This window comes from Eschscholzia californica, unplaced genomic scaffold (assembly GCF_041429995.1).
Source record: "Eschscholzia californica isolate CP2 unplaced genomic scaffold, dmEscCali1.0.p SCAF_5, whole genome shotgun sequence".
NCBI lineage: Eukaryota > Viridiplantae > Streptophyta > Magnoliopsida > Ranunculales > Papaveraceae > Eschscholzia > Eschscholzia californica.
Genome location: NW_028238472.1, coordinates 13885241 through 14006014, shown reverse-complemented (window position 1 = coordinate 14006014; position 120774 = coordinate 13885241). Strand labels below are relative to the sequence as shown.

At 35.5% G+C, this 120774-nt stretch overlaps 14 protein-coding genes, 1 long non-coding RNA gene, 2 other non-coding genes and 1 pseudogene across 23 annotated transcripts; 9 read left to right on the top strand and 9 right to left on the bottom strand.

Annotated features, from left to right (window-relative positions):
- The first annotated feature begins 9097 nt into the window (after positions 1-9097).
- On the top strand, positions 9098-14408 carry LOC147537269 (protein SUPPRESSOR OF MAX2 1-like). 2 transcript variants are annotated; one of them, XM_086639792.1, is made up of 5 exons: positions 9098-9729; positions 10321-10429; positions 10570-11820; positions 12141-12441; positions 12538-14408. In XM_086639792.1, the coding sequence occupies exons 3-5, from the start codon at positions 10607-10609 to the stop codon at positions 13969-13971; spliced, it is 2949 nt and encodes a 982-aa protein (XP_086495918.1). In that variant the 5' UTR covers positions 9098-9729; positions 10321-10429; positions 10570-10606; the 3' UTR covers positions 13972-14408. The 2 variants fall into 2 exon arrangements, with proteins under 2 accessions (XP_086495918.1, XP_086495919.1); XM_086639793.1 differs by lacking the exon at positions 9098-9729 and having other exon boundaries at positions 10048-10429.
- A 7136-nt stretch (positions 14409-21544) lies between these two features.
- Positions 21545-24599, top strand: VPS22 (EAP30/Vps36 family protein). Its single transcript, XM_086639791.1, has 7 exons — positions 21545-21727; positions 21836-21946; positions 22708-22843; positions 23046-23200; positions 23903-24010; positions 24152-24241; positions 24346-24599. Exons 1-7 carry the CDS (start codon positions 21677-21679, stop codon positions 24430-24432), a joined length of 738 nt encoding a protein of 245 aa, XP_086495917.1. The 5' UTR covers positions 21545-21676; the 3' UTR covers positions 24433-24599.
- Positions 24600-25683: 1084 nt separating this feature from the next.
- On the bottom strand, positions 25684-26640 carry LOC147537267 (RING-H2 finger protein ATL56-like). The gene has a single exon (XM_086644470.1). It carries the CDS (start codon positions 26548-26550, stop codon positions 25894-25896), a length of 657 nt encoding a protein of 218 aa, XP_086500596.1. The 5' UTR covers positions 26551-26640; the 3' UTR covers positions 25684-25893.
- Positions 26641-30805: 4165 nt separating this feature from the next.
- TRNAK-UUU (transfer RNA lysine (anticodon UUU)) lies at positions 30806-30878 on the bottom strand. Its single transcript has one exon. It is a non-coding gene; the product is annotated as a tRNA-Lys (tRNA).
- A 1509-nt stretch (positions 30879-32387) lies between these two features.
- Positions 32388-33485, top strand: LOC147537265 (transcription factor IBH1-like 1 pseudogene; annotated as a pseudogene).
- A 1366-nt stretch (positions 33486-34851) lies between these two features.
- Positions 34852-36983, bottom strand: TET8 (tetraspanin8). Its single transcript, XM_086644171.1, has 2 exons — positions 36383-36983; positions 34852-35221 (listed from the first exon to the last, which is right to left on the bottom strand). Exons 1-2 carry the CDS (start codon positions 36884-36886, stop codon positions 34952-34954), a joined length of 774 nt encoding a protein of 257 aa, XP_086500297.1. The 5' UTR covers positions 36887-36983; the 3' UTR covers positions 34852-34951.
- A 2927-nt stretch (positions 36984-39910) lies between these two features.
- Positions 39911-50825, bottom strand: LOC147537263 (uncharacterized). 5 transcript variants are annotated; one of them, XM_086643569.1, is made up of 22 exons: positions 50230-50825; positions 49966-50150; positions 49402-49656; positions 48595-48719; positions 48415-48459; positions 48261-48342; positions 48086-48154; positions 47826-47996; positions 47663-47728; positions 46297-46365; positions 46061-46198; positions 45909-45982; positions 44723-44962; positions 43889-43971; positions 43635-43732; positions 43513-43554; positions 42293-42409; positions 41603-41651; positions 41463-41521; positions 40693-40754; positions 40394-40445; positions 39911-40314 (listed from the first exon to the last, which is right to left on the bottom strand). In XM_086643569.1, the coding sequence occupies exons 2-22, from the start codon at positions 50122-50124 to the stop codon at positions 40309-40311; spliced, it is 2061 nt and encodes a 686-aa protein (XP_086499695.1). In that variant the 5' UTR covers positions 50125-50150; positions 50230-50825; the 3' UTR covers positions 39911-40308. The 5 variants fall into 5 exon arrangements, with proteins under 5 accessions (XP_086499695.1, XP_086499694.1, XP_086499692.1 ...); XM_086643568.1 differs by having other exon boundaries at positions 43635-43738; positions 50230-50822; XM_086643566.1 differs by having other exon boundaries at positions 43477-43554; positions 43635-43738; positions 50230-50601.
- A 1319-nt stretch (positions 50826-52144) lies between these two features.
- On the bottom strand, positions 52145-53288 carry LOC147537262 (uncharacterized). The gene is made up of 2 exons (XM_086642753.1): positions 53016-53288; positions 52145-52912 (listed from the first exon to the last, which is right to left on the bottom strand). The coding sequence occupies exons 1-2, from the start codon at positions 53286-53288 to the stop codon at positions 52145-52147; spliced, it is 1041 nt and encodes a 346-aa protein (XP_086498879.1).
- Positions 53289-53414: 126 nt separating this feature from the next.
- LOC147537261 (uncharacterized) lies at positions 53415-55224 on the bottom strand. Its single transcript, XM_086642752.1, has 2 exons — positions 54195-55224; positions 53415-54109 (listed from the first exon to the last, which is right to left on the bottom strand). The coding sequence occupies exons 1-2, from the start codon at positions 55222-55224 to the stop codon at positions 53415-53417; spliced, it is 1725 nt and encodes a 574-aa protein (XP_086498878.1).
- Positions 55225-56693: 1469 nt separating this feature from the next.
- LOC147537260 (uncharacterized) lies at positions 56694-59575 on the bottom strand. The gene is made up of 6 exons (XR_015226198.1): positions 59506-59575; positions 59117-59208; positions 58401-58488; positions 57069-57146; positions 56865-56948; positions 56694-56772 (listed from the first exon to the last, which is right to left on the bottom strand). It is a non-coding gene; the product is annotated as an uncharacterized LOC147537260 (long non-coding RNA).
- Positions 59576-66225: 6650 nt separating this feature from the next.
- LOC147537259 (HAD-superfamily hydrolase, subfamily IG, 5'-nucleotidase) lies at positions 66226-73512 on the top strand. Its single transcript, XM_086640815.1, has 14 exons — positions 66226-66658; positions 66767-66800; positions 66896-67096; positions 67232-67368; positions 67467-67616; positions 68292-68393; positions 69205-69369; positions 69522-69632; positions 70462-70559; positions 70724-70847; positions 70999-71088; positions 71774-71818; positions 72305-72625; positions 73110-73512. Exons 1-14 carry the CDS (start codon positions 66614-66616, stop codon positions 73134-73136), a joined length of 1650 nt encoding a protein of 549 aa, XP_086496941.1. The 5' UTR covers positions 66226-66613; the 3' UTR covers positions 73137-73512.
- A 1040-nt stretch (positions 73513-74552) lies between these two features.
- LOC147537258 (E3 ubiquitin-protein ligase RSL1-like) lies at positions 74553-79587 on the top strand. Its single transcript, XM_086642751.1, has 4 exons — positions 74553-74645; positions 78212-78350; positions 78483-78882; positions 79376-79587. Exons 1-4 carry the CDS (start codon positions 74553-74555, stop codon positions 79476-79478), a joined length of 735 nt encoding a protein of 244 aa, XP_086498877.1. The 3' UTR covers positions 79479-79587.
- Positions 79588-81025: 1438 nt separating this feature from the next.
- On the top strand, positions 81026-90586 carry LOC147537257 (nudix hydrolase 3-like). 2 transcript variants are annotated; one of them, XM_086640544.1, is made up of 21 exons: positions 81026-81297; positions 82057-82236; positions 82973-83050; positions 83289-83385; positions 83732-83859; positions 83972-84053; positions 84423-84509; positions 84609-84715; positions 86501-86672; positions 87039-87271; positions 87371-87452; positions 87631-87696; positions 87968-88045; positions 88123-88218; positions 88795-88901; positions 88997-89165; positions 89273-89356; positions 89629-89723; positions 89800-89890; positions 89968-90114; positions 90351-90586. In XM_086640544.1, the coding sequence occupies exons 1-21, from the start codon at positions 81200-81202 to the stop codon at positions 90414-90416; spliced, it is 2343 nt and encodes a 780-aa protein (XP_086496670.1). In that variant the 5' UTR covers positions 81026-81199; the 3' UTR covers positions 90417-90586. The 2 variants fall into 2 exon arrangements, 1 of the variants encoding a protein (XP_086496670.1); XR_015225231.1 differs by having other exon boundaries at positions 81031-81297; positions 89283-89356.
- Positions 90587-91527: 941 nt separating this feature from the next.
- On the bottom strand, positions 91528-91608 carry TRNAL-AAG (transfer RNA leucine (anticodon AAG)). Its single transcript has one exon. It is a non-coding gene; the product is annotated as a tRNA-Leu (tRNA).
- On the top strand, positions 91606-94747 carry LOC147537255 (Transducin/WD40 repeat-like superfamily protein). The gene is made up of 5 exons (XM_086643617.1): positions 91606-92367; positions 92648-92717; positions 93527-93764; positions 94238-94311; positions 94407-94747. The coding sequence occupies exons 1-5, from the start codon at positions 91733-91735 to the stop codon at positions 94458-94460; spliced, it is 1071 nt and encodes a 356-aa protein (XP_086499743.1). The 5' UTR covers positions 91606-91732; the 3' UTR covers positions 94461-94747.
- Positions 94748-97868: 3121 nt separating this feature from the next.
- Positions 97869-102149, top strand: LOC147537254 (uncharacterized). Its single transcript, XM_086639172.1, has 6 exons — positions 97869-98199; positions 98304-98357; positions 99153-99306; positions 100141-100238; positions 100349-100414; positions 101824-102149. Exons 1-6 carry the CDS (start codon positions 98077-98079, stop codon positions 101863-101865), a joined length of 537 nt encoding a protein of 178 aa, XP_086495298.1. The 5' UTR covers positions 97869-98076; the 3' UTR covers positions 101866-102149.
- A 3779-nt stretch (positions 102150-105928) lies between these two features.
- On the top strand, positions 105929-110217 carry SCPL29 (serine carboxypeptidase-like 29). The gene is made up of 10 exons (XM_086639171.1): positions 105929-106375; positions 107169-107276; positions 107433-107528; positions 107648-107740; positions 108059-108144; positions 108224-108487; positions 109233-109366; positions 109455-109550; positions 109697-109802; positions 109927-110217. The coding sequence occupies exons 1-10, from the start codon at positions 106105-106107 to the stop codon at positions 110089-110091; spliced, it is 1419 nt and encodes a 472-aa protein (XP_086495297.1). The 5' UTR covers positions 105929-106104; the 3' UTR covers positions 110092-110217.
- Positions 110218-113248: 3031 nt separating this feature from the next.
- On the bottom strand, positions 113249-119986 carry LOC147537252 (ubiquinone biosynthesis O-methyltransferase, mitochondrial-like). The gene is made up of 10 exons (XM_086643403.1): positions 119926-119986; positions 117415-117748; positions 117044-117133; positions 116261-116339; positions 116031-116108; positions 115472-115520; positions 115237-115286; positions 114722-114871; positions 113899-113979; positions 113249-113618 (listed from the first exon to the last, which is right to left on the bottom strand). The coding sequence occupies exons 2-10, from the start codon at positions 117744-117746 to the stop codon at positions 113511-113513; spliced, it is 1017 nt and encodes a 338-aa protein (XP_086499529.1). The 5' UTR covers positions 117747-117748; positions 119926-119986; the 3' UTR covers positions 113249-113510.
- Positions 119987-120774: the final 788 nt, after the last annotated feature.

Sequence of the window (120774 nt, the reverse complement as noted above, 5' to 3'; positions counted from 1 at the left end):
GAATTTGGATGAGTATTATAGTCGTCATATTAAAACATCTTGGGCCCTAAAGGTCATATAAAGATCCTTAGGCCATTCTAGGGAGCCTGAAAGCTCATCTATTCTTGGAATTACTTTATTTATTGTTAAATTAAATAGGATAAATCTGGATGATAACTTGCTCAATCTGAACATACGGAGAGCGCTAAGAGATAGATGGATAAATGAAAAAGAACGGACTGTCGTTAGAGGCACTCTTAAATTTTACCTACACAAAAATCCGCAAAAGCATCTTTTACAATATAAAAAAAAGTTAAATAGATGATTTTTTTTTTGTTGCAAGAAGTTAACGAGACTACATATATATATGATTTTGATTTTTTGTGAAAAATTATTAACCCAAGTTGGATCTACTCATGAAGTAAAATATTTGTATCATCAAATTTAAGTGCTCCATTAAAATTCAGATTTAATTCTGTTTTGGACCCCAATTTGTTACCAACTCACAGTTTTGCCCTTAACAAGTGTCCGGCAGTTTGACTTGGCTCCCAAGGGCCAAAAAAACTTTAACATTTTTCGGAACTACCCTTGTGTGATAGTCCCACATCGCTCATGAGAGTGTCTGGAGCCTGGGTTATAGGTGTACGCTCAAGCTTGGTAAGTGGCGAGGTCTTTTGGGGGGACTCGTTGAGTCTTCACCAGGAACAAAACCCTCTACCCGTGTGTGGTGCAAAAAGGGGGGACAATATCGTTAACTGTGTGGAGGCTTGAGGCGTCACAAATGGTATCAGAGTCGAGGACGGCTCTTCGCTGAGGGTGGGGGATTGTGATAGTCCCACATCGCTCACGAGAGTGTTCGGAGCCTGAGCTATAGGTGTACGCTCAAGCTTGGTAAGTGGCGAGGCCTTTTGGGGGGACTCGTGGAGTCTTCACCAAGAACAAAACCCTATACCCGTGTGTGGTGCAAAAAAGGGGGACAATATCGTTAACTGCCTGGAGGCTTGGGGCGTCACACCTTGGGGGCAAATATAGAATTCATTAAAAAAAAGTATAAACATAAACTCCACCCTGTATCTCCCTCTCCCTTCCATCTCATCACCTCTCTCCTCCACTTCATTTCTTTCGCCACCTCATCTTCTTCTCCGACAAAAGTCGTCGGCCGACTATTTTCCGGTTGACGACCTTCAAACATTAAAACAAAACATTCATTTCTCCTTCCTCTCGCTTTATCTTATTCCTCTTTCCCCTCTTCTCTCTTTCTACTACCCCTCTCTCTAACTCACTGTGCGGCGAAGGGAGGATTTCGTTCGTCAGACAACTGGTTTTCAGACGGAGAGAGAGAGAGTAGAGAGAGAAAATAGAAGAAAGAGGAATATGAAGAAGAAAGAGAAAGAATTCGTTTTTTATGTTTGAAGGTCGCCAGGGAAGAAAGTGAAGTGGCGAGAGAAATGAAGTAGAGGAGCAAGGTGATGATATGGAAGAGAGAGGTGCAGTTTGTGTTTTTAACAAATTTGGATTAATTCCATTTTGCCCGCAATGGTGGTTCTGGAAAAGGTGGATTTTTTATACTTTTGGAATTAAAATCAAACTGTCACCCACTTATTTGAGGACCAAAATGATAAATTGATTACAAATTAAGAATCAAAACGAAATTAGTCCTAAAATTAATTAATAAATGGATGAATTTGATATTCTTAGAAGATGGAAAAAAAGCCTTGTTTCCATCTTTATCAACTAATTTTTCTATTGTTGGTAAGTTTTTAAGGATACTCAAAAAGTCTAGAAAAAGTGGCTTACTTTTTCAATCTAGCTTTTGTAGACAAATCATCACCCTCTTTAACTTTCTCTTGAAAAAGAATATCTTCACTAGTGGAGATGACCAAACTTTTCTTGCTCACACATGTGACATGACACTGTATATTTGAATCTCCATCCCCTTTTTGAATCAATTGACCAAAGATATTACTAAAATACCCAAGTATAATTTCACAAGAATATAGTTGTCATCTTCCCTTTTTAATTTAATTTTCAACATTCTCTTGTAATGGAATCTATAGGCATCCTTTGCTTGATTTATGCTTTTCATACCCTAGTTATCTTCAAAAGAAAATCTGACCGACCTCCTTTACTTTAAACCAAAGAAAAGAATTACAAAAAAAATAAAATTTGTTGGCCACATATAATTTTCATACCCAAGTTATTCTATCCTCAACTATTCTGTTTTATATATGAAACAAACATCCTAGATGTGAAGGAAATTGAAAGACAATATTGAAGGTGTGTGAATGCTTATAAGCTTTCATGGATGTCTCATGTTTGAAGGTGTATTACATTAGTGCAAATTCTAATGGGACTTTCATGCATGTTTAGTGTCATGATTTTCCATCAATTGATTACCACTTAGAGATAACATTTTGATTGATTACACTTCTAATAGGAGGACAGACATAAAATGGGTCCCTTTGATGATGAAGGAATGCTTGCCTAAAAACCTAAGGGTCTAAAAGTTTTTTTTTTTTTTGTTGAAAGACCTAAGGGTCTAAAAGTTAATCATGGTTTCTTTCTCTTATATATGAAGATACAAATATATGCTTGGAAACCACTTTTCATAGACATAAAATATAAATATCCATCAAGTTGACCCGGATATTATCTAGTACAGTAATAGATTTTCATTTTATTCAAAAGGTTTTTATGTGGATTACTCTTACCAAAAGTTTACATTTTTCTAAAATTTTAAAATTTATTTGTTTAATAAACTACTACAAAGTATTAAATTGATGTAACTTCTTGAGATGTTGATCAATTTAAAAGTCTATTAGCAAATAATTTCCATAAGAACTTGCAAAATGGGGGTGGTGAAATTTATTCAAGAGAGCAAAAATCTAAGGCCCAAATAATGGTCTAAAATACCAAATCCAGGCCAACAGGGAATAATATCTAAAAAAAACCCAAAACCTGAAATTACTTTCCTATCCTCATAAGACAACTGACCTACCTGTTATATCCCTATCTCATTTCCCGCTCATTTCATTCCAGACGTATTTCGCGACCCAAAAGCACATGCAGCTGTCAGCGAAGGGATGTTTAAACCCACAAAGCTTTTCTCTCTCTTCATTACCACTCTTTCTCACTCAAAACTCTTTCTATCTCTACATTTCTACCTCTGATCCAAGCATCTTTTTCGTCTCCCTCTGCAATCGAACCGTGTTACCGTTTCAAAACATCTTCTTGTCTCCATATGAAGAATTCATCCGTTCGTTAGGTGAAATTTTTGGGATTTGGATTCATAATCTAGGGTTTTGTGTGTAAATCTATGGTTTGTTTTAAATATTTGGGGTTTGATTTTAAACATTTAGGGGTTTGTTGATCATTCTTGGGTGTTTTACTTGATTATTAGAGTGATGAGTGATGTTGTTCGTTAATCATTTTGGGGTTCCTGAAAAAAATTTAAGTTATGTTTAAGACATTTTGGTTCGGTTACAAACATTTAGGGGTTGTTGATGATTTTTTGTTGTTTTACTTAATAAAAAAGCTTTTGTTCTTCATTAACTATTTTGAGGGGTCTGGAAAATTTTTAAGTTATGCTAAAGACATTTTGGGTTCTTTTCAGACATTCAGGGGAATGTTGATGATTATTGGATGTTTTACTTGGTAAAAAACTTTTGTTCTTCGTTTAACATTTTGGGAGTTTTTGGAAACATTTACAGTTATGTTAAAGAAATTTTGGGTTCTGTTTGTAACATTTGCGGTTTTGTTGTAGTTATTTTAGATTCTGTCCCAGACTTTCAAGGGTTTGTTGATGAATTTTAGGTGTTTTACTGGGTAAAAAAACTTTTGTTCTCCGTTTACCATTTTGGGGGTTTTTGAAACATTTTAAAATATGTTGAAAACATTTCAGGTTCTGTTTCAAACATTTATGGTTTTGTTGACGACATTTTGAGTTTTGTTTTAGACATTCAAGGGAATGTTGATGATTTTATAGTGTTTTACTTGGTAAAAAAGCTTTTGTTCTTCTTTTAGCATTTGGGGGGTTTTGGAAACATTTACGGTTATGTTAAAGACATTTTGGATTTTGTTTCAAGCATTTACGGTTTTGGTGTAGTTAATTTGGGTTCTGTCCCAGACATTCAGGAGTTTGTTTATGAATTTTGGGTGTTTTACTGGGTAAAAAAGCTTTTGTTCTTCGTTTAGCATTTTGGAGGTTCTTGAAAACATTTAAAATTATGTTGAAGACATTTAGGGTTTTGTTTCAAACATTTAGGATTTTGTTGACGACATTCTGAGTTATGTTTTAGACATTCAGGGGAATGTTTATGACTTTTGAGTGTTTTACTTGGTAAAAAAGTTTTTGTTCTTCGTTTAGCATTTTAGGTTCTGTTTCAAACATTTATGACTTTGTTGACGACATTTTGGGTTATGTTTCAGACATTGAGGGGAATGTTGATGATTTTTCAGTGTTTTACTTAGTAAAAAGGCTTTTGTTCTTCTTTTAGCATTTTAGGTTATGTTTCAAACATTTATGGTTTTGTTGACGACATTTTTGGTTATGTTTCAAACATTCAGGGGAATGTTGATGATTTTTCAGTGTTTTACTTGGTAAAAAAACATTTTGTTCTTCGTTTAGCATTTTGGTGGTTTTTGGAAACATTTACAGTTATGTTAAAGACATTTTGGATTCTGTTTCAAATATTTACGATTTTGTTGTAGTTATTTTGGGGTTCTGTCCCAGACATTCAGAGGGTTGTTGATGAATTTTGAGTTTTTTTACTGAGTAAAAAAAACTTTTGTTCTTAGTTTAGTATTTTGGGGGGTTTTTGGAAATATTTAAAAATATGTTGTAGCCATTTTGGATTCTGTTTCAAACATTTATAGTTTTGTTGACGACATTTTGGGTTTGATTTCAGACATTCAGGGGAATGTTGATGATTTTTTAGTGTTTTACGTGGTAAAAAAAACTTACAGTTTTGTTGTAGTTATTTTGGAGGGTTTTGAAAACATTTACAGTTATGTTAAAGACATTTTGGGTTCTGTTTCAAATATTTACAGTTTTGTTGTAATTATTTTGGGTTCTGTCTCAAACATTCAGGGGTTTGTTGATGAATTTTGGGTGTTTTACTGGGTAAAAAGCTTTTGTTCTTCGTTTAGCATTTTGCGGGTTCTTGGAAACACTTAAACATATGTTGAAGACATTTTGGGTTTTTTTTCAAATATTTATGGTTTTGCTGACGACACTTTGGCTTCTGTTTTAGACATTCAGGGGAGTGTTGATCATTTTTTAGTGTTTTACTTGGTAAAAACTTTTGTTCTTCTTTTAGCATTTTGGGAGGTTTTGGAAACATTTAAAAGTATGTTGAAGACATTTTGGGTTCTGTTTCAGACATTCAGGGGAATGTTGATTATTGTTGAGTGTTTTACTTGGTAAAAAGCCTTTGTTGTTCGTTTAACATTTTTTTTTTTTGTGGGGGGGGGGGGGGGGGGGGGGGGGGGGTTTGGAAACATTTACAGTTATGTTCAAGACATTTTGGGTTATGTTTCAAACATTTACGGTTTTGTTGTAGTTATTTTGGTTTTTATCCCATACATTCAGGGGTTTGTTTCAGACATTCAGGGGAATGTTAATGATTTTTGAGTGTTCTACTTGTAGAACAAAATTGTGTTATTCGTTTAGCATTTAGGAGATTTTTGAAATATTTAAAGTTATGTCAAAAATATTTTGGGTTCCAATTTAAACATTTACGGTTTTGTTCAGGACATTCTGAAGAATGTCAACTACAATGTTGGGCGTGTTCACAACATTTTCTAATTAAGTTAACAAAAAATTATTTTTTGTTCTTTAAAATATATGAGATGCAGAGACAATAAACAGTTTGTCTCATGAACTAAACAAAATATGAAGAAACAATCAATAATGTTATGGACATTCTTAAGGTGCATTTTTACATTGTTGAGACTCTTTTCGATGAATTAGAGTTAGCCATGTAAGGATCCATTCCCTAAACAACATGAATTAGAATGTTTAGAACAATATATAAAATTCACAGACAAAAAGAAGAGTTTCTAAGACAAATAGGCAACATATGCAAACATTCTAATTAATGTTGGAGACATACGGAAGAATGACAGCTACAATTGGGCTCGACATGATTCACAAACTAGCTTCTTATCATTATTTTGAGAAGTAGCAGGTCTTCTATCCGATTTCATAGATGAAATTCTGCAAGGGGAATCAACAAATAATTATATGCAGTAGGAATATGAAAAAATGCTCGAGACATTAAAACGAATGTTATCAGCATTTGTAAAAATGTTTAGAAGTAGTGGAAAATGACAAAGACATTCTCATTCAGAATGAATCCCGAATATGAAGAGCAAAAATAAACTTTTAACAATTTATAAGTATGCTTCTAACAAAAGAGAAAGTGTTCTCATTATTGAAGAAGTGTCGGTATTTTGAACATAATGCTTCTTGCATTTTATATAATGTTTCAACCACTAATTAAAATGTTTACACAACAATAGAGTATTCGGAACAAAACGAGTAGTTCTAAGAATAATTTCAAAATATGTACGGAGGATACAAAATGTTGCAGAAACAAAAGATTTTGTTTAAAACAATTCAAATAATGTTTACGTAAACATGATTGTGTATGTATGACACCAAAAAACTAAAGCATTGTTAAATGGAAAATCTGGAATATAAATGTGTGAATATTTTTTAAAATGTTGTTTGCATTACGAAGAATGTTTACATAAATTGTAGAGTGTTGTAAACAAAACGAGAAGCTGTACGAAAAATTCTCAAAACTTGTACGGAATAACCAAAATGTTACAGAGACATTCTCACCAAAAAGGATGAACACCATAAAAAAATCTCAAAATCTTCAAGAAATGATGAAAAAATCTCAATATACAAGAGGAAGACAAAGAAATAGAAACATTACCTGAACTTATCTGTAAGGAAGATGAAAAAATCGAGATGTTTAGAGAGACAAGATAAAAACTGAAGAAATATTTTCCACCATTTAAAGATGAAGCTTTTGAAGGTCTACAAACCAAGATAAGGAGGAAATTTTTTAAGATCTACAAATGAAGAAGTTGACGACTGAAGATGATGACTGAAGGTGATGACTGAATATGATGATTGAAGATGATGAAGGACGGTCAAACCAGTTTCGGCATCTTAAGAAACAAAGGAAGATAATGAATGTTTACAAGATTTTTTTTCCAAAACGATCTCTGATTTGTTCTTGAAGAGGGTTTGGGTTTATGTACAGAGAGAGAAAGTTGGAAAAAAATTTAGATAAAGAAAGAGATATGCGTTCCGGATTTTAGAGAGAGAGAGAGGCGGTTTTATAGAGTGAGAGAATGATGGGTGGTTGAGTATATATGTAGGAGGGTAGCAGAGGGGTTATGAAAATATATTACTCCAGGTCTTAGAGATGTGTTTTTGGGAGGGATGGTGCCTAGAGATCCGTATTTGAGTTTGATTTGGAATAATATTTGAGAATTGGATTTTGGATGGGTTATTATTCCGAGCTGGGTTTTATTCTCTATTTGGGTTCAAAATTTGGGTGTTCCATCAAAATTTTCTTTATTCAATGGAAGAGAAAAATAAAGTTTGCATCTATTATACTTTGACAATTTGTTGTTGATATTCATGCAAAGAAAATAAAAAGTTTAAGTGGGGAACTTTGCATAAAGATGGTGGGAAAGAAAGAGTTTTTTTTTTTTTTTTTTTGATGAGAGGGGAAAGAAAGAGTTAATGATGGAAAGGATGAAAATGATGGGTAAAAAGTGGGAGGATGGCTTGGAGAAGAGACTTGATAGTTCATAAATAATGAGGTCATTTTGAGTGTTTAGTGGATGAAAAAGAAATTTGATGGTAAAAGACTAGGTTGTTATAGAGACAAAGCATCTACACATACTAAATAATTTATTTAAGGTAATTCTGAATTTATCCAGGACCTTTTCGTAAAATCATCTTTGTAGTTTAACGTGGGATAACTTTTTATGTAACAATAAGAATTTATTTAAGCTTAACTTTGAAAGGTAAGAAAAAAGATAATTGAATCTTTACCACCTCAAGTATATGAACATTCTTACGCAGGAGAAAATCACCCCATAATGACAATAATAACAGTTTAACGTGGGATTACTTTTTATGTAACAATAAGAACTTGAAAGCTAAAAAAAAATAATTGAATCTTTATCACCTCAAGTATATGAACATTCTTACACAGGAGAAAATCACCCCATAATAACAATGATAACACTTCGTTTGGACATTTTTTAGGTCAACGCCGCCTTATTTATTAAAAAAAATGTGGGTGTCTTCCTTTTGCTCTTACGACCCTCTCTTGGCACCCTCCATAGGTCCTACATTGAGCAGTCTAAGTAGGGTCTAAGGCCCGCTGATTATGACAATCCGAGGGCCAGGGGTGGCCCGTGACCAAAGCCACCAAAGCAGTCGTTTTGGGCTCCAAATAATCAAGGGCCTCATGTTTCATATTTCGCATGTAAGTTTCGAAAAAAGTAATTACATTTTTAAACCAATTTCAAACATAATTTAAGGTGTAACTTGGTGGTAAAGAGTTTAGATCTTGAATAAAAGGGCAGGGGGTTCGATTCTTACACTTTGCATTGTTTAAATTTTATTTAATTTTTCTAATATCTATTGTATGGGGCCCCAGTTTTTAATTTCGCTTTGGGCCCCAATATACTAAGGCCGGCCCTACCGAGGGCACTCAAATTGTTTCGAGTCAATATTATACAAGCGCATATTGAATCAGGTCTAATCTGAGTATCTTCGGACGATTCCAATCCCTAAGTCATGCAAAGTGAGGGAGGATTGAAAAGAAGCGGCATCTAAACAAACAAACCAAAATAAATAAAGAAAAGATTCATTATTACTTCTAAAAGGTCAAACGAATGTTATAATATCCCTTGTTCGTTCATTTATCAAGTTAAGAATTAGACCAAGTAGTATTTTAGTTTTGATTTCTAAATTCTAACTTGATGGTTACTTGTTGAGTCTAACTCACCTAAATTGCTGATTCGAGCGCTTTAAAATCTTCCATATCACCCCAACTAAGGTTAGAATGTTTAGCAACATAATGATCAAGAGAAGAAAGCTTAGAAGATGTAAAAAGAGAGAAAGCGTGGGGTATGTAATTAAGAAATAAGATGAAATATCATTTGAGCAAAAGTGTGCATAAATAAAAGCAAGTAAGACACACCATTTGTGGTCTAATTATCTTACCATTATCTTTTATCTCTCTAGACTAGAGAAAAACGAGCATAAAGGTTAAGAGAGAGAGAGAGAGAGATGAAACCCGTGCGGAAGGAAGAAGCTTTTTTGAGCTTTTGGGTGATGTGAAAAAAGTAGTTTCAAACTTCAAAGGCAAAACATCTCAGGGAGGGTGTGTCTTTGGTTGAAAGAAAATGAAAAGTTTTTGAATATTAAAGAACATGAAAAGATGTATTCCTCCTAGTCAATTTTCTTTCAGGTTTAGAGAGAGAGAGAGAGAGAAAAAGAAAGAAAGTCATTTTTCTTGTGTGTGTCTGTTAAAAGGTGTTTTTCTTTCTCTCTCTAAAATTAAGAAAATATGAATGGTTCAAGTTTGAACAGATAGAATCATAGAAGATACTTATAATAAGAAAAAGTTAAAACAAGAAGAGATGGTGCTGTCATTAGTCCACAAACTATGAAGAATAACAACAACAACCCCAACTCAAACACCTTTTTAGGTAGTAAAAATCTCTCTCTCTCTTACTTTCTCTCTCTAACTCTCTCTCTCTTTCTCTCTGTTAAATTCAACAAAAATTCATGTATGGGTAATTGATTTTTGAGATCAAATAACTAAATTAAAGTGATGGTAGTTTAGATTTTTAGGTTTTGTAACTTGGGTTTGTTTAATTTCTCATCTCTGTTTTGTTTTTTTAAAGAAAAAAAGGGGTCAAAAAAGTTATGTTTGTTGTTTTTATATTTACTGTTGTTTTTTGCATTTAATTTTGTTTGTCTGTTTTTGGGGAAATATTGTTCTATTCAATGTGAAAGCCCTCTGCTTTTTTATCTGTTAAAAGCTCTCTCTCTCTCTCTCTCTCTCTCTTGTGATTATAAGGAGTCAAAAAGTAAAGAGCTTGGAAGTTTTTGAGACTGATCTTATATACCCTTTTTCTTCTTCATTTTGATCTGGTTATGGGATTTTATTCATTTTCAGTCTAATCAGTTCATGTCTGTTTACTGTTATTGAGATAATAGAGAGAAAATCAGTAGTGGGTTTTTAAGATTAGAAGTAAGGGTTTCTCAATCTCTTTGATTTTGGTTGATTTTTTTAGGGTTTTATTATGATGGAATGAATGAGATGAGATGTCTCTGAAGCTTTTATTGGATTTGAAGGATTTTAAGTATGGTGGTAGATGAACAACTCAAACTTCAATTATCTCTGTAAGTTTTGATTTCACCCTTTTCATTTTGTTGGATTTTGAATTACTAAAGAAGAAGAAGAAAGAAAGAAAGAAAGAAAGAAAGAATAATACTGAAAATCAATTCTCTCTGTTTTTCTACCAATTTTGATTGAATAACAGAAAAACTTTGAAATTTTGATTAAATTGAGATTTCACCATGAGAGCTGGATTAAGTACTATCCAACAAACCCTAACTTCAGAAGCTGCTAATGTTCTAAACCACTCTATAGCCGAAGCAACTCGAAGAAACCATGGCCAAACAACTCCTCTTCATGTTGCTTCAACTCTTCTCTCTTCCCCATCTGGTTATCTTCGACAAGCTTGTATTCGATCTCACCCGAATTCATCTCACCCTCTTCAATGTCGAGCTCTTGAACTTTGTTTTAGTGTTGCCCTGGATCGTCTTCCTTCTTCTCAAAATCAATCACCTGGTTTAGAACCACCTATATCTAATGCTTTAATGGCCGCTCTTAAACGTGCTCAAGCTCATCAACGTCGTGGATGTCCTGAACAACAACAACAACCACTTTTAGCTGTAAAAGTTGAATTAGAACAACTTATTATATCGATTCTTGATGACCCAAGTGTTAGTCGTGTTATGCGTGAAGCAAGTTTTTCGAGTCCGTCTGTTAAAGCAACGATTGAACAATCAATGAATTCGTCGAGTTCTGTTATTAAATCTTCGAGTATGGGTTCTGGAGTTGGGTTTCAACCGTCGCCCTTAACGAATAGGAACCTTTATATGAATCCTCGATTGCAACAACAGCGATATGGGAATTTTGATCAGTGTGGCAATCAAAGAAACGAAGAAGTTAAGAAGGTTTTTGATGTTCTTTTGAAAACCAAGAAAAGAAATCCTGTTTTAGTTGGAGATTCTGAGCCAGAACCAGTCTTAAAAGAGCTTTTTCAGAAGATTGAAAATAAGGAATCAAGCGAGTGTCCATTAACGAACGTTCAAGTGATTACCTTAGATAAGGAGTTCTCATTAGATCGAGCGAAGATCTCGATGAAAGTCAAGGAGTTGGGAGATTCAATTGAAACTCGAATAAGTAGTAGTAATGGTGGTGGTGTGATTCTCAATTTGGGAGATTTAAAATGGCTAGTTGAGCAAAATATCATTCTTGGAGATTTAGGTTCAAGCCCAATGAATCAACAACAAATGGTTTCAGACATGGCGAGGACATTCGTGATAGAGATGGGAAAGTTATTAGAAAGATTCGAAGAGGGTAGTGGAAATCTTTGGCTTATCGGAACGGCTACTTGTGAGACTTATCTTAGGTGTCAAGTTTATCATCCATCAATGGAGAACGATTGGAATTTACAGGCGATTCCTGTTGCTGCTAGAAATCCACCTCCCGGGTTGTTTCCAAGGTTCGTTTTTCTTCATTTATTTCATTACTTGTTCTAAGTTTTGGATTTGAATATTATGACAAGATTTTCACTTGAATTGTCATATAAAATTTGTTGCAAATTTGGAAATGCTATTGACAAACATGGTTTTCAAGATTAGCTATGAACAACTATACCATCTGCTAACAGGTGCCCGTTTTGAATCTTGGTATATGTCCACCAATATGACCTAAATATTTCCATTTCTTCATGTTCTATTGATATTTATACCCTTAATAGGACGAAAGTTGTACAAATTTCGATAAATTATTGAACTTTTATGGTTTTTATGGTAATTTCAGGCTTGGGGGCAATGTGATTCTTAGTAATTCAGTCGAATCTCTTAGCCCTTTGAAAGCCCTCCCGCTTGCAGCAACGATTTTATCGAGACGTCCATCTGAAAACATAGATCCATGTCGAAAAGCTAGGTGTTGCCCTCAATGTATGGAGAAATATGAACAAGAGGCAAAGAAATTAGAAGGAACCGAGTCTGAAAAATCCTCGTCTGATCCGAAACAAGAATCTCTTCGACAAACCTTGCCGCTGTGGTTGCAGATCGCTAAACTAAACGATAATGATGCCAAAAGCATAAATCGTTCCGAAGTATGCAATTTGAAACAAATATTTAAATTTATATACTATAAGATTTATATTCCTTGCGTTTAGATCTAACTTTTTCGTTTCCTTTTGTTGCATCAGGATCAAGAGATGATTTTGAAACGAAAAACCGAAGAACTGCAGAAGAAATGGAATAATACTTGCTCTCTTCTGCATCCGAGCTTCCACCGCCCAACTTCAAGCTCTGAAAGAATCGGCCGAACTACTATCCCAATAGCAGACTTGTATAGATCGAATTCATTTAATCGCCAACTTCTCCAACCAAACATACAGATTAGTAAGAACCTTGGAGGAACTCTGGAGTTGAGCCCGAGTCTCTCCATGAACCTACCCGAGCTTAGAGCTAGTCCACCAAGAAGCCCGGTAAGAACAGAACTTGCTCTTGGGCCAGCAAAGATGCACGAAAAATCTATACAAAAAACACACGTAGAGCGTATAAGGGACTTCACAGGATGCATTTCTTCAGATCCGAAGCACAATTCCTTCGAGATGCAACCTGATAAGTCAGCGAGCTTACTGGACCCTGATTCATTCAAGAGTCTTTTCAAGGGGCTATTAGAAAAAGTATGGTGGCAACCAGATGCAGTCTCGGCAGTAGCTGCATCAATGATGCAATCCAAGCCTGGAAACAGCAAACGACAAGGAATTGGACTGAAAGGTGATTCATGGCTACTATTTGCAGGTCCAGATAGGGTTGGTAAGAAGAAAATGGCATCAGCACTTTCGGAGTTAGCAGGTAGATCGAGCCCAATTACTATTCGACTTGGTTCACGTTTTGATGAACACGAAGAATTAGAAACTAGTTTTCGTGGGAAAACTACTTTAGATCGAATAGCAGAAGCAGTTAAAAAAAACCCATTCTCAGTTATTATACTTGAAGACATCGATCGAGCAGATATGCTTCTTCAAGGAAGCATAAAACAAGCGATGGATAGAGGTCGATTATCAGACTCCCATGGCCGGGAAATTAGTCTAGGCAATGTGATCTTCATCTTAACTGCAGATTGGTTACCAGAAAATATTAGCTTCTCAGATTCTACTCCATTAGATGAAGAAAAGCTTTCATCTGTTGCTCGAAATGGGTATGAACTACAACTATCAGTCATTGGGAAAACAGGTAAACGTCGTTCTGATTGGAACCAAGACGAAATTCGATCAACTAGGCCAAGAATGGAAACGGGTTCTGTTTTATCCTTCGATCTGAATGAAACGGCTGAAACAGAAGACAATATGACAGAGGGTTCTCGAAATTCAAGTGGTCTTACAGTTGATCAAGAACAAGAATATGGTTTAGTAAAAAATAGTCAAGTTCTTGTCGCAAAAACAACGATCGAGCTATTCAACTCAGTTGACAATGAGATTATTTTCAAGCCAGTAGATTTTAGTACTATTCGAAGTAAAGTTTCGGGTACTACAAATTCAAGATTCTCATCGATCGTAGGAAATTCATGGTCGATAAAATTCGAAAATGAAGCTCTAGAACAGATTGTGGGTAGTGTTTGGTTTGGTCAGTAAGGTTTGGAAGAATGGGTAGAGAAAATTTTGGTTCCAAAATTTCACCAACTCAAATCAAGCTTAACTAATTCAGATGAAAATGTAGTTATGAAGCTTATTCAAGATAGGGAAGGAGGATCAAAGAGAAGTATTGAAGATTGGTTACCTAGTAAAGTCACAGTAGTGAAGAAACTGTGACAACAAGGAAGAAGGATATGTTGGTAATTTTCTTCAATATGCATGGGTAGATTTGTAAATAATGGAGGATAGTTATGGGGAGAAAGAGACTGTTAGGAAGAAGTTAAAGGGATAATCAAGGGCAAAATGGAGTTGATTTTCCCTCTATTTTCATGTAATATCTTAGCTCTTTTTCTTGTTTATATTGAATTATTATAGACAATAATCAAATAAGTTGAGCAAATTAAAATTTGCTGAATATCTCTTTTTTGAGTCCAAAATCATAGTTTGAGATTTTTCTTCCCCGAGTTATAAACTTTGTTCTTTGTAGCGAAATCTGCTTTAGTTGGATGGTAATTGATGTAGAAACGCAGCGGAATTAAAGATATGAAATAACTAAATAAGAACAATGAAATTAAAGATCAAATAACTCTAAATAATAAACTTTATTAAAACTTCAATGGGGTTTTTCTCTCAAATCTGAAAATAATAGACAAACTAGATATCCCTCTTATAGGGTTTTGGACTTTCCTAGATAGACTTGAATTAGAATTCCTAAATAATTAAATACTGCAACTTGCCTAAATAACTGGACTAACTCTGGACCTTTCCAATTATTGAAAATATTAAAATAGCATAATTCCTAAACCAAAATTAATTAATAAACATACTAAAATAAGAACTTTCTAAGTCCTCTCTCCTTGGCCGGTTGGACCATGACCGGGTCCGGTCATGGAATTAGTCTCCATGCCGGGTGCCCCTGCATCAGCATCCTCTTCCCTCAAGAGGTTCGTCCCGAACCGTTTGTGAAGAGAATGTAATTCCTCCGATCCATCTTCAATTGGTAATAATGTCACAATCTTCTTCTTCCATGGAAATTCATAAACATTCGAACGACCACGGTAAGTGGCATCAACATCAGATTGCCATGGCCGTCCTAATATGATGTGGCATAAATCCATATCTGTAACATCACAATTAACTGTAGACACATAAGAAGAACCAATAGAAAGATTAATAGTACACATATGATCAACTCTTGTAGTAGTACCGGACTGAATCCAAGCTGTTTTATATGGTGTTGATTTAATCACTGTAGGAATACCCAAGAAATTGACTAGTTTAGTAGAAATCAAATTCTCTACACAACCATTGTCAATCACAATAGTACAAACTTTATTCAGTACTGTTCCCCGTGTAACGAACAAATTCTTTCGTTGAGATAAATTCCTCTTGAAAGGTGTGAAAAGAACTCGTCGAGTGAGTAACATAACCCTATCACCATTGTCGGGAATAGTGTTAATTCGTTCAAATTGATCCTCATCTGTATCCGAATCAGCTTTCTTTTCTACCAAATTAGCTTTACCGCGAGAGGGGCAAGCATTAGAATAGTGGCCTGTTTCAAAACAACGATAACACTTAACTGGTGGGGGCTTTTTATAAGGATTTTCTGTTAGTGATTTAGTACCGTCTTCCGCCTGCTTTGATTGATCTAATTCATCTGGTAGAGTTCTGACTGTTCGATTTCTCGTACTATGTCCTCGAAAAATTGAACGTGAATCAGATTCAAAAGACCGAGCTACACTAATACATTCAGAAACCGAATTAAAAGCTCTCAAATTAACCAAATCTTTAATATCATTACGAAGTCCGTCCTTGAATTTTTCTACTTTCATTGACTCTGAATCTGGGAGATTAAGTCTAGTAATAAGTCTTTGGAATTCCGAAGCATATTCCTCAACGGAACGTCTTCCTTGGCGGCAACGTAAATAATCAACACATAGTTGGTTCTCATAATCCGGAGGGAGAAAACGGGAGAACATTAATGGTTTCAATTCTAACCATGAAGAAATAGGTGGAAGGTTTAATAAACGACGATTCTCAGATTCCTGTTTCCACCAAGTAAGAGCAGTTTTAGATAAATAACCAGTTACACAACGTACCTGTTCAGGGCCTTCAACTTGCATAACATCAAAAAATATCTCAAGTCTAGAGACGTAATCCAAGAAATCTTCAATATTAATCGAACCATCATATGAAGGTACCTCCATTCGAATACGGTATGATGAACTAGGATTTGGAGATTCGATGTCGGTGGGTGGAATGTAGTGATCACGTTCGGTTTGGTTGCTTTGTACTCCCAAATTTTGTCGTTGTTGTATGTTGGTTGGACGGGTGAGAGTGGTAGTAAGGTCACGGTTTAGAGAATTGGTGGAGAGGTGGTCTCGGTTTCGGTTGACCGGGTGGTTTTGATGACGTTGGTTGGTAGTGTTGTCGGGTTGGAAAGGGAGGTTGTGGTGTGGTTCGGTTTCAAGGGGGCGACGGTGTTGTGAAGGTGGTGTGACCGGATCAAAAGGTGTGGTGGTTGATCGTGTTTCGGTATGAGGGTTGTATTGGTAGTGATGTTGATGGTACGGTGGGTTGGTTTCGATTGGGTTTGTTGGGAATGATGGGTATCGGTTATACGGGTAAAGGGTACGTGGGTCTTGTTGGGTCGTAACGGTTCCTAAAGGGCCAATTGGTTGGGTTAGGTTGGTGATGTTTCGGTTGTTGGTTTGTGGAGTGGTGAGGGTATTGTGATCGGCCGAGAGGTGGCTCTCGGGTGGTGGTCGGTGTGGTGTTGTCGTCGGCTCGGGGAAGGAGAATGATGGTGGTGTTGAAGAGTGGGTATAGGGGGGGTAGCTAGGTGTTGGAAAAAATGTGTTTGGTGAATAGGAGGTGGTGAAGGGTGGTGTTATAATCGGTGGAGGGTGGCTAATGGTGTGGCCGAAGAGTGGTGTCGTCGGTTCGGAGGAGAAACCTAGAGGGGGAAACCGAGTGGTTGTGGTGGTGGTGGTGCCCGTTAGTGGTGAGGGTTGATGTGTGATAGTGGTAGGAGGTGGAGTTTGGTTTTTGCACATACCTTCAAGTTGTTTGGAGATGATGGTGATTGAGTCATTGAGTTGATCGAATCTTTTATCGATTTTGTCGAATTTTTCTGTTGTTTCCTTCTTGTACTCATTGAACCCTTCTTCCAATTTTCTTCCTGCAGATAGCCCTTCTTTAATGTTGTCCCATTCAGAAGAGAAAGTTGGTGATTTCTCCTTAGTTGGTGTAGTAGTAGTAGTATTAACCATGATGATAAAAGTGATGAAGAGAAAAAAAAAAAAAAAAAAATTATGGCTCTAGATACCACTTGATGTAGAAACGCAGCGGAATTAAAGATATGAAATAACTAAATAAGAACAATGAAATTAAAGATCAAATAACTCTAAATAATAAACTTTATTAAAACTTCAATGGGGTTTTTCTCTCAAATCTGAAAATAATAGACAAACTAGATATCCCTCTTATAGGGTTTTGGACTTTCCTAGATAGACTTGAATTAGAATTCCTAAATAATTAAATACTGCAACTTGCCTAAATAACTGGACTAACTCTGGACCTTTCCAATTATTGGAAATATTAAAATAGCATAATTCCTAAACCAAAATTAATTAATAAACATACTAAAATAAGAACTTTCTAAGTCCTCTCTCCTTGGCCGGTTGGACCATGACCGGGTCCGGTCATGGAATTAGTCTCCATGCCGGGTGCCCCTGCATCAGTAATATATTAGTTAGATACGTTCAATTTAATGTTATAACAATTTGAATCAAGACATTAACATGATTCTAAATCACGAAGAATGTGCAATCTTAATACGAGAAAACCTTGCAACGGAGGAAACTAACAAGAAAACCACTTGGAATGATGATATATAAACATTAGACACCCAAAATATTGGTAAATTGCAGAAATGGCCATGTGTCATTCTAGATGTTATGGATTTATTTTTCTATAACGATATAGCACATTATAGATGTACCCGTCGCTTTAAGATCAATAGTTTATGTTATACCAACTAACAAATTTTGAAATTAATGATTTTTAATTGGAGTTTGTTCAGCTTTAACCTTTATCTCTACCACTCTTCCTCCATTATCACTTGTTTGAATGAACGATAATTACGCCTACATTTTTCAAGATTTGTAGTTTAAACTTACATATTTGTGTATATATATTATTGATTGATTTTGACACAACTACTAAAATCAATATATTTCATTTGAATATGGACCTCAAGTAAAAAATTAATTGAAAAGTCTACCTTAACTTCGAAACTTGAGAGATGATCAATATTCCATTGATGCAAGAGAAAGTAAAGACAAGAGAATCTTTTAAGTATTCTAGTTATGTGAACATCCTCTTATTCTTATTCTATTTTGGTAAAATTAAGATAGAATATTTTAATCCTCACATAGAGTCCAAAATTATATTTTATCTTATATTATGATTTTGTAATTGAAAAATATTGATGGGAGACAAAGTGAATGAGACAACTTAATAAGAGCTCGTTTTGGTTATGTTTATCTTTATAAAGCTTTCATTTCTTTTAAGAATTTAGGTGTATAGATTTGTTAAAAAATGATTCTAATAAATAAAATTTCTACTCATACTATTGTGGTGTATAATCAAATTGGACTATCAGAATAACCCTGAAGATCTAAAAATCAAATAAAGTTCTCTACGACCCAAGAAAACTCGAAATGTAGTATTCACATGAGGTACTTCTTATGTAACTTTTAACTGTCTTATTGACTTTCAAAAGTTGCTCTTAAGCTTTAAAGTTGAGCCAAAGGAGATCCATTCATTAACCTATCAATCAAGAAATATACCTAAAGATAAGAAGAATTCCTAATTTTTTTTTGGATGAAATCATTTAAGTTTTAACTTGAGTCCTCTTTTCACCCAACTAATAATCTCATAATAAGTTTACTTGCCTTGGAAGGCATACATTATACCAATAAAAGTTGACATTCAAATATTCTTATAAAAGGTATAAGATGTTGATTGATGATTTTTCTCAGTCCATTTAATAATAGAAAAATATCTAATGTAAATTATTGTTATAGTTGTAAAGAAATAGACCGATTACTAAAAAAAGAAAAGAAATAGACCGATCTTAATGATTTTCGCTGAACATGCGAATGAAAAAGAATTACTAAGAAATAGATACTTGTTGCGACCTTAAATCTTTTACCTGGTTATTAATTTTATATATTTAATTGTCATTTTTAAGTACTATTAAATTAATAAAAAAGAATTTGGAATGTTAGATAGTAAAAGAGACAAAGGCAAAAAGTAGATGAGAAAAGCACAAGATAACTTTAATTCTCATCTTTTTGAAGATTTGCAGGCTTTTAAATCACCATGCTTATTTGTTCCCCCTCCACTTTTCTCCTCATACTTTACTTAAATAAATAAAGATATGATTGTAAGATATCTTAAAATTAAATAATTCAAATATTTGATGTTTAGATAAGCTTTAATTAAAGTACTGTTAAAAATCTACCCACCTTTTACTACTTTAACTTTGATCTTAAGCATGGGATTAACATTTTGATATGGAAAAAGGTGAGCCTCAAAAGTCTCATAGCACGTTTCTTTTGTGTACCTACATAAAATGGGAAATTTTTTATTTACGAATTTGTTTTACTGGTCACACATAACATAAATCGGTTATTTGTACTTACACACTCGTGTTATTCACATGCAAACATTTTTCATAGACGATGGAATAAGTCCTACTCTGTAGACACATATTAAGTCTTGTTCTACCAAGCGCAAATTAAGCTCTACCAAACATAGATAAACACTTTGTTGTGGGAGACACAGATTAAGCCTTTCTGTATCAGACATAGATTAAATTTTGCTCTATCAGACACAGACTAAACTTTGTTTTGCTGACACAGAACAACGGATACTAGTCTTACGATGAAACTGTCAGGTCGTAACAATGCACCAAACCATGCTAATAGCAATAAAACTATTAGGCCACAACTAAACAAGTCTCCAATGTTAGACACCAAACTCAATGCTGACCAAAACAACTCTTACACGTGTAGCACTTCTGTCTAACTATAAGTGAGGGGCGGAGGTATGTGAAGACCGTCCCAGGCTACAGCCTGGGCCGGACTTCGTATTTTTGTCAAGAGAGTAGGGGTACTTTAGGTTTTTAGCCTGGTGAACTCTTTTTTTTTCTTGATTTGGGACGGGAAAGAGAAAAGGGAATTTCTCCCAAATCGACCGACAGCAAGCAAGGAGGAGCCGAGGGTTTTAGGGTTTTTGAGTTTTCTAATCTCCATTTTCTCTTAAGGATTTCTTGTGAGGGTTTATCTAATTATCTTCAATCGAAGACAGCAAGGAGCCTAACTTCTGAGCAATTAGGGTTTTTTATTTTATTTTATTTTATCTTAACTCTTCACTTTCTCAAGGATTTGGTTAGTAACTTTCTCATGTTTGATGATTTTTAAAATCTCAATGTTGTGACTCGTATAGATCAATGATCATTATTCCATGTTATAGATATAATTTTTCTTCCTTTTTTAAATAAATGTGTTATGCATCGTTGAACATGTATTGTTATCGCTAAAAATTACTTTTAAATAACGCTTTTAAGTGTATTACATACAGTATAGGTACAAATTAACCTACTTATAGTGACTTTTCGTTAAAACTTATGACTATCGTGAGGTTAAAGCTTAGCTTAAAATCCTGCCTCCGCCCCTAGACTCTACCTCGCAAGAGGAGAGCATGAGACTGCCACATAATACTGTCAACTTTTCGACCTAAGGCACACCCACTTACCTTTGATTAAATCAATGCCTTGTCAATATAATGAGAGTTCTCCAACTCCTTAGCATATCTTCATTTTGCTAAGAAGTTTGGGGGAAGTGGGACTTGTGTTGGAGCTAAATCTGGATCAACTTTGACCAGTTAAGAGGTAAACGAAATAATCATCGTGGCATGTGCTAGCTTCACAGGCACACGAGGAAACTCTCGGGTAGAGTATTAGAAGGATGGATTCGAAAAAACTCTGCCACCTGAGCCCAGCTCTAACCAAAGAGATTTTTGGGAGGTCAGAAACAAGTTACCTACATGCACCTAAAATTCTTCTCTGGCCTATAGGCAACCAAAGGTGAATGCGAGTTAGCTCTTCCCTTGAGCCTTGCTCTGACCATAGTGACAGAGTAGGGAGTTATGCAGAAGTGACTTCTGTACCTTGACCTCTGCTCTGCCTGAGAGAGGTGGGTGTATAGAAATCAAAATAACATCCCATAAACTGTAGTCATTATAGACAAAGATACGGTTACGTTATGTAATTTTCTCCACCAATGACCATGCCACATGGGTCATGGCTATCAAATCCTCAACCTGTGATCTATCACCGTCACCGGAACGGATATATACATAACATGTTTGCCTTGAAAAGAGATTCTAAACCCACATGGTTTTATTCGAGTCCAATGTCAAAAAAAGTAAAAAGTATGGGGATGGAGGTTGCCCTTCTAAAACACCAACTTTGGGCCTAGTGCCCTTGCCAGGGTTGGCCTAGTAACACTCGTGGAGCCCAATAACAAGATCTTGAAGCCCATATAGTTTGGGCCCACATAATTAGTTGCTGTACTTCACCTTCAAATCTGTCTTTTTTTTTTCTCTCTCTAGATCGAATTCGACAGTAGGAAGAATGAGGAGAAGACCAGGAATTGGGGGTTTGCAGACAGCAGCTGCTGCTAGAGTTTGTTACTACCTTTCTTCTTTCCCCCTTCAACAATTGGTCTTCTTCGTTTCTCCTAAGAGAATTGCATATTTTAATCCCATAAAATTAATATTTTTTTTTTTCCAGGATCAATATCGATTATTAGGAGAAAATGTTGCTAAGATCAGAACTGATCTTATGAAAGAACAATTATCTACTTTTAAATCCCAATTAGAAGATTTCGCTCGCAAACATAAGGTCTGATTATTTTATTTATTTTAAATTTAATGGTCTTTCTTCTTACTTAATTGAGTGTGCTAGCATAAACCCTAAATTGTGCATAAAGGAAATTCACATTTCAATTAATTTCAGAACACTAATTACCTGAAAATACTGTACCGTATCGTTAATCCAGTCGATTAACCTAATTCATAGAAGAAATTTCCGCATTTTGATTGTCATTGAGAGTATTAGTTCTATACCTGGTCTTGATATCATTTATAACTATCACCAAAGCATGAAATCTTTGTTACTTTGAATGCAAAAATTTGCGACTCTCTGCATGCTTGTCAACACCTGCTTGCCCAAGTGGTTGAAAGTGTTGACATAAACTCCAAAACCGTGGAGGTCCCAGGTTCGATTCTCAGAGAGGGTGGAAACCATGGTTTATTGAACTTGGGTTATTAAATAATGTAATAAATTTGTCGGGCTTTAGGCCTCTTTCATGTTGTCAGGCTTTAGGTCTCTTTCATTAATTTTGAACTTAGGGAGTTATCGTGCTTATCACATCTTCCTGATGTATCAATACCTTGTAACGACTAGCGTAGATCGTACTCGATTTCTCAAAGAAAAAAACTCTCTGCATGCTTAAGCCATGTACTTATGTTATAGTTCGCTCTATTATATTCTGTCACTACTATAAAGATAGCTTTACAGTTTATCCCGATAAGAATATGTATATTAGTATATATGCATATATATCGTTTGACGATTCTATAATATCTCATTTTCGTGTGCAGAATGATATCCGTAAGAATCCTGCATTCAGATCACAGTTCCATGAGATGTGTGCTAAAGTTGGAGTTGATCCCTTAGCTTCAAACAAAGGTTTTTGGGCAGAGCTCTTAGGGATTGGTGACTTCTATTATGAACTTGGTACTTATCTTCTTTATTTCTAATCCTATATCTAACTTAAATTTTTTGTTGTTACATCACTATTTATATGGAATGATTTATTTGAGAACTTAAACCATCTAATAACTAAGAGTTATTCATAATTTCTTTTTGGGAGATTCCCAATTTAGTGTCGCCATTCTGTTTCCGAAGATGACTACTTGTTACTCATTTGGCTAGGCAGGAGTTCAAATTGTTGATATATGCTTGGCTACGAGATCCCACAACGGAGGTTTGATCAATTTGCAGGAACTCTGCAGTTTACTATGTCAAAGGCGAAAAACTGCTAGAGATTCTGTCTCTGAAGATGATTGCTTGAGAGCTATAAGTAAACTTAAGGTATTTATATTAAAACATTCTTGCTACAAGTAAGCCAATAATTTTATGGGGATTGCTATTTTGAGCTAGATTGCTGGTTAAACCTGCATTTAGTAACAAAAAAGCTCCACCTGGTATGCCGTGATCTTTTTTCTCTGAAAATTCACGGCCTAATTACGCTTAATAGTGTAAGTTAAGTGGTACTGTACAACTCATTTATACTTGCACTACCCATGTACCTGAGACCTGAGTTAGGGGTAGAATTTTAGCTCGTGAGCCTTCAACCTGATATGTTTGGGTCCGCCACAAGCTAGGGCACCCGGAGTCCGAATGGGGCTCGGGCGGATCATAGGCACTAAAATTTTCAATTTTGCCCGGCAGATCAGGCGACAACCCCAGAGGCTCACAAAGTTTTTAGCCGGCCCACCTGAAGGCCTAAGTAGCCGACAAGCCTCAATCCCGATTCCCACCACTAGCGCGAGTCAACTATTTAGGATCGAGCCTTTGTGACTCCCAAACATTCATTGACATCAACCAGCTTAGGACTCCTCTCTCCCTCTCTCTTGGAATTCTTAATATTTGCTGGCCACATCTTTTTCTTTTAGTACTTCCCCACATAGCAGATGATGCTTTTATTTAACAGTTGAAAGTTATAGATAGTAGATGATGTTTTTCTCTGCATATGCGGCGTGATCTTGATTATTTTATGCACGAATCTGTCAGGTACTAGGTAGTGGCTTTGAGGTGATTTCTGTTGGAAAGAAAAAATTAGTTCGGTCTGTTCCTACTGAGTTAAACAAAGACCATAATGAAATATTGGAGCTGGCCCAGGTTTTTCCTCCTCTTCTTCCGTTTCTAATTTCTAATTGTAGAACGTTAAGTTTGAAGAGATTGAGCTTCTTCCTACTATTTAGATTTAGTAGTCCGACTATGAAAGTTAAGTAAACTCATCAGTCTCTCTCTCTCTCACAGGGTCAAGGTTATGTGACAGTAGAAGAGGTACAGCGTCGTTTTTCCTGGTCATCTGGACGTGCTATAGATGCCCTTGACACTCTACTAGAAGTACGTTCTTATATTTGATTGTCATCCTTTGTTTTTTAGTCTGATTTAGTTTCAATACTAGAAATTGGCTTTGACTGACTCACTCCTCCGCTGGACATTTACAGGAAGGTCTTGCCATGATTGACGATGGTCATAGAGATGGTAAACGTAGGTATTGGTTTCCCTGTGTTTCAGTTTCTACTTCTTTATGATCTGATTGTTTTAAACTGTAATTCCACCTGTAATTTGTTTGTAAGAAGTAAAGAACAATTTTACAAAGATCACGTAGTTTTCAAGCAGTAAAAACGGTAAGACCGTGAACTCAATACTGATACATGTCAAAGAAGCTTGATAAAAGTGAACACATCTTAGATTCAAATATAGTTCGGCGTAGCTTCTGCTCTTCAACACAGAGAAAGAAGGTTGTAATAACGAAGAGAGTTTCGTCCTAGATGGTGGCACAAGAAAGACATCGCTGTAGACGCAGTCCCCCAATTAAACGATCTCACATGCTCTCCATTCAAAAAAGTGAGCATCCAAGGTTCATCCCCTTTCCTATAGTCGATCGTAGTGAATTTCCAAAAAAAGAATAGTCTCGATGAGCTCCATCAAAGGAGATTCTTACAACCCCGCTTGCCTTACAAGTGGGATGGATTGAGGTTGTATTGTTGTAATTGGTATTGGTCTTCTTCCCCAAACTCTTCCAGCACCGGGTCCATCCGCGCTGGGGTTGGGTTGGAAAACCCTAGTGGCAAGTCTTTCCTTAAGCTAATAATAACTACCCTTCCACCCCTATCTCTTTAGAGGTCCCTCTTTGGAGAAACCTTTCCCTCTACTCGCTACAAAGCACTTTACGATGAGGTTGCCTTAAACTACTTCATGTGTGGCAAGGCTTCCTTCATTCGAAGCTGAAGACAAATCTGCAGTTGCTAGTCCAAGTCTGGAGGTGAAAAAAGCCAAGAGGAAAAAATGGCCAATAAACAGAGTAGTAGAATATGATAGACGAGAACATCCCTTCATTTCCATATAAACATATTACTTAGCTCAAACTCAACTAATCCTTTAGACCCAAGATCCCCAAGTAGGAATTCAAATTGGCCTTCTTATGCTATACAAGTGAAGCTACTTTCTCGGGATCAACTTCGAAATCTAGTACCAAACGCTGCTTTCGGGCATCAATTTCAACATTGAGGTCGCCGTTTCTACCCAGATATCCACGACCAATAGATACTTACACATAATAATGACTTCACCCCGATACAAAACTACTGCATGCGTAACCCGTCAATCCCTAGCCAAAATAAACAATAAATATGTATTCGATCTTATCTGCTGGACTAAGCATTAGGTCTATGGCCGATTTCGAAGTGGAGTACCCACCATTTTCATTAGAATATAGGAGGGTTCCATTGAACCCAAGAACAAATTTACATATACAAATTACGAAGTCATAAACAAACTAGTTTATTCTAAAACAAAATGTTATTGTTAACCCTTGTTATTAAGCAACCACTAATAACCCTAAAGAGAAAGGGAAAACAAATTGAAATAAAAAAAAAAAGTTCTGATTTTTAAACATGATAGAAGATAGATTACATTAGGGCAAAAAAGAAAAAACAACAACAAACCCTAGAAAACAAAACTTACAGAATTGGGGAAAACTAGGGTTAGGGTTATTCTCTTACTAGCTCAATTTTGGGATCAACAATTCCACGACAAACAGGACAAGCAGGAACCCTAATTAACCATGAATCAACACAATTCACATGAAAAACATGCTTACATTTCTGAAGAATTCGACAACAATCACCATCTCGAAAACCCTCTAAACAAACAGAGCAATCTTGATTTATACCTGAATAAGATTTATCATTTGATCCATAATAAAAAGTTGGAAGCTTTTTAAGGTCCCTGTGAGATAATCCAAAACCAATACCCCCAAAATCTAGGTCATCTTCAAAGGAATTAGATAACATATTGATGGTAGGAGAGGTTGAGGCGGATGATCGACGGTATCGGCGACGGTGGATAGCTCTACCAGCGATTGCGATATGGATAAGGACAATAGCAGCGATACCAACGAAGAGAAAAAAGAGAGATATTACGACAGCCATTACTAGGACTTGAAGGAAGAAAGCTAAAAATCTAGGGTTAGGTTTTGTTAATGTTCTTCCCATTTGAATTGAAGATGATGATGATGATGACGAAGTAGAAGATGAGATCGTTTGGTTGTGACTGTTGGATTGAGAACGATGATGATGATGATAAGTCCGGCCATGAATTGAATGGTTGAGATTGAAGCGCACGATAGTATCGTCTTCTTCGTTCATCTCTGCGAAAAGCTCTGATTTCTGTATGACGCAGGGATAGAGAGAGAAGAAACAAAAAGAGGAGAAACCGTTTTCTGTCAAAAGAAAGGAGAATAATAATAGTAGCAACCCACAGATTCTTTTTTGGGGCACTCACATTATAAGTTTGATCCTTCATCTTTGTTAGTAATTTGAAAAATAGTCCTATGAGTTTCTTAATTGTGTAAGTACTCCCTAACTTATTAATATGTATGTTGATGGAGAAGAGATATATTCATACACATTGTTGTTATCATATACTACATTCTTTTGAAGCCAAAGTTCGTACTTGAGAATTTCGTATAATTCTGTCACTTCCTGTGTGTGATTATAATAATTTTACGTAATAAGGTTAGAAATATAGACACAAAAGATTATAAGGATTTTGTTTTTTTTTATAAATAACTCTAAGAGTTGTTATGTTCATTACATATCGTAGATCCATTAAGAGATAAATGTTAGAGGTAAATCGCTTCCATTTAGGAATCGAACTACTGAACTAATGAACCTAAGAGGCCAATGCAAACCACTGAACCAAAGGGCCATTTGCTAAATTTATCGGATGTATGAGCTTGTAGCCCTATAATGGTCTACTTTCTATTAAAATCAAGAGGTCGTGGGTTCGAGTTTTACGATATAATTATCATTGAATCCTTGCAGTTGCGGATCTAGCTTGGGACTAGGCCCCCCCTCAACTTTTACAAATTGTCAATAGTTAATAAACAACAAATTTTTTTGTAGGAGATAAGTAAAACTGCGCTACCAACTTAAACAATAGACGAAGTTGGCTCAACTAGTAAGATCTTGAAACAACAGGTTAGATGTCACAAGTTTGAGTCTTGTTTCTTGAGTTTTTGTTTTGTTTATTGTGTTAAAGTATTTACTCTTGCTTATGTTAGGATTAACGGGGTGGTTATAGGGGTTCAGGAACCTCTTCGTGTGCTTGTTAAGTTTCTGATTTCTGTTTTTCTTAATAATTTTAAGGTTTTACAATATATTTAACCGTCCACCACCCTTTGGTGTAACGGTTGGACACCCCTCTTAAGCCCATGAGGTCGTGGGATCGAGTCTCGGTGGAAGCAGTTGCCATCAAGATTTATCTTATGTAATTTAGGCTATAAATAATGTAATAATTTGTCGGGCTTTAGGCCTCTTTCGTTCTCGGTTTAAATAGGCAGTTATCGTGCATATTACATCTCTATGATGCATCAATGCCTTGTAACGACGAATAGATCGTTGTCGAATTCTCCAAATATATATATATATATATATATATATATATATATATTTAACCAAATTTTTTATTTTGGAAAGACTTTCAAAATATATCCTAACTAATCCTCAAATCATGATTTCTTTTTTGCAACAGAATTTTATTCCATCAATCCTATAAAGATCGGGTCTCTATTATATTCAATAATTTTTTTTTCTTCAGTAGAAAAGTATTCAACAAGACTGAGAGTCTTCAACAACTCAGCCAACAACAATTCAACCTTATATTGTTTTCACCCTTCCAAATTGGTATAGAATCACAAAGACGAGGTTAGTATATATATATTTTTTCTCTAATATATGTATCTGCTTTATTTAATATTACATTCGCTTGAATACAAATTTATATATTACTTTGTTACAATGGGCTATAACATATTTAAACATAGATTTGATTTAAACGTACGTGTTTATAGGTAAGGCTTATTTTTAAAACAAAAATTTAAAGATTGTTAAGTGGGAGTTATTCCCTTGGAATTTTATCATATGTTCAAAGTTCTTGAGAATTTTGATATAAGAAAATCACCACTTCGAAAGAACGATGATGGTTCTTCTCTAAAGAAACAAAAACAATCAAAGATAAATTTGTCAAACCCACTCAAAGTATATTCTGGATACGCCACTGATTATCCTTCTTAGCCTCTTAGGTATCTTAAAGCATTTCATATTCTTTCAAGGGAAGGAAAAGTGATACATGAGAAGATAAGATGCCTGTCTTTTATAGGTATTACATGGAGTAATATGCCTTGATTCTAGACAAGATCTGTACATAGTGCACATAGACAGGACAGCCACCAACAATAATATCAAAATAACACCCTCTTCCTGTATTAGCTAGCAATGCTTTAGAGAGACGAAAAAAATAGTGTTCACACTTTGATTACACAGTAGTCATTACACTCGTATACCTTCAAACTTATGGCCATTTGGGGACGTGAGGTTGCTGCCAGAGACATGAAAGGAGCTGATAATCCCTTTGCGAAGATATCCTCAAGCTAAACTTGAGATGGAACATGCACAAGTTGAAGTTGGCCTTATCCACAAGTTCTCGAATAAAGTGATAATCGATTTCAATATGTTTTGATCTCCCATTATACATTGTGTTGTTAGCAATACATTAAGCTGATATGTTGTCTGCAACAACTCGAAAGTAGTAACAGGAACATCCAATTCCCTTAGTAAATTTGAAAGCCACAAAACTTCAGAGACAACATGTGACATTAATTGCTCATTATTCTTCCTCAGAGGATGAACTTGAGACTTTTGCTTCTTGGAGTTCCACGAAATGGTATTGGAACCCAAGTAAGTACAGAAACCTAATATGGAGCGTCGTCTGTCGAGGTACCAACCCAGTCTGCATCAGAATAAGCTGCAACAGTAGAAATGGAAGACATAGTACCAGCTCTAAGGGTTACTACTACAAGGACAAGGATACATCTGAGGTATCGAAGGATTCTCTTGACTAGTGTAAAATGAAGGGATCTTGCACAATTTCACAGGCGTAATTTACGGCGAAGGTAACGTCTGGTCGTGTCAGAGTTAAGTATTGTAAGGACCCCATAATGTTGCGAATTTGCGATACAAGGTGATGTTTTCAAGGGGTTGACGGTCCTTTGCTGATCGAGGACCAGAAACAATGGGCTTATGCTTATCAATTGGTTTGCAACCCAACATGTTAGCCTCGAGAAGAAGATCAAATGTGTATATTTTGGATTAGTTGCAAAAAAAGTCGAAGAATCTGTAGTGGCTTCAATGCCAAAGAAATAATGTAAGTCTCCAAGAGTTTTTATGGCAAAAGCAGTTTGAAAATGCAACAATTAGATGTTGAGAAGTTTGGGATGAGATCCAGTGAGTATTATGTCATCGTTAACGTCAACATACAATAAAATCACCATAGTACCTAGCCAAGAAGACCTAATGAACATACTATTAGTATTAGTTAGACTACTTTTGAAACCACGTTAATGACAAAAACCCCAAACTTCGAAAACCAGGCTTTTGGGGTATGTTTCAACCCATATAGAGCTATAGGAAGAATACAAACATGTGTGGGTTTTGGGGGATCAAGAATTCCTAAAAGTTGGCATATAATACCTGCTCTTACAAGTGTCCCCATGAAGAAATGTACTAATATAGTATCAGTGTCTCCAAGTCCTAGTGGAAACCAACTTGGTAATCGCTCCAACCAAGGTATGTTGACAATAAAAGGAACAATTGAAAGTTTGACTGCCTTCTCTTACCATTAGAATGCAAGAAATTATTTGACTTGTTGCAGATTCCTAAGAGAAGCTACCTTATGTTTTGAGAGAGTCTCCTAACCATACGATTTCCGTTTCAACAACAAAAAAAAGCCATACGATTTCCGGGAGGCATTATACTGAGAAGGCCTCTATGAGGGGAAAGAATGCCTGTGGAAATGAATATGCATAGTTTGCTTGAAGTGGTGGGTAGTAATGAGACATGGCCTTAGGATGTGGTGCGGTAATTTGTATCGGTAGATAAACAGTGCAGTACGACTAAGGTGGAGGTGGTTGTGGATGCCGAGGTTGAGGCCTATAGTCGTTGTTAGTGATTTTGTTTCTTCCTTTGTTTCCGTTATTGTCGTTGTAGCAGTACTAGTTATTTCTTTTTTTGGGAAATAGACGATCTTAATCGTTACAAGGCATTATTAATACATCATTAAGATGTGATAAGCACGATAACCGCCTAAGTTAAATTAATAATTAAAGAGGCCTAAAGCCCGACAACATCTACTTTATTTAGTATCTTGGTGATAAACTGCTTCCACGGACACTCGATCCCAAAAGCCTCATGGATTTAAAAGGGATGCACTACCACTACACCTAAGGGTGGTGGACAATAGTACTAGTTCATAGTTAAGTAGGCTGGATACTGGTCCTCTTCTAAACTCACACCACCTAGAAATACCTTTTTATTGTTTGATAACTAAAAAAAAAAGAGACATCGCCGTCTGTGGGAATCGAACCCACGACCACGTGGTTAAAAGCCACGCGCTCTACCAGCTGAGCTAAGACGGCTTTGGCACATACTTATAATTAAGAGATACATCTTGTAATCTATGTGTTGGTGTTTCTTTGTTTTGACTCAGGTAAGATGTATATATACATATATTAGAGTGTTAATCTTCCACTCCACATAAATTACTTGACCTAATAGCAATATAATGCATTGTTACAATTACTTAGTCTAATAGTTTGATTCAACCGAGAGAATTTTGTTTTAAAGGTAATATAGTATCTGTGTCTAAAATTCGAGACGTAGAAGGTGGAAACCAACTTGGTACCTGCTCAAATCAATAGTGGTTGACAATACAGAGAGAATTCTTACTACTACACTTACGCGGATTTTGAGTGTTCGGTTAGGTTTCTCACTGGGTTCGGTATAGAAGCGTAGAAACTCGACATAACTAACCTAACTTACATGGGTAAGAATACAGAATGATGATATTCAGATTCAGTGTATTGTAATTATTGAGAAGTTGCAACCTTATTCGACTTAGCCTCGGGTGCTTTTGGTAACAAAATTGAGGCGCCTATAGAATTTTACTATGTTTAAAGCCAAGTTTAAGCCCAAAGCTATTGAACAAAAAAAGAGAGACTTTTATAGGCACTCCCCACTACCTTCAACTTGGGGTTGTTCGCATACCCAAGGTAGATAATTAGTGTGCATCTCACCAGACGAAGCCCAGGATCTGTCCAAGTTAACGAACAACAGAATATGGACTTTGAAGTCAAAGGGGCTCGAGCATGCCTATAGCCAAATCATTCATACTTGGGAGGGCCCACCTCTTCGGCTCCGTCATTTATAAGCCCAATGGGCTTTCGAGGCATTCATCACCTTTGCAGTTGCACATGCATAATAGTTGCAATGATTTTTATGATGTGGGAGATCAAATACTTGATATTTTTTTATACACTCTACTGTTTTAGTACAATGGGTGTTAAAGAAGGTTGCAACGAAGGTGTAGTAGTAGCCTCATGTTTGCTAATTAAGCCCCATGTGAAGGCCATGTGAGTAGCTTTTAGACCAAGCCCAATGACCAAGAATTCCCTTCATGGTAGGACCCCTCTCCTACTCAAACCATCACCATCCATGTTTTCCGGATTCTCCCCCATTCATCTCTACCCTTTTTTCATCATCACCAACTCCTACATTTAATCAAACTAATATTCTTCATCACTTAAAACCCTAATCTTCATTACTAAACTCATACAAACCCATTTTACCCTTCTTTTATCACTTAGTATTAGTTTAGTCCCCTTTCATATTAAGTATATGTATGTTTATATATATGTATAAAGCATGCTTTTAGACTTCTATATCTACTTACTATAGAGACAAATTATATAGTCTCTAGGGTTTTTTGGTGGTGGGTTTTTTTTCTCCATGTGCATGCATGTGATGTGTCTTTCATGGAACCCACTATCTCCCTATTTTGAGCAACCAAATGAATTTGCTACACTTTTTCTCTCTATCTTGTTCATTCTTCCTTTCTTATTATTATATAAATCAAACTCTATCTTCTATATATAACCTTCTCTCCAACTTGTACTTCTCTAGCTATTTCATTTATCTTCACATAATTCCTCTCTTCTTCTTAATTCTCATTTTTTTTTTCTTTCTTTTTTCTGCATGAGATTTCATATTTATTTAGTACACTTTCATCTACCTTTCACATTGTACTATTGCATGATTTTATTATCCTTAAATGTTTTTAACCAAAAAAAACAAACATAAGAACTAGCTAAAAATGAAGTGATGAACTAGTTTACTTTTTTGATAAATCAAAGTAAAATGCATTCTCCTACAAGATCCAAACTAGGGTTCCTCAAAAAATGGGCAGTGGGTCTCAAATATTGTAATGGTAGTTTAAGCTTTATGGAGAGAAAGAAGATTATCAAGTTATCTGCAGATATAGCAATGGCTTCTACTAGAAATGGTAAGACAAATTGGAGCCAAAATATTATCTCTAAAGCATTCAAACAAGATGAGAATAAGAATCTTGTCATGAAAATATTGGGTGATAATGGTGAATATTTCAAAAGGGTAGCAAAGTTAAAGTGCAATTATAACAAAATAGTTAGAAGTAAAAAGATTCTGAGAATTAGTTGCAATGTGGGTAGGAAAAGGAAACATGAAATATCGGCACGACATTTTTCGGCAAGTTCGATTGCTAAAACAATGGTGAAGAGAAGGACTGAAATGCTGAAAAAGATTGTACCAGGAGGAGACTCCATTGTTGATGAGTTATGCTTGTTAGAAGAAACCCTAGATTATATTTTATCTCTTCAAGCACAAGCTGATGTAATGAGAGGTGTTGTTGATTATATGACCAAAATAAGTTCTTGATTGATCTCCTCTATCGATTTGGTACGGTGCAATTTTTTTCAAGCTTTTAGAGCATGTGGTTCGAGAATGTATAAAATGAAAAAGGCTAATGCAATTTAAGTTTTACTGCTTTCTTTTTTCATGTGTTAAGTCACTCGGTGTGCGGTCACAACGAAGTAACACATGTTCGATTGTTTTTGGTTTAGTGTTGTACTTAGAGTCTACTCAATGCATTGATGACAACATTTGGGTCGTTTATCTTAAATCATTAAATTGAATTTTCAAAGTTGATGAAAGTAAGTGCTCAAGAAGATGTCGCATCCTCAACAATTGTTTGCCAAGTAGTTGATAGTGTTGATATAAACTCCAAAACCATGGAGGCCGCAGCCTCCCAAGTCCAATTTCCAGAAGACGTGGAATCCATGGTTATTGAATGTCCGGGAAAAAAATTGAGATGGATCTGCCAGGCAGGGCTAGAATGGCCCGGGCCAAAATCATGCGCGGCCAGGGACCAGGATATAGGCTAGGCGTGAGAGTAACTCTTCCTCTGCAAAACTCAGCATACTTAACAAATTCAAACAAAAAACTAAACTCTAAATCAAAATCATACCCAAATATAAGGTCAAATCTTTACACCCAAAACAAGATAGCCACAAACACACAAATCACAAACTCAAGGTCTAAACACATATATGACAATATCTATGTTGATTCTAAGCAAGTTGAGGTAATGAGAGGTGTTGTTGATTATATGACCAAAATAAGTTCTTGATTGACCTCGTCTGTCTATCGATTTCACACGGGGCAATTTTTTTTCAAGCTTTTAGAGCAAGCAAATGTTAACATGTTGGTCGAGAATGTATAAAAGGAAAAAAGACAATTGCGATTTAAGTTTTACTGTTTTTTTCTCATGAGTTAAGTCACTCCGTGCCCGGTCAGATGAAGTAACTCATGTCCGATTGTTTTTGGTCTATCGTTGCACTAAGTAAATGGACAGTAAGTGGTCAAGAAGATGTGGCATCAAATTCTAAGTAAATCTGTAACAGAAATAAGCATTTCTCATTTTGTGATGAATCGTGAATATAATCTGATATGTCCGAAATAGTTTTGCTCATGTAGCCTGCCTGCGCTTCAACTCGGGCATCAAATTCTGAATAAATCAGTAAGTGAAATAAGCATTTCTCATTTTGTGGTGGATCGTGAATATAACCCCGGTACGTCCCAAATAGTTTGGCTTATCTAGCCTGTCAGACTTCAAACCTTGGCCAACCCGTATAACCTCCTTGGATCTCAATGCGGCCCCAAACAAGGTCTGCTACACCCCTGGCCGGGCCAAGTCTGGTGGGGGCCTTAAACTACTTCTTCATTGAATTTTGCACAAGGGAAAGAAAATTAAACATGAACATGAATAGTGCTTATGGAACAAAGAGATATGAATACTCGTAAGTTGTAAGTGCAGAAATGGCAGGACTCCTTATGAATGCTTATAAGTGTCTGGAAAAAAAAATTGAGATGGATCAGGCCAACAGACCTTGCCCCAACCTGGGCTCACTGCCGGGCCGGCTAAAATGGCCCCGCTCAAAATCAAGCGCAGCCAGGACCAGGATATAGTCAAGGCGTTGGTGTAGCTTACTTCCTCTGCGAAACTCAGCATACTTTACAAATTCAAACAAAAAACTTGAAACTCTAAATCAAAATCATATTGTGATGTCCTTTCCATCTAAGAGAGAGAAAGAAAGAGAGAGAGAGGGAGATGCTTGTATCAACTGTTCCTGAAAGCACAGCATCCAACTGAGTAAACGATGATAAGGAAGATGAGGAAGATAATGTTGACAGTCGCAACCTTCTTCCAGTCTGTCTTAAGGTTAGCGAGAACTCCGGCCTTGCAAGATTGGCAGTTGAAACACAGGTCCGGTGAGTTTGACCAAGTCGAACAATCTGGGTCTGACAAGGTTGCATTGGGGGTAGAAATCCACACTGTAGGGCTAGTATAAGTGAATCCACAAGATGATGGTGGCTTACAACAACCAGACTGCAGTTAATAGAGATAAAAACCCAAATCAGATTTAAATCCAAACTTACAGAACAATTTCAGAACTTCAAAAACTGATAATGAATGCTGATTTCGGTTGTTATAAATGAAATAAAAGAACAATATATGGGAAGAACATCTATCACTGAAATGTCTCCGTGATTCGTCAGGTAGCAATGCCTCGACTCTACTACCAACTAGAACACTAAAGACTTTAAATTCTATCACTGAAATGTCTCCGTGATTCGTCAGGTAGCAATGCCTCGACTCTACTACCAACTAGAACACTAAAGACTTTAAATTCTATCACCATTTTCCGTTCTTTCGGTGATTGCTTCAGCTTTATTCAGATGTAACTCAATAGGTCCAATATTTTCGTTAATACACTTGTCACATCGGGCCAATCTATCTATTAGTATAGCGAAATAGTCTTGTATCCAAACTAGCCGCCTCATCCTACAGAATTCTTTGGTCAATCCTGGGATTAATCCATGGTTTTAAGACCCAAAGTTCATACTATACCCAAGAAATGTTTCAAACTGTACTCAAATGCTTCATTGAGAGAGGGTAAGAAACCATTTTTCGAACAAACAAAGCATTTGAAATGAGATGGCATGACTAGAAAACGGCGGCAGAGTATGAAAATCTATATACAGATGTTAATTATAGAGGGAAGATATCAATGTTGCTACAGAAAGGTTTAGACCTAAAAAACAAACTTGAAGCGAAACCTAAATGTGCTAACTAATTCGAAGAAAATGAGGACCTAGATTCTTGATGATTTAAACACTTTGAAATCCAAAATTGGAATCAAATGAGACAACCAGGCATAATCATAACAACAAGACCTAAAATATGCAAGATATTATTAGGGAAGTACAACAAGAAGTAATTGAACTAATTATGACAAACACTCAAATAAATGAAAACCCTAGATTTCTACCATATCAGAGGAACAAGATCTTAAATAAAACAGCAAGAATTCATTAAAGACAGAGAAAATCAAGATCTATCAATCTAATCCCCAAAAAAAGAAATAACAAGAAACCCATTACTAGATTTCAAGTCAAGAAGCAAATTAAACCCTAATTCCTCTATTTCTCACACAAAAATAACTGAAAAAAAAAAATCAAGAAAGGGGGTTTCTGAAAGGCCATATACCTGAATGGGTGATAAATTCTTCTTATAAAATTGATCAACAGGTTCATTAACATCATCACTCATACTCTTACAAACTTTTCCATCTTGTAAACAACTCTTAATTCTATTCCAATTTTTAGGGTTATCAACCCTTTTCTGTAACCAATTAGAATAATCCCCTAATTTATATTCTTTATACCCTCTTCCTGAAACAACTTGACCAGCACCTTTATTTGTAACAGCAAAAGCAAAAATGGTGAAACAAAATAGAAGAACAATGAGGATAAACATAACAAGAAGATAAACCCATAATAGCCATGAAATTCTACAACAAGCACCTATAAATCCAGCAAGTGAAACAATTAGAAGAAAAACCCCTAAAGCAATTATGGGTTTCTCTAAAAATTTCTCACAATCTGTACTTGCTCTGTTACTTAACCATATTCCTCCTGATAAGATTGGAATTGATAAAAGAAATGTAACAAAGTTTAATATCCCCACCAAATTGTTACTTAATCTACACATTTTTCTTGATTTCTTGACTGAATACTCACACACACTGATTGAGAAGATAGATAGAGAGAGAAAGTTGTAAAACTTTTTTTAGAGAGAGAAAGTTTCAACTTTTTGTTTTTTTAAGAGAGAGAGAGAAAGAGATTCTTTAATAATAACTGGTTTCACTGTATCACGACGTAGCGGTTGACGAAATAACTGGCGATATCTTTTCAAATCTCGAGGTTATCTAACATTTAGAACTTCAATTGAATATGATCTGATGGTTGTTATTGCGGAGTGGCACATCGTGCTAGGTCAAAGTCAAACGATGTGATGAACAAATCAAAGGGTAACTTTATCTGTTCAGAAATTTCCAGCCCTTGGTTTCTTCCAAGGGGGAGTTCTAAAAGCGCCCCTGTTTATTGCTAGTTTAAATTAAAGAGGGGAACCTATAGAACCTCCCTTGTGGCAGTTGGTTCGGTCCATAGTCTCATAGTCTCACTTAGTGATGTTGTGGTTGGACACCCACTGTCCCACTCAGTAATCTAGGAGTTCCGGATTCAATTTTCACCGAGCTAAAATATCAACTTTTAGAGTAGCGTTAATATATACATGAAAAATGAAGAACACTGAAAAAAATAAGACAAGTTGAGAAATTTTCGAAGCAATACAAGGAGTTGCTTCTTCTTGAACAACTATACTGTTTAATGCTATGTTTTTTCTCATAAATTTTGTGTACTTTTTTGTTTTGAAACCTAATCTTCATTAAAACTAATCTAGTAGTCTCTGGCTAGCCTATTGGTTAAAGAGGGTAACGATGAGATCAAATTATAGATATGTTTTATATGTTCTTTTCTTGTCCACTTAGCAGCTAAGATATTTGTTGTTATATTGCAAGTAAAGAGATGTAAAAGAAGATTGTAAATTCTTGATTTCAGGAATGATCACTTCAGAATACAAAGTGAGTCTTGATCTTTTGACCTTCAAAGATGTTTTATAATATCTTGATTGTCACCTTTTGTGATTAAATTGTAGACATTTTGTTGATTTGTCCATTTTAATCCCTCAAGTATCCCTTTGCTTTAATTCTTCACTGGTTTGAGCTTTCAACATCTTTGCTCTCGTTGATATGAAATCGGAGTTGTTACCGTACCAGATAAGACCTATCTATATATGCCTGTATCTTCCGTCAAAGAAATGATAGAAGCTCAATGAATTTGAACTTTACCTTTCCTTTGTCCTTTGAATGAAACTATCTTTTTTCTCGATGAGATGAAACTATCTTATTATTATTGACTACTTGTGGGGAAGTTTGGGAAATTAAAGAATTCCATTTATATTATCAAGAGGATGAATGTTATTTTATTGAAAGGACACTTAACATAAAGTTTTCGGCATGAAACTATGAAAGCTAAGATAGTTGCAAACATAGGTTGCCAATTGTCATCATCAAGCATTCCTATATATTTGAAGAGCTGCTTCTAATTATGCTCATAAAAAATATAAATAAAAGTATTTTTGTTAAAAGCAAAATTAAAAAAAGTTTAGTTGATTTTTATTTGTGGTGGACCAGAGTGGATGTGGCCTCACCCATGGGTTAAGTTAGTAGGCATCACGTAGTGAAACATAAAAGGAAGTTCTAAAGGTGCCTCCCGCTTATGCTCAAAACACTCTCTCCCGAGTCAATCATGTTTTAACTTCGGAACTCTTTTTTTTTTTTTTTTTTTTTGCAAGTCGACTACGATCTACGTATGTCATTACATTTGGCACTTGATACATCATAGATGTGATAAACTCGATAACCGCCCACTCAAACACTAACATAACCGGGCTTAAAGCCCAACAAGACATGGCCTAAAGCCCAACAACATTATTTACACCCTAATAACCCCAATTCAAATAACCAAAGATTCCACCTTCTCTGGGATTCGAACCTGGGACCTCCAGGGATTTCTGGAGTTTATGTCAACACCTTGGAACCACTTGGGCTACCAACTGTTGACTTAACTTCGGAACTCTTGAAACACACTCTCTTTGATTTCGTGTTCTCCTCCTGATCTGTTGAACGCAAGGAAGAAGAACAATAACAAGATGAAGAGAGACACACTCTCTTTGAAATCCTAGATCTCACAGCCCCCCTCAAACCACTGGTGAAGAGAGACAATGAACCATCAGTTTGCTTCGTAAATACGTGAAGAGATCGAGTGGTAATCCTTTTGTACAGATGTCGTCGACCCTAGGGGTAGGGGTGGGAATTGGTCCGGACGGGTGGGAAAAGAACACTAACTCAACCGGTCCGGACAGAACGGGCACAAGTCCTAAGTGTCCACTCGAGCAAAACGGACAGACATTTCAGATTTTTCTCCAACAAAGTGCCCGTCCGTGACCGTTTTGATAGTCGGGTAAACCGTGTATCGGTCAGGCACCGATCACTAACATGAACAAATAAAGAAATTTTTATTCGTAATTAGAACTGTTTAGTAGCTAAAAATACAACTTTCTAAACTCCCACTTTGCAATTCCAAAAAGTAAATGAATACAAAATTAAAAGATAATCATTGAGATTTCTCATGGATTACGATCGGTTTTATTGTTCTTCTCATGGAATACAATTGGTGTATTGTGAATTTTAGGATTACTGATCAGATATTGAGATTTTCGAGGAGAGAGAAAGACTAGAGAAGTAGTCAAGTACTAGTTTGCGGAAAATAGGCGGCCTAGCTAAGACCCAAGCAACATGATGAATTCATGGTATATGCTCACCCCGGGTAACATGATGAATTCATATTGCTAGTTACCTGGGGTTCAATGTCAAAATCTCCCAGGGAGGGGGGTTTTGGAGGTTTATTAGATCATTACATCATATGATGGGAATATCGTAAAGATTAGAACAATCACCTAAGTTCTATGAACAACATGAAATATTGATAACTGTCCTAAATGCTAAAATAAAGATCACTAAGCAAGTCCAAGAAAAAAAAATTATATTTACTTTCTTTTTTATATATTAAATCACATGGATGATCCAATACGATAAATCACAGACTCCATGAATTGAATGCACAATCTCGTTTATTTTAGAAGAGATGCACAACCGTTAAATGATATTGTTCTAGAACATCAAGAAGAAAAAGATTGATATAAGTATATACATAATACTTGTATGCACAACCATCTTAGAGAAAAAATCCACCTTAGGAAGATATCAAATATTGTATGGATAAAAAAGAATAGACAATTCAAATCACTTTGTCCATAAACTGATTGAGTAATGTATTATAAAATCAGTCAATCAGAAATAAAAAATAAAAAATAGTACCTCTGATAAAAATTTCTTCATTATCTCGGGTTTCCAATTTCATGGTTTCGTTTTATGGTGTTTTTCTCGTTATTCGTCATAAGCATTTCAAGGAATTCGAATGAAAGAATTGAGTTGAATTCTGGTATTGTCATTATACCTGAAAATGAGACATTTTAGAATCCTATGGTTATGAAGTAGAAATCTTAGCACCATATATGAAATTTGTGTAGAAGTACCTGAGCATTTTTCATTTTGAACTTCTGAAGCTCTTCTTGAGCAGCTTCGAGCCTGTAGAATACGTCAAATCAAGATCTCAGTATTTCTATAGGAAAAAACTAAACAAACTCTTAATCAACACCTACAGTGTCGAAATTTGTTAGGTGGTGGCCGAGGAATGGTTTATATATGAACAACGCAAAGTGAAATAACTTATCTAAAATTCAGAGCGACACATGAACATTTCAATTATGTTAGTCTAGCATCGTCCTGTTTATTGTCGTATAGCCAATATATATACATATATCAATGATTTTACCTCCAATGCAATTCTTCTAGTTCTTGCAGAAGCTCTTTCTCCCTCTCATTGGCTGCCTCCATCTGCAAAATAGGAACAAAATTATGAGATATTTTCACTGTAACTCATCCTTTTTTTCATCTCCTTAATCGAAATTATCTGACTTGGGGTCTAAGTCGAACAAAGACAAATTTTCAAACCCCTTTTTTTGCTTGTCAAGTTGACTACTTAGATTGTCTGAGACCATAAGCTAATTTGACCCCAACTGAGTTACTTTAAAGTCTGAATAGAGTGATACAAATATATCCCACTTGGAATAAAAAATAAGTTAATCAATTACTTTAGTAGAAAATATGATATGTTAACACAATACAGAAAATTGTTATTTTAACGGAGAAACATCATAGTTTACTATGGCTGTTTACTCACTAGAAAAGGCGTTAAATTAGAGCAAGTGAATATATAAACTATATGTTATGGCATCGCCTTTGACATCAGTTAGAACGTGTTTTTTTCAAAACAGTAATATTCTAAACTTAGTCTTCGTAGACTAGAGACATACATGTTACCACCCAACCATAGTGGGGCTCACGTTCTTCTAATGTTACTTTGTTTAGTATCTTCTACGTGATTATTCTACTTTGAGATTTGAGAAGCTTACACCATATATCCTGTGACCACCCATTTCTATTGACAGTGAGGTCTAAACTTGTGGAGCAGTATCAATTTTTACTAGAGAGATTCATTTCGTTTATTGAGAAGAAAACAGAGAATGGGTCTGTAGTACGTACCAGTGACCTCTCTGGAAAGGATGCAACAGATGGAGAGTTTTCTCCAACTGCACGATTACCTGAAGGAATATAAAAAATGATCTAGTAAAACTGATAAATAGAGAGAATTGTGAAAGTTTTGATGAGACTTCTGCTGGTACCTGTCGACTCACTAGATGGTAATTTCTTCATCATTAGTAGGATAAGATCCTGTCAAGGATTAAGCAAGAATTGAGCATAAGTAGCGAACATGACAGTTTAAATAATATCTATCACTAGTATACCAGATCTAATTGTTGCTTCCAGAACTTGTTTAAGAGCAGTGTTAGTCTTTTTTCTTTCCATTTTCAGATTTGAGATCCGATAAATTCAAAAGATTGACTTCAAATTGTTTTTTTTTTCACGGAAATTTTGTCAAAAGTCCCTATAAATTTTGATTTGGTGAAAGTGTCACTCAATTTTTTCTAGTCTTCGGCTCCCTAGGCATTCTCGTAGTTAACAACTGATTGTAAAAGAGTTGCAACTGGAAAATGGTTGCAACTGGTTGCAAAAGGGTTGCAAAAAGTATTTGCAATGGTTGCATTGCATTTGGGTTTTTAACCAAACAAATTACAAATGTGTGGATTTTCAACCAAACAAAACATAATGTCTTTTCAACTAAAAAAAACTTCAAATCGGGCATTCGGCCAAATTTCTTGTAAAAAGAAATAGTATCATTCAGTTACAACGCTTATTAGGCATCTTCAATTTAATTGACACGAATAGCCATTCTAAAGACTAAACTAGGCAATTTTATATGTTTATATAAAACCTGAAATGCAAGAGATCTAGAAGATAAGGTAATTCCATACTCTTTCAGCTATATTCAACTGCAACATGTCATGCAAATGCAAGAACACCGAGAGGCCCTGAGGATTTGAAGATGTAGCATCACCAGCTAGAGAAGATGTAAGAGACTGGGACATCACCTACATATTGTAGATAAGAAATTAATTGAAAGAAAAGAACAATATAGGTTTGTATTAGGAAAGATGATCCAATAGCATTACCAACATTAACTTATTTGGTTTACTATTAGCCAAATAGGAGTTTTAAGGTTGCCCACATCTCTTTTGTTTCCTAGACATTTGTGATTTCTGGTTTTGGGTCTAACAAACTAAATAGACAAGTAAAACTATTACAATCCACCAACTCAACTCTCTTCTGTAGTTCAGTAACGTTAAGTTCAGAAACAATTCAGTAAACTTTAATTCTCTTCTGAGAACATCAGTTTAATATCTGGAATATTGGAGAAGCATATCGGAGGGTAGAAGCTTAGGAATGCTTAAATGTAACAGAACTTTTATAAACCTGCAACACAAGAACTCATGGCTTGTTTGGATTTGCCCAACACGATCTCTATGCAGGCCCACTAGGTTAGCTTTTCATTAAGTAATAATAGATTGGCTGGGGGACTGGGCCTTTCTGGGTGTGAGCACAGTAGCAAACAACCGTGGAAGCCAACCCAAACAGGATCAGCACATAGCTTGGACCCAGCTCAATGGAGCACTAGTGGCACTTATGTAGTTTCTTTTTTTTGCAAGTTCAATCTGGAATCTGACTCGAGGTCCGAATTAACTCGAATCAGGTTTTCAGGATCATTGTATCTGTCTGATCCGTCAGGATCACTAATTCATGTTGACTTTCGGTACATTTGATTCAAACGAGTCAAATTCCAACAATGGGAAAAAAACACTTTCGCCGGTAGGGAAAACTCTAACGTTCCCACTATCGGATTCGACCGGCAGTGCTACCGCAGTAAGAGCTTGGGTTAAAATTTACTCAACTCCACACAGCTCTAATCTTGCCTACGCCTTGTTAAAAACTATAGGGTTGTGATATCATCCAAGTGGGTTGATAATATGGAATACTACTTTCCATTGTCAAATTCGTGGCTCCTAGCAAGATTCTAAAGTTAACACAATAAAAAAGCTATTTAACGAAAATGAACATAAATTCTTAAAAAGTAAATAAACAAATAAATAAAATTAAATACCATGGACTGCATGCCCTCACTTAAGACCTTACCGACCTGTAAGCTGTGACTCTTTTGCAACATGGGGGATGGAGATGCCTGAAATTAGAGGATGACAGTTAAACCGGTTCCAATTAAAAGAAGGAAAAAACAAATCGCGAGGTAGTTTTCCCTGTCACCTTTTCTAAATTAGGCTTCTCAGATGACACTTGGAAACGTCCTTTTTGCTGCACAACTGGTCGTTTTTGTTTTTCATCGGAGCTTTCGCCATTTGATGCTGCAACTACATGTTTGAGTTAGAGAAAACAAAGAGTCAGAAATGCCTTGGCACTCCTAATGCCTTAAATGCAGAAATCTGAAGTTTATGAAAAGTCAAGAATATATGAAAGTTATTAGTAAGAGAAAGACAAGAGAAACTTTTAACTGCACATGCCTGGCAGTTTCGACGGTTTTAGAAGAGTTTCTGGGGCCAAATCTTCTACTGCTTGTCCATTCCAATTTTGATTTTGCCTGTCACTGGAAGAGAGCTTCGAATATAAAAGCAAATCAGATAGAACATAATCCTTACAAAGTCAAACAGAATCAACGGATGATCAATGAGGAGTAATAAGTGATATTGTGCATGAAATGAAGAAATCTAAAAGATAGATGCAAGAACTATAGAATTAGGTCAAGTATTCAATGTTAGCAGTGAGTTATTAACAGTAATATGTTGCTGGATGTTGTTAGAGTTAGATAAGCTACTAAGATTATGGTTAAATGTTCACAAGTAAACTTCAATCGAAGCAAGCATACAGCTTACAACTTTTGTGTTATAGAAGTGACAGAAGGGATCATATAAACACAGAATATTGATACTATACTAGTATACTTGATGCGTAGAAAACTTCTCCGGAAATCGTTGCAGTAATTAGGTTAGTAATTTGATCAGGTAAAGTACTAACTATTAATGATCCTATCACAAATAACGAAAACAGAAGCATCATGTAATTTTGTTTCCCGAGTGTATTTGACTTTCAGGGCATGAATATTGGCAGAACGAGTGAATAATATTGTGATACATCTGGCATCTTGACTCAGGACTAAAGATCGGTTCCTGAGATTATTTACAAGAACCTATTCATATTTATCAAGCATATTGTGTTATAAATAACTGACGGAAAGCAGTATGAGCTGCTAATTTTTTAACCATAAAATATCAGGAATTATAAAATATTCATCAGACTAAAGTAAAAGGCATCTGCTTAGTTTGTGATCAGTATCAAACCTGTCTTGTTCAGAAGCAAGCTCTTGCAAGTTAATCTGTGATGATGCTCCTCTATTGTGGGGAGAACGGGGAGGCACACCATTACTGCACCTTCCAGATATACCTTCTTCGGGCTTCACACTCCAATGATGTTCAATGCGATCAATATCACGCGGCAACTCCTCCTGCAAAGTACATTGTTCACAACTTGAATTTGAACCAGCAATGCTTACGTCATCCTCAGTTTTGTTATGTCTGTCGCTGGAGGAGGCAAGTCAACAAGTTATTTATTAACAAGAATTTTTAAGCAGAAGCAAGAAACGCCTGAAAATGAAGTTTGACATCCCCTACGCATCAGAACATAACATTTACACATAAGATGGAGTTTTTGTGACACTAAGATGAGAATTTCAGACACTCGGTAATAAACTGTTATATTCTATTTCCAATGAATGAGGATGCAAAAATAACTCATGCACGTAAAGGAATGAGGATGCAAGACCAACTCATGCAAGTAGGAAGAACACTCCTATTTCCCTAGTACCAATAAGTGTGAACAAGGATGTTGTATATTAATAATTTAGTACCACTTACGAAGATACTATAAGTCTAAAACTTAAACATTTCTATTCCCCAGAGAAGAGGCGAGTAGAAGGCTAGAACAGTCCTTTCTTGATATTAGAGGACTAGGATAAAGATAAACTGGGAAAACTTTTGTAAGCTGAACACTTTTTTCAATTGAGAAGGGCAAAATAATATTGAGAAGCCTAATGATCATTGTATGTCCCAGCCTATGTGCATCATCATGCATATCCCATCCTATGTGTATACACACAAACACTCTCATATTCTTTAAATTACTGCGACAGCAACTCGGTTGCATCATACTCACCACCCATTAAATTTTCCAAAGTTCTTTCAAGTTCTCTTCCCTTATACATATTTTTCTCCATTTTCCTGACCTAAAAGGAATTTATATCTCCATTCCTAACAACTCTCCATTATCTCCCTTCCTGGAATTCTCAATCAGTAGCTATCTTTCCACCATGTATTGTCCATCTCTTAAAAGAAATCTTTAGAATTTTTACTCCGTACTATTCTTTACAGAATTCCATAAATAAATTAAAATTCAAAAGTGTTGATCGTGCTTGGTTGTACTATTAAAGTATTAAGCAGTAATTGGAGAGGAAAAATGATATATTCTTACCTGAGGCTGAGATGGTTCATACTTAAAGAGAGAGCTGGCAAAGGATATGTCCCATTTGGCATCATATCACTGTCCTGCAAAATGCCCGTCTTAGGATGCTATAAATAATATCCTCGAACTCTCGAAGCAGTAATAAGATATAAAAGACTTACTTTTTGGGCACCGTCGCCCTTCAAACAGTGGTTGATGCTAGATAACTGGGGTTGTTTTTCTTGCAAATCCAGCTCATGTACAGGAATCGAGATCTCTGCTTGATCTTTCTCAGCGATAACGTCCTCGCCATCCTGAATCTAAAGAAAAGATACAAAACATAAAACCATTTGTTCCATTGAAACTACCAAAACTTGTGAGTTCATAAGGAAAAAGTAGAAAAAGGGCATTAATGTACCAATGCAGCCTGTGCTTTCATGTCTTCAACATTGAAGTCCCATGCGCTGATTCCTCTTTTGTATTCATTCTACACACAATTTCAAGAAAATCATTCAGAATACTGCCTCCCAAAGACAGAGAGGTCTAATTAAAGAAGAGGACTAGAATCCTTCTAGAGTGAATTCCTAAGAAACACAGCAGGTCTATGACTCCATGAGAAATGATTCGTAGCTGAACTTAAAATATTCAATATTCAAACTATTGACGAGCAGCAGTTTTTATGAAGAAATGCCAAAAACTTATCAACCACAAATAGTAAACAGCAATATATTATTTTAGTAACAACCTCTTGAGTACACTGAGAAAATTGTACCGTCTAAGATTCGAAGAAGCATAAGAAGTGCGCAAACCACCCTTTTAATCAGGTAATCACACATTTCAAGTTTGTGATTTGAAAACGGTGGTTATGTTCAAATAGAAGTAGTTCTGAGGGGATGTCATAGTAAGGAGGTTCTGCTTTCAAATATGCAGCACTGTGACAAAGGGGACTGCTGTGGATGGTGTGCCAATATATGATTTATTAATTTAATGGGAGTGTTGTTGGATGTGTCTACTCCTTCCTACGCCAACATATCCATCGCAAACTAAGAACAAGTATTGAATTTATGCGAGTATAAACCGAAAGCCAAAATACATGAAGCTTTACTTCTGGGTACTTTACTTTCATCGTTAATACTCTAATAGCACAACACCTTAATTGGACCAACTTTTCGGCCACACAGAATATTTCTAATTTGCCAAGTTGCATCAATCAACAACACAATTTCTAACCGCCTCCCTATAGGAAAAAAAAATTGGAATGCTATTTTCTACCATGTAGATCATGAGGTCATCCTCCTTAAGTCAATAATAGGATCATGCCCATGAAGATCTCACATATCAAGGTGTGACATTGAACTTTTGCAAACATCTAACCAAGTTGTAGACAAAACTAAACATCTATGAGAAGTGTAAAGAAACGACACAATTCTAGATGAGCAAATCACCACATATGGAAAAAAGAACGTCTCTTTCACTAGGCACGTAGAATTGCAACAAGTGAAAGAAGAGAGTTGGCATCGGTGAATGGAAAGAAGCATATTACTTACTGGTAAAGATAACATATGGTGCTATATGAAACAAATCTGGTGGGCATAGCAGAGCCCATAAAAATAGTCAACCGAGACCGAATTGTCATCAATATAAGAAAATGTCGTAAACTTAAGAAACACCTACATTGCACTGTACAGTACTGTATATAAAGTATAAACCACCTAAGGAACCTTAAGGCAGTGGTCATCCAGGCATGACATAGTGACACCATATATAGGGTTCAAAGTAAAAACCTGGGATATTTCCTCCTTTTCCCCATCAGGCATTTTCTTTTGAGCAAGCATAGCTTCATCCTTTCTCTAATGAAAAAGAAAATAATAGTTTTGAGTAAACGGCATATATGAGGGCAAGCAGCGGATAACTTTATCATAGTATTCAGGGTAATAGTGCTCTAACCTTCAATTCTTTGATGCGATCCCCAAGAGTAGGCAGACCCTCTAAAATTGTCCGGTGAATGTAGTCATTGGACCTAGCTTGCTTAAAGAAGGGATGCTTTAACAACTTACGTGCAGAAGGGCGCTTTGAAGGTTGTTTTACCAAGCACATAGCAATCATTTGCTTAAACGACTACGGGGAAGGAGGGAAGAAAATCATTTTATGATAAACTGTATTAATACTTTAAATGAAAGTGAATTTATGATGATGAAGAAGAGCACCCTAGAGAACTTCTTATCTCTCTCATTGTCCAGTCCCGGTGGCGAATTTTGTAAAGTCATGAGTAAAACCTGGCAAAGAAAATTTAGTTTGAGACTAAAGGAAGTCGTAAGCAACAACGCTTATACTTCGCCATGCTAACTACAGCATAGAACTGTCAAGTCAGAATTTATATACCTTCATTGGTGGATACTTGGAAAAAGGAGCATGACCATGGGCAAGCTCCATGGCAGTTATACCAAATGACCAAATATCTGCCCTGAAGGAAGAAGAACGTTACACCGTGGCATTTAGCTTATCAAAACACAAGAGAAAGTAGAAAATAACGAACTTGAAGTCATAGCCGTTTAACTGCTCCATAACCTCAGGTGCCATCCTACAATAAGAAGTCAAAAACAAAAATATATCACAAGAATGAATATTAAAGTGAAAAGCAAACAAATAATCTAGCATGATATAATACTAAAATCATAACATACAGAAATCACAAATTACTAGCATAGAAGTGTACCAGCAAGGTGTTCCCACAAAAGTGTTTCTCGAACGCTGCCTATCACCACAATCAAAAAGGCAAGCAGAAACACCGAAATCTCCAAGTTTTATTGCACCATGTGCATCAACTAGAATATTTCCAGCCTGGAGAGATATAAGATTAGAGGCAGACGATAATAGAGCAGCTGAACAAAAATTATATTCATAAGTTGTCTAGAACTGAATATATATATATATATATATATATATATATAGGGAAAAGAATAACAGTGCAAGAGAAGATCACAGATTCAAAGAAATAGCAAAATTGAGAAATGAGAGCCCTACAAGCTACAGTGTGAGGACTGTCTCACATGGGAGAAGGGCTATCTAGCAACCAAGAATATAATATCTAGGTCATCTCCACTCATTGCCAATTGGTTTTGAGTTGGATGACCACAAACTTAACATGGTATCAGAGCTAGGGCCACACATGATAGGCTTAAAAGCCACACGTGCTCCACGTCACCCGAAAAAAACACGTGTTAGGCTAACCACGCCATACGTGTGAGGGGGCGTGTGAGAATAGTCCCACATGGGAGAAGGGCTATCTAGCAAACAAGAATATAATATCTAGGTCGTCTCCACTCATTGCCAATTGGTTTTAAGTTGGACGACCACAAACTTATCATACAACATAATCCTATCCAACGATGTGTACTTTAGGGAACAAAACAGAGAAAAGAATATCTAATCGCCAAATTCAGGTAAGAGAAAAGAAGCTAGTATAAGTAGAATTACATGAGTTAGAGAGAAATGTATCTTCAAAAATTTAATAATAGACTACCTTTACATCCCGATGGATCTGCCCATGTTGATGAAGATACTCTAAACCCTTCAATACTTCACGTAAGATGGTTGCAATAACAGTCTCCTTGAAACCATCTGGATAAGCAGCCTTCAATATATGAAGGCAAGAGCCACCCTCCATAAATGGCATGATTACCCATAAAGTTTGTTCACTAACAAAGGAACAGTATGCCTTCAAAACATTAGGATGATCAACTAACAACATCGTTTGTGCTTCACGAGCAATTTTGTTCTGTCAAAAAACCAATAGACTTTATATCAAATAAAAGCAAGCAGGGAGATAGAATATAACAAATTTTAAATGTGGCAATTGAATACGGTTCAAACCCTTAAAAGCTATAATATTTCAATTGTAGGCAAGATACATCAGGTTCTAGGGTTAAGGAGTTGTGCATGTCATTATTAACTCGTGCTATTCATAGAAACATCAAACAATCGTTATAGCATCTAAAATCGATGAATACGAAGGAATCAAACAATTTTGATACGATTGAATTGCAAAAGTTTTTATAATCTATTAAATCAAAAGTTGTGAAATTACCAGATCGCTATTATTCCTCTCAAAATCAATGATTTTGATAGCAACGATCTCATTATTAGGTTTACATAAAGCACGAAGAACAGAAGCACTAACTCCTTGCCCTACTTCCTCATATAGCTCATAATGTTCACTTCCAATCGGAAACTTATTCCTCTCCATGATTCAAACAAACAAATCTTCCTTCTCTACAAAAAAAAAAACAAAACAATCAGAAATCTCAATCAAACAACAAGAAAAGAAAATCAAATCAATCCAAATCTGTACCAAATTTATGATTTCGTATCAGCGTAAATCATCAGAGATGATCGATGAAATCAAACATTTCGACAGATTAACGAAGAGGAAAGAGAGAGAGAGAGAGAGAGAGAGAGAGAGAGAGGGAGAATGAAGAAATTTAGAGAGAGAAAAAAAAGAAGGTGAAAAGGTAAAGCTAATGGTCTCCGTTGTTCCTGGAAAAGATGAATGAACTTTTGATTTTGCTTCCTTGTAAAGAGAGGTTCTGTTTCCCCTTCGCTCGGAATGGTAGAGATTTTTTTTAGTGAGAGAAAGAGTCGCGCTTTCGCAGCTTATACGCGGCGGATATTTATACGCAAGAAAGCCCGCCAGTTGTATAAACCTCTTTTGCCTTTCCTCTAGAAGATCCAAACTAACTCTCACGTGACTTATATATGTCTTCGACTTTTCAGAATCCAACACAATTACGCGACATCGACCGTTGGATCTACCGGTGAGTAGATGATAACTTTGACTAATTTGATGGTAATAAAAGATAGACAAATGCTAAACAAAACAAAGCGGCATAATTGCTTCGTAAAGCTATTTACTATACACAACCATTTAATTTTTATAAAATTGCTAAACAACACTAAAGATCGATTTATTGATTTTATCTAGCAAATAATTTTTTGAATCTTAGATTGCTAAATATAACTATGTTTTAACTTTTCAAAATTATTTACTAGACACAATTTTTTCTTTTATTAAATTATCAAACAAAAATAAAATTGGTTGTATTAGTGTTATCTAATATTTAAAACAAATACTTAAACGTGTTATAGGTTTTAAAAAAATATACATTATTTATATGTAGTATGATTTTGTGTAGTATGATTTTATGAAATATACATTATTAAAGTTTAAACTAAGCTTAAAAATATACATAGTGATTTTATGTTGTATGATTTTATGAGTATCCCACGGGATTTTTTTTTTGTTGAAAATATATCCATTAGATTTTTTTTTTGTTGAACAATATCCGTTGGACTTGGTAAACCAAAATTCTAATCTATAAATACCCGTTGGACTTGATAAACCAAAATTCTAATCTATAAACACGATTTGATTTAATGAAATATACACTATTAAGGTATAAACTAAGCTTGACTAAGTCATAGTAGTTAGGGTTATAGAAGACACTTGGTGATTTTATGTATGATTTTATGAATGAATATCCGTTGGGACTCTTTTTTGTTGAAAATATACCGGTTGATGAGGAACCAAAATTTAAACTAAGCTTGACTAAGTCATAGTTATTAGGATTATAAAAGATATTATCTTTATCTCTTTGAACCAATATTTTTTGAGAAAAAATTCGGTTATATTTGATTTTTTTTTTTCTTTGAATTTTACCTCAAATTATAGCTTGTAATGCTCTGATTGGAATATAATATTTTTTCAAAAAAAAAATATTATATTTTTTGAGAAAAAAAGATATTATCATTTATATTTTTCCCGCTGATTTATGCAAAAAAAAAAATGCTCTGATTGGAATATAATATTTTTTTGTTATTTGTTAATATTTGGTTAACTTTTTAGTTTAATGTTCTAATAAATTTCATTTATGAATAATTAATTATGGTAATAGAAATTTGAATATTTAGAAAAAATTTGATTATATTTGATTTTTATTTTGCTATGATGTGGTGCTCGCACGTCTAGGTTTTTGCTCGGTTCGCGTGACGTCAGACGACGATTTTACGTAGAAATAGTGTCACATGCACCCCGAGTGAATGTTTAAACTCGTTATGCGTGTGCCACGGAGGTCTTTAATCACGACTGGCGTAAGCCCGACGGGATTGACCGCGCCCGCAGGGCGCGGGAGATACCTAGTCTTAAAACATTTACAATGGTAATAAAAAAAAAACATTTACAACGCATGGTAACAAAGCAAAATGAAATTCTAGAGTAAAATTTCATTATAAACAACATTCGTTGTAGCATCTGATTCAGATTCTGGAAGTAACACATTTAATCTGTTACTGATAATGCATTTCGAAAAAGCTACATATAACTGCCCATGGCTAAAAACGGGAGTTCGTAAATCAATCCCAACATATTTTACTGACTGCCCTTGAGACTTATTTATTGTCATTCCAAATGCCAACTTTATTGGAAACTGACGTCTTGTGAAATGGATGCCCAAATCAGAAGAGGTTGGTGTGAGTGAAATTCTTGGAATGAAGACTAAGTTGCCAACTTTGTCTCCATTTAATATTTTAGCTTCAATTACTCGTGTCGCACACCTGACCACCATCAATCTAGTTCCATTACATAGTCCATCTTTTGGAGAAAGGTTTCTTAACAACATAATTGGACAACCCACTTTAACTTCTAAGTTGAATGGTGGGAACCCAGAAGGATTGAGATTATTAAGCAACTCATTAGGATAGCGAACTTCCAAGTCATAGTTGTTATCTCCTGTTTCTACCATTTTGTCAGCCGCGAGATAACTATTTCTTTCTTCTGGAAGTATATTTAGAGTTACATCATTGATTGCAGAAACATCTTCATTATGGGCAGATAAAATAGTTCTTTCTGTGAAGTAATCAGGTGTAATAGTTTCAACCACATCCAACCTTGGATAAATGGCATTAATAAGGTCCATCACACTATTGCATCTGTTAATTGAAGATGGTAATTTCAAACTTTCTTCTGAGCTTGACCCAACCTACCAAAATAGATGCAACTTAAGTTGTTCAAAACCTATAAATATTTAAAATAATCCAATTTTACATAAAAACAAATGATATTTATGTTTTGTTAAAATTTACCTCATGTAAAAAATTCTGAAACATGTGATTTGCAGGTCCATCAATCCTTAATCGCATATTCTGGGAAAGAGTAACAACATCAATTGCATTCCAAATAGATGATCTTCTTAATGAGGCCCCCACAATCTGCTCCCTCACCCCTTTTTGTATAACGGGTAGAATCTGTTGAAAATCACCGCCAAGAACAACTGTTATACCACCAAAAGGTCTTGTACTATCACGTACATCTTGAAGTGTACGATTTACAGCTTCCACGCAAAACCGATGTTGCATTGGGACCTCGTCCCATATAATTAATTTCGTTTCTCTAAATAACTCTGCATGTGGAGTCTGCTTACTGACGTTACATATGGAGTCTTCATGTACATCCAAAGGAATACGAAACGTGGAATGAGCCGTTCAACCGCCAACCAATAGTAAAGACGCAATACCAGAAGAAGCAACAGTAATAACTATATTGCCCCGTATACGACATGAGGCAGCAATTGTGTGATATAAAAAAGTCTTACCAGTTCCAGCACCGCCATTTAAGAAAAATGTGCGACCTTCGTTATCATTTACAAACTTAATTATAGTCTCATAAGCGGATCGTTGATCACTGTTTAGGCGTTCGACATTTGAAGTTACATCTGATTCATTTATAGACATTCGAAGCTGCATATTGTCATAAATCAATCTATTACCCAAAATTTCAGTCCACATTTGTTGGGGTTTTGGCATGGTTAGAAAGTTATCTTGAAGGGTCTTTCCCGACTCTAAGAGCAGTTCATTAAGGTGATACAACCCATAATCAAGTATTTGTGTCTCGGTTGGATTGGTAATTTCATGTGTTGTTCGAAGTTTATGTGCAAGATCATCACATATGTTTATTGCAAACTTGCCCCATAAATCATGCGGATTCAATGGATGACATTCTAAGAGAATGACACAGAAAAGCCTCCTCAACTGGTATCCAGTATTCATAACAACTGCTTCCTGTAAACATCTAATCCACTCTCCATCATCTTCTAAAAGTCCACGGGCAACACATGCCGATTTGAAAGTGTCATATAACTCACCATTTACAGTTCGCAAACTTTCAAATGATGAAGGACCTTTTACAACAGTTAATAATAACCGTAAGTAAAATCTTTCTCCTGCATTAGGACTGACAAAATACATCCTCCCTTATAGCGAAACCTCTTCTTCTTTTATACCAAACCTTATTTTGTTTATCCCAGACAAAGTGTTCGGGAAACTCTTGATAAGTGTAAGCTTTTGCACTTGGATCATTTTCACAACAGGTAAAAAATGACATTAAAGAAGACTTTTGTTCTGCAGCTCGACGTTGAATAACCCCGGGTTGTTCATCTGGATCAAAGATAACATGATGCATACCAGGTAGATGTACTGCCAATCTCACTACAGCTGGTTTCTCTTCATGTAACACATATCCAAATAATCTCCAAGCAGCTTCTGGTGGTGCAATGTACCTAGAATCGAGGTACTGTTGAATCTCATCTCTCGCTCCCACAATTACAGTAGCACGATCATCTCCCTTAAAGATGTATTTGTGAATATATTTCACACACCGTACACCTGCACATACTTCAACATTAATATGACAATCGAACAGTTTCGAAAGATATGGATTGTAAGGAACCACATCTCTGTTATCAAAAGGATGACCCCTGATGGTAAAAACACGTCCATCATTCCGACGACGGTATATCGGATATCCATCTTCGCCTAATGTTGTTTGAGCCACAAAAGTTTGTGGATAACCTTTTGTACACTTTCCTTTGCTCATGCATGGTGCGTCAAGCCTTTCCTTACCACATTGACCGTGAAGCATACAATTTTTTACGGTCTGAAAAAGTAGTGGATCCTCATTTTCATCTGGAAATTCTGCAGAAATAACGCGATCGACTTGATCAACCTCGTGAATTTTGTCTGATTCCTGTAGAAATATGAGGGCATGCATATGAGGTAAACCACGTTTTTGAAACTCAATTGTGAAAACATGAGCAACAACTTTACCAAACACTTCAGCTATTTTAATCACGTCCATTAACTTTTTCCTTTTTAACTCAAAAACTCGTGCAACCAAATCAGGACGATCAAGAACCGTCTGATTAGGCAGAAGAGTAGACGTTATTTCAGGCCACTTCGGATTTGCAATCATCGTCAGAAAGATGTCAGGATGGTGGTGGTATCGTGTGATTGCCATCGAATCTTGATATATTTCAAATAGATGTCTACTACCACCCATAAATGAAGATGGTAAGATGAATCTCTAACCCACTTGATCCGGTTGTAGCCCATCATCTGCTATATCAGTGAGCCCCTTATATAACTCTGAATGCAGGTTACTTTGATGGTGCCTTATATATCTTAAGCGGTTTTACTCCGTCGTTGCCCATGCATCTACTAAAAACTCTTGAAATAATTTACCGCCTCATAAAATTGTTGAATATTTGTCTGGACGTTGAAAGAGGCGATAACTAAAGTACTGCATCTGAGTTAGTCGTGTAGTACTGCGTCTACTGAGTCGGACATCCCACTGCTTAAGTTCGGGTTCCCAACCAAGCATCTATAAAGGAAAAAATAAGACATAATGCAGTGGCAAATATGTTGGGTGACATTCAGATATCCTCAGTAGTTGTCGCCCTTCAAGTGCAGAATAATATCTCTCGACGTAGTAATTTCACTACCATCTCCAGGTAAAATAACAGCAATTTCATCCGCATCTGGTAGATTATAACGTCTTCGATCAGTCGCTGCACTATAATGAAGACGAATAGGTAAATTTTGATCATCCGAATTTAAGACATCTAAAATTGAGTAAGCCTGACAGAATTTGGGATAAAAGACATTATGAGCCAACATGGTATCTTGAGTAATTTGGAAAACAGTAACATCTAAGTCCTCATTTCTTCCACTACGAATTCTTAAAGCAGAAGAAGGATCATAAATATAGAGTTGCGCATATGATCCCTGCATTCCTGGATCAGGCAAGAGAGATCCTGTTCTATGACGCAACTCTTCATGTATGGTAAAGGATTTAGGACCTCTTCCATTTAAAATTCTTGATTCTAATGAGCAACCCAAACTTGTAAACGCATTTGCGGCATTGTATCTTCGAATGTTCGACCTAAATGAGGTTGATAAATAATCATCACCATCATATAAAGCTTTAAGGGCTGGAGGTGGTTCACGGAGGTCCGGGAGACATATCTTCCCTTGCAAACAACATGTTCCAAAGAAAGGCGTTTTGATAGAAGAACTGAGCAATCTTTCATCAATCCAATGTAGAGCTTTACAATGAGGGCACACTATATTCATTGGTCCAAGAGAATGACGTTCGATAGAAACGGTAGTGATGTGATTCCTTAAAATTTGTGTATTTGTATTTAACTCATCTTCACTACTACCATCTTCAATTTGATCTTCAATAGGTGGAAAATTGTGTTCAGAACTTTCACAATACTCCCTCGGGCGCTTAGACGAACGTGTACGACTCAATGTCGAGTGTACTACCTATCGACCAAATTCAGATACTACTTGGTTGGGAGGAAGTCGTGAGTCGTTGTTGTTATGAGTTAGATTGTCACCCGCTTCCTGTGCAATTAGTTGATCATGGTAAGCAAGGAATTAATGCAATAAAAAAAACATACATAATGATACATACAGATGGTTGATTTTCTTTTTCTTTCCCTTTTTCTAGACGTATCGCCCTTTCCCTTTCACGACGGAGTCGTTGCGCAATTGTACGAACCTATTGCATTGCATGTGTATTTTATACATAAACATGTAATCTAAATAATTTGAAAAATAATGACCAATCATTTGAATGAACTGAGTGCATACATTTAATTGCTCCACTGTGTGGTCTCCAGAAGTATCATTAACCGTAACACTTTCTCGTGTACTTTCTGACATAGGATAAAAGCCCTAAGTACCAAATACATTGTACCATTTCAATTTAGATTTCACGACTAAGGATGCAGATTAAAACTATACACACCTGGGAAGCTAAAAAAGAACATGTATATATCAAATAAAATTTCTTACCTAGAATAGGTATATAAGAACTCCTATATGAAGCAGCTGAAGGTTCTTCTAGACCGCTCTTCTGTTTAAGAGTAACTCCTGTCGCAGAAAAAATGTGAGTGAGAGTGATGAATGTGTTACTACACAATCGTTTCAATCAGTAACTACTTTTAGCTTATATATATCGACAATATGGTGATGAAAATTTCAGTCAGTAACTATCATTATTTCTATAGACAATTGTTGCTGAACTCGATTTTGGAACTAAGGTTCATGAGCTTATGTAATATAAAAAGTTTTGGAGTTTAGATTATTGAATTTGAACGTATATACCGTTGTATTCGAACACTGGCATATGCATTGTCTGCTCACAATATTTTAAACTTTATCTGAATAAGTACACATTTTGTACATATGTTGGCATTAGTTTTACAACAAATAAAATACATATGTTGGCATTAGTTGTAAACAAATACATGAGATTCATTCAAACTTTATATTGCGCAAGGAACCACATGATCGACTTAAAATTCCGATTCTAATAGTTTATAGGTCCTCTGTAGCACAAAATTTAGAGAACCTATATTTTTTACACTATAGATTAATTAAAGAAAGATTGAACAAGTTGTCATAAATAATGAAGAAATTGAATATTTATGACTTAAGAATCTATTATTGAATTATATGAAGAATGTTTAATTTATATGAAGCAACATAGGACCTTGTTGAGAATTGTCGAAAATAAAATTATGGCTTAATGAACCATAACTATTGGGTTACCAAATTTTACATTCATGTGTTAGTCATTGGGTTACGATTTGATTAGGATTAAGGTTGAACAACTCGTTAGCTAAAAGTTTATTGAACTGAAATCCAATAATGTACTGTGGTTTAAACTTTAATGGAGTATATGTCTCCAAACTTAAGCCACAGTACACGTAATTTGTTGATTGTTGTATGTTTATCTGTTAGGATTGAGACTGATGGTGCAACAACATGTCCTTCCCAAATGAAGACTAAGTTGCCAGATTTTACAGTGTAATAAAATAAAATAATTCAGTTAGAGAACACTAAAAACTTGGAGATGTTTACAGGAAGATTGAACTTCATTGTATTAATATTGATTGTTTATCTGTTTGTCTCAATAAGAGTGATGGTGATATTCTAAGTGAACAATCTGTTCAAGCCCAGCTTGTACGGCAGTAGATCTACACTATGAGTTGTTGGGAACTGTTCGAAAATCAAATTACCTATCTACTTGGATCGCTAAGGACATGATATCAAATTGGTTAGTGACAGGTTAGCGTACATGCATATACAACATAAAATTTAAAATATGAGTGTGAAACTTACGGGTCTCAGCGGCAATCCAAATGGGCCAAGTGTATTTGTAGTAAACGAAACAATCCTTTCTTTAGGGCAATATGATTATCATCATGAACTGAAATTAAAAACATTGATCAGAAAAGAAAACAACCCAAAGATCATTCTGGTTAGTTGAATCAGAACATATGAACCAAGTGTACGTAACTAAATACTGAATTTGTAAAGCCTAAATCTTACCACTAAGAGTATTCACGATACCGGAACCAAGTAAGTTTGTGTACGTGACTATGAGTAATCACGATACCAGAACCAAGTCAGTGTGGTAAACCAATCATCCTAACTACTTCTCATCAGTTCTCATAACCAATCATCCTTACTACGGGTGATTATAAGTTTAAGAGATTTTAAAAGTTAGAAAATTACATATGGACAATCATCCTAACGATACCAGAACCAAATCAAACTACTGAACTTTTTTTCAATCTCTGAATTCCTTTTGTTGCTCCATTTAGAAAGACAATAAAAGAACTTGGTGTTATACAAAATATTGGAGGCTATACCCACAATAATAAGTTTGTTGGAGTCTCTAGATAGTGTATGTATTCTTACTTCTCTAAAAATGCATTATGGCCACTAATTGTTATATCGATTGAGCAACCCACATATATAAAATTCCTATTATTAACAAAGGCTTCTTCTCTCAAAATACGTTGAATTATATATGCCAACGGTATAAGTCATACATATCCTCCTCTTGTTCTTGGTTGTCCACGACTTTGACGAAAGTAATCGATTTTCACCGCATCACTCTTTTTAACCCTATACCTGCACTATCCTGTCATGAAAAATAAAAGTGTTCTTCATCATGAACAAAACCTTCACTGCATCTTTAAAAATTCTAAACAACAAAAAAAGGTGTATCGAACAATAAATAAATCTGAACATTTACGAACTCACTTCAAAATCAATTGGTAATGACAAAATGACTTCAATGATAACAAACAATATCTGAGCTAAAAAACCTTAACATTCTCTTTCAAAAAATTATAATATCACGACTAAAGCACAACTTGTTAAACTACTGTAGAAGTTCATGATATCAAAAGACTGAAGCAAACTACTCAAGTATTACCTTTTCGACATCTCTCTAAACTTCTCTTAAGTAGATGCAGCAGATCCAACTTTCCTTGGTGCAGCTCGAGTACCTAACAAATGAGTCAGACACATGATCCAAACAAAATTAATATCCTGAAATCAAACTCGAGTTACATTTCACAACTTAAGATTGAGGCTACCTTTGGTGTCTGAATGAATATTTATACAGTTTGAGGTGGACTGGATTCAAAGACAATGTGTGCTTTTGAAAAAATTTGCCTGTGAGTGCCTCTACATAGTGACTCCAATCTAAAGTTAAGAAGATCATAGTGACTCCGATTAAATGTCAACAACTATGATCTTCTTAACAATTAAATGTCATCTAACATATCTTTGTCATGAAATAAACCCTAATTGTATTATTTTTTATTGAAAATATGCACATATCTGTCATTAAAGAACAAAAAGGTATTTTTATCTAGAAATGCATGATACCAAACTATGATAAAGGCCAACGGGAGGAACTCTAAACAAACTATGTTAAAGAATCCCAGGCGGACCATTAAACAAAAAACTACTTGAATTTTTCTCTATAGTAAATGTAAAATAAATTAGATAGATGGTTCAGAAGTCGCTAAGCTAAAATTTGTTTTGTCTATATTACGTAAATGTATTTATTTTTAGTTTTAGCTCATTATGCCTGGTTTACACGGATTACAAACTTGCAAGAGTATGGTAAGCCCGAAAATGATGTCTTTTAACTAAGGCCAACACAGGAGTGACGGGTCTCCATTTTTGAACTGAAGATTTAAAAGTGATGCACCATGAATTGATGATTGACATATCTATATATGTATTTATGGGAAAACTAAAGTTTGTTTGGAAATTCTAATCTAGACTTTATCCAGCATATAACTAATTGTGAATCTTGAGTAGTTCTAAAATCTTGGATGTCTATGAAAGGCTCTATTTGGCTACCAAAAGAGGTCAAGCAAAGGAAATGCCCCCACCACCACACACCTTTCCTTCCCTATCCTATGGATGAAACGTTGATTCCTAAAAATTACACCAATTTAATGTTTCTATCCAAGTAATAAACATTGAAATTGAAATTACATTCAAATCTCAATAAACTATTTAATCGAATTGAAATTAAGCGAGCCTTAAGTCTAAATTTCCTATTAACTTCAGTTTCTCTGGAACATTTATGCAAACATGTAGTGTGCATCAAGTAGAAGTAATTTCACACCACAAATTTAGAAGAAATCTAGAGAAATTATTCAAGTTACCTTGACACTTAGTTGATTCTTCAATTGATGATTGGAAAAACAGTGTTTTGTTAAGCTTCCAGAACTTCTTAAGCTTCTTATTCCTGCATGAACCAAATACAAATTCCTCAAAAGTGAAACGAATGAAAACTACAGTTTCCAGTAATGAAACGAAGAACAATCAAACAGATTCAGGTAGGGTTTTAGAAGAAGGGTTACTGACTTTCCAATTGAGAAACACGGAGTAGTCGAACTCCACTTCACGTTAGGAACAATTTGGATATAGTTCTTCAATTTCAGTGAGTTTATTATGGAGAAGTTGGAGATGATGGAGATCATGGAGGAGGATGGAGGAGAGATCATGGTGAATCGCAACTTAGGAGAGAAGATGAGTTAAGAGTGGAACGTGTGTTTCTAAAAAAAAATGGAAGATCATGGGGAAGTTAAGAGTGGACGTGTGATTAGTGTTATAAGCTTGTGAAAGAAAATTGAAGTTCTAGGTCGTTAGATTAAATTTAGTGTTTTTGATTAAGGGACCCGATTTAACAACTAAAAATGCAGGGTCAAGATTTACAGACAACGTTTATGACTAAGCAAAAAACCTAGCTGAATTATTATATAGATTTTTGTCTAATAGTTGTCCTTAGCAAAACTGAAGTTGCATATAGTAGCATCCTAAAAGATTCATTGGGTCATCACTTGATGGTCAAGTGGTTCAAACTGTTTGACATAAACCTAAACATGTATTATATTAAAACAGCTAAGTCGATTTTAGGAGATAAGTTTGACCGTCCATTTTATTTTAGAAATTTGGTTGGGAACACGTCCGACGGACGATATAAAATCCTTTCTATGTAAATAGACTAAAAAAAGAAGGGTATCTTTCTCAAAGGCGTTAGCCGAGAGGGATCTTCCCGTCCGTAGGACGGGGAGGAAACCTAGTCTATTTCATAGGAGGTCGAATCCATGGTTATTGAATTTGAGTTATTAAAAATATAAATGGTGAGTTTGTTAGACTTTAGGCCTCTTTTACTGTAGTTGGGTTTTGGACCTCTTTCATTTGTAGTTTAATTTCGACAGTTATCGTACTTATCACATTTTGATGACGTATCAATGTCATGTAATGACTAACGTATAACATAGTCCATTAAAAAAAACATTGGATAAAGACCTCAATCCGCACTGTCTGATTATCCTTTATTCATGGTGGCCAATACGCGGACAACCGTTTTTCTTATACGGACAACTATTTTTGGGTCCGATGCGAGTCAACTATGCTTGACTTAGTTGACTTTAATTTAATAAGGGGACAACTCCATAAAGTCTTAAATACTAATAATTAGTAACTTGTGGAATACTAACAAAAATAATGGTGGCCAATACGAGGACAACCGTTTTTCTTATATGGACAACTATTTTCGGGCCCGATACGAGTCAACTATGCTTGACTTAGTTGACTTTGATTTAATAAGGGGACAACTCCATAAAGTCTTAAATACTAATAATTAGTAACTTGTGCACTACTAACAAAAACAATAGTTAAAGATTGAAAACCTAAACTGTCTTCTTCTTCCTTATTCTTCTTTCTTCACTTCTACTAAAAGTAAACTGTAGTTTCCACCATTTTTTTTATCAAACCCTAGATGGATGAAGAAGAAAAAATCTCTTCTTAGTCTTATTCTTCTTTCTTCACTTCTACTAAAAGTAAACTGTAGTTTCTACCATTTCTTTTTATCAAACCCTAGATGGATGAAGAAGACAAAATCCCTCAATCTGCACCTGAAGAAGTTTTTCCGGACATTTCTATAATAGGCATTAATGACATTGATGAGGTAAAACAGAACATAACTTGCGACGAAAATCTGGCAAAATCGGACAATTTTCCAGATTTTCGTAGCAACTTAGCTTCTGTTATGTCATATTTTCGCAGGAAACCGACGAAAATATTGCATAACAGAAGCTAAGTTGCGACGAAAATCTAGCAAGTTCTCTGATTATGCCAGATTTTCGTCGCAAGTGAGGTTCTGTTATGCCATATATTTGCAGAACCCCAATTACCATATTCATCTTCCTCTTCACCATCGTTTTCAGAGTCGGAACCAACAGATCCATCTTCGTCTTCCACATCTTCTCTGATTTTCTCTCCCATCAGTACCATCTTCTTCTTCATGGTTGGTTTTAGAGTTTTAGGGTTCTAACCTTTGTCTTTGGGAAGATTCTACAACAACTCTCTTGCCTTTGTTTGATGCCATAACCACCAATGCTTCTCCAAGGAATTTCTCTCTCTAAAAATTTGGGTGACGATGAAGAACAAGTAATAGAAGAGATGAAGACTAACTAACCTAGGGTTTATGGAGAAAGAGGGAGGTCATCAAATAATACATCTGATTCTAAGAGGACTTGAGTGAAAATAATAGAGAGTTGTCCCCTTAGAAACTGATGTACATATAAAAATTTAATTTTTTTACGTTGTCCACATAAGATAGTTGTCCATTATAAGAGAAACGGTTGTCCGCGTATTGGCCACCTTATTCATTGGAACGTCATAAACACATAAGAGATGCCAATCCTGGATATTATCCTGGTCAGAAATAGTAATACGAATTAAATTGAAAGATGAAGAGATAATATTAATATTCATCGCTTGTGACCATAACAATAGGAGTCCACCACTTCGACTTTGCGATGGAACCTGGTACACATGTTCAAGACCTGCATAGCTAAAATCAGGAATACGTAATAAGGAAGTAAGACGAGTTTCAAATAAAAAACCCAAAAAAAAACAGTCGCCTTAAGGAACTGTTTAAGAGTTTCTCTTGTCGGAGCATTCCTCAATCCCCCACAATTCCAAGAGAAGCAACTCATGGAGCTTTGGGGTAACCGTGACCCGTGCAAGTTCTGCCTTTGTAGTCGATGGTTTACCAAACAAACGTTTATAAATTTTTTGCATACGTTCCTCAGTCTGACCCATCCCGGTATTAGATATAGGACTCGGAATCATGAAAACCCTTGTTGAACCATTAACCTGTATAACTTTAGATTTTTTTCGCCTGGTTCAATGAGTCCAATAGGTCACCGAATATGTTATGAATAGAATCTGAGTTTTGTTTTGCATTCATCTCCTAACTCGAAGAACAGTCTGTACCCCCCCCCCCCCCCCAACGACTCAACCATCTGAACATTTAAAGGTAAAAAGGATTCCATTTCACCGTTGATTCGACGCACACTGAATGGAATTTTGAAGGACTCGCGATATTTGGGTTTTATTGCTTTAAAACCCAATCCTCTTACTCGTCAGTAACATTCCATTTAAGGAGATCTTAAAATTCAAGGATGGTCGTACAAAACTTAATCGTGTGTCCAGTGATTCCACAAGAAACACAAACCCTAGGTAAACGTTCGAACCGTAATTCAACGGAAATAAGTTGATGTTGGACAACCGAAGGTTCAATCGTTGGGGAAGGGCTTCGAGGATGTTGAATTCTATTTTAACACGACCATATACACTCCATTTATTGGCATCTTCTTGTGTGGTTGGTTGGTAAGGCCCTAATTAATTTGCTAACCTGTTCACCATAATATTATTTAAGTGTCTGATTGGTAATACCGTGCATTTGAACCCAAAACATAGCCGAATCAAATGAGTGATCTCTTGGTGGAATGGAAACATCACACTCCTTTAAAATGATTAATTCATCTGCCACTACCCACAGTGAACTGTCGAGAGCAAGACTAAGTTCCGTGGTTGTTGTAAACCGAATGAGAAATTATTTGTCTATGACCTCCGTTAGAATCAAATTATTTGGACCATGAAGAACACGAGAAAGTCTCATCATGGCATGGCCAATATCTAATATGTTTTCATTGAGAACACCACTCTTATTATGACCGAAATGTGCGCCAATCAAATCTTAACCCTCGACCTCCACCGTCGGGCAGTCCAATCAAATCTTAACCCTCGACCTCCACCGTCGGGCAGTCCTCTGTTGTTAATGCCGCAAATTGGGCGACAAATTGTGTTTGTTTTGCATCCATGGTGATTGAAATTGATAAGAATGCAACAAATAAAAAGGAAAGCAAGTTAAAGATGAAAAGTGACTAGATCTCAATGGATGAAATTCTCCCGAAGAGGGCCAAAATAGAAGAGAAAAGTTGAAAAAAAAACTACTTAACCGCCTGAAACTGGCCCAAAAACCGCATGGAATCACCTAAAAGTGGTGACTCCGTCACTGAGCGTAGTTCTCCTCCCAGGAGCATTTTTTTCCAAACGGATTTCTAATTATGAATCCTACCTAATTATTAATAAAGGGAGATTTACAGGCAATGTCCTTTATTGTTAAATGTAATGTAGTTTTACAATCTTGACTTGGTCAATATCATGACTAAGTTTGGTTAAAAGCAATGTTACCTTTGAGAATTAATTTCACTCACACGAAAAAAAAATCTCCGAACAACAGGACTTACTAAAAAATATCTTTCTTCAATTCCAGACGAAGGTCTCGTTAACCAGACCTTCACGATTTGGTTTACCAGACCGTCGGGGAAGGGAGTTCTCCCCTCCGCCGCCAATAGAGAAAGAAGAAAGACATGAGAGTGAAGGAGAAAAATAGGAAGCAGAAGAAGAAGATGAAGGAAGGAAGAAGAGAGAGAAAGAAAAAATTCAGTCAAGATAGTGACCGGAGTCAAACGGTGACCGACGTCATTAGGTCAAACCTTGGTTGAGGCTGCATTGCCTATTAAACACATGTTTCTTTTAACCAAACTAGAAATTGCCTTTAGCGAGATTGCCTATAACAACTTTGACCATTGCCTATAAAATCTCTCATTAATAAATCATATTCACAATAATCAAGATTCAAAGTGGTTGGTTGAACCATACGAGAAAGGGTAACATAATTTGTAGGTGAAGTTTTAATTTTGGTAAACTTTTCAACTAAACATAAGATAAATTCACCATAGGGATGATTTTGATGAACCTTTCAACTAGACATAAGATAAATTAACGACAGATTACCTCCATTTTTATTGACTTGTATTAAAAGATATAAATAAAACAAAGATATGAATGGACTTTTTTTTTCCTAGGATAACTTCAAGAGTCTTCATATGCCCTTTGGAGTCTTAAATATCTATAGTGATGATAATTATAAAATTTATTCAGTTCTATTTATTTGCGTTGTAATGCATCTGCACTACATTATTAAAAGTAATGAGCCTTATTATCTTAGAGTCCATGTAAAAAACAAGTAGAAAAGTATGTTATGCCCGATCAATATCACGGCCGAATTCTGACCGGAGTACTTAAACGGGCATGATCTAGTGAGAGAAAGTTAAATTCGATCGGGGTACTTGAACGGACATGATCTAGCGAGAGAAAATCAAGCACTTTCTCTCACTAGATCTGAACCTGCCACGTACCCTTGGCGAGATTATGCCCATTGGCACTAGATACAATTCATGTAAAAGTTGGGCATCCCTTGAGTCATCTTATCATAGAGGAGCATCTGTTATGGAAAGCGGATGGTTATCAATCCGGTCATAGTAGAGCGGCATCCTAATCATTGTCTTGAAAGTCTAACCTAGCACCGCCATACTAACCGTTTTCCACATTTATCTTCAGGCCTGTTGGCAGGCTTATCACCTATCCTGGAAAACACAAGGATCTATTTCAAATTACTTACAATTTCAATGGGTTAAATGAGAATTACTTAATTTTCAGACTTCATATAAACTCTGCCATTTCACATTTCATTTCAGTCGCGGTCTGATTTTTCCTTTTATCAGTAAGAGAACGAGAAGAATCAAAGATTGCTGAGAAAACAAAACCCTAGAAATTTTAACCACCTTCAAAATGCAGAGCTGAATTTGTCCTCATTAATGGCTTCACTTCGCCGGATTCTCCCTTTCTGTTCTTCCTTTCATGTATCTCTCTATCTCTATCTCTATCTCTATATTGATCAATTTCAATTGAATATGTGTTTCTGATTTTCAGTTCTTCTTGTTTACTAATATGCTTCTACTTCTTTTCAGAGAATAAGATGTTCGCCTTCAGCAGCTCGCGAAGGTTTCTCTCTCTAACTCTATCAATCTATTTATCTTACTGTTTCTTTATGTTTATAGATTCTTATACATTAGCTATCTATTTCTCTCTCTCTCTAGGGTTTGTAGTGAGAGAAATCTGTCGAAATGTTACAACTCGAGTAGAAGCAGATGAGACTATTTTGAAATGCCAGAATGACACAGATATTGGGCTTTTGGATGTTGACATTGCAAAAATACGAAGTGAATTTAGTGTTGCTAAAAGTAATTTTCTGAATATTCCTGAATCACTCAAACAAATGCCTAAGATGAATCCTGAAGGTATAATTTCTCGTTATCTGATTAACTTTTTCTCTTTTAGTTTTCAAAATTATAGTCTATGATTATTATTCTAATATTATGACAACTTTTTTCTTACTCCAAGAGCGATTATACTTTTTTTCCTGTGGAATCTAGGTATATACGTCAATAAGAACCTACGATTGGACAATATACAAGTGTACGGCTTTGATTATGACTATACATTGGCTCATTACTCTGCTAACCTACAAACTTTGATATATGATCTTGCAAAAGAGCATATCGTAAATGAGGTTCGTGAGGAAGTAATTATTTATTTTTTAAGGCTGTTCCAGCCTTCCAGGAATTTAAGAGAATTAATTTGGTTTTGTGGTTGGTGTGGTTCTGTCAGCTTAGGTATCCAGAGAGTTGTCTGAAATTTAAATATGATCCTTCTTTCCCAATCCGAGGATTATATTATGATAAACTAAAGGGATGCCTCTTGAAGTTGGATTTCTTTGGGTCCATTGAGCCTGATGGATGCTTCTTTGGTAGACGGAAGGTAATTTGCTGTGAACTGTTTTAATTTGATGTGCTAAAGGTATTTGGCTACAATAAGAGCCATGTAGTTATCTCTTATATATATGTCAGTGCTTACTCAGAAACCAAAGAAATTTTAGTTCTGTTCATCAACATGGCATAGATTGTGATAATGTACACTTGAGCTAAAAAAACATTTAGCTGGTAATGGAAGGTTTGGACTAACGTTACAAGTGAAGTTACTTCTGGAACACTACCTATAGATGCATAGTATAATACTGCCACTTAAATGAGAGTTGGTTCTAAAGATTTTATATCTTTTTCTTTTGTAATTTTTTGATATCATTGGGCATTGAGGGAAACCTTCAGCTGTTTCCTTCTTAAATACGAGAACATAGTTGTTTACTTGTCGTTGTGTGTCTGTTGAGGATTTCTTTCTGTAATACTTCCGTTTTTGTTTTCCTTACACCCCTGGGCTTTTTGGCCCTCTATAGCACTTCTTTATTGATTCAACAGAAAAACTTTGCATCCTTTCTTTCATAAGGCTGCGGACCACGATGATGAGAATGTCCCGAAGTTGCAGAAGAGAAGAATTACATTTATTGCTTTAACAATAAACTATTTAAATGTTCTAGAGCTCACTTTATCCTTGACAAGATCTCACACTATTTTTATCTTCTCTTCAACTGAAATCCAGCTTAGCCGGAAGGAAATAGAGGAAATTTATGGAACACGGCATATTGGTCGAGATCAAGCTCGTGGGCTTGTTGGTTTGATGGATTTCTTTTGCTTCAGTGAGGTAGGGTTCATATTTGTTATTTCATTTGCCTATCTCATTATAGCTTTTGCATCAGTTGCTTTTTAACTTATGTAATTAGTGCATAGAGAGAACTATTTTGAATTTTCCGGTAAACTTGTTAAGTGGCAAGTTTAGTCATCAAATGTTCTATAGCAGTATAGCACTATTTATTTCTTTAATCAAGTGTATCACAAATGAAGCATATGAAAATATGATTGCAGTTTTCACCTTCTTTAGTTTTTAATCTGGTGTATAACTAATCTGGTTCGTCCATGTTGTTTTCTTAAAGAAAGTTCATCCAGGAAGCTATCCTTTTCTCCCAGAACATGTTATACTTGAATCCAAAAAAAATATAAAGGCATTAACTGAGAAAAGTGGTGACAAACAATTGGAAGATGTGTAGCAGTTTTGTTCTTTGCCATTTGTCCCCGACCACAGAAAAGACAGTTCAAGTGAAAAGGGACTTTTCCCCACAAGATAATCAAGTAACAACTACTATAAGTGCAAAACTTATTGACGAATGAGCTCGAATTTTTTTCAGGAAGTTAATTTCATCAATTACAATTGCTTTTGTAGAAAATCATACTCCGAGAGTCTGAGTTTTCAGGTCGTATGAAGGGGGTGTCTTGTTTTTTATTTAGATAATTAATATAAAGCTGGAATTTTGTATGAAACATAGCAAATACCCACTGTGAGAAATTCAGTTTTTTACCTTCTTCCGTAACTTGTAACTGACATGATACAGTGTGTTGGCATATGTAATTTTCAACCTTCCGTCCGACATAATAACGCAAGGATCTGTTATCTGTAGGCATGCCTAATTGCAGATATTGTGCAACATTTTGTGGATGCTAAGTTGCAGTTTGATGCTTGTTACATATATCAAGATGTAAATCGTGCTATTCAACATGTTCACCAGAGTGGTTTGGTTCACAGGGGAATTCTTTCAGATCCTCCAAGATACCTTGTGAAAAATGTAAGTTTTTACTAATCGGCTATTATTACTGTTTTATAGTTAAATTTTGATATTCAATTTTGTAGAGAAATTGGTTGTAGAACTTCTTATGGTTCTCTCAATTTTTTTCGTCTTTTGTAAACAATCTTAATATTACATGGGTGAATATCCAGGGTCAGGTGCTACGATTTCTGAAAATGCTCAGGGAAAAGGGAAAGAAACTTTTCCTGATGACAAATTCTCCATATTATTTTGTCGATGGAGGGATGCGCTTTATGTTGGAGGTGATTTTACCGAAATATCCCTTTTTTTCTCTTGCTTTTTTTTTCCTAATTTAAGAATGTGCTCATTGGTTCAACTACTCAAACTCATTGAGGTTTTTGACCATAACACATCCAACAAAGTATCACCACGTAGTGATTTCTCACCCTCTTTCTTTCATCTTATTGGAATGTCTTGTTATTGTTAATGCATTTGACATTTGTAAATCTGTTATCCTGACTAAGTAGTTTAACTCGATATTGGGTGGTCTGAGATGCTTAGCGCGTAGAATGATTAGAACTGGGTGAACTTTTCAGTTTTAAGATATTCTACAATTATTAACCATGATATAAATTAAGCATTTATATTCTTGACATTTGATCTTCTTATTACGATATTCCAATTTTGGTGTTCATATTTCCTGCGGAAGTTATATCCATGCTAGTTCATGGACTAGAGATACCTATGCACATAATGTCAATTTGATCTCTATGGTGGAGCCTTATACTGTTGTGTTATGCCCTCCAGAGATTCTTATGGCTCATTAATGCCATATTTTGCAAGGGATAGCTGAAATTTTAGTTTACTCGTGATCTTTTACTCTTTGATTCAAAAGAGCACCGCCATGACGGCATCCATGAAGTTCTCTTCGTTGATGTCGGCACAGTTGCTCAGCAAAGCAGTTGCCTAGTCAGTGATTTATCCTGTCTGTGTGTGGCTGTTAACGATTAAATGTATACATCTTAAATTTTTTTTACTACCCGGGAATTAGCATTTTCAAATGTTCTGTATGTGGATGCTGTTAATCATGACTATATGAGACGTTTGAACATTTCTTTGAATTGTAAACAGGACTTCATGGGTACTGGTGAATCTTGGAGGGAGCTTTTTGATGTTGTGATTGCTCAAGCCAATAAACCAGAGTTTTACACTTCTGAGCATCCATTTCGGTAATTCTTCTCAATTAAATCTTATTTATGTTTCTATTACTTATAATGCATACATGTGATGTAGACTTCGCTTATTTTCCTCATATCTTGTTTTAAAGATCCGAAATAAGACCAAACTATTCGCTAATGCATTCTTCCTACATTTTTCTTAAATATTCTTGTAGCTGCTATGACGTTGAGAAAGACACTTTAGCCTTCTCAAAGGTGGATGCCTTTCTTCCAAACCAAGTTTATTATCATGGCTGCCTTAAATCCTTCCTCCAAATTACAAAGTGGAATGGTCCTGAGGTAAGCTGTATCTAATTTCAAGGGTGTACTTAATTAGCAATTTGAAAGTTTTTTCTTTTTACTGTTCGAGTAGTAATATCTGTAAACCAACATGGGTTATGCTATACAAAAGTAAGAGAAAATAATCTTGGTTTTTCTTTTTGTACATTAGGTCATATATTTTGGAGATCATCTTTTTAGCGACCTAAGAGGACCTTCAAAGGCTGGTTGGCGCACTGCTGCCATCATTCATGAATTAGAGGTGTGATCTTTAATCCGCCATTATGCTCATTCTTCTGAAACTCAGTAATATCAACGTAGACATTATTCTGTTTCTTCTGGAAAACAGGCTTGGTTTGGGGGCTACTTCTTTAATGTCTTCTGTTCTTTACCCTTAGAATCTGGCTTTTAAATTTCCTAATAAATCACACTATAGTAATCTCTTTCCTTTAAGCTATACGAGACCCATTACTGTATTTCTGCATGGTTGAGAGAGCTGGTATCCACATGTAAGTATTTCACCACTCAATCCAATTCTGGATTAGGTAAATAGAGCTATTCAAAATTATGTTATGGTGAGCCATTATGTGTATGCGTACTTAAGGAACTCTTTTCACTTTTTCTCCCTCACAATCAACATAAGCCGAGCCACATGTATCAGTCAGGTCAATTGTATGAGATATTCAACTCACCTTGAATCTCTGGGTCGATCATGACCAATCTGGATTTTATTTAGCCAATTTGGATGTAGTGACACTGTGAGAGGCATATGTCAGTTATTGTTCATGTTGCTAAAAGTATTCATTTGATTTCAGTAAGGATTCTTTAGAGAGAATCAATCAGAGTGGCATAAACTCTGATCATATTCTAGTGATGCACAGTTTGCATGCAAGAACTAGCATAAGCTTCTTTTGTTCTTATTCAAGTTTTTTTTTTCGCTGATACAGAATGAAATCCAAATACAGAATAACGAGAGTTATCGCTTTCAACAGGTATTATATCTTTCTTTCCCTTCAATTTGTTTAGATTGACTTTCAACTGCTCAGGTAGGTATAAAAATTTCCTCTCCTAAACACTAAAGAACTCCGTGCATATAACTCAACCTAATTGTGTGGGTCCACTCCTCACCATAAATGTCCTCCTCAAAATAGACTTCTGGAACTTCCAAAACCCTAAAGTGGATAACGATAACATCTATTGGACAACTAATCTTGAGCCTGTTTGCCATCAAATTAAAAATTTTTAGAAACCACATCAAGAAAAGGAAGCAAAAAAAACTGAGGCCCTGATTTTTAGTTGATGGAATTGGTTCATGTTAGTCATTAGAGTAGCAGGACTCTGATGAAAACCCATTTAGTCCAGAACAATCCCGGAATCTTGCATTCTGATTTAGATGATAATCTCTTTTCATTTGAATTTTGAAGTTGGGTTTAATCAACTTGTCACTTATTTCGATCTTTTTTTGTTCCTATATGTAGGCAAAATTTCACATAATACAAGAACTACTTGGGAAATTCCATGCAACAGTAGCTTATAATGGGAAAGGGCAAGCTTATGATTTACTTCTGAAGGAGCTAAATGAGGAGAGGCAGGCAACACGTTCTATAATGAGGAGCATGTTTAATAACTCTTTCGGTGCTACCTTCCTCACTGATACGGGACAGGAATCTGCTTTCGCCTACAACATTCATCAATATGCTGACGTGTATACAAGTAAAGCAGAGAACTTCCTCTTCTATCCACCAGAAGCTTGGCTTCATGTGCCTTTCGACATCAAGATCATGCCACATCATGTGAAGGTATTCTCTTACTTCTTATATCACATTTCTTTCATGTTTATGTTTTATGGAAATAGCAGGATCACAAATTTAGACGTCACTTCAACATAGTACATTTAACTTATAGTTTTAGTACGATCTTATGTCGACGAAACTAAGAATTTAGGGACTAGAAATGTTTTAAACCATCACAGAACACTGGCACAGGTTAAAATACCATTCTAGGTAAATTTCTCTGTAATTTATATCCCAAAGCAAAATTAGTGGATAAAAAACAAATGACCTAATAACTACCAAATACTCGTGTAGCAACCCCGTTTTGGTCATTTGCAACTCACTTTTATGTCTTTATCTGATACCTAGTACGAGTCCAGTACCTCTGTGGCTCTGTGGTCTATGCCAAGACTTTCCATGATTGATTGGTGCCCCCCACAAACTTCTGTTAATTTATGGGGTTCACTTTTTCTCAAGAGTTCTGATATTTAACATTTATTTTTTCATTCAGGTTCCATCAAATTTGTTCAGGACTTGAAGAACATATAGTTTCATCTTCTTTAATTCAATTCAATTCGAATGTTGGAATTTCCCTATTAACGAACAAGATACGTCTTTCAAAAGTTCAAGTTGAGCTTCTAACATTACAAATAATACCATCTCACATGAGCTACTATACAAAAAGAACATTTTAGAAAGAAGAGGGGAAAGATCAATATCCACAATAAGGCAGGAGGTATATCTCTGACTTTGTTATTCTTTGAGTATATTTCATGTCATACATTTTTGTATAGAAAATAGGAAGTAGAATTCCGTTTGAAATCATATAAAGAATGAACATGGATAGAACTCGGCAAATGATTTACTTTCATTCTATTTTGAATTTGCAAATATGCCTGCACCTGTTGATCCTATACAATGCCGTCTTGTGCGAGTGCTGGCCCATTTTTTTGAAAGATAATATAATGTCTCGAACCCGAGATTTGAGGACGGGAATCAACTTGGTAACTACTCCAACCAAAGATGGTTGTCTGGTTTGACATGGTCTGACCCATGGCTCGTCACAGGCTTAAGCTGGGTTTCCCTAGTCTTTTAACATGGGTAGGCCCAGTCTGTGGAAAAGACGGGGGCTACTAAAGGCCAGCTGAGCTGACTTGTGGACTGCCTATACGGGCCAGGGCCAGCTGGACCTGCGTAATTTAAACTTAACTCAACTATTTGAGATATTTATTTATAGTTAATCTTTTATTAGGTTTCTGGTTACTTAGAAGAATTGTTACCTTTTTGATGAGGATGTTCTAACGGGAGATAATCATTACCGAAGTGTTGGACATGTGAGGGAGAAATACGTTCTAAAATCAAATTTAATGAATAGAATACTTGAGATACTCAAAAGAGATTTTAAAAATAGATTTTGTAGTTGAGACATTTCAAAATCTTAAGTGACATTTAAGATTTTAAGATTGAGTCGGTAATGATTTCATTTATCAAATTTAATAGTGGATACTTTTTTTTTTTTTTTTGACCTTTCCTTATATTAGTCAGAATACTCCAATGACATTCAATTTGGGGTTTTCCCATTCTCGGGTTTCTAGAGAGGAGAGAGAGAGTAGATGGTACTTGGGATAAAGATGGTGAAAAGATAGTGGTGAGGCGCAAGGAGAAAGGGAAAAGAAGTATGGTAGAGCCTCAGTTTTTCTTTTTTCAACTGGAAGTCATTGGCAAATGATCAGTCTCAGTTTTTCTTTTTTCAACTGAAAGTCATTGGCAAATGATCAGTCGGTGTCTGCTGACGACTTTCTTACGAGGAAGACAAAGGAAGGACGAAGAGAATTTTTTTTTGAAAGGAATGAGTAATATTGACGATTAAATTTGACTAACAAAGTCAATCTGTGGCGACTTTCACCGGAGGAAGAAAGAGAAAGGACAGGGATGGAATTTTCTTCAAAAAGGAATGAATAATATAAAGGTTCAAGTAAGTTTGAGTAACAAAATCACATTTCTCGAGGCTAAATTAGATGGCCAACGCTTTGGGGAAAGTAAAATAGTTTCCGGGGTGTGAAGACTTGGCAAAAAATTAGTCAATTTTGTTTGACAATTTTATTTTGTAAGTTGTTAGAGGAAAATAAAAATAAAAAACCCTCCACCTCACCTCGCTCTCTCTCCACCTCATCTTCTCTGTTACCTCTGTGAAAACCTCTAAAGGAAGATGTATGAGCTAGATTAATGGATGAATTTGCAAGATTAAAGGAATTTTCATGTTGTAATCTATTTTCTTCAATGAGAAGAAGACCAAGTAACTCATTGATAGAGACAGAATTAGATTTAAGAGAGAAAGCTGCTCGAAAAGAACCAAAATCAGAAGTCAATCCTCGAAGAATTATATCACAAAGATCATCATCATCAATTGGTTTAGAGGCTTGTCGTAATTGTAAAGCAATTGATTTAGCTTTATTGAAGTAAGATTGAATAGAATCAGAACCTTTCTTCAAATTTTGAAGATCATTCTTGAGATTTGACACCCGAGCTTTAGAGTGAGAGGAATATGATCTTTCAAGTTCAGACCAGACATCATGAGATGTTGTAAGATCAAGAACTTGACTATGAGTCTCTTCAGTGAGAGAGGAAAGAAGCCAGCTGAGGATCATTTGATCTTGTTTATGCCAATTTGTGTAATCAGAATTGAGAATTGGTGGATCAGAGGGATGAGTGTGGATGAATTTGTCTGGACAAGGTGATGTGCCATCAACAATGCTAAGAACATCATATGAACGTAATAATGGAAGAAATTGAGACTTCCAGAAGATAAAATTTGTGGATGATAATTTGTTAGAAACAAATTGATTAACAGTAGAAGGAGAAGGAAGATGAAAAGAAGAAGAAGAAGATGTCGAAGAATGAGGAGTAGAAGTGTTTGAAGAAGTAGCCATGAAAGAGAAATTGAAGCAGAAAAAGTTGAAACAGATAGGAATTAAAAGGAAAATAAAGGATCAAACTAAAGAAATTTCGAAGAAGAAGAAGAAAAATTGAAGAAGAAAATCGAAAAAGAAATTACTTGATTGGCTCTTGATACCATGTTAGAAAGAAGAAGATGAAGATTATAATGTGAAATCTCTTATTATCTTGTTATTGAATTACAATTGAGATATATGTATAAATAGAAGTTAGAGAGAGAGAGAGAGAAAGTGAGAAGAGAGATTAGTTTGTTACATAACAAACAATAACAGAATTCTAACTACTTTCTCTAACTAACTTATGCTTTAACTAACTTATGAATATCCTTAACATTCTCTTTCCCCACCACTCTCTCTCTCTCTCCTCCGACAAGTTCGCTGGCCGAAAATTTTCTGGGCGGCGACCATGAAAAAAATAATAATAAAATATTTCACTCTCTCTCTAGAAACTCCGGCGAAGGGAGAGAGTGAATTTTTTTATTTTTATTTTTCATGGTCGCCGGTCGGAAATTTTCCGACCAACGACCTGGCCGGAGAAGAGAGAGAGGTGAGGTGGAGAGACAGTGAGGTGAGGTGGTGGGTTTTTTATTTTGAAACATATTCTTCATAAAATATGTGTCTCCGGAAAATTTTCAAAATTTTGCATATTCCCTTTAAAATTTCACACCCCGAAACTATTTCGCTTTCCCCAAAGCGCTGGCCAATTAGATTGATGGATGATAGCAGTCAGTTTTTCAACATGTCATGTATAGGTCCCAAATTGAAATTAAGCCCAAAATTTTCCGTTCGGTGTGGCACCCAAAAAAATTGCTATTCACACCAGGTGTATATTTACGCCTCGTACAGAATTGGAGGAGGCGCCCGAGTCCCCGACTACCCCTTCCCCTTATTTCCTAATTTTCTTCTAATTTGTGTATTCTCTCCTCCCTTCACCAACTACGATAGTAAAAGCACTACACCCACTTCTAAACACAATTCGATTAAAATTTGAATCAAATTTTGTCTTGTAAGATACATAACATCGTTAGAATATTTATGAGTTGTTGTTTTTTGGGTATAGAAGAAGGGAGAACAAAGAAGAAATAAGAAAATAGAAATGTAGTAGATGGAGATTGGCCATCCGTGAGTCAACACTTGGTGGTCCAAGTGGTTGAAAGTGTTGACATAAACTTAAAAACCTTGAAAGTCTCAGGTTCGATTTCAACAAGAGGTGGAATCTATGATTATTGAACTTAAGTCAGTTATTGTACTTTTTTTTTTGTTGAGAAAAGTTATCGTACTTATTCCATCTTAATGATGTATCAATACATGTAATGACTAACGTAAAACGTAATCCATTAAAAAAAAAAAAAGACAGAGATTGGCTATCCATGTCCTCTCATGGGTCAAATAGCAACTTGGGGGGGGCCTTTAGCCGGACCCAGACTTTATTAAACGGCATAGAAAGAACTTGTGTCATCAGATACCAAAGATCAGGAGAATAATATGTCATCTCAATATCAATTGTGTGGATAAGGATTTCTCCTGCCTATTCCCTAAAAATCTTCCGTCTCTTCCTCAACAATATTTGATGTTCAATTAGGCCACTCTTTACTCTTAACTACTGATTCAAACTATAAATAAAGTTAATTTTTATTTTGGCCCTCGATTTGTGATAAACTCTTCAATTTGACCCCTATATTTTATCTAAGAGCAAATTTGGCCCTCTCAACTTGATCTTAGGGAACTTCAATATATTTATTTTTCTAAATTTGCCTTTGCCCCCTCTAACTGATTGTTAGGCAACTTCAAAATATAGATTTTTTTTTTAATTTTCCCTTCTTTTATATTCTCTATATTTTCTTTCTTCACTTTGCTTTCTCCTTTCCAATGATTTCTTAGAACAGATTCGTTACATAGACTGTAGTCTTTACTGGTGAACTTCATGTCTCTCCCCCTCTCTCTCTCTCTCTCTCTCTCTCTCTCTCTCTCTCTCTCTCTCCGATGTAAGTAGGAAACATGAGAATATCTCCTCTCTATATGTTGTTTTTGTATAGTGAGAAAGAGAATATGAACTGTCTCTCCCTTTGTTTCTGATCAGAAATGGAGATCTCTATGTTTTCGGAAAGAAAAGAAGGGTGAGTGAGCGAAAGAAAGAGAGATTTCCTCTTCTTCCTTACTATTTGTTCATTACTGAAGAGATAATATATAGAGATTACCCTTTTGTTGAAGATGAAGGGAGAGAGAGATTTTTCTCTTCAGCCAGTTGGAGAGGGCTATCAGAGACGGTCATTGACTCTCCCACACTCTCTTTTTATTCCCTTTTGAATTATTAGAAAAAAAGGATAAATCTGGAAATGTTCAAATTATTATAATTGAACCCTAGAAATACTACCAGTTAAGTGGCAAAACTACTCTTGGTCAAAATATAGGGGCTCCGATGCAAGTTGGTCATAGTTTGGGGACTAAAATGAAATTAACCATATAATATTTCCTATATAAATATGTATGTAGATCCGAAGTACTAGCTAGAGAGTGCTCAGGGTGGATCTTATTAGGGTATAATGGGGTTGAGAAATCTCATATTCAGAGCTAAAACTCATAATGTATCACAGTATCAGTGGGTAGTCTCTTAAAAAACCCTAAACTTGTTTTCAATTTATTGTTCTCCAAAAAGCAGAAATCTTCTAAAAAGCCTAAACAAAATAAACCAGAGAATGGATTACCACCTTCCTCTTCAGAGAAGAAAGATGAACAAACTTCAGAAGACATTTGTGGAATTTGCATGGAAGTTGCCAAAGGACATATGGTTATGAACTGTTCTCATAAGTTTTGTTTAGATTTTTTTTTTCGATGAACAAAGTTTTGTTTAGATTGTATAAGCAAATATATAACAACAAGTATTGAACAAAATACCATATTCATTAGATGTCCAGAGTTGTATTGTGAAGCCAAGTTAGAACCCGCCTATATTTTTCAAAACCTCATTACTAGTAAAATTTTTAGTCGTTGGACCGACGCTTTATGCGAGTCTTTGTTTCTTGATTCAAATAAAGTCTATTGTCCATTTAACGATTGTTCTTCGATGATATTGATAGATGATGAAAAGAAGATCAAGGTGATGAGTACTGAAGAGACCAAATGCCCATACTGTGAAAGAATGTTTTGTATCAAGTGTAAGGTTCCATGGCATTCAGAGTTTAGTTGCAATGAGTTTAAAAAACTCAATAATATGGAAGAAGATCAAGAGTTGATGTTTAAGAAACTTGCAGAGAAGAAACAATGGAAAAAATGCCCAATGTGTAAATTTTATGTGGAGAAGACTTCAGGTTGTAGCCATATATTTTGCAGGTTTGTCTCTTCTACTTCTATCTATGTTATTTAGTTAATCTAAAGATTCTAGCTCCTAGGCTCTAGGGTGGAAAGATATACGAGAAATTCTACTCATCCCTCCATTTTGGTCCCTCCCCCATCCCTCCGCTGATGTGGCGACATATCACTTGAGTATATTTTCTTCTATATATTGGTTTAATTACCTCGGCCAATACGATTATAAATAACAAATTTTTTTGTTTACCAAAAGCACAGTGATTGAATAAGTTCGATAATTACTATTATCAAAGACATTTTAAGTCCTAAAGGCAATATAAAGACTCTTAAGATCACACGCCAAGGGCATGAAACTCATTCATACCTTTACTTTATATCCTATATCACAAGTCAATAAAGATGAAGTTACTTTTGTGACCATCTGGGTTTATGAGTAGATGCACCGCCAACTGATTAAGTAGTTATTGTTATCGACTATAATAATTCAGTATACATGCTTGTTCTATCGGTGCAGGTGCAACTTTCAGTTTTGCTATCTCTGTGGATCCCCTTGGTATACGAGACATAGACATAGTTGCTCGGCTATGGAGAGATTGATAGGCAGAGAGGAGACGTAACGAGAGACGTACCGAGAGACATATCGAGAGATGGGTAAGAGAAAGAGGAGTGGTAGAGAGACCAATAAGGAGTTGTTATTCGTTCAGACCTTTTTATTAAAACTTTAAAGTCTTGGAGCTTCAAAGATCTCAAAACTTAAGAGTGGTAAAGAGACCAATAGGAGTTATAAAGAGACCAAGAGGAGTTAGAGAGAGATCGGCGGCAACCTTACTGTTCTATATGGGCATCTTTCTTCATGAACATTGTGAGAGTGTCAAATGAGTTGAGTTTACTTATCCAAAATTGTCTCGTGGGGAACTTATTTTGTCGATAAAATTGCATTTCTCATTTTACGATTCTTCAATATACATGTGAAGAGTACTATTTCTTTAATCTCTTTAGATTTATAAGGATGTGCTTGATAGTTTTAATTGAATTAAGATATTGATACCATAAGAGGGGATTGAGCAAAAGATCCAGAGCTGCAGGTCCTCGTGTTAAAATCATGACAATAGATTTGGAAATTACTGTATTGTGTAGTATTTTTCACGCATTTACGAACTTAGTCTTTTAACTAAAAAAAAACTTAACACTAGGTCTTCGAGCCAATTTCCTGATTATAACAATTATATGTAAATAAGTACACAACTTTAGGAATACAAAATAGAATTAATGAGAGTACAAGAATTGTCGTTATGTACTTTCGCAACAACAACCGTGTTATTGTGGTTGTTGTCACCATCCGTCGATGACTTTCTCCAGCTCTCTTCATCGTTCCTACAAAAGGAATGGGCTCTGTTGGAACCATTTGCCTGAGAAGAGCCTTCCACTCTTTAAAAGATGATGTTCTCTTTCTGAGATTTGGAGGTTCCTCAACCTCATGATTTCGGAGAAAGATGACCCAGAGAAAAAGAGAAAATTGTTAGTGGTAGCGGTGTATGAAGTGGTGGTTGTTGCATTATACATAAATTTGTTTTCTCAATTAAAAAAAACCTTAATACATATTGAGAAGGATTCATGGCGGACAGTGGTGGACCCAAGAATTTTAATAAACACATATAATTAGATCATCTATGATGCGATGTCCGACACTAGTCCCGGTCGAATCCTGGCGGACTGACGTGTCGGGTCAGGATCTAGATAGAGAATTTCTAACCAATTCACGTATGACAAGTAATGGACAATAGGTGATGGGAGGTGCATCAGAGACAATGAGAGCAAGATGTGTCGAATCTATGACAGAATTGAGAGGGATCGAGTACGAGTCAGAGAGGTCGAAACGCTATAAACCCTCCGGTTAGAGAGAGAAAATCAAATGGAGCCTGGTCCTTTAGGGGGTTAGTTGAAACGCTATAAACTCTTCGGTGAGAGAAAAAATCGAACGGAGTCTGGTTCAATAGGGCATTAAGGGGGGTTTAGGCGAGGGGCTTACCGATTATCCAGTGCCTATAGATAAAGTAGTTGTTAGGCCGCCTGCTTATAGAGCCGCCTGCTTATAGCAGATTGACCGGGTGCTTTAGCAGGCCCCAATGATGTTTTTAGTAAGTTGAAGTCATGGCTGAAGTCTACCCTAGGCTATAAACAATAGAGTCAATCAGTCACCTTGATCCATTATTAGGTTACTTTATCCAAAAAATAATAATTTCTTTATTGGGTTGTTAGTTCCATTTTGTCTTTTGAATGGCAAGATCAATAATCACTGGCATTGATTCTTCTATTGGTTGGGAGAACTGGGATAGTCATGGCTGAAGTTAACCATGAAGAAGAAGAAGCAATAACAGAAGAACTTTTGGATGTTCTCACTGAAACTGGTCAAAAAACAGGAATCACTAAACCCAGGTCAACTTCTTCTTCTCTCTTTTTATCTGATTTGTGTACATTCCTCTCAAAATTAACAGACCCTTTGCTAATGGAATTTAGAATTGTAGATGTCTATTTTATGAGGTTTAGTGTTTGGGTTTAAAACAGTAAAGCAACTAAAATATGAACTTGGGTTATTGTTATAATTTAGTAATTTGAATATCATAGAGGAAATTTTCAGAAAGTATTTGCATTTTGCTTTCTTACAGGGGTGCAAAAATCCTAAAAATTTGCAAGGAATGAAATTTCGCTTTGAGTGAAAATTTCGAAATTTGGATAGGCATTGAAATAGAAATATTTCGGTTCTGACAAGGCATTATTGAGTGAAACTTAGTTAAATTTCAGTTTCGATGGAAATTTCAGTAGGCGTGAAAATGGAAGATTTCGGTCATGTCAACGGAAATATTTCGAAATATAATTCTTTGAAATTTGTAGGGTTTCATCATAACAATATTCTTCCATTCGATCGAATCATAAACATCTGTTAGGATAGAGTATCTGTTTGATGAATTTGGTGAAGTAAATACATGGTTTTTTTCTACCATATATAGATAGAAATTGTTAAGTTTGTGGTCATCTGACTCAAAACCAATTGACTATGAGTGGAGAAGATCTAGACGTTATATTCTTGGTTGTTGGAGTACCCATTTCCAATGTGTTTAGACTTGTGTGTTTCTTTGATTTCATTTATGTTTTTTACTTTTTTACTTAGTTTGATGTACTTTGTTAATAATTTAGGTCACAAGTACATAGAGATGGTGATTATCATCGAGCTGTTCATGTTTGGATTTTTGCTGAGAGTACTCAAGAGTTGCTTCTTCAGCGCGGCGTTGACACCAAAGGTTCTCGTCCAAGCATGTGGGATATATCTTGTGCTGGCCATATTACTGCCGGAGATTCTTCTCTTATGACAGCTAGGTATTTATCTATCGGAAACCATAAATTGCACGCTGGGGTAGTATTTTTCCCTGATTGTTACTCGACTCGTCAGAGTTTGACTTGTTTGGATTAGGTGCACTAGTCATTTCATGTTATTTCAAATAATGGGCCAGATGCATGGATTTAATAGTAGATGAATAATAGCATCCATTAAAGGTTTGGTGAGATTCGGTGCTGCATAATCTATTATTTATGAAGGAGGTGAAATGTAACATGGATTTTTTTATTTGTCTGAAACGTAATTTCTTATCTTTGATTAAGTTATAACATGGCTACCTAGGTGAGGGTGTGAAGTAAATTGTAATATCGATTTATGGTTTATAGATGTAAAAATAGAAGAGAAAAGAAATGAAAATGATAAGGAATTAGGGTCTGATTTGCTTGATAAATTGGAGAAGAAGTGACGAGCCCCCTCTTTCGTAGCAGAAAATAGAGCGCTTGATGCATTTCTAGTACAGAGTCCAGATGTTGTTGCCCACAACACTCGACTTTGAGAACGTCTTGTTTAAATGAGAAAATATATTATAAGAACGAGATAACAGCATTGATAATTTAATGACTTATTGAGTTAGTTTGACCTCTTACTATGTATTTTACAATTTAATTTACAATTTTGAATGAAACACTTGTTCCCCATTCCCCCCTATATGCATGTCAGTTGATTTCATTTGGCATATGATGCTTCATTAACTCATTCTTTTCTTCGCCTTCTCAGGAAGGAGCTTCATGAAGAGCTAGGTGTAACCCTTCCGAAGGATGCGTTTGAATTGATATTTAGTTACCTTCAGAGACTGTTCGTGTTACACTTTTTTATCGGCCAAGTTTATTTAGGTTCAGTTATGTACTTATTTGAGTAATTATGTTCTATAGTGACTCTTATATTAACTTCCCATGTTCTGTTTACTTTGCTTACTAGATTTGCCAAAACTCTTACCTCTTTTATCATGCTCTTTGGAATGCAGTATTATAACATAAGTTTTAAACTTTATTTCGTTTACTTAAACAATTTCTATTTAAAATCGTCAATGCAGTGTTCTAGACGATGGAAAATTTATTAACAATGGATTTGAAGATGTATATCTTGTGACAATCCGAGACCCAATTCCATTGGAGGCCTTCACTTTGCAGGTGAGAGTTCTACTTCGATTATAATCTAATGTGTACATTAAAGTGATAGCGATGATGAAACTGTATTTAGTATTCTCCATGCTTGGTTGGTATTACACTCGAAAGTATTAAAGTATTATGTTTAGGTTGTAGGAGTATTATCATCTTATAGTGTCTTTTAGGTTTATACAAATTCTTGTGTTCCCTTCTTGAAGTTGACTTCAATATGTGAAAATTGTAGGAATTTTATTCGGCGAATTACAATCATGAGATTTTTCATTTACACTTACCACTTCTCACATTGATTGCTTTCATCTCATTTACCATTAAGACCCAAATGACTCGAAATATTCTCATGTATTTGTAGGAAACAGAAGTTTCTGCTGTTAAGTATATTCCTTGGGAGGAATATAAAAACCTACTTGCACAAAAAGAACCTGGATATGTCCCATATTCTAGTGAATATTCTCCATTATTCGACATTCTTTCGAAAAGGTAGAGTAGAATCACTCTTTTGGCATCATGTTCCTCTTTTCCGGATGGTTATTTTTTCTCACTTGATAAGCTCTGCGCTATGCTTACCATTTCTTATGCAAATTTTGTTAAGGTATAAGAACAACACAGCCACACGTCTCCTCTCTCTACAAAAGCAACTTGATCGATATGCTCCAATTTCACTCGGTGCAGAGGTGAATATCCAGTTTAATGCAATATGAAATCATTATTGTCTTGAAATGCTCTGTAGTATTATTTCAACCTATTATGGAACTTTTAACATCTTTACCTTGTCGGATACTTGTGCTGACTGCAGACTTTTGGATAATCTTGTATGCGCTTCCGAATTCACCATATCCCGCAGATAACCGCTATCAGATACCAATACACATATAACTATTCATGAGATCTTTTTTTTTCGAACCCAGATAGTTCCAGCTTCAATGTGAATGGCAATGCTATATCAACTTGTTGAGTTTGTATAGCATTAAGTTTTTCATCTTCTAATATGCATTCATAGGGAAATCTCCCTCATTTCTGGTCACCTTTTTCTTGAAGTGCAGTTAACTGGTCTTACTGATGCTGATAGAGAAGTTCTTGTCCTCCTTATTCAAGCTGCAAGGATCATTGACGAAATATTCCATTTACAGGTTTTTCTCTATTAAACTAAACTTACAAGTTCAAACTTGAAACCATATTTAATAAATGCCAGTGTAAATGTAGATTGCGATTCTTTTGGTATCTTGTAGGTTTGGTACAACAATTCAACACTACGAGATTTTCTGAAGGAACAGTCTAATATATCTAACTTGGACAAGTTGAAATGGCTATATTATTCGATCAATAAGAGTCCTTGGTACTTCTTCCATTTTCAGATTTATTTCAATAAGTTTACTTGTATATCTTGTTTTAGTTCAAGCAATTAGTCTTATTTGTTCGGTACACTTAAATTTAAGGGTTATTTGAACTGAACCCCTAGAAATAATGCGTAATTGGACTTACCCCCTTTTTTAGTTGGTAATTGAACTAACCCCCTTCAACTGCCAGGTTCCGTCAAATATCAGTTAAATTTTGTAATATGTGACCAAATACCCTTTTTAGGGTACCCCATGAAATAATGATTAATTGAAGTACCCACTTCCGTTGTTAGAGTCGACCTGTAGGTCGTTTAAATCCCGTATCCGACTCACATGCTCTACGCAAATAGTGAATTAACATCACGTGCGGGTTATATTACCTCAATTACTTCAAAAATTTGGAAATATTAATTTTACCCCTCTTCCCATCCGATGGTCACAAGAAAAAAAAATTTGCATAGTCAAGATTGAACAACGAAATCTCTCAACCGACTTATCTTAATCACTGCCATAAATTTGATAATGATCATCAATTTGATGAAGAATTTTATAAACATAAGGCAGCCGTTAAAGAATAGAATTCATCATTGCTTTCTGATGCATCTTCTTGTCCTCCACATTTCCATGGACACGAAGAAACGAAATATTTTCCTTCAATTACTAAGTCAATGTAGAAGAACAACAAAAAATAGAAAACTAAAAAACATTAAAAACGTTACTCTTTTCTTCTGGATGATACTGCTAGCTCCAATGTTTTCAGCTTCACCAATGCATATCCATGGAAGTAACACTATTTAGTAGATTGTTTTTCCTAATTTTCTTCATTCTAACCTAACCATTTCTTTTTATTTCTAAAGGAAGCTTTCAGTATTCACTCACTAACAAGCAAGATTCAATGGATTCTGTTCTAAATTTTGGACAAGATTATAGTGATAATCAAGTTAAGATACTTCTCCAGTTTTGTAGATCTCTCATGCCTTTTGAGAGAAAACTCATTTCTCTTTCGTCCTCTCACACAAACTAAAACTTTTTATCTCTAAATCACTAAGAACAATAAGGAGACACACTATCTCCTTCTAAATCTTGATAAAAACAAAAATAAGATTAACTCTTCTTTTTCTTTCTATAAAGCTTAGAATGAAAAATTGAAGAAGGAAGAAGAACATGGACACCGAGTGGAAGGATATTTTTAACAAAGGAAAATTTGTCATTTTAGGACGATGAGGAGGGATAAAATTGAAAGTTGGAAATTTCTAAAGCAATAGAGCTTATGTGACTCGTGCATGATCGCTAATCAATCATTTGTGTCGAGCATGTGAGCATCGTGTGCGATTTAAACAGCTTATTGACTGACTCTAAAAGCAGCACACTGTTTCTAGGATGGTAAGTCCAAATAACCCTATAAAGGGTATTTTGGTCACATAGTTCAAAGCTTAACTGATAATTGACGGAATTTAACAACGCAAGGGCGTGCCGAACTATCAATGAAAAAGGGGGTAAGTACAAGTGCGTTATTTCCAAGGGGTGAGTTCAAATAACCCTAAATTTAATGTCTATTTATTTAAGTATTTAAATTATCAGGCAACTATATCAAAAACTACATGATTAATGTCTATTCATTTATATAAATGTATACTAATTTGGCCATGCCCGAAAAAACTCCCCAAGAAACGAGTTCTCTTGATAGAACCAAGGAAGTTTGGCAACCTGGCCTCTGTTATCTTAAGCTACTCATGAAAGTTTATTTGAACTTCTCTTAAAAATGCCCAATATTCTTTTGATAGGTCTTCCCTTGATGAGAATGAGGCATTTTTGACAACTGCAGATTCTGCAATTAAGTTGGTTTTGAACTCAACAAAACATGTACCTGGGTGGAAGGGTATTGAGTATAAAGCTTCATTCCCAGTTCAAAAACCCCCTGGTGCAAATTTTTACCCTCCAGATATGGGTAAAAAGGTAAACGTGGAAAACTTTACTTGTGTAGGTCCCACATATTATATTGTTGGTTATGAGACTTTCTTTGGTCCACGTGGGACTATTCTCACTCGCCCATCCATTGGTCTATGTGAGACTATTCTAACATGCCCCCTCAGTTGTGGGGTTCTTCGAGCTCAGCACATTTGTTTTTGATGGCTGACGTGAAGCACATGTGCCTATTGAACCTCTTTGCCTAGCTCTGATGACATATTACGTTTGTGGGTGTCCAAGACAAAACCAATTGACAATGCGTGGAGAGACCCTAGATATTTTAGTGTTGAGTGGAGAGTACCCGTGGTCGACATGAACTATTCTCTCACTATATATGTTTGTATTTTGTCACAGGAATTTGAATTATGGAAGAGCAATTTAAGTGATGATCAACAAGAAGCTGCAACTGGGTTCTTCACTATTATTAAGAGGCAATCATTGTCTGAAAATGCAAGTGATAGTAGTGATGAGGTTCTTGGGTCTAACCATGATCTTTATATTGTACCATTTTCTGAAGAGTACAAACCATTTCTTACAAAAGCTTCTGAATTGCTACATAAAGCAGGGGATTTGACGGATTGTCCCAGGTTAGGTTTTCAGAAAGAACTTTAAGATTAAGTTATAAAAGATATAATATACTTAATTATGTGGATTTTGTGGAACCTAACAATCTACTGTCTTTACAGTTTGAAGAGGTTGCTGAAAACCAAATCTGATGCTTTTCTTTCGAATGACTATTACGAGTCTGACATAGCTTGGATGGAGTTGGTGAGAATATTTCGTATTCATGTGAATCTTCTTAGTTTTCGGATGCAAGCTAATACGTGAAAGCGAACAATGAATATCAATTCGTAGATATAATTGTCTTCTTCATTCGGTATTTCCATTACTTACTGATTATTATGTCATCTCATAACTGATTTTTTGTTCGTTTGATTTCGTATAGGACTCCAAATTGGATGTTACTATTGGGCCTTATGAAACATATGAAGATGCACTTTTTGGATATAAGGTATAGCTTACGTACGAATTCCTATCTTTCTAAATGAGGATCAACTACTTTTACTCCTTTCTGTTCAATATGATGATTCAAACGAAAACCCATTTTGAAGATGATGTTAGAAACCCATTTTGAAGTGAATATTTTGATGCTAATTTGCTATTTTCTTTTGCTTCACATAATTTTGCTTGCGGAATTCTAATGAAGATGATTAAACATATCTATGATCGTAATATCGTCTTAATCTAGTTTTGAATTTATTATTTTTACGATGTTTTGGTAGGCTACTTTTGAAACATTCATTGGAATTCGAGATGATGAATCAACTGCTCAACTTAAACTCTTTGGTGATCAATTGCAGGTATATATAACTTCATTTGAATCCACTTTCCATGATTTTGTACGTATAGTTCATCTGACATGAAAGAATTTGAACAGGTTTTGGAACAAAATCTTCCATTAGATGATATATACAAATCAAAGGATGTGGTTGCTGCTCCTATTCGTGTAATTCGGCTTCTTTACAATTCAGGGGTTAGTTTCGATTTATCATACCCAAAATAATTTTAGATGAGGACCGGGACACACAACCCATCGGAACTTTAAAATTTTATAGATAACTTAGTTTCCACCTATGTGACATATATTCCTTTTTAACATTTTTCACCGAGTCGAATACGAAAATAATCATCTCTATTTAGGCCTATTATCCTTATGACCCATCTTAGAGAAACTTCTAGGTTTCTAACTCTGTAACTAATCTCAATGGCCATAAATCGGAGATTTCGTATGTGCATCTAGTGCTGACCTGCATAAATTTTGTTAGATCCATAAAATACCACTCTAGGTTAAATGATTCCTGATATTGTAAAAGTGGTTGGTCCAAAAAGTAATATACTACAAGTATTAATAAACAAAATTAGGATCTAATAACTAAGGGAAAAAGAACGTGTACGGTTGTATCTCCATTTTGGGTTGTCATACCTGAAATCCTGTATCGGTGTCTCATTCGGATACCTATACTGATACCCACGTTCCATAGGTTTTTCTCTGAAGGTAAAACATGTACATTGTAATATTTGATGTTGATAAATTGGACTGTGGTGTCAGGATGTGAGGGGCCCACAGATTGTTGCTTTCAATTTGCCAAATGATGAACGTATAGTAAATGAACGTGGAACGTCGATGGTCATGCTTAAGAATGTCTCAGAGGCCAAGTAGTTCTTCTTCTTTCTCTTGTGCCCCCTTTTACTAGATCGATTCAGCAATTGACTATGGAAACTAATCTCTACGAGTTGTTTGTCCTTACTAGGTTCAAGCATATTCTTCAACCTATTGCTGCAGTATGTATAACCCACGAGCAAATGAAACTTGTCGATTTTGATTCTTTCTTCACTCATACAATTTGTCATGAGTGTTGCCATGGGATTGGACCTCATACTATAACACTTCCAAATGGTCAGAAGTCCACAGTGAGACTGGTGAGGATAACCTATTATTTGTTTCTCCCTCAACATTTTAGTTGCTCCTATCTTGTTTGTATCATTAAATAGAGTTATGATTTGACTCCCTTGATCATATGATAAAGGAACTTCAAGAACTCCACTCATCCTTGGAAGAAGCAAAAGCAGATATCGTCGGCCTTTGGGCACTAAAATTTCTCATCAACCAGGTCCGTGAAATTTAATCCCGTTAACTACTCAAGTGTAAGAAAGTTACTATACACTTGTATCACAAGGATACTCCATTTAGTAGTTTTGTCGTGTCGGGTACAGATACTCACACTTTTAGGGTACTTGCAGTCAAGTCACTTCAGTGGCTAAATATTGGTTTACTTCACAGAATCGTTTTGATACTATTCTAGGTTAATGTCATTTTATATGATGTAACTATGTAAATACGCAATAATGTCATTTTGATTCGTTTCGTCAACTTGTTTCACAGGAGTTGCTTCCAAAGAGCTTGAAAAAGTCTATGTACGTTTCATTTCTAGCGGGTTGCTTCCGATCAATACGTTTCGGATTAGAAGAGGCCCATGGGTAACTAGTTTCTTTCATCAAGTTTACTGCACCAATTAGCTTTAAATCTGAAACTGACAATTCTTAATGAAATCAGAAAAGGACAAGCTGTACAATTCAACTGGTTATTCGAGAAAGGAGCCTTTGTTCTACACACAAATGGGATGTTTTCAGTTGATTTCACCAAGGTACAGCTGTTCTTACGTGTTGTAGATCTTCTGTAAGTCTGAAGTGAATTCCAAAACACCCGTAAATTGTTTTATAGGTTGAAGAGGCTGTCGAGAGCCTAAGTAGGGAGATACTAACAATTCAGGCCAAAGGTGATAAAGCTGCAGCTAGTTCACTTCTTCAGACGTATGGTAAAATGACGGATACTCTCAAAACTGCTATCGATAAACTCGAAAGGATTCAGGTAACATCTGTTCTCAATCATGGTCGGCTAGTCCTACTCCATAGTTGTTGTACTAGCCTTTTACAAGGTCAATCGAATAGAAATTGAATATTGTCACATAATTTCTGTTCATTTTAATAACGATTATTAGTTACACTAGAATTCTTAACGAGCCGGTCTGGAATCTTTTCCTTTCTTATTTTCTCTATCTTTATTAGCCCTAGATTCATGTACTTATGTCGGCATTCTGATTCCAGGTACCTGTGGATATTGCACCCATTTTCGATACTGCTGACAAGATAATGTCTAAAAACCGCACTTGATGTCACCTTGTTTACTTCTTTCTCTAGTAAACTGAAGTCTTCGCTGTACCAGAGATGGATTCGGCTATGGAATATGTAATTTTTGTTTCCTGCTTACATGCTAGGATGAAGAGGCCAATGAATTTGTGATCTTGAATGAAATATAGCCTAATCGGATAATATCTTGGAAATACATTTTCTTGTCTGTCCATGATTCGGAATGGTAGGAAGATAGAAATGAATTTTGTATCGACCATAATTCGCCCTTAAGAATACAGAATGATATTTTGAAGTTCTTGATGTCGAGTCGGTCTGTTGGCTGCTAGACTCTGGCACCATACTTACATGTCATGTTTCTTCTGATTTAGACATCACCTAGGTCATTTAGCTCATGAGGATCTTGTGCCATTATCTGTTACCGTTTTAGGCACTTCTCGCAACACTCTCTGCAGACGCAGTAGGCAAAAATATATTAGGTAACTTTGGCGGCAGTGTTGCAGGCACTTCTAGAGGTGCTGTTGCAAACGTTATGGTAACGCATTTTGGGAACTATCAGTAATTCCGGTGACAAATTTATTCGCTTGCGCTTTGGTTGACGTTTATGGTGCCACTTTCTATGACTTTTGGCAATCATTAATTGGTCGATTGTTAATGGAAATTTTAACAAAGCGTAAGCGTAAGTTGAAGTTATGGTATAAGACTTGCAAAAGTATCATTCTCACTGTTCCCAAAAGCACCGTAGAAAATTTCACAAGTGTCGCACAAATATCTGCTAAAGCCTCGCTACAACATAAAAAATGTTAAAAACAATTAGTAATCCAATCATCGCTTGATTAGTGACACCCATGAATGGATTAAGGTGAGAGGATCCCGACAAACACCATGTGCGTGAAAAAACCAACTTGCTTGCGCACACTTCGAAGCCATCTACAAGGGCCTAGGTTCTGTGAGGACTGAGGAGAGGTGATCGATTTTTGTATGAGACTCCCGTCAAGGAATGGTTGGTGAGGTTTACGGAACGGCTTGCAACACTATGGCGCGTCGATCGTCGTGGTCACTGCATGGGTAGCCCAAGGAAGACCAAGAAAAATGAAACTAGAACACAAAAAGAATGAAAAAAAAAAAGCAATTTTGTTGAGAGTGGGATTTGAACCCACGCCCTTTCGGACCAGAACCTTAATCTGGCGCCTTAGACCAACTCGGCCATCTCAACTCAATTGCTAACTAAACCCTAACTCAATTATAATAATCGAAGAACCAGTCGTTAAAGTTTGTAAAACACTGAAGTTCACAACTTTCTCTTCCATCTCCAAAAACCCTTTCTTCTTTTCATAATAATGGCTGTGGAAATGGAGATTACAGACAATTTGCAAATCCACAGATTCCCACAATCAAAATATATTGATGCCATTAGATGGATACCTCCTCTTTCAGCATTTGATAGATATCTCTCTCTAGCACTTCACGACCCTGATTCTAATTCTTCTTCAATTGAAATCCACTCTCTTAATCTCTCAAACAAACCTAATCTTCAACTCCAATCTTCATGGACTTCTTCCTCTAGAATTTCTTCTCTAAGGGTATCTCAAAATCCTGCTAAAACCCTAATTTCTGCATCAACATTTGATGGGTCTCTTCATTTCTTATTTGCTAACCCAGTTAAAGTCTCTCTTGAATCTCAACTTTCAATTTCTGAAAAGGGTTTTCATATTGGACCCATTTCAGGAATTGATTTGTTGTCTAATGGGTCTGAATGTGTTACTGTTGGGGAAGATGGGAGAGTTAATTTGGTTAATGTTGGAGATTCTAGGTTAAACTATAGAAGAGTTTATGATAGTCAAGGACTTGTTTCTTATACAGCAGCTAAATGGGCTTCACCTTCTGAGTTTGTTACTGGAGGATTAGGGTTTAGTCTTCAATGGTGGGATCAGAGAAAACCAGGTGGAGTAGTTTCTCAGTTCAAGAGTAATTGGTAATATAAACATTTCTTTCTCACTCTTCATTCCAATTACTGAACTTTTGATCTTTGTTCATTTGATGACAATTGGTATATATAGGGTTTAGGGTTTAATGATCAGTAAACAATTCCATCTTTTACAAACTTGGGAAAATTTTCACAAGCTCTTTCAGTAAATGTACTTGCTATATATAATGTATGTGTGGTTTGGTACTTCCAAAAGATAATTAATTCCTTCATATTTTGTTTAATTTCGATTTCTATTTCGAAGTTTCTGACAGTTGGAATGTTTCAGGGATCATGGAAATACGTCTGGAATTGTACACTCTATCGATATCCATCCTTCACGAAAGCATGTTTGTGTGGTAATATGGCTTCTCCATCTCTCTGATTAACTTGCAATAGTTTCAATAACTAGTGGGTACAAACTTCAATTAGGATATAGATGTGTTAATGTGGAAATTACAGATATCTTCATTACATTGGATCTCTTATAGGACTAGAACCTCCACTTTGACGGAACTCTTAGGGAAAATACTGGTTGAGGTTCCCTTCTATTATCATGTATACTGGTGCACTTCTAGTATTTCTAGCCGTATATGGGTTTCAAACTGAACTGTTATCTTGTTATACATTCATACAATATAGGGTTCTATTGTGATTACGTAACTGTGTTCATAAACTTAGTTTGGCCCAGGACTCGTTCCAGGCTTTAGATTCTCTCCTGAGTTAATCGGTGGAAAACTCTGGCGTATTTTAGTTCTTTTTTGTATATTGTATCAGCGGGTTATTTCGAAGAGAGAGAAATAGAAAAAGAAAGGAAGAGGATAAGAGAAAGAAAGATTCGATTTTTCTCTTCTTCATGAGCTGGTTTTCAAGTTTGGATATGCTCTAGCGAGAAGTTTCAACTCGTAGGAGTTGGGGCTTAGTTTAGTTCCAAATTCGGCTCAGGGTAGTCCAAGCCAGACCATACTTGCAATTAACTTGCGAACATAACTAATCTGCTTCTAACTTAGTAGCTTGTATCGGCACAGGCTAGGGTAGATGCACGATATAAGTACGATATATTAGATATTTTACTCTTCCAGGGGGGATGCACAATATATCAGTGGATTAATTGTGATATTAAGTAAAAAAGTTCCTACCAAGATGACATTTATCTATCTTATTTCAGGCTGGAGGCTCGTCAGGGACTATATTTGCCTGGGACCTGCGATGGCAACAACAACCGATAATTCTGTCCGGGATTGGACTACAGGATGGAACAGTCAATCCACCCGCTGAGAGTGAGATTTGGGAAGTCCAATATGACTGTTTCATGCAGTCTCCAAACACTAACCACTCTTCATCTTCACGGGTTCTTCCTGTTATGATATGTTCAGAAGATGGGGTTCTTGCGTCTGTTGAACAAGGTATCGGGTTTTAATCTGCATTTTCTATAGTGTTCTGGTCTTAAAAAAGAAGTCCTTAATATTTCTTGGCCAATGCGTATAATTCATAACTATCTCGATTGAAGCATCTATAATATGAAGGATAAAAATCTTAAAATAGTGCCAAATTGTCAATGGCCAGAAATCAACAGGTTACCTTTTTTTATTGCAAACAAGCTGATTAGGTTACTTCGTTTAACCTTCGTTAACTTAACTTTCATATCTCCCATTCTTACATGCATATGTTAGTCATTAGTGTAAATACTAGTTTTTAGGATATATAATATGTGTGTGTGAAAAATATATGTGATAGCCCTGTTAAGCAATTAAGTAAAGCCTCTTGACGTTATCGACCTGAAGTTCTCTCACATAATTACCGAATCTTAATTGTTTAGTTGGGTGATTATCGAGAAGGTTCTTACAACACGTTTAATGTAAAATGTTTGAATTTGCAGGTGAAGAACCTATTCATGTTTTAGCAGAACCGTGTGCAATCAACAACTTTGACATTGATCTACAAAATCCATCTGTAAGTTTGAATTCTAAATTTGCATAACCTTGGTTTACCCTCTCACTCTCTCAAATGGTAGTTAAGCTCGATAATATTTTGCAATGCTATAACAGGATGTAGTTTGTAGCTTGGAATGGGAATCGGTAGCATTTATATCAAGGTCGTGAGCCTCAAAATTAGAAATTGGAGCACAGATATTGAAGTCTTGCCAAAACCTATCTTCATTGTTCCCTCTTTAGTCTCAGAGCAGCAGCAGATTATTACAAGAGGAGCAAGAAAGCATTATAGGTTTACGGTCGTTGGCAGAGTTTTCATAATCAAAGAAACAGTTCAAAGTATATCTATTTGAGGTGTTGAGTTTACCTTTTTGTAGTTGATTGAAGTATGGCAGTTAACCAGTAGAAATATTGTGAAAATTTGAAGTTTAATTTGAAAAGAAGTTGTTGAACTATCTTATCTTTTCTATTGCTGGATCGAAGTGCCAAGATGAAATTCCAACTTCGCCAGAAAACATGGAAACACAAGAAAGTGAAAGAAGAGATAAGAGAGAAGAGTAATTTAGGAAGAAACCACTTTAACTGTTGGCGGGAAAGAAATGTAATTTCAAAGGATTACAATTTGGGATTGCTATTCCTGATAATTACATTTTGTCAAGTAGAATTACTGGTCACAAAAATTGGGTGTCTACATTTAAATAGAGATATTTCAAGAGGGACGTCTAGTGTGTCGTTCTTTGGATATTTCATTTGTCGGACAAATCATTTTTAATATATAATCCAATAGAAATGAAGTCGTTATATACTTTCAAAATAACTAGGTGTTTACAAAAATGGGTCCGTGGGTATATGGCCCAAAATAATGTTCAAAAAGGGTTTAGGGTCAAATCTTCCCCAAAAATAGATTTTTAGTCCTTTTGCTCTTGGGACTAAAAACCCTTAATATATATTACATAATTTCTTCCATGTCCTAATCGTTTTCCACGGGATTTTAATCTGTGGGGCCGCACAAAAATTTCAAACGGTTTAATCTACCTTCAATTTTCTCTCTCTTCTTTACAGATTTAATATGGAGATTTATTAGCCAAAAATATGGAGATTTATTAGAAAAAAAAAGATAGAAACAAATCATAATTTCTCTCTCCTCTAAACAGATTTGGAAATCAAATTTTCTCTTTCCTATTATCTGAATCAATCTAGGATCAATTTAACGTGATTTGGGGGTTAATATACAAAACATATATATCACTTTCTCTCACTTAACTTTCAGTTTTGGAAATAGTATATTATTCTGGGAACATTAAAGCAGCATTTGTTTTCGTTTTTACTCATACATAAATTCAAATCGAATACAAATTATGAAACAAATATGTAAATTATGTATTATTTATGACGAATAAACCATCATTAGTCAAGTATACAACGTAATTTATCAAATGTATTTGGATCTTGTTCAGTAAATTACACATAATTTCTATTACACAACACATAATTTCTTTTACATTACACATCGTTTACATTCTGTTACCAAAAAATCGTTTACACTATATTGTCGAAGAGCATATGTAGTCTTGAGCAGGACAAACAACATTTACACTATATTGTCGAAGAGCATATCCAAATGATTTTGCACCACCAGGAAACAAATGACCAACTTCAGTAGCAAATTCCATAAGTAACAACAAAACTGCAAAAAGGAAACATATACATTTGTTAACAAAACAAACAATTTACTAGAAACGACATGTATAATGGAATAAATTATGCATACTGTTTGTTAAACTTCATAATGTGTTAGGAGACAAACATAACGTTAGTTCGAATCACAAGGTCACTGTTATGTGAAAAAATATGTATAATGTGCAATAAATTACATATAATTTTTGGAACATTTATTGTACTATAAACGGCAACTGTTTTGTGAAAAAAATACGCGTAATGTTGAATAAATCATATTTAATTTATGCAGATTTATAAGATGTTTTTGATATTATTTATAAAGTATGTATAATTTGTAACAAAATACATATATTTTACATTCTGTTATGAAAACATCGTACAAAAGACGTCTGCGTTATGTATGTGTTATGTTCAGTAAACATCATGTAATGTCGTGTAAATTATATATCGTTTACATTCTGTTACAACCAAATCGTACTAGATCTACTCTGGATAAAAAATGATATGTAATTTATTGTAAACGATCCGTAATTTATGTTAAATTACATATCGTTTGCATTCAGTTATAACAAATCTTACGAGATCTTCTCTGCATCAAAAGTTGTACGGAAACCTTGATGAAGATTTGAAGAAATGATCTAAAAATCTGTAACCTAAAACTACTAAAAAGTAACAAAATACATAGATACAAACACTTCTTAATCGCATTATCTTCAGTAAAGACGGATTTAACATTAACATAATAAAATCGGCTATGAATCTTAGAGAGAGAAAATACTGAATAATGATGAAGATTTGATTAGATGATACAGAGAGAAATTCGATACTGAATTTGTAAGAATCAGTCATGAAGGATTGTCTCATCAAAATATATATCATTCAATAAATTTTTAGAGAGAGAAAGACAAGAATTTCATATTCATTTGAAACAGAATCATTTAAGAAGATGATTGTTAACCTGTTTAACAATATTAAGAAGCTGTTTCTGAATATCTCTAATGAATATTAAACACAAATTTCTTTGCTTTAATGGAAGATTTTCAGTAGATTAAGGTGTAGAGAGATAATCAATTATCATAAAATAAAACAAAATCACAAAAACTAATAACTTGATTAATATTTTACCTGATTAACAATGGTGATTTGATTTCAGCAAATCAAAAGAATACGAATCAAGGTGTCGATTTAATGGAGGATTTACTTTCAAATCAGATGAAGAGAGAGAGAGAGAGAGAGAGAGTGCAGAGACAATAAGGTTTCGGTTAGAAAACTTACTGATTATGAGAAGATCACGGTTTCTTAATATAAAAACGTGATTGGAGAGAGAAACAGGGAGATAAAAATGGAAAATATATTTGGTGATTTTGATCTTATAACTGTTTTTATATTTAAGAAAGGTTAGTATAAGTATTAATATTTAATAGTTATTCTCGGGATTTGTGTTTTCTCTCTAGATTGAACCAAATGGACCAGATATCTATTTGTAATATTATTTTGGTTTTTATACCCTTTATGGGATTAGAGAGGACTAAAAGTCCTATCAGGGCCTATTTTTTGGACCATACACCCAAAAATTCTACAAAAATAATCATTTCGGGAAAATAAACAAATTTAATACATTGGACGAGTGAATATCATTGGACGAATGAATATCATTTTTGTTATAGGATGATGCTGAACAGCTTTTTCGGTTGCTAGTTATACTGTCCGTTTTGACACTTTTGGACCTTATGAGGAACACTACACTCGCGAATCGTGCTGATAACGTGTTACAGAATGATATGAACCTGTCTTCTGAGCTACCGGTGACACTGCTCGCTTTGACACTTCTGGACCTCACATGGAGCACCACACCCCGCGAAACGTGCTGATAACGTGTCATAGGATATTGTTTCCTTTGACACTGTCTCATTAGAAAAGGATGCGTAACCTCTTAAGAGAAACACCAAACGCTCTTTACAACATTCTTTATTTTTTCATTGAATCACACAATTAGTTTCGGCTCTCAAGGAAGTTGTATTTTCTTGTCAAAGAAGGAAGTTGTATTTTGACCAGAAGAAGGAGAAGAAAAACAGAACCGAGAGAGTGTCGAAGCAGACAGAAAAAGATGGAGAAGGGAAAGGGCGTTGTGACTCGAAGATGGGCGATTGACTTCACTGAAAACTCAACTCACTCTTCCTCTCGTGACATCCCAGATCCTCTTGGTTACTCTCGACTTTCCCCAGATCAGGTTTCTCTCTAATCTTTTCTTTGAATTTCCGAATCAAACCAGAGATCTGCACGTCAAAGGTTAATTCTTCGTTTGATTGTTTTAGTCAATTTTTTTGTATGTAGGATGAATCGGCTGTCAGTCGCCAGAAAAACGCCGAAGCAAATTGGAAATCTCAGGTACTATAAAGTTTTTTATTTGGTTTAAGATTTAAGAATTAGGGTTTCATACTTATCGTGTGCTGAATAGCTGAAAGGGTTTCGAAGATAAAAATTTTATGAGCTTGTGAATGATTCTGGTGATCAAGGTTTATAATACTTGATGATATATGATCTAGTAGATACTGAATTTTTGGTTAATTGAATAACCCAAAACCATCCAACTCAAACATTTCTTCAAAAATTTCAAAATACTATTTGGATAGTAATACTACAAAAATGAGACCAAAGGTGTTAAGTGTGTGGTCATCCAACTCAAAACCAATTGGCAATGAGTGGAGAGAACCTATACATTATATTCTTGGTTGCTAGTTACCCCTTCTCCCATGTGGGACTATTCTCACACACCCCCTCACGTAAGGCCTGGTTAGCCTAACACGACTTTTTTTTGTTTCGAGTAACGTGGGCCGTGGGGCACGTGTGATTTTTAAGCCTATCACGTGTCGGCCTAGCTCTGATACCATGTTAAGTTTGTGGTCATCCAACTCAAAACCAATTTTTCTGAGAATCATCCGGTATTTGTGATTAATCATGACCCGATTATCACATAATCGTGAATTTTTCATCACAAATACTTGATGAAATGGTTTATTAGGAGGACGTTTTAAGATTGTGCTTAAAAAAAGTATCCTTTGTGTTATGTGAGAAGTTTTATGTCTATTTCTAATTAGCTTAATCAGTTTGTTTGCCTTCACTTTGGGTTTTGTTCTTTTAAGTTTCACAAGCTAATATCAATTTCTTCTTTTTCATCAATAGAAAGCTTGGGAAGTGGCCCAAGCTCCTTTCAAGAATTTGCTTATGATGGGCTTCATGATGTGGATGGCTGGAAGTACTGTTCATTTATTTAGTATTGGTATCACATTTTCAGCACTTTGGCAGCCTCTTAGTGCTCTTCAAGGTGTCGGGAAGGGTATGGATTAGGCTATTGCTACTTTAGTTTCTGTTATCCTTGTTGTTATATTCTGAGTTCCACGTTTCTTCGTGACTATTATGCTATTTGTCTTCTAAGAGCTCGGTTGGCTGTTTTTCTAGTTTTAAACAATCGACTTTCTTGTAAGGGAGATGAAGGGTTTATACCTTTTCTGAATCTAGACTCTTAAGCAGCTATAGATGCTCATAGGTTCAAATCTGAAAGGAAAAAGATTAGTATCCTATGTTTTGGAGAACTTATGTTGTATTTCCAATCCAAATGCTGTCTTTTTGTTAGTTACCACAAAACATCTTATAGTCATGTAAAGAACAAGAAATAGTTTAAGCTCTATTGTTGTCTTTACATCTTTTCCTTTATTTCCATGTGGTGTGGTGTATTTGGAGCTTCTTTGTGTCATCTGGTATACAATGTGGGAAATGATTAAGCCTCAAAAAATAGGTTGAGATTCTTGAGAAGTAAGACTACATGTGGTGGTCCAGAAGTCTAGAAACAAAGAAACCTGAAAACATAAGAAGGTAGTGTGTGAAAGTAACGAGCGAACTTCAAGCTTCAAGGGACTTATACTTTATTCGAGTAGAGGAAAAGATTGGTCTAGGCGTTTCTCTCAAAGAAACTTCACGTAGAACTGCGAGTAATCCATACTTTGTATCTTTTGCAGCTTGTCATCAATATTTTTTATTCTCAGCTGATTGTTTTTAAGCTCCTATAATTGTTATAGCCTTGTACAGTTAATGTTTTTCTCTAAATTCATTTCTTGTGTAGAAAATTTCAGTTTTCGGTCTTACCCTTAAGAAACTTACTGTTCTATTGCAGTTTTTGAACCTTACAAGGACTCCAAAGTGGATATCTTGGCGCCTAAACTACTCTTCATTGCACTGAATTTGGCTGGCCTGTTACTTGGTGTCTGGAAGGTATACAGATTTTAACATGTTATTTGTTGTATTACTCTTTGTTTTTCATGTCATCATATGCTTCTTAGTGCTCTTCTAGATCCTTATATGAAAAAACGACACCTTGACAGCTCAACACATTGGGCTTGCTCCCGACTCATGCGTCAGATTGGGTTTCATCATTACCCCCTGCACAGGTACAATTTCTTATACTGAACTGCATGATTGTAGCATATTTGTTTGTAGTGCTTTTGTTTCTTCTTCTGGTTATAATTCATATAGTTCTGGTACAATTGCCTTTTAACTATTATTGACGTCAAGAAGTCTATGCAAACTTGAACGACACCTATAGAAATTTTAAATCTCACTCAGTGGCAGAGCCATTGGTGTGCTGACCCGAGCTGCAGCCCAGGTATTCCCACCAATATTCTTAAAATTTGTATACCTTCTTCAAACAAAGAAGGCCCGAGGTCAGCTCCTTTGGTAGGACGCTACGGACTACTTATATCAAACATAAGGTCAGGGGTTTGATCCCCAACTCCATCCTTTACTTTTTCTCTGGAATGATATACTTTCAATAAAGCCCCTTTTCAATCTATTCAAAGAAGTCTAGTTACAGATAAATGTAAAAAAGCCTTAATGTTTGTTTTAACCTTTACCATCCTTACAAATAATGAAAAAAAGTTTCGTCGACTTCAGTCAGCACGTCTTTGTGTACTGCCTCTGATCTAACTGTATGTAAGTTACTAAGTTAGCACTGTTGGGTATCTGATGAAAATTGGTCAAAGCACACCAATCCATTTTTTTTTCTTTTTCTCTACTTTGTTTACTCGTAGGTTTCTAGGGATTTAGTTCACTAGAATTTCTTAGAGAGTTCTTGTGTATATCTTTTTGAAATTCATTAGTGGAGTATTTATATTGGTTTGAATATTTCTTCTCTGTCATCACATGTAAATTATAATCCTTCCTTCTAGCTTCTGCCAACCCATTTACATGATCTTTCTGGGTTGAGTCGCAATGCATACAAATTATTATTTTTTGTCTGTTTGAGAATATATCTATTGAATCGCAAGTCTTAAGAAAACAAATTCATACTTTCTTGTGATTGTCTGATTGAAAAATAGGTCTTGCCGTTAAAATCTGCATAAAGAACATGTTTTTTTTTCGGCGTCGTGTCTTATGTGTCATCACATGTAAATTATAATCCTTCCTTCTAGCTTCTGCCAACCCATTTACATGATCTTTCTGGGTTGAGTCGCAATGCATACAATTTTTTTTTATTTTTTTTTTTTTCTGTTCGAGAATATATCTATTGAATCACAAGTCTTACGAAAACAAATTCATACTTTCTCGTGATTGTCTAATTAAAAAATAGCTCTGCCGTTAAGATCTGCATAAGGAACATGTGTTTTTTTGTTTTGTGTCTTATGTCGTTGATGCTAAAGATGAGGAACAAACATACAGAAAATTAAGTTATAAGTTTTGTGATCTACTGGTCAAGAAATTAGGTTGCTCAGTTGTGCATTTCATTCTCTCTGTACATAACAAAGAAATTGAATTTAGTTTTCTCAAGGGGTTTTCTCGTTTTTTTCTTTTTTTCTTGTAGGAGGTTGAGTACTCTGGTGGCGGAATTCCTTCATTCCGTTAAGGAAGATGTTGAAGTCAATTGATTAGTGTTAATAGGAGTTCAACTGAAGTAATATTACTTGTAGAGAACGAAAGCCATGGATGGTTGGGGAGGTTCTTGTTTGTACATGTATCTTCAGATCTGCTAATGCTTCTTGTTTGATTGTCTTGAGTTCTTTAGAAGAAGAGGAAACTAAAGTTTGGTTGCCTTTCTTTTCTAGGCGATCAATTTGTTAGGTTTGCTTCTTTTGACATGGTTGGATTATATATATATTAATGAAACTAATATGTACGGTTTCCACTCTAGTTTTTTTTTCTTTTGACATGGTTGGATTATATATATTAATGAAACTAATATGTACGATTTCCACTCTAGTTGCTATCATCATATTATTGCGATCAAGATAACAATATATCTTTTTTTTTTGTTGAAAGGGATAATTATATCAAGGCAATATCATATTATATCTTTTTTTTGTTGAAAGGAATTATTATATCAACGAAGTAAAATACAGTTACAACAGAGGCAACCTAGGTGGAAAAATCTCTTTTGCCACTACATGATATGATGCAACATTTTTTCAAATCTTCCCACTACATGATATGATGCAACATTCTTTCAACAACAAAAAAAATAATCTTATTTTCTCCTTTTCTAGAAAGGTTCTCTTTTTTCGTTACCGGTAAAGGTTTAACTCTCTCTCCTCCATCTCATCACCTTTCTCTGCCACGTCATCTCTTTTGCCACCTCATCATCTTCTGCGATAAAGTCGTCGGCTGGTCAAAATTTTCGACGACCTTAATACTTAATTTTTTTTCTCACTTCACCTCACCTTTCTCTTCCCCGACGAAGGTTGCCGGTCGAGAAATTTTTCTGTCAATGACCTTCAAACATAAATATCCTCTCTCTAAACACTTTGGCGAAGGGATTTACCTTTGCGGGAGGTCTGGTTCAGATCTGTTGAACCAGACGTTCGAAGGTTTAAGGTTTCCCTTCGCGGGAGTGTTTAGAGAGGAGAGAATTTTTTTTTTATGTTTGAAGGTCGCCGACCGGGAAAATTTTCGGCCGACGACTATCGCTGGAGAAGAGAGAGGTGAGGTGGAGAGACAGATTTTTTATTAAGTATGAAGGTCGCCGAAAATTTTGACGGGCGACGACTTTATCGGGGAAGATGATGAGGTGGCGAGAGAGATATGTGACAGAGAGAGGTGATGAGATGGAGGAAAGAGAGTTATAATATTGAACGGTAACGAAAAATGAGCTATTTAGGTATTTTTGATGAAATAGGGGGCTGCGGGAAGCTAGTCGTAGAGTAGGGGGCCTTGAGGAATAACCCCGTTCTTGATATTAATTGAAGTACTTCAAAATAAAATAAGTCTTTTTTAAAAGGGTCCATGGGTTTTAAGTCCAAAATAAAGTTCAAAAAGGGTTTAAGGTCCAATCTTCTCAGAAAATGAGTTTTTAGTCCTTTTCCGTTTTGAAGAAACATTGTTGATACATAATGTGTTATGTATGACACGTATAAAGAAAAATGAAATAAAGTATGAAAAAAATGAAATAAAGTATGAAACTTTAACAATAAATAACAGGTAATTTATGAAACAAAACAAGAATCGATAAACAGAAAAACACTGTAACCTTAACATATAAACATACTTTAACTAAGTTGGACTAAATATCCATTATAATTATTATTTTGGCTTAAAATCCTATATTAATAATAGGGTGGACTAAATGTGTGTTTAGGGTCAGATTTTTGGACTAGAAACCCAAAATTTATTTTAAAATATAGAAGGGCTTTTAGCTTACGTACTCGGGTATATTTGGTAATTCAGTAATTGCATTTGTATCTTTTGACTGACTGTATGTGGCAAAATACTAGTGCTATGTTCAGTATAAGAAAATTAAAATCATAATTTAAACAATCTACATTAAAAAAAAAAACAAATCTCCCCTTCACTAAACTCAACACCGAAATATAGTATTACAATTACTAAAATAACTTATCAGATCGTTGTTTTTTATAATCATGTTCCTTTTTTCAGTACGTCAAACTAAGGGTGACCAGCGGCCTAAGTCAAGCCAATCGTCAACCGATTTCTTTCGACCTGCTTCGGTTTGACTCGATTGAGTTTCGTTAATTGGTGTGGTCGAACTCAATTAACCAAATCAAACATGAGAAAGAAACTGAACTTAAGCAAGAAGAATGAAAGTAAAAACAAATACTCTTTAAACAATTATAATTTGAATACCTAAAAAAAACTATTTTTTAGTTTACGATCCATATGAGGTAATGAATGATTTATAGGATTATATACTTTACTTATATATATACATAAATTATATATATTATACACACATTTACATATATATGAGTTATTTAGTGATTAGACCCCATCTCTTCTTTTTGCGTCAGAAGCTCGTTAAGTAGCGCGTGTGCCACTCGCGTGTGTTTTTCTGACGAAATTGTCCTCCTCAGAACTGTTGGATTATTTAGTGATTAGACCCCATTTATTATCAAAATTAGGGGTTCACCCCGAAATAAAAATTATCATGTCATTATTCGCCGAGGAATAGGTTTGATGACCAAATAGTATAACTCCCTTATCCTTTGTTGTTTGTGCAATTGTTTACTTTCATAATTGTTTTTAAGACTCTTTAGATTTCCATCGTAACAAAATGGAACAAAAATATAATCACACATTCAAACTTTACTTGCATACATTCAAACTTTACTTGTGTATGTATAAGACTTGTGTACTGCGACGGATTTACCGCACCAACTCTACGCATAGATTCCAGAGTGAAGTACAATTAGAACAAAATTTTGTTCCAAACTAGGGTTTGGCGAAATCACTCAAAACTCACATAGATCTTCTAACGGGTTTCTCGATCAATCGATTTGGTTCCATCAAGAAAGGGTACGCATTAACGCCTATGTTATATGCGTGCAAGGTAGATATAAGTCTACATCCTCCAGGAAGGTATTAATGAACTGTTCATACCTATCATTTAAGTTTAACTTACAAGGATAGAAAAAGGAAACAAAATAGCAACTCAGACACCTATACCTATATCATTGTTCATACTACCGTAACTTGTGATGCATTTGAATCTTCTATACTAGATATGCCGAAAATGAGAAACACTTGGAAGTGAAAATTAATGATATCTGCTCATGTCTTCTGGTCTTTGCATTGTATTGTCATCATATGCAGGCTCTGAAAGTTGCCGGCCATGTCTGGTTGCTATCGAATTTTAACTCTCAAGAAGATGTCACATATCCTAACGATCCAAGAGTACCAATGAAGGTCGATGATTATCTAAAGTTGTTCTTTCGAATAATTGATCTGCCCCGCGACATGATAGATATTGATTGGGGGTGAACCCCTAATATTGATAAATAAATGGGCTCTCATCACTAAATAACTCAATGGTTCTGAGGAGGGCAATTTCGTCAGAAAAACACACGTGAGTGGCACACGCGCTACTTAACGAACTTCTGGCGGAAAAGAAGAAATGAGGGTTAACCCTTGAAACATGATCGTTTTGGGGGCGAACCCCTAATATTGATAAATAAATAGGGTCTAATCACTAAATAAACCCTTATATATATATATATATATATATATATATATATATATATATATATAAATTGGTCGGTTCGTTTGGGCAGTTTTCAAAAGTCCAAGCTGAAACCATATTAAACAATAATCAATTGATTGTTTTTCAGTTGAGCCGAGTCAAACATTGTATGGTGCGGTCTAAAAATCATTCGGTTCGGTTCTCGGTCTGGTTGGTTTGCGGAACGTTGCTCACCCCTAAGTCAAACATTGCCTTACAATTCTTAACAAAAACAACATTTCTAATGAGATAAACTCAATTACTAATTAACCCGGAGGAGTAAAAAGTAAAAAAAACTCAACAAAATCAACCACCACAACTTTTGAAATCCAAAATGCAAGAGCGATACCCACGTTATATGTGGGTCAACAAAATAAAAACTTAACCGAAAATAAGCTAACTTTCTTTACCAGCAACAGACAACACTATAGGAAGTATAAGTCAGCAGCACGAGGGAAGCGTGGACTGGTGATAATAATTGGTGTAACAAACACCACATTTTATCCACATTTCCTGATTGATTCTAAGACAACCCATTTCATCAAATACCCATTTTATTTAGTATCCACCAATTTGGGGGTTTCTGAATAGACAAGACACATTCAAGAACCCTAGTAGTCTAAAACTTTACAGAAAATGAGAAGAAATGCATATATTTTCTTGTTCTTTAATCTATTATTTCTACTGGGTATGCTTCAAAGTGGAATTTCAATCTCAGATGTTAACAATAAGCAAAAGGATCTAGATAGAGTTCATACTCTACCAGGTCAATCATTCAATGTTAGTTTTGCACATTATTCTGGGTATGTTACAGTTAATGAAGATTCAGGAAGAGCTCTTTTTTATTGGCTCTTTGAAGCTGTTGAAGATCCTTCTTCAAAACCTCTAGTTCTTTGGCTTAATGGAGGTAGGTTTGCTTACTTCTTTATTTAACTTATCTTTTACTGGTTGGGTTTATATTCTTATTCTGTTTAATGGGATAATTTAATATCTAGTATGATTTTTTTGGTTTGGGTAACTAACAACTAGAGCAATTGATTTCAATTAAGAGTAGTTTAAGATCATTTGTCAATACCTAAGTGTTCTGGTTTTCTAATATCTATGGGTTTTCCTCAGTTAGTGAAATGGTTTCTGATGTGTTTACAACCTTCTCCCTTTTTATTTCTTTGGGTTAGTTTGGAATGAGCTATGATATCAAGATTAGTCTGAAAATTCTAAACAATTGATGAAGTTGGATATCAACTAATCCATTTTATGTCTTTTTGATAGGGAAAGTCTAAGAGTTACAAATTTGGTTCTTTACTCTATTTCTTCTCTTTTTTATTTTGATGAAGCTTGAGTTTGATTTTTTTTTTAAATTTCTTATCTATGACTTTTCAATTTCCAAAAGAATATTTTTTTTTACAATTATATGAATTGGGTTTACTTCAGTTGCTCTACTTTGTTTTCTTTCAATGTTCTTTTGCGGAGTTTGAGAGCGTCATATAGGTTATAACCTTTCCGATCTTATTTAAGGAAAACATATGAATGATAACAAGTTTTTGTTCACTCTAGTTAATTTCTTGAGGTAAATATACTGATTAGACTTCCAAGCAACAAACTTTAGTATCTATGTCGTTCAATAATCAGTTATGAACTTATTGTTCCTGGTTTCCTATGCGATAAGATTTTTGGTTCTGATTTATGTGATGTTTGTGTAGGGCCTGGCTGTTCTTCTATTGCATACGGGGAGGCAGAAGAAATCGGTCCTTTTCATATTAAGACCGACGGGAAGACCCTTTATGAAAACCCTTATTCTTGGAATCAAGGTAAATGTTACTTCTAGTTTTCAACAATCTAGTGGTAACTTGAACTTAATACGTTTTCTACATCAACCTTCAACTTCACCCAATAATTTTGAATCATACAACTTTGATATGTGAATGCTATTCTTAATACTAAGAATTGCTTGCACCATTGTGCAGTGGCGAATGTGCTATTCCTTGATTCTCCAGTAGGTGTTGGTTACTCCTACTCAAACAATTCCAAAGATTTATTGGACAATGGGGATGAAAGAACTGGTATGCCATTACATGTCTCCTTCATCTCAAATACGTTTTATTGTAACATGAAAATAGAAAACCGGAAGGTATCATCACTAATGGCGTGTGTGTCTCTGTGTTTATTGTGTATTTGTCAGCCAAAGACTCGTTAGCATTTCTATCTAATTGGTTGGAAAGGTTTCCTGAATATAAGGGAAGGGACTTTTACCTCACAGGAGAGAGCTATGCAGGTGCGGAACGACTTTTCTCGTCACTCTTGTTTCAAAGATCAAAATACATGCTTTTTCACCGTTTGTCTTTATGCATGTTAAAATAGTCAGAGCGGAGCCAAATCTAGATTTTTCTATTGATAAATAGATCTAAAATAAAAGGTTCAATACTTCTTCCTAGTCGAATGTGAATGCTTGTATCTAATACTCATACTCGTAGTTTGTATGTACATTTTGTGTACCACAGGGTTGTGTTTGGCTCATAAAATGGAGCTCCAAGTTCATGTTAATTGTGTACTTACCTATTTTTGTCTATTAAAACTTGAATATTTTTTCCAGGACACTACGTTCCTCAACTCGCAGAAGCCATTGTGAAGCACAATAAGCTTACAGGGGATAAATCAATCAATCTAGAAGGATATATGGTGAGGGTTTTTTTTTGGAGTATTTGGAACATGTGGCCTTCCTTTTTCAAGACTAACGTGTTTGTAATATAAAATGCAGGTTGGGAATGCACTGACTGATGATTACCACGATCATTTGGGTGTTTTCCAATTTATGTGGTCGGCTGGTTTGATCTCTGACCAAACCTTCAAGCTTCTAAATGTTGATTGCGACTTCCAATCATTTATTCACACTTCATCAAAGTGCGAAAAGATTCTTGATGTTGCAAGCAAGGAGCTAGGAAATATTGACTCATACAGCATATTCACCCCTTCTTGCACCAGCAATGGTCAATTTTCAAATAGTCTAAGGAGAAGATTTTATGTAAGTGTCAATGTTTTTCTCAGATGTATGTGTATTCCTATATCATTTGAACTCATACTCCATGCACCTATTCTCGTCCTCGACGTTATCCTATGATAGTTGGTTGTCTGACCACAAAATCCTGGTGACTCGGGTTTTCCGTCATCCTAAACCATATTTCTTGAGGTTTTACTTTGACATTGATTTAGTATTTGGCTCATGTCTTACGCAAGTACTCCACCCTGTTTCTACACAACCTCACTGCTTGTTTAGCAATCTGGTTTTATAGCAAGACCACCTTAGGACTAAAAGTGTCCCTGTTTCCTTTTCTTTTAGGAATCTGAATCTGGTTCATGTATGTTTCTCTTGTTTAATCAGTGTTGCTTGAGTGCTCTAATTGTTTAAAAGAGATGAACCAGTGCGGAAGTAGTCAGCTAACCACTAAAATTTAACATGAAAACCCACTTCAAAGTTTCGATCTTGCCTTGGAGCAAAAAGCATTTGAGAAACTCTAACTCAACAGTCAAAATGCACATGACCAAATTCAAATTCGTAAAGAAACCCACTGCCAAATTCTTGAACTTGACTATCTAGGCTACGAGGTCAAATGCATCATGAACGTGAAGTCCAATGTGACATTTGGTTCTCAAGAGTCAAGAGTCAAAGGCAAACCATTTTACATTCTTTAAGTCTATATTTGTTCAATTAACTGTCATACTTGATTTATCCACATTACAGTACTAACTTATGGCCGTAAAATTTTCAGTCGGTTGCACGGGTGGGCGAAAAGTATGACCCTTGTACGGAGGCTCACTCAACTGTCTATTTCAATTTACCTGAGGTCCAAAAGGCACTTCATGTTAATCCATCTTTCGCACCATCTAAATGGGAGACTTGCAAGTATATCCAGAAACTATCTGTTCCTTTTCTAGACGAACAATCCTTTTTGCCGTTTTTCATGTTACATTTTTTGGGTTTTGCTTTGCAGTGAGGTAATAAATACTCATTGGAAGGACTCACCTAGGTCGATACTACCTGTTTATAAAGAGCTTATAAGTACAGGTCTTCGTATTTGGATGTTTAGGTACTTCATTACTTCTATGATGACTTCATATTGACTAAAATTTTTATCTATTTGGAGAAGTTTATTGTCAGATCCATCAAAGAATCTGATTTCTGTCATTTTAGCCGTTTTCTGATCATGCCTCCTGATTTCTTTCATGTGAGCAGTGGAGATACTGACGCTGTAATCCCAGTTACATCGACGCGGTACAGTATTGACGCCCTAAAGCTTCCAACTGTTTCTCCATGGCGAGCTTGGTATGACGATGGACAGGTAAACCCTAAACCGTGAAAATCCTAAACCCGGCGTTGTGTTGTTGAGTTAAGAAAAATCCGTAGGTAGACTGATCATGAATTTCGTATCGTTAAGGAAGCCTGATTATTGTTGTTTGAAACAGGTGGGAGGATGGATCCAAGAATATGCAGGTTTAACTTTTGTATCAGTAAGAGGAGCAGGACATGAAGTTCCTCTTCACAAACCCAAACTTGCTTTGGTACTAATCAAGGCTTTCTTATCAGGAAATTCGATGCCAAAATTATCAAAAGAGTATGCTGATTCTTGATCTTTATAATTTTATCATTCACTTCTTCTAAGAATTGAAGAAATTGTGTTTTGGTATTGAAAAATAATCGAAGAATCATGATACAAATAATAGAAACTAGTTCAAATGAGAAACTGAGCTTCTATATGTTTGATGCTTATGTGATTTTTATTTAACATGTTGATCATTTAAAGATCACTACTTCATGAACATGTTCTCTGGAAGGAATTGAATTTCAAAATATTAGGTCGAAATGACCAAAATATCTATATTTCTATCCTTACTGAAATTTCCATCAAACCCAAAATTTGATTTAGTTCTCTTAACAATGCCTTGTCAGAGCAATAAATTTCATAATATTTTGGTCAAAATTACTGAGATATTGAAATTTCCACGGAAATTACTGAGATATTGAAATTTCATTCGTGGGTTCTTTTAGTTGACATTGTTTGTTTGGAAGTAGATGTTGAGGTTGATATTCAAGACCCTAATTTACTCTTGAAAGAAAAAGAAAACCGACCCCGGAATAACCTCATTACTAGGGCTTGGCAGGTCATTGATTAACCAAAGTAACATGCTGGCAGCTCGGCCCAGACGGAGGTCTCCGGGCCAATAGGATGGGTGATCAGCTGCGCTAGCCGCCTAGCCCTACTGGGCACGTGTTTGCGGGCTCACTCAGGCCTAATCCTGAATAAAAGAAACGGACGATGATCGAGCTCATACTGAAAGAGATCGGTTTAAGAGGCCGAGACTGGAATACATTAAATATACCCCCTTGACCAAAATAAGGGCGGAGATCATGGAAATATTAATAGAAAAATGTCCTACAACTTCTTCGGCCAAATCCAAACAATAGTGACAAAAAAAAATCGAGTGATCTTTATAAAGTTTGTGGTCATCCAACTCAAAATCAATTGGCAATGAGTGGAGATGAATGATTACTTAAATATTATATTCTTGGTTGCTATCGCCTTCTCCTATGTGGGACTATTCTCACAACCTCCTCACATGTTGCATGTGGGGGTTTTGAACCTAACACGTGTCTTTTTTATTCTTTTCGGGTGGCGTGGAACGTGTGTGACTTTTAAACCTATCATGTGTAGGCCACGTTCTGATACCATGTTAAATTTGTGGTCATCCAACTTAGATGTTACTCGTGAGTGGCGTATGTATAGTCCCACATTAGAATCTACACTCAATCAACTAAAAATATATCTCTAGGTCATCTCCACTCATTGACAATTAATTTTGAATTAGATGATCACTAACTTAACAACCCCACCGTTTGGTGTGCCTTCCATAAGAAATATGAACAGGAAGCTGAGGGCGTCAGTCATGTGAAAGATGTCACTTAAATTCTGGTGTGGGGGAGAAAGCTGAAAAGAGTGTTATAACTAACTCAAGCGCAGGAAAAGACAGGTTTGGATCATGTATACACCCCCAGAAACCCATCTCTGCCCGAGTTCCTAGAAGGTCAGAGAATGACAAGTCCAGAACTGACAAAAGCAGAACTGACCAAGTTCTACCCTCTAGGGTTGAGAGTGGAACCATCTTAATTCTTTTTTTTTTGTTGCAAAGGAACCATCTTAATTATTGTAAGAGGACCATCACCAGGACGGAGCGCAAACAATGCGCTAAAGAAGTATGCTCAAGAGACGAGAGGTCTTTTTGCATAACTTAACGGGAAATTTGGCCAGAACTCCCTAAAAAAATTAAGTTTTGGTTAAAAAAGATTTATCAACTTTTTATAGGCTTCAGCTCTCTATGACATTTTTGTAAATAGTCTAATATAGGAAAAAGACGAAACTGACCTTATTGCAAATGAGATTGGAAACCAGTTTGCAAACGAGATTGCAAAGCTTTGCAAGACAAATCAAATTGCAAAGTAGTGCAAACTAGTTTGCAAAGCTCTACAAACGGGATTGCAAAGTTCTGCAAACCAGATTGCGAAGCAGTGAAAACCAGTTTGCAAAGCTCTGTAAACCATATTGCAAAAGCAGTGCAAACCAGTTTGCAAAGCTTCGCAAGCTAAGATTCTAAGGACAATTTCGGTATTAGAAATGAGAGTGCTTGTAGAATTGTCCTTCAAGACTATTTCCAAACTATATATGGGGCCTAAAATGACAAAAAGATAACTTGTCTTTTTGACAAAAAAAAAAAAACATGAACGGCCCAATTTCCTGTAACAACTTAAAAGGTCAAAAACTGAAACCCCACCTATCATTTTTACCCATGACGATTTGTTCCGAATAGTCACTCCCCATGATGATCCTTTGTAATATCCGCCTCTAAGGCAAACCAGAAGATTCAATGAATTTTACCCATGATAATCTGATCGGAATAGTCACTCCTCATGATGATCCTTTGTAATATCCGCCTCTATGGCAACCTAGAAGATTCAACGAATACAGATCGATAGAGGAATCTGGGATCATGACGAAAGTATGTTTTGACTAGTTGCAAATTGATGCAAAATTCTTGAAGCCATATACGTCACATCTGCTCGGATTAGGGGATAACTAAATCCAAGCTCAAGGTACGATCATGCTCCCTGTTATGATAGGAGAGAATGGGCTACAAAAAGAAACCATGCAAGAGATTATCGTAGTGGAAGTGTCGTTGGCCTACAACGACATTCTGGGACGACGATTCCTGCAATCCTCTGATGTTATATTCTCGATACCTCACTTGATGCTGAAATTCTCAATTCTAAACACTAACCTTGTACGGATAAACAGAAGTGATTAGAAGATAGCTTGAGAACATTACATGATCTCAGTAAAGACATGCGTAAGCGTAATGGTGGTAATGGTTGAGCTTGAGGATGAAACCTCTCCGATAATTAATATAGAATCAACAAAAGAAGTTCAGATGATTGAAGCCGACCAGAACTGAGGAAAAATAGCAGAGACAGAGCTAGAGGTGGATCAAGAGATAACCACCAGACCAGAGATGGTCGAAGCAGGCTCGTGAAGCACAAAAGCCCAAGTAACAAAGACGACTGAGCCAAACATGGCCTTAGGAAATTGTTACCTTTAAGACGTGGAGACGAAGAAAAGAAAAATTGGTGGCCCAATTAGTGCACTGGTTGAGGCCATGAATACGAACCTTGAAGGCTGTGACAAGAGATCAATCTGAAGGCCATGATATGTGAGTACTTTCTTAGATAGAAGCAGAATTTTTTTATCAAAAAGTTAATTTATTAAATTAAAATTTTCGTAGTAATAATACATCATGAGATATAATTCATAAGATGGGATGAAAACCTAACCTGCTACAAAACTTCATGAATATTCATACTGCGATTGAAATGCAGTGATGACTACTCTTGGGGCGAGAGTGCTGACAAAACAAAACTACTAGCATCGAGACAGAAAGGAAAGCCAAGTTGAAGGAGTGTGTCGTCTATATACACAATCATACAAGCATAATAGCACCCATTACTCGCTGTTCTTCTTACCGAAAGCAATGAAATTTACATTTGTATCATCAGATAGTTTCCATGTTCCTGCCAACGGATTGTATACAAACCCTGCAATTTCTTCTACCTGACAAAATCCAAACAGGGAATACTGTTTAGTTTAAAAAGGAAAAACAAAAACAAGTTCATGGAAGATATTGAAATACTTGAAGATTAATTTTCTTGATAAAAGATAGTACTGAAAAAAAGGACAAGAAACAATGGGTAAACAGAGAAAAAATGGAAAAATATAACGGCTATTTAATCACAAATAGGTCAATGAGAAAAGAGCAGTTGTAACAGCCACACGGCCGAAAAACAAAATATTTCAAAAAACGGAAAAAGTGGTATTGGTAGACAAATATTACAGATATAGAAAATCGGTGTAGGATGACGGCGAGTTCTTCTGGTGTGAGGAAACTTGACCATTGGTGTGTACCTTTGGGGAGCTGCAAAAAACCAATTTAGTTGGTTAGAGCGCTTAGCACTTGCCAACCACGAAGTAAAAGAAATTCTTAGCTAAATTTTGCCAACAATAGAAACTATGAATGACAAAATGTGATTACTTGACTGAGAATAACTTGTATCAAGATCTAACTCCATTGAAGACTTCCTAAAATCAGATCTAAAACAAGTCTTGTTCCCGTTCAGACTTCTTGAATCGAATAACTTGTATCAAGATCTAACTCCATAAAGAGAAAAAAGTACACCGAAGAATCATATTAAACTACTAAATAATGCATAAATTTAGATTCAGATGAATGAAGAAATAAACACAACCTTCAAGATAAAAAAGTTCCTGCCCTGGGTCTACCAGAGCATTTCTTCTTATATGATCCATCCCCTATCATTAACTACTAAAGATTCCTACAAGTTTGGGTTGCATAATATTTAATGAGAACTTCTCAAAACATTTGAAATTCAACCGCTGTGTACATGGATGATTTTAGCTCTCAAACTCAAAAATGTAGTTGCAAATTATGATACTTACGATAAGAAATCAAACAGAAGTTCACCCAAGTAGAAATGAGGGAATTTCTTCAGTGACCTATTCTTTCATCCAAGAATTGTCAAAAACCAACTAAGCATGATACCCAACAACGTATTTCTTTTACATGACACTCGAATGGATTTTATCGTGGGAATAAAAGCTGAAAGATAAGATAAGGGAAAAAGGTGAAAAGCCAATACCCAATGGAGTATGTATTCTGCCGTAACAATTGCAGCAGCATATGATCTCATAGTACGGTTAATTGTAGAGATCAAAGTGGCTCCATTAGGAACACATAAAGCTGCCAACGACTTGCAAAACTCAGCAGGGTCTGCTACATGCTCAATAACCTAGTAAAAAAAGATGTAGTATTTGTCGTCTGAAAAATATAATTGGACAAGATCTAACCACATAAAGAAATAGAAAAATGCAAGTAACGGTGAGTCTGTGACGAATGTTTTAAGAATAATATAAAACTTCTTTAACATGGATGCCGGTATGGTTATCAATATCAGATATTGGTTCTGACATGAAAATTTAAAAAGACAACACTCTGCCGTTAACATTTTCTTATCTTGGGTATAATTTTTCTTCGTCCTTTAAGTCTTACTATCTAATCTTTACATATCAGGCAGTATATAGCTTTCTCTCGATCCAACAAAAACAAAGATAATTAGTACAGCAAGGTAGTCGTCCCTTACCCTATCAATCATACCTCTAGAGAAATCACAGCATCAAATGTCCTCTGTTCCTCGACCAATTTTTCTGTTACCACGATTAAATCTGATTATTCAACCATATTTTCTATATTTGTCTAGTGAACTGTATACAAAAGAATGCATGAGTTGATACCACAGACATGTCTATACGCTAGATTAAGATTACTAGCACATGATAGAGTGAAACACTAAATAATGAAACTACATAAATCAATATAAGGTCATATATACCAGCTGTTGTGCAACAATATTCAATTGATGAGGTAGCTGGATCTAATTCCTGTGGAAGTCATAAAATGAAGACCATATGAGAATGTTTTACTACAAATTAGATAAGACCTACCGATTTTTAACAGAGAACGGGTAATTGTTCTGAAATATCCTGAACTTCTAAACCTTAGTCTACAAAGAAGAGGTGCCGGCTCCTGCTCTCCTCTTTCTCTCTCTGTCCCTCCCCTCTATTCCACTGACTTGCTTGTTTGACAGAAAAAGCAGGAGTTTTCTCTTTGTTTTAAACATGGACCCAGTTACCCAGCAAGTCAAATTGCTGAATGATTTGCTAACTCAGATACACAACTGAGCGACTCGGCTGATATGCAAAGTCGAGATAGGCAGGGGTCGGTTCGGCTAGCTCAAGCCCAAGCTGATTTACCAAGGAACTTGACAAAACAAAAATATGCTTAAAAGAAGAAGCTACGCTCTCCTAAAGAAGAAAAACTAATGTGCATCTACAAGTGACAAAAGAGAGCCAGAATGTCGAGAAAACTAATAACCAAAGAAATTTCCATACAGCATGAAGGCTTGCAATCTTGATATTCTTATCAACAGCATCAACACCTGTTACAGAAGCACCCATCCGAGCTAGAGGCTGTAGAATTAAAACATAATAAGAAAAGATCATATTATTATACAAACTATAAATAACAAGCTCCCAAATTATTCTAGTATGCAGTCTTCGTAGCAATACCAAACAACATATCATGAATAGTAAAAGTATGATACAGTTGAAAATTATAATACCTCTGAAAGAATGCCGCCTCCACAGCCAACATCTACAATTTTCAGCCCTTCGAGAGGCCTAGCACAATGTGGATCTTTTCTGAAATAATGGGACTTAATCAAGACGGACTAATAGAAAGACATACAATTACCTAGTGCTCGAGTTACGAAATTATATATCAAGTCCGAGAACTGTCGATTTACTCCTGAATATTTCGGGCAGCTTAGGACTCGGAGAGTCAAGATGGTCTGAGTCCCTACCTAACTGCGTAGCCACTACATAATAGTAGATTGGAATGTGAAGTATAGCATTCATCAAGCAGCAGAGGCTTGAGGTTTGACAGCTTTTGGAAACAATACAAACTTTACTATTACAACTCCTAATGAAGTGTATGTCTATGACAAAAAGACTATCCATCCCATGGGTTATTCAACCTCAATGTCCACAGGGCTTCTAAATATTCTTCGTGAGGGGTGGAAAGATTCTTATGATGATCATGAATTTCTTTACTGGGAAAGAGTTTGGTAGTTGAGTGTGATTCTTTTCTATAACCAGACGTGTACACATGACATGGGAGTCTTAATTCTGCTCGTTTTCATTTTTTGCACATTTTCTTCTCAAGCAAAAAAACGGCTGATTTGCTGTTAGTCTGCCAAGGATGTTTACTATGACAGGTGTAAATCAGGTCACCTAAAAATGGTATTATGACTCCATATGCATAGTCCCATCTACTTTGGGTCAGCAACCTAAATCCTTGTTACCCATTTCAATGCTACTGAATATCCTTTGGCGAGAAAAGCTACCTGAAATGTCGGCAAAGAGCGGAGCGAATGAAAGAGAGCCTTGTTGGGTTCATTAGATGCAGTGGCTTGAATGGTCCATCATAATCCCACCTGTTACATATGATCACATCACCACACATATTGATCATAAGATTAGAAGTATTAAAACCTAAGCAGTTGGGATAGACCGGTCCGCCCGAGTAACACGGGGACCAGCTCAGGCTACCGAGTTTTATTTGTCTATGTATCAGTAATAACAACAATATTCTTCATTAAAAGAGCCATCACAAACCTAAATATCAAACTACTCAAATTTACTAAATCAGAAAATCATGAGTTTCAAAAATTCAACATTTTACAATCAAAATAACCAAATAAGTGGAGATGCATACCAAGTTTCAGCAATGGCGGAGAATTTTGCGAGTTCAAACTCATTCAAAGACGAGGAGACAGGAATTTTATCAACATTAGTTTTACCGGTTGCTTTGATTTTAAGCGCCTGAGTTCCATCCTGATTTGATAATGGAAATGGAGGAACCGGTGAAGGATTGAGTACAGGTGGTTGAGGAATACCTGAATAAAATCTTCTAGTTTGAAAGATCTGATCAGAAGAAACAATTGAAGTTGGGAAATGAGGAGGAAATTCTCGATTAGGGTTTCGAAAAGGTTGAATGGGAGTGTTGTTGCGGAGAGCACGGCACAAATTCAAGAACTTCGACGACATCTCTATTGTTGGAAATTAAAAATACTTGCACAAACAAAGAAGAATAAAGAAGATATTAACTTGAATTGAATACTTGACTTGATTTGATTTGATTTTATTAAAATAAACTACAAAGACTGGTCTATTTATAGACCCAAATTCTACCCACTAACTAAGACCACTAGTAACATGATTCCACTAATTCATCCATTAACCCACTAACTTAATCAACAAAAGAAATTAACTTCCCACTAACTTAATTCTCTAATTACTTAATTAAATAAATATCTTTTGAGTTTATAATTTTAACACTCTCCCTTAAACTCAAACATTATAACACCCATCATGATCTTCGACTTGAAAAATCAATGGACCTTCAATGACTTAATAAAAAATATTAGTCATTTAATCATCAACTTAAAAACTTCATATCAATCTGGCTTTTCATCATACCCTTTAACAACTAATTTGTCTACTTCATCATCTGGTTTGTACTTGGTTTTGAATGACCATTTCAATCCAATTGACTTCTTTTCTGCAGGAAAAGAATTTAGCTCCCAAGTATCACTTTTCTCAATTGGATAAATTTCGTCGTCCATAGCAGAAATACACCCCACATTTTTTACTGCTTCTTTAACAGTGATAGGTTTGGTGTGATTACAATCTGCAAAAGATATAACACTTGAAAAATATTCGTTAGACCCATTATTATCATTGCTTACAACGTAGTCATCAAACCTTGACAAAACTTGAATGTAAGTTGAACTGGGACATAATTCTAAATTTGAATTATCATCAATATTCAGAGAAATAGGTGTAATCTCAATTACTTGAGATTCTGAAGCTACTGTCTCATCATCCGTATCAATTTTTATTTGATGATCTTCTTTAACCGGACAGTCCCAAACTCCATCTTCATCACTTTCTACCGAATAATCATCTAAATCTTCGTCTAAAATTTCATCAGAATCTTCATCCGAATCGTCATCCATTCTGCAAGCCAATAAAAGAATTTCTCCCTCTTCTACATCATCTTCAGCAAAGTTAGCATGCTCTGAATATTTCTTGGAAACTCTACATTCTGACTTATAATGACCTAATTTTTTGCAACGAAAACATCTAACTTTAGATTTGTCATACCTTCCAAATTTTTTTGGTCCTTTACCATGACTCTCTTCACCATTAAAACCACCTTTTTCAAGCAGAGTCACTTTGCTTTGAAAAGCTTGTTCAATAGACCCTGCAGCAGCTCTCTGGTTCATCCTATGTTCATGAGAACATAATGAACTCATCAAACCTTCAACTGACATAGTTGAGAGGTCTTTTCCTTCCTCAATTGCAGCGACAACATAGTCAAAACGACCTGTCAATGATCTCATGATTTTCTCAATAACACGTAGATCAGTTAACTTTTCACCATTAACCCGCAATTGATTAACAATAGACTGAACTCTAGAAAAATAATCAGAAATATTTTCAGAGTTAATCATATTAAGAGATTCGAATTCACCTCGTAAAGTCTGCAACCTTACATTTTTTACCTTCTCATCACCCTTGTAGGATCTTTGCAACAAATCCCACACTTCTTTAGCTGTTTCAGCTCTTGAGATTTTCTCGAAGACAATCTCATCAACAGCTTGATAGAGAAAGAACAATGCCTTCTTATCCTTCTTTCTGTTCTCTCTCAAACTATCCTTTTGGACCTGAGAGAGAGCTTCATGTGCTACCTGATCAACTGGTTCTACATACCCAAATTCGACAACCTCTCAAATTTCCTGGAAGCCAAACAATGCTTTCATTTGGATACACCATTGATCAAAATTTTTCCCACAAAATCGCGGAAGCTGAGGTTGGATTGATCCATTCATTTTGTAATTCGGTTAGTAATCACAAAATAATTCTAGCTCGGATACCAAATGTTGGAAATTAAAAATACTTGCACAAACAAAGAAGAATAAAGAAGATATTAACTTGAATTGAATACTTGACTTGATTTGATTTGATTTTATTAAAATAAACTACAAAGACTGGTCTATTTATAGACCCAAATTCTACCCACTAACTAAGACCACTAGTAACATGATTCCACTAATTCATCCATTAACCCACTAACTTAATCAACAAAAGAAATTAACTTCCCACTAACTTAATTCTCTAATTACTTAATTAAATAAATACCTTTTGAGTTTATAATTTTAACATCTATTTGGGTTTCCTAGAGAAATAGAATAGTGTGGTCACTTGTCAACTGTTTTTTGAAACAGGTTCTTGAAGTAGGAAAGTGATACCTTTTGTCAAAGTTAGATTGTCAGAAAAGCAATGGCAGAAACACTTGTAGATACACAATGCATAATGAATAGGGGTGAAACATTTTTTTTTTGTTGAAACCATAGGGGTGAAACTTACCGAGAAGACTCTTTAAGAAGAAGGGTTGTGATTTACTGTAGAAAATTGGATGGTAGAGATTTATAAATGAAAGTTATGACATGCCAAAAGACCTAACTAATTTGTTATATAGACATGATTCCAGTAACGACCGGTATTTTAAAGTTATTTCTTTTGTTTTTTTTTTTGGAAATTGACTACGATCAACGATAGTCATTACATTTGGCATTGATACATCAAATATGCGATCAGCTCGATAACCGTCTGTAAGAGGGAGGTTTCTTGGAGGCGGTTTAAGATGATGGATGGCGGTTTGGGTTCAATTTGGCAATTTGAGAATTGTGAGAGGCTGTTTTGATTTCAATTTGGCAATTTGTTATAGGCGGTTTAAATGGGTTTCCAATTTCCGATAGGCGGTTTCAATGGATTTCCCAAAATTGGATGCTTGAATTGGGATCTCACCGGCTTACATATTATATAAATAGGGGAGCAAACCAACAATCATCATCATCAACACCAACACAAGCAACAACAACTCTTCTTTAGAGAGAGCTAAAGAGAGAGAGCAAGTGAGAGAGAAATTTTTTGTTCATAGTTTTGAGCGGTGTTTAATTTCTCGGTCGTCGAAGATTTAGTATAGAAGGTTAATTCTATACGGTACCAT

Bases quoted from the DNA above. Each gene is read 5' to 3' on its own strand.
- LOC147537269 (XM_086639792.1), top strand. From the start codon at position 10,607: ATGAGAGCTGGATTAAGTACTATCCAACAAACCCTAACTTCAGAAGCT. The intron at 11,821-12,140 runs GTTCGTTTTTCT...TGGTAATTTCAG, and splicing joins CCTCCCGGGTTGTTTCCAAG to GCTTGGGGGCAATGTGATTC. The intron at 12,442-12,537 runs GTATGCAATTTG...TTGTTGCATCAG, and splicing joins AAAGCATAAATCGTTCCGAA to GATCAAGAGATGATTTTGAA.
- VPS22 (XM_086639791.1), top strand. From the start codon at position 21,677: ATGAGGAGAAGACCAGGAATTGGGGGTTTGCAGACAGCAGCTGCTGCT. The intron at 24,011-24,151 runs GTTTTTCCTCCT...TCTCTCTCACAG, and splicing joins AAATATTGGAGCTGGCCCAG to GGTCAAGGTTATGTGACAGT. The intron at 24,242-24,345 runs GTACGTTCTTAT...GGACATTTACAG, and splicing joins CCCTTGACACTCTACTAGAA to GAAGGTCTTGCCATGATTGA.
- LOC147537267 (XM_086644470.1), bottom strand. From the start codon at position 26,550: ATGAACGAAGAAGACGATACTATCGTGCGCTTCAATCTCAACCATTCA.
- TET8 (XM_086644171.1), bottom strand. From the start codon at position 36,886: ATGTGTAGATTAAGTAACAATTTGGTGGGGATATTAAACTTTGTTACA. The intron at 35,222-36,382 runs GTATATGGCCTT...TATTAACTGCAG, and splicing joins AGAATTTATCACCCATTCAG to TCTGGTTGTTGTAAGCCACC.
- LOC147537263 (XM_086643566.1), bottom strand. From the start codon at position 50,124: ATGGAGAGGAATAAGTTTCCGATTGGAAGTGAACATTATGAGCTATAT. The intron at 49,657-49,965 runs GTAATTTCACAA...GTTTTTTGACAG, and splicing joins AGAGGAATAATAGCGATCTG to AACAAAATTGCTCGTGAAGC. The intron at 48,720-49,401 runs GTAGTCTATTAT...ATATCTCTCCAG, and splicing joins AGATCCATCGGGATGTAAAG to GCTGGAAATATTCTAGTTGA.
- LOC147537262 (XM_086642753.1), bottom strand. From the start codon at position 53,288: ATGCAACATCGGTTTTGCGTGGAAGCTGTAAATCGTACACTTCAAGAT. The intron at 52,913-53,015 runs GTAAATTTTAAC...CTATTTTGGTAG, and splicing joins TTCAGAATTTTTTACATGAG to GTTGGGTCAAGCTCAGAAGA.
- LOC147537261 (XM_086642752.1), bottom strand. From the start codon at position 55,224: ATGGCAATCACACGATACCACCACCATCCTGACATCTTTCTGACGATG. The intron at 54,110-54,194 runs GTTTCGCTATAA...CTGTTGTAAAAG, and splicing joins TTGGTATAAAAGAAGAAGAG to GTCCTTCATCATTTGAAAGT.
- LOC147537259 (XM_086640815.1), top strand. From the start codon at position 66,614: ATGGCTTCACTTCGCCGGATTCTCCCTTTCTGTTCTTCCTTTCAT. The intron at 66,659-66,766 runs GTATCTCTCTAT...ACTTCTTTTCAG, and splicing joins CTTTCTGTTCTTCCTTTCAT to AGAATAAGATGTTCGCCTTC. The intron at 67,369-67,466 runs GTTCGTGAGGAA...TGGTTCTGTCAG, and splicing joins AAGAGCATATCGTAAATGAG to CTTAGGTATCCAGAGAGTTG.
- LOC147537258 (XM_086642751.1), top strand. From the start codon at position 74,553: ATGAATAATATAAAGGTTCAAGTAAGTTTGAGTAACAAAATCACATTT. The intron at 74,646-78,211 runs GTTTCCGGGGTG...TCCAAAAAGCAG, and splicing joins GCTTTGGGGAAAGTAAAATA to AAATCTTCTAAAAAGCCTAA. The intron at 78,883-79,375 runs GTTTGTCTCTTC...CTATCGGTGCAG, and splicing joins TGTAGCCATATATTTTGCAG to GTGCAACTTTCAGTTTTGCT.
- LOC147537257 (XM_086640544.1), top strand. From the start codon at position 81,200: ATGGCTGAAGTTAACCATGAAGAAGAAGAAGCAATAACAGAAGAACTT. The intron at 84,510-84,608 runs GTTTTTCTCTAT...GGTATCTTGTAG, and splicing joins ACGAAATATTCCATTTACAG to GTTTGGTACAACAATTCAAC. The intron at 89,724-89,799 runs GTAACTAGTTTC...TAATGAAATCAG, and splicing joins GGATTAGAAGAGGCCCATGG to AAAAGGACAAGCTGTACAAT.
- LOC147537255 (XM_086643617.1), top strand. From the start codon at position 91,733: ATGGCTGTGGAAATGGAGATTACAGACAATTTGCAAATCCACAGATTC. The intron at 93,765-94,237 runs GTATCGGGTTTT...TTGAATTTGCAG, and splicing joins TCTTGCGTCTGTTGAACAAG to GTGAAGAACCTATTCATGTT. The intron at 94,312-94,406 runs GTAAGTTTGAAT...ATGCTATAACAG, and splicing joins TTGATCTACAAAATCCATCT to GATGTAGTTTGTAGCTTGGA.
- LOC147537254 (XM_086639172.1), top strand. From the start codon at position 98,077: ATGGAGAAGGGAAAGGGCGTTGTGACTCGAAGATGGGCGATTGACTTC. The intron at 98,358-99,152 runs GTACTATAAAGT...TTTCATCAATAG, and splicing joins AAGCAAATTGGAAATCTCAG to AAAGCTTGGGAAGTGGCCCA. The intron at 99,307-100,140 runs GTATGGATTAGG...GTTCTATTGCAG, and splicing joins TCTTCAAGGTGTCGGGAAGG to TTTTTGAACCTTACAAGGAC.
- SCPL29 (XM_086639171.1), top strand. From the start codon at position 106,105: ATGAGAAGAAATGCATATATTTTCTTGTTCTTTAATCTATTATTTCTA. The intron at 107,529-107,647 runs GTATGCCATTAC...TGTATTTGTCAG, and splicing joins CAATGGGGATGAAAGAACTG to CCAAAGACTCGTTAGCATTT. The intron at 109,803-109,926 runs GTAAACCCTAAA...TGTTTGAAACAG, and splicing joins CTTGGTATGACGATGGACAG to GTGGGAGGATGGATCCAAGA.
- LOC147537252 (XM_086643403.1), bottom strand. From the start codon at position 117,746: ATGTCGTCGAAGTTCTTGAATTTGTGCCGTGCTCTCCGCAACAACACT. The intron at 116,109-116,260 runs GTATTATAATTT...TTAATTCTACAG, and splicing joins GAGGCGGCATTCTTTCAGAG to CCTCTAGCTCGGATGGGTGC. The intron at 113,980-114,721 runs GTATTGGCTTTT...GGTTTTTTGCAG, and splicing joins CAGAATACATACTCCATTGG to CTCCCCAAAGGTACACACCA.